Genomic DNA, 120602 nt, shown 5'->3' on the forward strand with positions numbered 1-120602 from the left:
GCTCCCAACAAAGTGCCCATATCCCTCCGCCTGATATCTATACAAACGTAATGACGTAAACAGTACGTGCAAGTTTACTGATATGATCTGAATGTTACAATAAGGTTTTTAAGAGTTTAGGGATAACTGGCACACAAGGAGGGGTTGGTCTCTAGACAAATGGTCTCCCTACACCCAAAGGGTGTCAACTCTGAATGTAAATTCAGATGTTTCCATGTGAAAGAGGTCCTGGCTATATAATGAAATGCAGCAGGGGATTCGGGGCCTTTTAGATTACATCCGTGGGAAGACAGATGTAAAGAGGCCTTGGAGAGGAAAGCTACCAAGTACCAGGACCTGGTCCAACAATGCAGGGGCAAAGGGTGACAGGCATGGCTATTTTCAGTTGAGGTTGGCTGTAGGGGTTTCCCGGCGCAGTCTGTGTGGAAGATGCTCACAGCCCTGGGAATAGTAGGAAGGGAGAAGACAGCTGCTTGCAGGTTGGGGGAGGTAGCGGAAAGAGCCTCTTGTTGGCTCTAGAACAGGCGGGAGGAGTTGAGCTGGAAGACAGGAGAAGATAGACAGTGACTGGCCATCACTGCAGACCAGTCAACTGGAGGATGTTAAGGTTCAGGCTCGAAACGTCCGAGGAGAGTTGAACGCCACCAGATGACATCTTGTCCTGGCCAAAAACTACAATCACAAGACGCTGACTGATGGTGTAAGCATCTAGATGTATCCAATAGTTACAAATCTGAATATATAAATGTAAATCTGAATATATAGTTATAAGTAAGTGTCACAAACAGAATAGGAGACAGCAGATCCACAGATACAGGTTCTTCATTGTAATGTGTAAATGCAAGGAATGAATCAGGTAAACTTTTTGAGCAATGTTGCTGGGCAGTCTTACCGAGCGATTGTTGCTGGGGCACTTTCCCATTGAAAATGTGCAATAAATCTCTATCTGGATAATTTAGATTGGTTGTGGGCCCTGTATCTCATCTGGTTGCCCGTTGATGGCAACATTGCCCAGCAACTTTGCTCAAAACGTTGCCCTGTGTATCATCACCTTTAGATCAGTGGTGTCCAATCCTGCTCCTGGAGGGCCACTGAGTCCTGCTGAAGATATACAGAGTCTCCTGGTCTTCACTTCTGAATTTCCTACAGTTTTGGTGCCATGACCCGGATAGAGCTCCTCTCCTTACATAACTCCAGACTGAATCTTTCAGCTCAACCATGATTTGGTGAGTGTTGCCCAATCCAAAGGACCAGTACATGTGGTTCTCCTCTGCGCTGCCAGAGAAATGTTAACAAACAGCTGCAGGGTTTTGTTAACAGAATAGTTATCCTCTACTTTGCTATAGAAGAAGGTTCATCCTCTGTTAAGTCAGGGAAGATTACAACTGTTATGGTGTGTTAGCAAATTATCCTCTGCTTTCCAGGGAAGGTTGAATACATTATGATGTGTATTAACTAGGTTATCCTCTGCTCTGTCAGGGAAGGTTAACAACAATTGCTCTGTGTTAACAAATTTACAAGTTTATCCCTCTGCTTGTCAGGGAAGTGTTTGAAGTATCCTGTTGTGACAGAAAGACATTACAAAATGTTGAGAAGGAATGCTAGACCAATGCTAGACCAACTGAAAAAAGTGGACTATCTCCCCCTTTATGGACAGGACAAATCATTTATAGGGGAGCACTATGAACTCCATAGTGATTGAGTCGGTCAGAATGGATTTGACAAAGAAATTTGATATTGATCCAGAAAAAGTATGGTCAAAATTAAAGAATGCAAAAAAGTAATTGGTGCATGTGTAATGGAGGCCAGGCAGTAGTCGCTGTCCGAGGCCCGCGTAGAGCGGGGCGAGTAGGACCCGGGTGGAGGGGTTACATTGGTGCCGTGACCCTGATGGGAGTGAGGTTTAGGGGAGTGAGTGTAACGGAGGCCAGCTAGTAGTCGCTGTGAGAGTAAACCTCACTCCTCTGATCTCAATAGGTGCTCTAGTGACAGACGCTAGAGGCTGCAGTCTTTAGCCTCCTTGTTAGAGCGCCTGACTCTCACGCCGGAGACCCGGGTTCGAGGCCCGCACAGAGCGGGGCGAGTAGGACCCGGGTGAAGGGGTTACACATGCATCAGAAAGAAAAATATGAAAGGCACTATCTCTGCTGCCACAGATACTCTATCCATAGCACCAGAACAAATCCAAAGTATTGCTAAGTTAGAAGAACATAAACAGCAATTGCACACTCGAGTGTCCTGTCTCATGAAAAAGGTGGGCCATAACAAAGCCTCAACCAAATGTGACCAAATCTGACCAACAGTCAGATGAAAGCTATGCTGACTTACAGTCTTTTTGTAAACTAGAGGACATTAGAAATACTGGTTTAATGGATAAATATGTAAATGCAGTTGAAGTGTGTGGAGCAAGACAAAAGGTTCAGGGTCTGCAACTAAATGAACTCAAGCTTGGAGGAAGTCAAGAGATCTGACCTGCAGGTGAACTTTAAGGGACAACCGTGTTAGTATGCTAGTATACACCAATGAAGGGAGCAGTGGACAATGCTATGCAATGTTTTTACGACATTTCGGGGAAAGCTCTGGTCATCATCCAACAAGTATAAAGGAAATTAGAGTAATAACTGAGGAACCGAGTCCAGAGCCACAGTCATCATCTATCCTGGATGTGAAATTCCATGCTGGTCTAGGCTTGTTTCTTTTTGTTAATATATTAATATGATGTATTGTGTAATGTATTTTGTATTGATGCTCAGTGTCACGCTAAATATTTCAAACAAATATTCACTGTAGTTTATTTTAAGCAATTTGCATCTTATCCAGTTTTGTTTAACCTTGTTTTGTTATGTGGACTCTTAGGTCAGATTCTGCCCTGTTCTGTTTCTGTTTCCTGTGCCATATGTTGTAGTCCTGTGTAGCTTTAGGGGCCATTTGCACGACACCATCTTGCACTAAAAACGGAAACCGCTGTATGCGTTAAGGCCGTTCATTTATGACGTTTTAGGGGCCTGAAAACAGGTTTCAAAATGCAAGTTTTGAAAACGATACTCTTATTGTCTCCGTGTAAATTACAAAAACGCATTTTTGTGAATTTGTGAAAACGCTGGCGTCATGTGCATGCTTATTACATGTTCAGGTGTGTAGTTTTTCTAAGTATGTAAGTTTGTCACTTAACAAAGTGACATCGCCAACTACTGCCCTGACAGCATAATACAGCGCTTTTAGTTGTTTTTCACGGATCTGTGTGAGCAGTGATTGTTTTGACAATGTTGTCGTCTGTACGCAAAAAAAAACTTTTCTGTTTTTAGTCTAAAGCTACACAGTTTAATTAAGTTTTGATTGTTCCCAGGTGTGTCTTGTCAACTTAGTACCCTCTGTGTATTAAATTCCCATGTTTCCTGTGTTAATTGTCAAGCCTGTCCAAGTTGTTACGTTGAGGTTCTTAGTTTCCAGTGTCTTGTTTTCTTGTATCTTTGTTAGTTCTTTAATAAACCTTCCCTGCAACTGGATCCTACTTTCCCTCACTTCTGAGTTTTACCCATTACAAGTATAAACAGGAAATTTGATGGAAATGCACAGCTAGCATCCTAACAGAAGCAATGCTGGCTCTGATATGAGCCGCTTTTATAATCACAAACATGCATGCACAGACACGCAACACCTGATCATTCACATTCCTTCTGCACCCTCTTTATTTACACTGGCTCGGCAATATTTTCCAAACTTACCCTGTTTCTATGGCAAGCCAGTGTACAACAGAAAATAACAGAAAACCAGGAATGTTCACACCTGATTCTTGGATTTAACTGATGGCAATTAATACTCACCTGTTAATCATGTGTTGCAATATATAAAACCTTAGTGTACAATAAATGTGCATGTGATTGGAAGATGAAAGATTTTTAACTCATCTATTCAGGAAGAGTTTGCTTTCTCTATAGCTGATTGCTTACTTTTTTCCCTTTTGTTTTCATCGCAAAAATAAGGGAATAGGTTTCCAAACTGTTTTTAGTTAACTGAACTTATTATAATTTACAATGTGTTTGGCATCTGTACCATGCTAATAATAATTGTAACAATTTTTTTGACTATATGGTCTGAAGATCCTAGTGTGCTGAATTTCATAACATAAACAATTAGCATATTTCTTAGTTGTATCCAGTTGAACACAATTTATGTAAAGGGAATATCAGATTTAGTCAGAGTGGTTCACTCTGTTACGAACTCATTCGTAAGCATTCCTGAATAGGACTTCTTGGAGATTCCAGGACTGAGTTGTCTTTAGAGTGTCATTTCCGCTGCCGGTTATGAGAAAACCAGATGAGGTCATCACGGGAGACAAACATATGTGCTTGCTTCTGTGGTAAAAAAGTAGAGCAAATTTTCCTGCTGGGTCTGTCGTAAAAGTGGAGATTCATGCTTCCTCAAAACTTTTACTTCTTACACAACAGGCTGTCTGACTCCTTTACGCAGTGCCAGGCACTAACACACTGTTGCGGAGGAGGGTATAGTTTACTTTCAGAAAGGTCAGTTGGAATGAGCAAGAAAATATGAACTTATAAACTGCCATTTAAAAGTCCAGTCATTAGTGTCACATGATCCTTCAGAAACCATGATACATTTTTTTCAGGCTTTTTTTTATTTTAATAATTTGAAATATAAAATCTTCTGTATACATTATAAACATGTCTTTACTGTCACTTTGAATCAACTTAATCAGCATCCCAGTAAAAGTAGAAAACTTACAAGGGCTACCATCAATCTGAACATTTTTCTGCAATTTAAGCAGCTTATACACACTGAACAAATAATTTACATCAGAAAAAAGGGTAAACGTCTACTTGGTGCATAACCAGCTACAGAGAAAAATGAATGAATGTAAAATACAAAGAATTAATGAATACGCAATATATGGTGAAAATAAATATATTCAACGAGACAATAGATTTCTAATTATTCTATGGTACTACCTCCATTATATGGTGGTTATAAGTTTTGAGGTACAAAGCAGGGTTTTTATGTTCACATTTGTTATAACATTACATCATTTAATGATAGACAAGGTTATAAATTCTAAAAGGCTATTAAATGTGGCTAATTTTCATATACACACTAGACATATCTTACTGAATTTAACCTTCTCATTATCCTGAAAACCTTTTAATGGCCTAACACTTATGCTTGCAATTAATTTTGTGAACAAAAATAAATAGTATTTCTTCACAAAAAATGATTTTACTGTATGGATGAGCACATTTCTGAGTGCGAAAAAGCAAAAGAAGTTAACAAGTGTTCACCATTCATGTCAACTACTTCAGTACATTTAAAAATGATCCCAGCATGCACCTCATGAAGCTGAGGAAGAGAGGGAATAAAGAGTGCAGACAGAGCTGTTATCTATACAGATCATGAAGGTATTTGTTTAGTAAATAATTGTAGACTTATTGAAGGATCAAAAGAAAAAGTAAAACAATGTGTAATGCTATACCATTCCCCCTCAACAAAGTATGTCAGCAAAAGGGTGCGCCAAAGAAATGACTGCAAAAAACTTGGCAGATTGCCCTGCACAGATAAATCCAGTAATTTAACAAAACGGGAGGTCTCTATGCTTCTCTAATACATCTCAAGCAAAGAGTTTTTCAAACCATTTCAGTGGATTTTACCACCATCTAGCGATGGATGTAAAACTAATTTCTTCCCTAACTAGTGTTTCCGTTTTCTTGAATAATTAACTCCTCTTTTTTTGTCCCATTGCAGAATGTGAGGGAATGTAAATGTGTAATAGCCTACAGATGAGATGAGAAAGCAAAGCCCTGAGAGAAGGACATGAAACAACATGTTAGAATCGTCTCCAAAGTCATGTGCAGACAGGAGGGGATATCAATCTGTACATCAAGTCTTTTTCACCTAAACATAACTGTCATAACGCTTAAGTGTCATAAGGCAACACCTGCTATTATGTAATGTCGCCAGCAACTGCAATAAAATAGTGAGGTATATTAAGATTACCATTAAAAACACATTCAATTACACACAAACAGAAATCCCACACCATTCCCCTTAGTTTATAATTGCTGGATAAAGAAAATAAATTTATAATTTATAAATCTTTTCTTTTCCGGAAAACATTTATAGATATAGATATAGACATTTCCATGATTTTTTTCAGGTCTGGAAGAAGCAATTCCTTTTTTTGGAATTGAAATTAGCTGAACCGAGTATGCTTTTAAGAGATTATTTCAAAATTTGTACACTGTTGAATATACCTCTGAGGTAGAATGGGGCTTTATGAGTAAAATGAGTAATATTACGCCTTTAATGATTCATTAAAATAATATGGTAAGACATAAAAGTGACCCTCACTGTAAAAATTAATGAGTTAACTTGAAAAAAATAATAAAGCAAACAGCTGCAAACTAATTAGAGTTAGACTGGTTGTTCACCCAAACTAACATTTTTTTCCATGAGCAAGTACAGTAAGAAATTACATATTTGTTGAAAGTAAGATAGGGGGCTGAATAAACTAGAAACAAGTACAGTAATTAAGAAACATGGTTTTGAAATCCACTAAACTCAAAACTGTTTAGTTGGTAAATAAAACAAAAATAAAACAAATCAAAAGGACACTAATCATGCTATAATTACTTAAAATAAAACATTTTAAATTAAAACAATCAAAAACACTTAATAGATGTTTTATCCTTTCATTCTAAAGGACGAATAAATCTACACACCCTCACAGTTCCCCATGTTTTGATCAAACACACAAAAATAAACTATTCAAGTGCAAGGAATTATGGGTATTCCCTTTGCAGCCACAATGCTTCTCTAAAGGGCCTACCCATAACAGATTCAACAATATATGAGGTTCAAAGTGCTTAAACTTCACAGGTAAATACATTGGATGTTGGATGATTTACAGTGTATGGAAAGTGCCAGGAGCTTATTGTAATAATGAGGGACCTGTATTTTGTCAGTTTATCTCTCTCTGTGACATGCTGGTTTAATTCCTCTGCTGTAATCCTATTACACCACACCAAATTATTACTGAGATGTAACCATGATGTCCATGCAGACAGAGACATTATCCGAGACAGAGCACAGCAAAGAAAGGCAATCACAGCAAACGGTCAGGTAAGAATGACATTTCTCTAACTCTTCCTCTGGTTAATGACCACTGCAAACATGGTTCTCTGGGATAGTTTTCCTTGTGGGATAGTTCTGTATATATACAGGATGCACAAACAATACATATATTCAATCATGTTTTTGAAATCACTATACAAGGTCTGGTTCAGACAGGACACTTTTCTAAATAAAATTAAATAAATAAAAATAACTTGGTGAACAATATATTTCTAATAATGTTTTATTAAAATGCAATTATTTAAATGTTCTGGTCTATAATACTGCAATAACATATCCGCAATAACAAACCAGCTTATAACATGCATAAGCCTTAGACTTGCTTGCATGAATACTGCAACTAGCACATTTGGTAATGGAATTTGTTTATGGGAGTGAAAATATGTTAAATAGAGCCAATTAGTCGGATTGAACAAGATTAATTCTGACGTGTTTCCGAGTGCGTCTTGTTCACAGCATCCAGTGTAGTAACTGATCAGCACATTTCTTTAAGCCAGCTGCTCACATACACATTGGAAGCACTCTGAGAAGGCCACATACATATTAGTGTGTTTTTTTTTTTCAGATTGCATGCGGTTTTGCATTTACTCAGATGTATGTGTGTGAAGCATTGCTACAACTGCCATGCAATCAGTCTCAGAATGTATTTTTAGTTGTAAGAAAACAGAAACACTGTGGGCACTTGTGCAACAAACTCAGTACTCACATCAATGTAATCTGATTGTAATCTAATCCATCACCTATAAGAGAGTAATCTGCTAATTCCACCTCAACCTGGATAATTGTAACAGACCCTGACAGTGTCAAGAACTCATGCAACAGAAATAAAATCTACTTTGCATACGGGATAACATCAGAATGACTAACAATGGTAAACATAAAAATTCCCATCTGTTTGTTCATCTCATATGGTTTGGAAATATAAAAAGGAATGAGGAAATGTCAACCACTTCAAGTCATTTTGTTACAGGATGTTGCACAAAATGGGCATAACATCTGTAATATCTATCATCAGGTCTCCAGAAGAATCATCATGTCAGGTTCACCTGAGATTGAGGAACTACCAGCAACACAAACAGGTAAAAAAAAAAAAAAAAAAAAAATCTATTGATTATACAGTAATGATGAGATAATACTGGAGATTGTCATCATTATGCTGTGATGCGCCTAATATTATCTGTAATATAGAGGCTAAATTATACTATAAACCTGGAAACTGATTTAAAGGGATACTCCACTTTATTTGGGAAATAGGCTCATTTTACAACTCCCCCAGAGTTAAACAGTTGAGTTTTGCTGTTTTCGAATCCATTCAGCCGAACTCAAAACAGAGGAGTCAAGTTTTAAATAGGAAAAATATCGAAACTCTTTGGTCATTTTTTTGAGAGAGATGCTAATGGTCCTGTCCGATTCAATGATCTATGCTAAGCTATGCTAAAAGTGGTACTGCCAGACCCGGAGTTCGGCTGAATGGATTCGAAAACGGTAAAACTCAACTGTTTAACTCTGGGGGAGTTGTAAAATGAGCCTATTTCCAAAAAAAGTGGAGTATCCCTTTAAACTAGATTCATCCATCAATCCATTGCAACTCAGGGCCCAAAGGTGTGATCCATGACTGGAGGAAATTCAAACTTGAGAGTCTGGACCATGAAAGCATCCCTCCCAATAAGAGAGAGCTCCTCAGACAGATGTCCAACCCCAAATCCAAAAATGACGACACCCGGGAAAAGACAGGCCGCAAGGTATTGTGAAAAATACCCAACTTATATCTACACAACAAAATGAGGAAATCATTTTAATTCCAAGAATCCAAGTACACATGGCTACTCATAGCTACTCATTCTATAGGATTAATACTTTTCACATTTTATAAAAAATTATAAAATAGCATGAAATCATGCAGTGATAAAAAAATGTTAAAGGCACACTATGCAAAATTTGTACCTTAAAGGGGTCATGAACTGGCTTTTTAAAATTTTTTATATTGTTGCCTGAGGTCAACTTATGACGTTCGCTTGGTTTTTACATTCAAAAACATCGAAATGAATAAGTAATAGGCTATTTTCTACCCTGGTTTTGAGCCTAGCTCCTGAAACGCTCGGTTTTTATGGGCGTGCCGCATTGAAGACTTGGAAGTCAACGCCCACTGCTATGATTGGATAACAGTTTTGCATATTATAATAAGTTTCATGTAATGCGCGAATCAGTGGGCGGGGCTAAACAGGCAGTGTTGAAGTAGGCGTTGATCTTCTTCTGCTTTTTGATACTCTTTGACGTCATAGATCCCCACTTTGAAAAACCTGTCGTTCGCTGTGCCTGGTGTCAATAAAAGCTTTTATTGGACTAACAAGGAAGTTTTCAGTTCTGAAATTGGTAAACGAATAGTAGGGAGATGGTAGGGCAAAACCAGCAATGCAGGTTTGAGAGGTGTCGCCCAGACAAATCTCGCGAGAATCACGACTAGCTTTACGGCACGACGTCACGTACATCAACAACATATGAAGCAGCCTCTATGGAAGACGCTAGCACACATTTCAGACATGAATCATGGCAGAGTCGATGAAGAAAATTAAGAAAATTAAGAAAGTGCGGTTGGAAGAGTGAAGAGACGGCTCTGCGTGAGTGGTATTTACGACAGTAACTTTACATACAAGTACTCCACAGCGACTCTAGGGGTCGCTGTTTGAGAAAAACAGAAACTGCATAGTGTGCCTTTAAATAAATCTTCATGAGGGAGTCATAGTGACATACATTTATAAATTGTATTGGATGCTACGCTACGGTTTGGAGTTAGTGAGATTTAAAAAAAATATTTTTTAAAGAAGACTTGTATGCTCACCAAGGCTCCATTTATTTGATAAAAAAATACACAAAAAGTACAGTAATATCGTTAAATATTAATACAACATAAAATTATTGTTTTCTATTTTAATATATTTTAAAATGTAATTTATTCCTGTGATGGTAAAGCTGTATTTCCAGCATCATTACTCCAGTCTTCAGTGTCACATGATCCTTCAGAAATCATTCTAATATGCTGATTTGCTGCTCAGGAAACATTTATTATTATTATCAATCATGAAAACAGCTTATGCTTATTTTTTTGGGGTGGAAACTGTGATAAAAAAAAAATCAGGATTATCTGATCAATAGAAAGTTCAAAAGAACAGTATTTATGAGAAATAGAGATTTATTGATTATTATTTAATTTTTTTTACAATTTAAATGGATCCTTGCTAAATAGACGCATTTCTTTTTTCCTTCAATTTTCGGTTTAAGTAATTCATTAATAAAAAAAAAAGAGAGTTTCGTTTTGTAAAGAAAAATTCATAAATAGGCAAAATGATTTATAAATACAATTTTTTAAATGGTTTTTAAGATCATCACAATCTTTTCTGACACAATTCAGTCAAGCGTGTTCAGATTATTGCCTGGCAGTGTGAGCGTTTTGTAATGTTTATTAACATGTTGCTTTGTCTGATCACACGCAGATGAGCGTTCAGGAATACGAGATGATCCAAGAAGAGGACGAAACGTGTCTGCGTAAGTATCGCAAGCAGTGCATGCAGGAGATGCATGGGCGGCTGAGTTTCGGGCCTAAGTTTGATGCCGTGTTTGAGTTGGATAGCGGCGAGGCCTTCCTGGATGTCATCGAGAAAGAGCACCGCCTGACGGTAGTGGTGGTGCACATCTATGATGATGGGATCGGAGGTTGTGACGCACTCAACAACTGCTTGACCTGCCTGGCGGCAGAATATTCCACCGTCAAATTCTGCCGAATCCGAGCCTCTGCCACCGGGGCGGCCGAGCGTTTTCCAGACGACGTTCTGCCCACCCTGCTGGTGTACAAGGCTGGAGAGCTGCTGGGCAACTTCTTGTGCTTCACAAAGCACTTGAATGAGGAGTTCTTTGCCACGGATGTGGAGAACTTCTTAAATGAGTACGGCCTGTTGCCAGAGAAAGAGATTGCAGCCTGCCCCGATGAGGAAGAGAACACTGATGTTGACTAATGGAAATTTAAAGGGTGGAAGTGAATTACATTAGTCAACCTGTCAGACTTGTTTCTGAGATAGATCGAGTATGTGACTACTGGGCCATGGCTCCAAAAAACACGCACACCTAAAGGCATTTACTAACACGTCATTTAGGGACTACAGCAGTTAAATTGTTCATAGGGTTATCAAAGGCATTCGGTCATGCTCGTTTCATTTCCAATGCGTTTCCATGACTTTTTGACCTTTCCAGTAGCTTTTGATTACTGAAAAGTAGAAGAAAGTTAAACAACTGATTGATTTGTCAGAGTCATATAAGACGAGTCCCAAACTGAGGTCCTTTCCTGATCCCGTTTCTCCTCAGACTATTTGTCTCAAAGGCAAAAATGCCCCACAAATATCATTTTCAGGAAAAAAAATACTTGCTCACAAATTGCACGTTGTTATGGTTTGTGAAGAAGCTGATGGAATATTTTATATTGAATGTAATTAATTGTGACATATACAGTATACACTACCATTCAAAAGTTAGGGGTCAGTAAGATTTTCTTTGAAAGAAATGAATACTTTTATTCATCAAGGATGCATTAAATTGATCAAAAGTGACAGTAAAGATATTATAAATGTTACAAAAATTCCTATTTCAAATAAATGCTGTTCTTTTAAAGTTTTAATTCATCAAAGAATCCTGAAAAAATTGAGTTTCCACAAAAATACTAAGTAGCACAACCGTTTTAAACATTGAAATTATCAATGTCATCGTTCCCGATGTTTAATATTATTTTAATATTTCTTGAGATCCAAAACAGCGTATTAAAAAGATTTCTGAAGGATCATGTGACACTGAAGACTGGAGTAATGATGCTGAAAATTCAGCTTTATCATCAGGAATAAATTACTTTTCAAAATAGACTTTTCAAAAACATAAGAAAAATTCTAACTGAACCCAAACTTTTTGACCAGGAGTGTATATTCAATACAGAAATGAAACTCTCCTGAAATGTCCTGGTTTTGCATGACTGTGGGAACTCTGATTTGCAAATCCATATTTTTTTTAAATTAGAAAGGCTTGTCACACGGAGCAATTTGGTATGAAAGTCAAATTGCCACACAATGACACTGTACTTGTCATCTATTTGGTATCCACCCGCTATCTGCTTAAAGAATAAATTATTTCAGAAAAAGTGTGATTTCATGTTGTCACGTTACACTAAATGAATCGGGTGTTTTACTTCAATGAACACAGAGAGGCCAAGAACCCTCCTCTGTCTTTTATGCCTTCATGACTATACAACTAAAACTTCAGGTAAAACATGTCCTGACATGTACCCAGCTAACTCAAAGATCAAACAATCACAGGATTACTGAGTGTTGTATTCATATGCAAGTGCTTGTTTGGAGGTGCAAGTGAATGGGGGTTTAGGTCAGCATATCATTATGAAAACTAAATGACTACACATGATGATTTTCGTACTTTAGAACGGGGGTACAACCATTATGGTTTGATCTTAAACCAAGATTTTTTTATTTATTTTTTTTAAAGAAAAAGTGAACAAAAATTAAATATAAACTAAAGTTCACCTAAATGTTTCACTGTCCATGCCACATTATTTAAATAGATTTATTTTAATGGATTTGCAATGTAAAAATCATAAGGTATGCACTACCAGGGGGTCCTTCATCTGTAAAGGTCATGATCAGGTTGAAGATGGCTGATCATGACACACACAAAATGTTTCCGGCAATTATATTTAATTATATTAATTTAATACGTCAGTTCCTGTATGCCTTTCATGCTAAGTGGTTACAGAAGCCAGAAGAAACTGGTTTGATAATGACATGACAAATGTTACAATGGCAGTACAGGAAAATACAGCCACAATACTAGAAAAACCACAATCATTCTGCAAAGACATGTAGGATAATGCCAGTTAACGCTTTTCTTTTGATCTATTATTAAGGTGGCGCAAGTGAAACCTGTAAGACATCTTATTCCCCTCTCAAGAAAAAACAAAAAACACATGATTGTGTAATTTGCCCTCAAGTTAACAGCCACTGGTATGTTGTTACCCAAATAACTTATTTAAAAATATATATTTTGAGCTACACTATCAAAAAATATGTGAACTGTTTCAAATTAATGGATTTGTATATTCTGTTATTCAAGTATAAATCAAATTACAGTACTTCATCACAAAAAATAACCAACTTTTTCCAACTTTGTGGCAACAATTAGTAAAGAAATGGTTTGACTGGCCTGAAAAAAGCCCATCACCCAACATCAGACCTGACCTGACCTCATTGATGCTCGTGTGTCTAATTTCAGAACAATGGCAAAAGAATAAACCCATCAATGGGCATCAGTAAGGTCAGACAGTGTGTTCGGCACAGAATTCTCTAGATTGTCATTATATAGTGTAACATTAAGATATGTCTTCACTCGAATAGCCAAACCTGTTTATTAGAAAGGAGTCTCCACATACTTTTGCCATATAGTGTATCTTACATTATAATATTCCTATAACAGACTTATAGTCCAAATTTTAAGGATTATATTTGAAATATTTTATAGTATGTTGAAAGATTATATAGTATATTATACAAATATACACACTCACTTGTACATTCATACAGACTTATTTACTATTTCCATTGTCACTCACTAAAATACAGTAGAGATGTGGCTGTGGCAAGGAGAGCAATGGTTGCTGCTACTGCCACACCTGTGTGTTAGAGAGAGAGAGAGAGAGAGAGAGAGAGAGAGAGAGAGAGAGGGTGGAAATGAGCCAACAGGAATATGAGGATGTTTCCAAGAATAATAGGAATCACAAAAAGAAAATACGGTCACGTATCATTATCATTAACAATATTGTCAAGCCCCATTTAATACCATGCTACAAAGAGAATGATTTATTGTATTGTATTAATTAGTAAGAAATAGAGAGTGATTTAATATTTATACTAATAATTATGAATAATATTAGGGACTTACCAGCATAGTATTGAGCGGCTTTGTGAATGTGAGGATTTTCAACTTGAACTTCTGAGACGACACGTTTACTGGAATCATCACTGTGGCTGTCAGTCATCTCCAATTCAGGCGAAAATACTGGGAAAAAAACATGTAAACATGCACAAACATGTAAAAAAAAAATCTAGGTATTGTAGGCTTGTAGGACAGAAGAGAGAGAAATGCAAGTTTTGTTGAGGCCAAGTTGTGTTGTAATAAAGATGATAATCCAAAATTCCCAAAGGGCCCATTATTACAAGGGATCAGACATTCTATAGCCTCCGGTTAAACATATCAATTATGTTTTTCCTTTTAACCATGCATGGAAAAAACATTTGTGGGCTAAAACTGGTTTGAACAAGACGCAAGGTGTAGCTGGCTATTATTTTAGAGGGGAACGAGGCAGGGTGTGTCTGCATGTGCTCCTTTAGAAAAAGGCTTATCGCTTAGCATTCTGTAAATCACACACCTATACACATTCTTGACCATTTAAACATAACGTCCCTACAGTGTGTTCAGTCATCCCTGAACCCTAAAGACTTTGCAAGGACTTGCTCTATATTGCACAATACCCTAGTAACAGATCTGAGGTCCACTTGGAAAAGCCTAGAGATGATACAAACCAATACAATAGTGAAATTTCATGAGACACTTAAATAAAGTGAGAGAATTAATTAATCCCTAAAGCAAGGGTTCTTAAAGGAGTAGTTCACCTCAAAATGAAAATTTCCTGATAATTTACTCACCTCAATGCCATCCAAGATGTTCATGTCTTTCTTTCTTCAGTGGAAAAGAAATTAAGTTTTTTGAGGAAAACATTTCAGGATTTTTCTCCACACAATGGACTTGAACGGTAACCAAATTGTTGAAGTCCAAATCAATGCAGTTTCAAAGGGCTTTGAAGTGCTTCAAAGGGCTCTGCACGATCCCAGCTGAGGAATAGGGTCTTATCTAGCGAAACGATCTGTCATTTTCTAAATAAAATAAAAATGTCTATACTTTTTAACCACAACTGTTCGTCTTGTGCTGGTCTGCGACGCGCCAGTCAATACGTTGAAAAGGTCACGCTGGACATAGCGGTCTCCTCCATCTGCCTAAGGTCTTCATCCGTGTACTCCGGTTCAAAAAGGTAGTGTAGGGCGAAAAACTCCATCTCATTTTCTCCTCCAACTTCAAAATCGTCCGACATCATTGTTTTACCATTTTTGTTAAAGGGCTTTTGTATTAGTCCTCGCATGTTTGCTTTGTAAACAATGGGGCGGTACTTCCGCCTATGTCCAGCATGACCTTTCCAACGTGATTACGTAATGCCTGGCGCATCGCAGACACGCACAAGACGAACAATTGTGGTTAAAAAGTATAGACATTTTTATTTTATTTAGAAAATGACAGATCGTTTCGCTAGATAAGACCCTATTCCTCAGCTGGGATCGTGCAGAGGCCTTTGAAGCTGCATTGATTTGGACTTCAACAATTTGGTTACCGTTCAAGTCCATTGTGTGGAGAAAAATCCTGAAATGTTTTCCTCAAAAAACTTAATTTCTTTTCCACTGAAGAAAGAAAGACATGAACATCTTGGATGGCATTGGGGTGAGTAAATTATCAGGAAATTTTCATTTTGAGGAGAACTACTCCTTTAACTCTGGCCTTCGAGGTCCACTTTCCTGCAGAGTTTTGCTCCAACCCTAATCAAACACCTGAACAAGCTAATCAAGGACTCAAATCACCCACTATACCCTCATTCACTATTCCCCATGTTAGTCTAATATACTAATACTATACTAATATATACTAATAACAAACTAATATAGTTCACTTGAGGGAGTGAATGAAAACAAGTGAGTGAATTCGGACACTGTGTCGGAAGGGCTGTCGTTTTTGCATAGTTTGTGCCTGCTTTTTAATCGTTTGAAACACTGGCAGCTCCAGTACTAAGATGAAAAAGATAGATCTTGAACTCTGTCATGAAAACTATGTATAAACCTTAATTAAACAATTTAATAATCAATTAAAAATGAATTTATGCCTGAATGATATTACGCTGTAGCCACATTCAACCAGTGGTTTGGACAATGGATGGATGGATAATTTAGATGTGAGCACCATCTTCTGGCAAGACGCAGGAATTAATTTGGCGTGCGACTTTCACGGTGCGTTATGGGTATTATGTAGCTGCTGAGCATGATCAGTTGTACACTCATTGTTGTGGTGCATTGTGGGATTGAATGAGTGCAATAGACATCCTCTATGGTTTCGGACCCCACTACAAATGGCTGTCCCCTCAAATTGTGCCCTATTAAAGGTATAGGGGCATTTTCGGACACAGCCAAGGTCTTCGGAAAAAACTAAAAAGTTAAAGGCAGGTGAGTTTGATCAAGATTAGAGCTAAACTCTGCAAGAAAGGAGACCTTGAGGTCAAAAATTGAGAACCCCTGCTCTAAAATCTCATATTGAAAAATGGGAAACATACACTGATTGCTCTCCATACTAATATCTATGTCCTCTTCTGGTGTTTCCCAGTCCAGCATCTCTTTAAGACGATCGGCCACATCAGCTGTACTTTCATCTGGGAACATGTAGTCACACACAGACAGGCTGGAGAAGGGCATTGGGGCAAACACACGCCGAGGAAGAGCCTGCTGCCCAGTGCACAGACCTAGAGAAACAATATGGGAACTCATGTCTTGAATTAGGAATACATTTATTTCTGAAGACAAAGGGTGGCACCCTACTGCCATCTAGTGCACAGTTTGATGTTTGCAAATGTTTGTGGAACCTCAATGTATAGTTCACCTTAAAAATGAGATTTACTCTATGTTTTGTTCCTAAAATTCTTAAAAATATCTTCTTTTATGTTCCACAGAAAAAAGAAAGTCATACAGGGTTGGAACGACATGGGGATGAGTAAATGATGACTTTCCTTTCAACGTCAATATGTATGACATGATGGACCGCTTTACCTTTGCGACTCCCTTCACTTATTAAAAGATCTTCCAGAAACATCTCCACTCTGGAGGAAACCGTGTTTATGATGTCTCTCTTAATGGCCTACCAGTGCAAAGGAGAAATTAAATCAGTATCAATCAATAACAGGCAAATACAAAAGTGTATTTAGACAGGTTTTTGATCATGAAAATATTGTGTGAAATAATGTTCATGTTATGGCTTATTTTGTCTAAATAAATGAATAATAAACCAATAAGAAATAACAGAAATTGTTTTAAATGCTAATTCAGGCATCACAACCTTAAATATATAATATGAAAAATGTACATTGAGACTTGCTTAAGATTATATTTAACCGTTATTTAATTATTAGTGTTCATAAGATGTTGTTACTGCAGATGATGCCAAGGTAATTTAAATGTAAAATGAGGGGAAATAAGCATTAACAATTAAATATCTAATATCGATATTTATCGTCTTATAACTGATATATACTTATCCCTAAGCATAAAGCATTGAGAATAGGCTTTAATGACCTGTACTGCATGTCTGGCTTTGGGTTTGTTGTTGTGGATGTAGGCCCTGCAGTGAACCACCCCTCGAACCCTCACGGAGCCACTGCACAGCTGAACTAGAGCACTGGACCGCTCATCCAGCTCTGGCTGCTCCTGTCACATCAATATTCTCATTATACCTTTGACTACACACAAATATATCTCATTGATAATGTTCGTTATTATGAGATAAGATTATGAGCTCACATCTGAGACAAGGATCCGTGCAGGGAAAGTCTGACGATGGGTTGTCTTTAGGTTCTTTTTCTGAAAAAAAAAAAAAAATCTACTTCATCTCAATTTTTTTTAAAAATATGACAGAGAAATGGCAGAATTATGTTTTTACCTGTCCTGAGATAAGTTCAGAGTCATCTAATGCCTGTCTGCCACTTATGAGACAGTTACCAGCCTCAATCTGTTTAGCCCACCTCTTAAGACAATCCTAGACATGGGGGGCAAAGAAAGATACATTCACAACCTGTATACACTGTATTAAAATTCTACACAAAATCCTTCACAAATAAAACACTGTCTTGTCTTCATATACCCCATCTGACTTCTGTCTCACCTTCATGCACTTGTCTGTGTTATCAGAGGAAGATCCTGTCAAAGGGATCTGCAAATCCACCTCAACGGAGCAGGTCAACATGGGCCAGGATGACGAGACACATGTCTGATACTTCCAGTCTGCTGGCTTGGATGAACTCTAGAAATCAGAATAGGGTTGTCACGATACCATACACATATCTCACGATAATATACCAGCTACAAATCATACCAAATCATTTTGAGGTGAACTAATCCTTTAAGAACCCTTGCTTTTTAGGGATTAATTAATTCTCTCACTTTATTTGAGCGTCTCATGAAATTTCACTATTGTATTGGTTTGTATCACCTCTAGGCTTTTCCAAGTGGACCTCAGATCTGTTACTAGGGTATTGTGCAGTTTCAGTAGGCTTAGTGAATCACTGATTCGGCCGATTCGTTCAAAAACACGGATTCAAAACAAAACTTTGTTTAGAACTATTTTTGGTAGTGAAATAGAGCAAAAACATAAATATCGACATCGCTGTGTCTAAACTGTCATTTCATAATAACTTTTGGTTTTTATTGAACTGTTGTATAAAATCAATCACATTTGCAATCGTGTTGATAATCGGAAAAACAGCACTCTTGCTCGTGTCATATTACTGACCTGTCATGTTATAAATATAAAAGAACAACTCATACATGGGCATTTTTGCCCCCATATTTTGATATTTCCACCTCTGATTGGAGGGCAGTATGTATATTAAGGCATAAAATGTATTTATAATGCATCACATTATAAAGATTGATATGACTGATAAGAACCGTGTGCAAATACTGCTATTCTGATGAATGGAATTGCATTCGACATTGCAAATGTTCTAGAAATGTTCTAGAAACGAATCACTACATCTGTTCCAGAATCTGTCAAATGAGCAAAGGATAACCTGCGAGAATACGTGAATAATGAATAATGTTTAAGCTGCTGATTTTTAAAATCTTTTCAGTTTCTTTCTCGCAGCGCAAACAATGACGTGCAATTTCTAATTGTAAAATGAACTGGGATCAGTGTGTTTGAGATGCTACGGACCCCCAATATAAACATCGTCGTGTGAGGACCCCTAAAATTTATAAAGGCATCTATCTTTTATAAACACTCAATTTATACAGTAAAAAAAATAATAAATGTAAAATGAGTTTCTATTAAGTAAAGTTACATTATTATATTTTTTCTACTCACTATAGTAATGTACTGTTATATTCACAGCAGAAACATAGCAGCACTCAAAAAGACTGTCTTGTAATGTTCTTGCATAGATGCATGTTCAAATGAACGTTTTAAATAGTGTACCTGCTACAGTACTACCGTATTGACGACACTACTGTAGTACCCAAAACGTCTCTCACCTTTGGATCTTTTACATCAAGCGTTTTGCAGACAGTTCTGTACATTTTAAGTCAAGGATCATGCAAACTTTTGAGGTTATTCATAGTGGGTGATGCTTGTAGATCACAGAGGAAATGATGTAGGGATGTAGTGTGCAGGATACTTCTTTGTTTTGGAGCAGATGTGCAGGGTGACTCGATCGGTCACATCCTCCTCTGTCAGTTCCCACAGTCTTCCCTTACTTATGCATTTATCCATGGCAAATATAAGCTACAAAAAGAGATCAGCACAAAAATAAAATGATGAAGTTATGACGGCCAACAAAATCATCTTTAATAAAATCTAAAATGTGGTCCAGTCAATTTTTTTTATTATTAGTATAATTTAATTAAAATGTATTTCTAAATTAACCTAAAATAAAATTCATAATAATTAAATTAATCTTTTGTTTTTTTAATTAAATAAAATGTATTTTAAAAAACAGTACCCTTTTTAACGTGTTTTGGGCATCTTTGGAGAGTTCAGGTGGGGTCACTAAAAACAAGCCAAGAATACAAAGACCTCCTGGTAACATGCGGGACACCTAGAATGGAGAAAGACAAAATCCTCATCTGTACAACTAGACTGTAAAAACATTTCAAAGCCATTGTGTGTGAGTGGCAAGACATCAGGCTACTCACCTGCCTGGCATGTTCTGTGACCCACTCCACATCAATGTCATCCAGTGGGCCGCTTCCTCTAGAAGACTTCAGCTGCCCCTCACTCTCCCTCTGAGGAGTCTGCACGGCCAGCACCACAAAATCTCTTTGAGGAGAGGACTGTAAAAAGAAAATGTTAGGATAAACATGTTGTTCTGTGAACTGACACGATTAAATATAGGTTAGTTTAGCTTCCTCACCTGACCAGCCAGGAGTCCAGTCACACATGATACAGGATCTGCTGCCAGAAGACCACCAAGATATTTTTCCACAGCTTCATCAACAAAGTAACTCCTACCCATTCTGCCGGCAAACATAAACAATAATAAATAACAATATTGTGTCATATTAACCTGTTTGCAAGTTGCAACTGTAAAATAACTATAAAACATGTTACACTTCCCAAACAGATGCTAAATAATGTTAAAATACCTTTATACAGAGTTTCACTGACAGGTATTGCAGTTATTAATGGAAAAATTATTTTGACTATTATCAATATTACCTGTACCAGAGCAAATGAATCATTAAATCAGTGTCAATCTTCTCAATGACAGTAAATAACAAACAAACAGGAAAAAGTGTCAGCCTTTAGTCAGCCTTTTGATCATTACAAATATTGTGTGAAATTATGTTCATGGTTATGGCCGATAACCAATAAAGCGCCAGTATTAATATTAAAATAGTATTTTGTCTAAAAAAAAACTAAAAAACACTAATAAATAAAATAAATGGCTTTGAATGCTAGAATTACATTTATGCATCACACATTATAATGTGTACAGTACGAAAGATTATTATTATTATTATTATTATGCCAGAAATCACTGTTTCTACAGCTAAGTTCCAAAATATAGAAGAGAAACAGTTGAACGTCTTGAATGAAAACTAAAAGTAATACATTTGCAAGAGCAAGAGTAAACTTCTTTATAAAACCATTGAGAATAATGACGTTTTACGAAACATACAATGTAACAACGATGTTTCTGAAAGAATTGCAAAGAAAATCCTTCAAACGTACCTTCAGATCAGGTACACTTCTCCAAACAGCTGATGAGTTCTCAGTGGAACCAATACGTGTGACGCGTCGTCGCATCTTCTTCTTCTTCTTCTATAATTTTTATTGGCAGTTTGCAGTCAAAGTGCATTACCGCCATCTACTGGGCTGAGGTGTGATCACATAGGGATGTCAAAAAAAAAAAAAGAGAACTAAATAAACAATAAATAAAGCTTCAGCTGGCGCAGCTTGTTCAGCTCCTCCAGCTTCCACTCTTATAGCTCCTCAAACTTATAATAATATTATTAATTAAATAAATAAATAAATAACTAAATTCTTCTTGCTAGCGTCGTCGCATCAATCACACGCAACTCATTTCAAGCGACCTGATTGGACAATAGGCTCGTAGGTCCGTGCTGCTTTGCGACTTGAGTTTGTATCGCTCACATATGACGTAGGGGCAGTAGCTAATGCTAACTCTTGCAGTGAGCCGGAGAGATGGCGGCACTTCTTCAGCAAACGCTGGAGAGAAGTGAGATAAACAAACTACCGAAAGCCATTCAGAACAAGCTCGAGAAGGTTCTGTCAGAGCAGCAGACGGAAATAGACTCACTGAAATCTCAGTACGAGCGGTATAAAGCAGACTGCGGTGAGTAACGGTAGCAGGCGGGCCAGATTCAACAGCTGAGTGTCTTATAAAGTAGTGTACTGCATGTTTAGGCATCATAAACGCGTTTATGCAGATTGAAGAACAAGTTGTTTGGGTAATTATTCTGGAGAGGCTTGTATCTTCTGCATGAATTACCTACCAAGTTGAGTCTACTTAAAAGTGTTTGGTATAAATAGTTAAGTAGTTAACACTGAGATGTAGTGACAGACCAAAGAAAATGTTTGTCTTTTCCATTTAAAGAATATGTGTGAAATTATGTTAAGAGAAAGGCTTTATATGCTCAGCCATTCTTGTAAATCTATAAAGCATAATTAGTCTAATTCACTTCTCGTTTGATTTTTATTCCTAAACCAGCAGTCTTAATAATAAATGAAGTGTCAAAAGAGCTGTTGGTGTCAATTGTCTCAGTGAAACATGTTACAGATGTTTGTTTTTAATCAACAGAGCAACAATACTTTAATCTTGAGAAGAAGCTAGCTGAGAGTCAGGAGCAGTTCTTGTCCCAAAGTAAAGAGTATCATAGTATTAAGGAGGAGAATGTCCGTCTCAGTAAGTACTATGCTTTATTCTATTTTTATATTTGGATTGGATTGACGCAGAGCTGCTGTATAACATGGGTGTGCTTGTGCTTCCTTTTTTTTCTAAAAAGCCGATGAACTTAAGAAGTTGAAAGATATAGAGGAAGAGCAGGGAACAACGCAAGAGGTAACTATTTGAGTTTCTCACCTGACATGCTTCGTAATGGGCCTTAATATTTTGAGCAGTTAAAGATGATGTAAACATCCCAATGTTTTTGCATTTCAGAGTACACCACCAAGAGCCAAGTATGAAATTGAGGCAGAAAACCGAGAGCTCTCACGGTTGCTTGAGAAGAGATCTCAAGAAGTGGAAAACCTCAGTGGTATGGCACTGTTTTTTACATCAGTGATCAAGGTTGTCGTTGACATTGGAGTTTTATGTCAAGATTGTTTTCACAACTGAGGGCTTTTTATTTGCACATAGCATTATTGCTGTACAGAAATGTGGAAATTCTTCATACCAATTTTGATACTGTTGCAAAAATGAATATACTGTTGTTCAGAGTTCTTTATAAAACTTAATTATATTAACAAATTTAAACAGAATGGAATGTAGCAGTTAAGTATTTCTTTGTTGTTCAACTAAACTGTCAATCAGAAATAAATTAATCAGTAAGGTAATTGCCCGCATGCATAGTTTTATTTAATCAATCAAATAATTGTTTTTGCAAATGTCCTTTTTTTTTTTTGTCAAGTTTATTTATATAACGCTTTTCACAATACAGATTGTATCAAAGCAGCTTCACATTATTCAAACATGTCAAAACAATTGTCAAGTAGTTGTTAATTTCATCAGATAATATTTCTGATTCATTCATCACACTGGAAAAGGAAGACTGAGCACATTGCATTGTGTGATATAATAGCGCTTATTGTGTTCTATTGTGTACTGCACACTTGTATTTCAAACAGAAATCTGTGCACAGTATGCATACTATACACTGCATGTATTGTAGTAGTATTCTTCTCTGAACATATCCATTGTTTTGTGCAGTTGAGTTTTTTTTTTTTTTTTTTTAACCAATGTACCAGTACTTTTGACGTTTGTAATTGCTAACATGTTTCTTATGGTCAATATACAGAAGATCTCAAACGTCTCAATGACAAACTCGCAGAGACCAGCACAATTAAGATGGAGCTCCAGCTTAAACTAGATGAACTTCAGTCATCTGAAGTTTCCATTCAGGTAACCAGTGACTCTCATTTAGCTGTTATTTGGTCTCTAATATGAGTAATAAATACATCTGACCATTGATTACATATTTGTATTTGATTATTTAAATGGTTTACTGTGTTTCTTTCTCATCAGCATCGTGAGAAGCGAATGGAGCAAGAAAAGGAGCTTCTCCAGAACCAGAACACATGGCTGAATTCAGAGCTGAAGAGTAAGACAGACGAGCTGTACACTGTATCCAGAGACAAGGGCAAAGAGGTCCTGGAGCTCAGGTGCTCTTTAGAGACCAAGAAGGAAGAGGTGTGAGGAATTTTTGAGACGTGTATTTAAATATTGGGCTGCATTCTTATTAGATCACCTGTCTGCATCAATCATATATGTCATAATCAGGTGACCAGACTTCAGGACCAAGTGAACATGTTCAAGAAAAACAACGACAACATGCAGAAGAGTACTGAGAATCTGATGAACAAACTCAAAGAGGTTCACTATCCCCTTCTTATTCTTGTTTGCTCTACCACTTGACATAGAAGAGAAATTTAATCAAGTTGCGTTGTTTGTCTTATTTATTAGGCTAAAGAACAACGGGCCTCCATGGAGGAAAAGTACCGCAATGAGCTGAATGCTAACCTTAAACTCTGTAATTTGTACAAGGTCAGTAAAATGTTGATATTTGTTGTGCAGCGTCCAACATTAATGTGTGGTATGATTCAAATCTGAATCCTTTTGTTTGTTCACAGAATGCATCAGTAGACTCTGAAGCCAAGAATGCTGAATTGAACAGAGCTGTTGAAGAGCTCAATAAACTGTTGAAGGAGACGATGGAAGGTTTGAACCGTTCCTTAAAATTATTTTTTTCTGATTCATTCATTACACTGAAAAAGGAAGGTTGAGCACATTGTGGGATACATTGTGGGATATAGTTGTACACACAGTGTGTTCTATTGTATACTGCACTTTTTGGGAAATGTAGAAGGCCATCCTGGTATTGCATGCACAGTATGCAAATACTGCAGATATAGTAGTAATATCAACAGTATCAAAATGCTTTTCTGAACATATCTATTGTCTCTGTCTTGTTTTGGGTGTGTTTACACATTTTCTCTCATTGCCTCACTGTGAATGTTTTTAATGTGCCAAATTTAAATGCCTCTTTTATCAACAGCCAATAAAGGTACAGAGAAGAAGCTGTCAGAGCTGCAGGCTGTGAGGGAGAAGGCAGAGTCTGATCTACATGAGAAGGTCAGGAATCTGGAGAAAGAGCTGGAGCACTCGAACACACGCCTTGCTGACTTTAAGAGAAGAGGTAATGCACAGACAAAAAACCTGCCTGAGTTTGTGTCAGTTTTTATTTTAGGCTGAATAATCTTTTCAGATTCTTGAATCATGTAATTGTGCAAGATTTCAGTCTGAATTTGTATACTTCAAAAAGGTGTTCCAGCTCTCACAGAAGAAGAGCTGACAAACCTCTCGCCAACTGCAGCCGCAGTGGCCAAGATTGTTAAGCCGGGCATGAAGCTAATGGAGGTATAAAATGTTGATCACAAAATAATTCATAATTTTTTTGGCCCATTAGCATGATTGATTTCAGCAATATATTATGTTTATCGTTCTAAGTAAATTGTCGGTATTTGCTCTCAGCTGTATAATGCCTTTGTGGAGGCACAAGACCAGCTGCACCTGGAGAAACTGGAGAGCAAGCGTGTGAACAAGGTTCTAGATGAGATAGTTCTGGAGGTGGAGAACAAAGCTCCTATCCTGAAACGCCAGAGAGAGGAATATGAGAACATGCAGAAGTCCATGTCTAGCCTCTGTGCCAAACTGGAGCTAGCTATGAAGGTTTGCACAAATATGAATGTTGGCAAAAGAGAAATAAACATGATGGTCAGTCAGAAGATGCTAATCTTTGTCTTTTCTCTTGTAAATCAGGAGGTCCATCGGCTGCAGAAGGTGACAGATGAAGCGAATAAGAGAGCTTTAGGGCTAGAGAGAGATAATCAGAGATCAAAGAGACAGTTAGCAGACATGTCTGAACAGGTAAGCCTGTTGAGATGAAACATTGAGATGAAACACCTTGTTTCAGGCTCAGACAACAGTAAGTCTGATCAAAATCTAAATACTTTTCTAAAAAAATTTTTTTTTTTTTCATGATTCAGGTAAGTGTGCTGCTGGTGGAGGTGGAGGAGGCACGTGGTAATCAGGTGGTGCGTGAGGACTTAAGCTCAGCTGTGAGCAGCAGCTCTGAGGTCCAGGGCTCACGGCAGGTGGCCTTCCGAAGCGTCCAAGAGCTTCAGCAGCAGAACCAGAACCTTCTGGCCCAGATCAGGGACCTGGAGGAGCAGAGAGAGAGGGACCAGAACCAAGCTAAGACTGCCAGGTACTGACCTTGTGATCTTGGGAGTGGCATATAGACCACAGTAATAAATACACATATTTCATCTTAGAGAAGATCTACCAGAACTTATATGTACATTGCCCTGCTATTCTTCAGTAGCACTATGAAGATCAGTAAAAGAAAATCTGTATCTGCTCTTTCAGACAAACCGAGATGGAACAGAGTCTGGAGAAGGTTCAGAAGGAACTGGAGCAGATCAAAGATCAGCAAAACCACCAGAAGCAGCTGGCTGACTCTGCCATCCGACAAAGAGACATGTATCGTATACTGTTGCAGACAGCCGGAGTCGAGCTCCCACCACAGGGTGAAAATTTACCCCTTAGACCAAAAGGCCTCTCCTTTGTATTGGCATTTGATGAAATGTTAAATTAAGTCCTGTGGTTGTGTTCAGGTTCAGAGGCTGGATCTCAGTCCACCACTCCCAGCAGGTCAGGACCCATGTCCACCAGATCTACACCTCTGAGGTCTGCAGCTTCAGAATCTGTCCAGGCAACTCAGGCTAAAGCAGCACTTAAACAGGTTAGACAGATTGACTTGCCTTATTTCTCTACTTTAAAGAGATAATTCTTCCAGTTTCTTCCAAACCTGTATGCTTTTGTTGAAGGAAAAGAGCAGCATATACATTCTGCTAGACTGTTCTTTTTGTGTTGCAGGTTTGAAATGACATAAAATTTAGTAAATTTGAACAATTTTCATTTTTTGGTGAACTGTTTCTTATAAAATGACTTTGTTGTACAAATCTCATTTGGACATTTAATATTAACCATTAAACTGCACGTTTTCACCCCTCAGCTTAATGATGCCTTCACAACATATAAAAAAGAGAAGGCAGAAAACGACAAGCTTCTGAATGAACAGACTGAGAGGCTTCGTGTTCAAGTGTCTGACCTGCTCTCACAAAAGGCTAAACTTTCCTCTCAGCTTGAGTTCGCCTTTAAACGGTGAGCACAACTTGTCTGAAAAATCTCATTTTGCGTGGAATCTGAATTTAAGTTGGATTTTAATGTTATTACCTCACTTTAACTTGAGCAGTCCAGCCATAGCTACATGTTAACAGTTTGTTGCATGTGTCTTTTATCTTTATTCATTTACAATCAACATTTCACATACACAACATATGCAAATTTTGCCCCCAGAATATTATAATTGAGATAAGCCACGGCTCGTTTGTATAGGCAGGTGGTGCAGTGCCCCACCAAAATATTCGTCCACTAGAAAGACCTCTATATAAACTGAATCATAAATAAATCGTAAATTTGTTCAGCATTATGCAACAAATATTTTTCATATTTTCTATACTATTTAAAGTCGAAAGTGAGCAGGATATAATAAAATTTAGCGCGTGGATTCATCAGGAGGCATGTATGTACAATGATACTAAGCGGGACAGAGAGTCTGAGCCCTCCCCAGTTCTACAGTGTCCCACAGTTTTCCAATGTAAATCTGTGGTAAAAAATGGAACTGCAGCGTGCTCCAATTTAGAGCTGTTGGGGCAGATTTGAGACTGCCCTGCTTATTTTCATGTTACAGTTTTCTCACTGGAATTCCTCTACAACTTGCAACATTCTAAAAACATTCGCAGGCAAAAAATACTACATTAGGGCAATTCTGAGATAACATTCTATGCCTCTGCCGTGTGTATTTAGAGCCTGTCAATCAACATTAGAGTGCCACTTTCAGGCTGAATAATGCAAGGACTTTAGACCTCTGCCAAAAGTGTTCGGCATGTGTTCAGCGATTAGAATATAGAGCTTACAAACTGTTTATCCTAAACTAGTGCTGAGACCCAGAATCTGCCCTACCTAAATTTACGTGAGTCGCTACTGATTAAGAAGAATGTCATATAGGAATTTTTTAATATGTATAATATCATTATATTTTATTAATTTACTTTGTGGAATAATATTTAATTTCCCATAATGCAATGGAGGTTTGTAATTTATCCTGAATTTTGATTTCAACAAATATTATTTTTTATTAAATTATCTCAAAATTTGGTGGACTTTTCGTAGTAGTGTATAAAAATACAAATTTAATTGACCAAGTGAACATTTTTGAATAGTTTAATTCAAATTCCAACTCATGATTTGAAAAGCATTGAATTCTTAAAATATGAATTCGTCCATATCAGGTATGAGATGCTTCAGGAGAATGTGAATGGCTTTCAACGAGAGATTGAAGCCCTGCGGGAGAAGAATCAAAAGATGAATGCCACTCATCAGAGACATGAGCAGATTATTCACACAATGACTCAAGATCTGAGGGAGGCCAATGAGAAACTAACCATGGCTGAGGTGAGGGAAAGATAAATACTTTATGGACCACCAGCAAACTAATATTCAATATTCAGTTTTATATTTTTGTCGACTTTTTAAAATTTTATTTTACCAGTTGCGTGTTGAGAATATCCGTAAGGAACGAGACATTCTGAGGCAGGTGGAGAACAGACTTTCCCAGGAGAAAGAGTCCGTCCTGACTGAACAGCGGGGCCAGAATCTCCTGCTCACCAATCTCAAATCCATTCAGGTACAACTTGTCTACATATCCAAACCAACTTTGTCAAAGCACTCTTTTCTTTGGCCTTATTCTTAATTTCCTCATATCACAGCTTTTTATGGAGCGCTCTGAGACTGAGACCAAGCAGCGCTACAACAACCAGACCCAGCGCCTGGAGAAAGAGATTATCCAGTTAAAGAAGAAACTGGAACAGGAGGTGGAACAGAGACACTCACTAGAACGAAACCAAGATGTAAGCTCGTAAATTCACTCCCTTTTTTTTATTAGTGAAGATTCACAATGTTTATCAAACCTATACAACCCCACAAGTGGACCTGTCTACACCTCCAAGACTTGTGGGAAATTATGTCTGAATTCTGTTGGCTAGGCTCAGCTGCTGGAGGTTAAGAAGCAGTTGGAGGCACAAACAGCACTACATCAGAAAACTAAAGAGCTGCTAAGAACTGCTGAACAGCAGGTCACCTCCATGAGACAGCAACTGAACAGCGAGAACCTTGGCACAGCACCTAAACAGCCTGTCAGGACATTACCCAAAGGTAAACAGAAATTAGAGGATGGAGTTGTGAGTGTCATAATTTCCAGTGCTATAAAAGACAATATTGTTCCTGTTATGTGCAGTTTCAGCTCCTGGCGTTCCTCAGCAGGAGGTAGATGAGCTCCAAGCACGTCTACAGCAGGCTGAAGAACAGAACTCTGACCTGAAGGAGCGTTTGAAGAACACCACCACCAATGTAGAGCAGTACAGATCCATGGTGCTCAGCTTGGAGGAGTCTGTAAACAAAGAGAAGCAGGTGATAATCTGCTTTAACCTTTTCATTTGATTTTGAGTAAAGGCCAAGTATGGTAACCCATACTCAGAATTTGTCTTCTACTTTTAATCAATCCAAGTTCACACACATTAGGAGTAGTGACTCTCTGACCATTAGGCCACGACTGCCCCATTTTAACGTAAGTCCCAAGTAGCCACAGTACTAAAATTTGTTCTATGTTTTACTTCTAGTTGGCTGAGCAGGCACGAACATCCATTGACAGCCAGCTGAAGACGGCACGGGAGTTGAACCAGCAGCTGGAAGCCCGGCTGCTAGAAGCAGAGAAGGAAAAGCTGGAGCTCCAGGAGGAGAAGATGAAAGCTGTAGATGGCGTTGAAGAACGGGTAAGGAACGCACACGGATGGCATGTCAATGTTTGTTGTAGTTGTTCTGTATAGTAAAGTTATAAAGATTGAAAGCCCTTCTTTTGGCTGCACAACAGGTGAAGGAACTGAAGAGGACCGTGACAGAAATGCAGACGGAGCTGCAGGATGCCCTGCAGAGAGCTGTGGCAGCGGTGGCCCAGGAGCAGAGAGCCACGCAGGACAGCAAACTTCAGGTAGGTGTGACACTCCTGGAACAAATCAGAATTGTTTCTTTACACAGCTACCCACTGATTTTCTTGGATGTTTACTCACCTGTGTCTTATTTCTGGCCCAAGGCTAAGCTGGCTGCAGAGGCTCAGAATAAATACGAGCGAGAGCTCATGCTGCATGCTGCGGATGTGGAAGCCCTACAGGCTGCCAAGAAACAGGGGCAGTTGTCAGTGCAGAACCTGAAGCAGCTAGAGGAGAAGGCTCAGAAAGCTGCATCTGAACTGCATCAGGGTCGGGCAGGCTGGGAACAGCAAGAGAAGAGACTGAAGGTGAGATCTTGTGGTTGGCAAAGGCAGAAGTATGTTCAAAAAAAGGAACCAGCTAATGCGAAATGTTAGAGAGAGCCTCACAGGCCATCATAAATGAAATACTATATTTAGGGGCCGAGCACTGATGGTGCGTAGGCACCTGTTGTATCTGTTAATAAGAAGTGTTATTATTCTTCCTCCTTCCGCTCTCAAGTCTATGGCAGCCTATAGAACTGCTTTTGGGAAAGCTATGAAATTTGGTACACATATAGAGGACAGTCTCAATATCAACCACAACAAATTTGGAGTCTCTAACTCAATCCCTCTAGCGCCACCAACTGTCCAAATTCGAATCTTAGTAGATGTCATCACATGCATGACCTGAGGCTACTTGCAGCATTTTTACACAGGTCCACCTACTAGTTAACACCTACTCTTTTTGCTCAACTTCTGAACAGTTTGCCAAAAAATCATATCAAATTCAGTGCAGTATCGAATAATACCCAATTGTTCCATAGCTTCCTTTTTGGGCATTAGCCATTTTAACTTAAAATGCTATGTTTTATGAACGCATTAGTGTATCCTTACGGAACTCAGAATGTGTTATCTCGACCATGCCCTGAAGATACTGTAGGTTTCGGAACAGTGCCACTTTGGTCAAAATTTATAATAAAATTTTAAAAAGATGCTAATAGCTTTTCACTCATTTTTGCCTAATTTAATGAAAGTGGTCTTGATAGATTCCTTGAGTCAGAACTGCTGTCTGCCATTTTGAATTTCTTTGAAAAACTTATTTTCAAACTCCTAGACCGTTGGTCTGATTTTCACTAAAATTGATTTAGGTCATCATCAAACCATTGTTAAAAGCTTTTTGATTGACTAAACTGTTTTTGAATAATGCATCAAAGAAATGATTGGCATTGTGCCAAGCTGACTCTGAGGCTGTATCTCTGCAAGGCTTTGGTATATTGACACAACATTGTATGTGTAATTGTCACCTCACACTGACCACACATCAGTTTGGTAAGAGTGCCACTTATTGGTCAAAAGTGATAAGCAATTAAATCATATTACCAGTGAAAATTTTTTTCTTCTTTTTTTTTAAGCAGTTTTGAATAAAAATGTCTGTACTTTACTCATTGCTTCAGTTGGTCTGATGCTCCCAGATATGCTTGCATAACTCGTCATGCCATATGTGTGCTTGGCCCTTTAATTGCTGCTTGCAGCTATATTTAGCTTTGACTTTATGTGCATTAATAGTCATTACAATCTTTCGTAAACCACTGAAGTGAATTATTGGTCATATATTTAGTGATAGTCAATCCAAAAAAGAAAACTGTCATAATTTACTCCCCCTCGTGTCATTCTAAACCTGTATGCATTTCTTTTTTCTGCTGAACACAAAAGAATAGGCTATATTTTGAAGAATGTTGATAACCAAACAGTTTCAGTTCCTATTGATTTCCATTGTATTATTTGTCCATCCATTCTATAGAAGTCAATGGGAACCGAAACTGTTTAGTTATCAACATTCTTCAAAATATATTCTTTTCTGTTACACAGAAGAAAGTAAGTCATACAGGTTTGGAAACACTTGAGTAAATGATGGTAGAATTTAAATTATTTGGGTGGACTGTCTCAATAACACTATCCTTTGTAGAGCTTTTACTTGGTTGACTTCATCTATATTTTTCTCCTCAGGAAGAACTTTCTAAAGAGCAGAAGAGAGCTGAGGAGCTGCAGAAGCAGAACACCATGCTCCACGAGCAGATGGAGAACCTGAGCAGCAAGATAACCGCCTGTACACAGCAGCAGAGCGCTAAAGAGAGCAGTCTGAACATCTCTTTGAATGAGGAGGGCAAGTCTCATGAGCAGATCCTGGACATTCTCAGGTAAAACCTCTTGGCAACATGACGATTTTGAAGGGTCATGACATGCTGTCAGAATGCCTTGCAGTACTATACAAGAAAGGGATAGTAATGATGTGGTGCCTCATTCCCAATAGGTTTGTACGGCGGGAGAAGGAGATTACTGAGACCCGGTTGGAAGTGGCGGCGGTGGAGACCCTGCGCTATAAACAGCGCATGGAGTACCTGGAGGGAGAGCTGAAGGAACTACAGGACAGTCTGAATGCAGAGAGAGAGAAGCTACAGGTTCTAAAAAGTGTTTTCAAACAGTTTTCCTAAATGTTCTCTCCATCTGCTATTGGTTGGCTTAACCAATGGCATGAGTGTCTAAATGGGATCTGTTTGTCCATTGTTATTTGTTATATTTTAATATTTAATTTTAATATTTTTTAAAAACTTATTAAATGTTTAGTTGGCAAAAGAGAAAACATTTAACATTAAAGAAAGTTAACACTTCACCTAACTTGATCTGATTTTGAAAAACAAACAAACATGCACTGCAGTCAGTTAACATCTCGATCTACAGGTGACAACAAAGACCTTGACGCAGCAGGAAGACATGATGAAGCGGATGGATAGTATGAGTGCTCTGACCGAGACCAACAAGATGCTGAAGAATGAGAAGAACAGACTGGAGCATGAACTACAGCAGACTAAGGCCAAGGCAAGACTTTAAGAGCACACTGTGTACCTCACTCATTAAGACCATTTCCTGTCTTATTTATTAGCTAAAGTGATCATCAGAGATCAAGAGTCGATCTCCCTCACAGGCACTGTCTTTATAGATAATTAGAAATAATGGAATTTCAAGAAACAAGGTAGTTGGTTATAGGTAATTTAGAGACTTTACAACAGATCACTACAATGCACAACTTGTAGAACACTGGTTCTGAACCAGTGGGCTGGGGCCCACTAGGGGCCCGTGGGATAACTTAAAAAGTCTTTAAATTAGGTGGTTTAAGTCTAAAATGTTTAGGGTCCTATAGCTGTCATAAAACAAATAAATGATTCACAAAACATCACTCCTCCATTAGTAATAGTGAAGTCAGATTAGCTTAACTATAGGTTTTAATATAGTAGTATTGATGTGCAAGTACAGGTCAGTCTGTGTATATTTGCTTAAACATTGATAATCAGATTTTGATTGTATGTCATTTTGTAGATTCGTAAGCTGGAAGCAGACATCAAGCCCCTGCTGGACTCCAATGCTGAGCTGAGTGAGAAGAGTGGCATGTTACAGGCTGAGAAGAAACTCCTGGAGGACGATGTCAAGCGCTTGAAGGCCCGCACACAGGTCTCTGGATCTCACTCCTTATGCATGAACTTCTGTACATTGAATGAAACGCGTAGAATATTAAATACTAGTATGTTAGACTAGTAACTTAGTAGTGTGGTTCTCAGTATCTAACTCTGTGATTTTTATTGGTCATGCAGCAACTGCTGAGTCAGCAGAAGGACAGCGATCAGGAGGAAAGTAAGAAGCTGAATTCTGAGAGAGAGGCCAATCTCAAACGCATCCAGCAGCTCACAGAGGAGACGGGGAAACTCAAGAATGAGGTGGCCAGGTCAGTTTGTGCAAATCGATTAAATCATAACTTTTTAAATTGGGAGTTTTGTTTTTGTGTTTGTTTTAACCGAGCAGTTTCTTTCTCTACCTACCAAACAGGAGCCAAGCTTCAATTACTACAGCTCAGAGCCAGGTGCAGAACCTGCAGGATAGCCTTGGGAAGGTCACCACTGAAAGGGATAATCTGAAGAAGGAGCTGGAGGCAAAGACACTGGACATCCAGGAGAAACTCAAAACCATCACACAGGTCAAGAAGATAGGTCGTCGCTACAAAACCCAGTATGAAGAGCTCAAAGATCAGCATGATAAGGTATACCAGAACAGCTGGTTATCATTTTGAATTTTTTTGTCTGAGAAGTCTGAGAATCTGAGTTTGTCACATCTCTCTCACAGATGGTGGCAGAGGCTGCTTCTAAACCAGCACAGGAGCAGGAAGACCGTCAGGCCTCTGTCCAGGAGATTCAGAACCTGAAGAGCTCATTGAGTCAGGCACAGAACAGATCCTCAGAGCTGGAAACTCAACTGGACAGCATACAGAAGGTACTCATTTAAACCTTAGTTTGCTGTTCTGACAATTGTATCTAAAAAAGTTTGTAAAGACATTGTAGTAGTAATCCACACAAATCGAGCGGTTTAGTCCATGTCTTCTGAAGAGACATTTAATTTAGGAAAATTAATTTCGAATTTTATGCACATATAAACATTAATGCACAGAGCGCACAAATCTACATCTGGTAAATGGAAACTCAACCATACTTTACCTCAAGAGCAAACCTCATTGATTCTCATATCTCAAGCAAGCATATTTGAGCTTCTGTTTACCATTTTTGATGTGTTCTTTGTATTTGTATTGATCAGTGTTTATAAGTGAATAACAGCCTAAATTAAGTGTTTAATTTTTGGGTGAACTAACCTTTTTTGTCTGCATTAGATTAAAATCTTTATTGAAACCCTCCAAAGTACAAATCAAACAATTAAAGCTTCCTGATTACTTTTACAGACCCACATAGTATAATCCCTCAGTTCTCTGGGATGTCCGGTGCTTTAAAAGTACACCGTATACAATCACAAACACTGCCATTGTGGGCTTCTCTGGTTTGGCTCATGTTATATAATGGTAATAAAGCGTTTATTCAAGGAAGTGAAACAGTAATGAAGTGTTTGTTCATTAACTTTTGAGATGAAGTGTGAAGTTAGTTTGATGGAGTGTTATTGTTGGACTTTAGTGGCCTTTGTGGAAAGAGTTTGAATAAGAAGGCGTTCTAGCATCCTCCTTCATTGTTGCTTATGACGTGCGTAACCCAACGAGTCTGCCAGCAGCTTATTCAAAACATATATGTGGTGATGTTTGGGTGCAGGAGCGTGAAGCAGAGCTGAAGAGCCTGCAGGAGCAGCTGGCACAGGTGCAGCCAGAGCTCAACCGTATAAAAGCAGAGCTACAGGAGAAGGGTAACTTGGAGGAGCAGCTACGACAGCAGATCGCTGATAAAGAGGAGAAGACCAAGAAAGCTTTCATGGGAGCCAAGCAGAAGATCAACCAGCTTAACAGTTAGTAAACCAGAACACATACCAAGAACATTATTCCTGCAGATATTCCTAGTGTCCAAAGCAGTTTAGTCCATCTAGCAAATGATGACCATTATTTACAAGACAAAGATCCAAATACATTTTTGGCATTTAAAGATCAATTTCTTTAGCAGTATGTGGCGTTTGAATTGAAATAATGCTTTTTTTGGGGAAAAGGGGGGAATTAAATCAACAATTACACAATAATAATAATAATAAAAAAAAATCTACTTTAATAAACTAAAGGCTGTTGGCCTTTTGATATATCCTACTTCAACATCGTGTTTTGGATGGCACACTGCCATTCAAAAGTTTGGTGTCAGTAAGATTATTTATTTATTTTATTTATTTATTTATATTAAAGGTCCCGTATTATGCCCCTTTTCACAAGATGTAAAATAAGTCTCTGATGTCCCCAGAGTGTGTATGTGAAGTTTCAGCTCAAAATACCCAACAGATAATTTTTTACAGCATGTTTAAATTGTCATTTTTTGGTTCATTTCGAGTCGGACAATAATGCCTACAGAGTCAGAGTGCTGTATAGAGATGAAACAGGTATAGTTTAGTAGTTTAATTACGGTTATTATAACGTATTTGTCATCTGTTTGTATGTATCCATTATTTATTAATAGCCTACAAGTCTGCTGTCTGAATGATGATCAAACATATACTGATGAGTTTAATAAAGTTTATTGTACATCACACAAAAGATGAAGCGTCAGTTTTACTTCAGAAAATCACCGTAAGAGCTGAGTAAACACAGTAAGTTATAAGAAGTGTGCAAGTACATAAATGAATTTCGGTAGAGTTGAGGGAGCATTCCTGTGGGCGGAGGTTAGTCAAAAAACGGTTCTAGTGACGTCATTAAAGAAGGAAGTAGAGGGATGTAGTCCAAACGGGCCGTTCGATGTAGGCGACTTCTGTTAAATAAAATATCTCGCTTGGCATTGAACTTTGAGCTTTATAATTTTACAGATATTATTTATACTCTAACAACAACATTACACACTAACTAAAGTTTGAAACATGGGATCACGAAGAACGGGACGTTTAAGTTTCTACTTGAAATAAATGCTGTTTTTTTTTTACTTTCTATTTATCAGAGAATCTTGAAAAACTTCAAATTCATGGGTTTCACAAAAATATTTAGCAGCACAACTGCTTTCAACACATATTGTTAATAAGAATTGTTACTTGAGCACCAAATCATTATATTGAAATGTTTCCTGAAGGATAATGTGCAACTTTAGTGTGCATTAGAGACCTTTCAAAAACATAACAAAATAGTTCAGACCCAAAACGTTTGCACAAGATAAAGACCCCTTGGTTTTTACAAGCACAGTTTTAAGTACAATAAAAGTCTCTATTTAAAATCTAAATGTGTGGGTGTGTGTTCAGGTGCAAAGGAGCAGCTGGCGAAAGAGAACGAGGAGCTGAAGCAGCAGAGAGAGGAGCTGGATGTGAGGATGAGTGCGCTCAAGTCACAGTATGAAGGCCGGTTGAGCCGACAGGAAAGAGAGCTGAGGGAACTCCGTGAGCAACAGGAGAGACACGGAGAACAGAGAGATGAAGCTCAGGAGCCTGGCCAGAGCAAGGTACAGTACCACAAACTCTGTACTCACTGCCCATATTTACTCTGACAGATATATGTAGTATTCCATTTCATTCTGGCTAGAGACATCCTGGGCTTTAAAGGATTTAGGTAAATATTTAAGTGTTTGTCCTTTATTGATCAAAGTACTTGTGAACTTTTCCAGGTTCAGGAGGCACAGAGGTCATCAGATGCTCGACAGATCACTCTCAAACCCACACCTGCTGCTGACAGAGGAAGGTAATTCTCCATTTAGAGCTGAAATTCAAGAGGACAAATCTTTTATTCCAGCAGTGTTCAATATTGTCTTTTCATATTTAATCTATTAACAGTGCCAGTACATCTGAGCCGCCCACTGCTAACATCAAGCCTACACCAGTCGCTGCCACCCCCAGCAAGCCTTCACCAATTGCAGGGAGCAAGTCCACCCCTAGGGCAAGCATCCGCCCAATGGTAACACCCGCTCCTGCAACCACGCCCACAGCCACAGTCATGCCCACCACACAGGTCGAAACGCAGGAAGGTATGGCTGGAGGTCAGGCCTCATGAAATCTTATGATTTATTTTAGTGCATAAGTGGTAAATTGTCATTGTTTTGTCCCATCAGCTATGCCATCCATAGAGGGTCCACTAGAGCATGTGACTGTCTATGGCAGCACCAGTGGCTCAGTGCGCTCCACCAGTCCTAACATACAGACCACACAGCCAATCCTCAGCCTGCAGCAGAGTCAAGCCACAGCTTTCGTCCAGCCCACTCAGCAGCAGGCCAGTCAGGAACCAGCAACGACCATTATGGAGGCAGTACATAGCTCACAGATGGAGAGGCCGTCCACTTCCACTGCTGTCTTTGGTACAGGTACAAAGAACCATGATATTTAAAGTCTATGTACATCTATTCATACAAGTTCCCAATCTTACTCTACATGATTTATCTGTGCATGTTATTACAAATAAAAAAAATATTGAAGCAACATTGGTTTTTGGCCTTGGTCAGAAATAAGGTTAACTAGTAACCAAATGATAAAAGCCAAAATGGTAAGTGTGCTATTATGAATCAGATTTGGTAAATATTAACATTTTATTGTTATTTTACATCTTTTACATCTTTCTCAGAACTTTTCCACTGACCCCTAGAAACCCCTTACCTCCTCTTTATTAATATGAGGTTTCTTATTGACGTACCATTCTTCTGTCAGTGTCAGCGACAGCAGGCTCATCTGTGCCCAAACGAGTGCGAGAGGAAGAGCAGGAGAGCTCCACCGAGGTGAGCGACTCCACACAGGATGACCCCACCCACCCACCCATCACTAAGAAGCTCCGCATCATAAGAAGAGTGGGCCTGGAGGTGAGCAGTGTATACCTTGATGCTTGTTGTTTATCAAGAATCCCGGAAAAGAGTACATCATTTTTAAAAAGAAATCCATAGTTTTTAGTAGGGAAACAATACTTTGGAAATGGGTATAATCATTTACATTTTTTTTACATTGCCACACTTATTGTGTTATGGGCTGATTTTGACCTGAGTATCAACTGAGGCTTTGCACATGATGTTATGGAGCCTTTTTGTAGTTTAAAGGTGCTCTAAGCGATGACATCACTTCTTGTTGACGTTCAAAGTATTGTCAAACAAAGAGGCTAGCTCGACCCTCCCTCCTCCTCATCCCGTCCCCTCCCACTCCTTTCCGTGCTTCCTGAAACAGTCATGAACCATTTAGAAAAACTGGATTTACCCTCCTGTCCAGCAAAAACAGAGCCACCTGAATGTCGGATTGGAGGCCCTTCTGCCGGCGGAGTTCTCGCCACCTTTTGAATGCTTTTTCGATGTAAATTCGGGACTTTGTGCGTTCCTTTTTCCCTATTCTTTGTTATGTGTTCATCGGAACGTCGTCTCTTTGGTCGTGTGTCGGCCATATCAAAATTCTCAAGAGTATAACATTTGAACTTTAGTCGTTGTCTAGGACATCTCTCCTCTAGCTAACTTCCCTCTTCATGCTTCTCTCTCCTCCACTCCCCACATAACACCCCCCTTTATGTGCATGCGCACTAAACCCCCACCCCCACCCCCAAATCATTCTTATCAGTTATTGGCTGGAACACTGTTTGTTATGTTTTGTGGTCCAGGCTGGGCCAGTTTGTTTTTGTTGCCGTTTGTGGACTGGGCTGTCTACAGAGACTGCGTTTTTTTTACAGTGTGTTCAGGGGACAGGCAGCTAGCGGATAGTGAGGAGATGTTTGCTGTATGTAGGGCTGAATGATTAATCGCAATAAAACCGCACGCGATTTGGCAAAGGCTGCGATTTATTTTATGCGCAGCTTGTCAGTGGAGTGCGGCTGATTGATAGTAAATACTGCCCCATTTGAACGCCAGAGGGCGCTCTCATGCAAACACGATAAATATGCCCCGCCGCAGAAGTACAATAATGCGCATCATTCCAGGAAATCCCTATCGCTGTAGCTGAATAAACAGAAGATTGATACGCTTTGATTAAACATGACTTATAAGTACACGACTGCCTTATTCTGTGTAAGAAGCCACATCATCTCACAGAAGGATGCTCAACTGTCGTTATGAAGTGAGTTTGGAGTTAATGCATGTTATTAAATGTTGTCTGTTGTTGGACAAGAGGATCATAAATGCTTCTCATGTTTTGGAAAGATGTTTGACGCATGTTGTTTTTTCAAATACATGTTATAAGTGACTCAAACTCGCAGTGCTTTCAGATGGAGCAGCGGTTACAGAGCCGTACATCAATGACAAGCTGCGCATAAAAAATAATCGCAGCCTTTGCGATTTTAAAATCGCGATAAGCGATCTCGATTTAAGTGCGATTACATGTAAAGTGCGATTAATCGTTCAGCCCTAGCTGTATGTGACAACAAATGTTTTGGCCTAAAAAATGCGGGACATCGCTTGGAGCACCTTTTAAGTTATGAGTTATTAGAAGATTACACTACACCGGGTCAAAACTGAACCAGGGATGAAAAAGGTGTTGTCAGATTGAGAATGCATTAGGAGGAAAAAGGAATAATCTACTCATTCATTTTTGAATCCGATACACTGGTCACACTGTATGTGTCTGTAGAAAGATGTTTTGTCTGTTTATATTATAATTACCAGTCTTTGCAAACTCACAGCTCATGTAAAATCTATTACTTTGTTGTAGATGCTCCATTTGCGGTGCAGGAAACACTTGCGTAGTTATACTGATTTGGCCATTGAAAATTGACTCTTTAGATTTATACACCATCCCACAATGCCCTTTTTGCAGGATGCTTCAGGTACTGAGGAGAGTAATGATGCTATGGGTGAAGCTTCAGGAGAAGTCCAGCAGCCTTCTGATGCCAGTGAGGTACCAGCCATTTATCCCTTAATAACAGCATAACTAACTATTCATCCCAGCAATGAACAACCAGTGCACTAATCTTGTCTGTTCATCGCTCACAGGAAGCATATCCTGTCTTAGGAGAGGGAGATGAAGAATCTTTGTCTCAGTCTGTCCCAATGGATCAAGTGAGTGAGTCCCAACCATCCGAGACTCAGATCAGCGGACACGACTCCGAGGAGTATAAGCATGACGTCATCATCATAGAGACAGATAGTGGCACTGAGGAGGAGGAAGAGGAGGAGCAGGAGGAGCCTGGACAGGTCAGTGGTGTTTCACAGAGAAGCTGAAACTGTAATTAGCAACATGTATTAACCTTTCTTCTTTCTGCAGTATGAAGATGATGATGATGCTGAAGATGAAGATGATGAAGATGGTGATGGAGGGATGGCAGAACCAGCTGAGGAGAGTAATGAAGGCAGTGGGAGTGCAGATGCCAATGAAGCCTATGAGGGGAATGAGGCAGAGGTGACGCCTACTTTTATAACACTTATCGACAACGATTAAGTTGCTTTACTGTTGTTTGCTAGTAGATGATCCTAACTACAGTACTTGAAATTGTTTTATTCTTCTAGTGAGTTTGACTGTTTAACATGTTATGGTTGTTTTGATGTCATTTTCGGTGTGTTTGCAGGGTGATGGAGCAGATGATCCAGGCATTGACAATGAAGAGAGTCAAGAAGCACCTGAGTCAATCCAGAAGCAAGCGGACTCTCAGAGCAGTGGTACAAAAACGCACATGACACATTCACCTTAGAGTCGCTAACACTTCTGTACCTACACTACCATTCAAAAGTTTGTGGAGATTGTTTTTGAAATGTCTCTTAAGGAAGGGACACACCAAACCGTCACCAAAGAACTAGCGCTGATGAAAGCCGACTGTGTTGTCGCCTCGTGTCGGGGGGAAAAAAGCTGCACCTGAACCCACCGTGAGAACCACAGCCGACTGTCAGCTAGAATGCGCGGTCTGTGTGTAAATGAGACAACTGTCTATTTCTGCAGATATATTCAAATTATTCAAAAATGTATTCAAAAAGGGAAACGCTGCATGCTACAGATGCACAAACCGTAAACAAAGCAGTGCGTGCTTACCGTTTTGAATATCAATCCTGCTAAACACTTTCTTCATTCCACTCCGCTCATGTTGATATTAAAATATTCGCCAAGGAACACTCACGTAAGATGATGTAACATTAGAACAGCCTTCTATCTTTAACGTTTTGACTCGCTAAGATGATGTAACATTAGAACAGCCTTCTATCTTTAATGTTTTAACGTTTTGCTATTATTCTCGTGCACTGACTCGTTCACTAAGCTGAACAGCCAATCAGAGTACTCTCTCTCACCAAAAAAAGCCGATGAGGACCAATTTCAGCCGGCGGTGCTTAGTCGGCCGACGCACAAAAACTGCCCGACAGCTGACCCTCAGCTTGGTGTGTCCCGGGCTTTATGCTCGCCAAGGTGGCCTTTTTTTTTCTTCAATTTTAAAAAAAAAAATCAAAATTACAGTAAAAACAGTAGCTGTTTTCAGCTATTTTAATATGTAATTTATTCCTGATTTGCTGCTCAAGAAACATTTCCTATTATCACTGTTGAAATCAGTTGTGCTGTGATGCATTTTATTTCCAGGTTTCTTTGATCACCATCATAGAAAAAAGGTTATGCAATGACGACTAGATTATGAAAGGGTAGAATATGGCCCTATATGGCCCCGATCTAGCAATAGTAATTAACTCTCTCTGTGTTCACAGGTGAAGCTAGTGTCAGCACCTTGGAGGCCTTCCCTGCTGAGCCTGTGAGAGAGCACCAGCCAGTCCCCAGCACCACTACCTCCTCCCTGGGCCTACGCTTGCCCCAATCCCCCCGGAGACCGCATCACACCCCACCCCCACGTCTCAACATCCACCCCATCCCTGAGCTTGGACCCCCCATCATGCTGGTACGGACGACAAACCATGCCCTCAAGCAAAAGAGTTTTGATTTGGTTTTTTTGTCACTACATAATTCCCATACTCCATTTCTTTATTAAATAATTTTGATGACTCTACCATTCTTTTCCACAGAGGCAGCCAGGACAGAGCAGGCGGCCCTCAATGAGTCGTGCACCCCAGCTCACTCCTGGAATCGGAAGCATGGTGAGTGAACTTTGTGCGCAATACCAATGTAAACATCCCGCGTCTTTAGGGCTTCAGAGTTTCTTACATCAGTATTTTGGTTCCTACAGCAACACTTCTTTGATGATGATGACAGAATGGTTCCCAGCACTCCCACCCTTGTGGTGCCACACCGCACAGATGGCTTTGCAGAGGCCATTCAGTGAGTCACAGAAGCTTTTCACTCTTTTATAGCAAGAAGAGACACATCATTGAACACCTCTGTTAATGATGCGTCTCTCCATCTCAGTTCTCCTCAGGTGGCTGGAGTTCCTCGCTTCCGTTTCGGCCCTCCTGAGGACATGATGCCTCAGGCCAGCTCCTCTCATTCTGACTTGAGCCATCTGGCCACACATGGAGGTGAGAACCAGCATGACACAGTAATGATGCTTTCACCTTGTGAACAAAATCGAAATTACCTCCATTACAAGATGACAACCCGGAGATTCTGTTTTAGGTCCGTTCATGTCATTTTGGCTCTAACATTAGTTCTATGGAAACTCTGAACTATATATTTTTTTACAATATTTATTATTATAATATTTTTTTATTTATGAATACGCTATCGTTCAATAGTTTGGGGTCTACGTTTTTAAAAAAATATATATTTTAGAAAATTCTCTTATGCTCACCAAGGCTGCATTATTTGATCAAAAATACAGTAAAAACAATAATATTGTGAAATATTACAGTTTAAAATGTTTTCTATTTTAATATATTTTAATATGTAATTTATTCCTGTGGTGGCAAAGCTGAATTTCAGCATCATTACTCCATTCGTCAGTGTCACATGATCCATCAGAAATCATTCTAATATGCTGATTCAGTGCTTAAGAAACATTTATTATTATTATAACTTACATTCTTAAAAACAGAAGTCACATTGGGCAAAATGCATAACATTTTATGTTGTTTGTCAACACACGTTTAGTTATATTTTGTGTTTTTCACTTGTTTGCACACATGAAGTATCAGTAACCTAAATGAATATATTTAATGTTTTGATGGTGTATGGCAAGGTAATAATAATAAAAAAAAATTCTTACTCTCAGATCAATACATATTAAGTAAATGCACTCCTCTTTCTTACTGATTAGTGCTGGCTACAATTCATAATAATTCATAATGTCAGACCCAGCAACCTCTCCACCCCCAGGTATTTTAGCTGTAGGATTATATAACATGCTTGATATAAAATTATTAAATCTTGATTAGTACTTTTTACATTTCATACTTGACTACTTTAAAAATCAAGTGCTTTTGTAATTTTACTCGTGTAAAAATAAAAAGGAGTACTTAATACATTTACTTGAGTAATATTTTATGAGGGTACCTGTACTTTAAAGTACTCAATTTGTGTTCTTCGTCCTCTGGTTATACGCAATTTTTAATGCATTGTAAACTAGCATGTGCTAATTATGAACAGTATAATTAGAAACTTTTTTTTAACCATGATCAATAAATGCTGTAAAATATCATATTTAAATATTATACATATATTAATTAATGTCAGAATAAAATTTTTGGGGTGAACTAACCCTTTAAATATCAACTGGTGACCAATATGCATGTCTAGTTAACAAACGGAACCTTACAGTAAAGTGTTGCCACAATTCTTATAATGCTAAATAAGTAATGTTTTGCTTTAATGACAGCAAAACATTCAGTTTGCTTAGGATTTTACATGTCAAATGGAACAAGTCAGATCTTTTATAAAATTCATTTTCCAATTTTAAATTATTATAATTTTTTTTACTACAAGTAATTGTGATCATCCTGGTAAGTACTATAATTGATGTGAATGCAGCGTAAGACCCTGCATTCTTCCTGTAATGTGAGTCACATAAAAGTAAGAGGCTTTCTGTCTTCGGCAGGGTTAGGCATGTATGAAAGTCCTCTCTTCCTGCCCACTCACGATGAAGAATCTGGAGGCAGGAGTGTCCCCACCACCCCTCTACAAGTGGCTGCTCCAGGTGAGCGGCTGGTGGAAGTCAGGTTATGTTCATTTGGCCAATATATATGACTGTTAGTCAAACCTAACTGTTCTCCTCCCACTTTCATCTGTCTGGACAGTGACTGTTTTCACTGAGAGTCACCCCTCTGATGTGTCAGAGACGGCCTCTCAGTCGGTTCCCATGGTGAGCACGTCCACCGCCAGTCTGACCGCCCCAGGCGAAGCTGTCCCGGGAGATGATGGAGATGATGTCTTTGTGGCCGAGGCTGAGAGTGAAGGGTGGGCGCTCACTCAGTTTATTAGTTCACCTCTCTTTCAGTTTTTTCAGTGGAGTTGTAGTAATTGTGCTATCTGTGTATAGGGCGAGTAGTGAGGCGTGTCTAGAGGGCCAGTCGGAGATGGAGTCCACTCAGCCGCACGACGATGCCAGCATGCCCTCCACTAGTCAAGAGCCCACATCCAGCTCCGCAGGTACACACCATTTCATGCTTGATGCTTTGTTCATTTAAAAAAAAAAATCTATTGGTAATGTAACTGTCGTAGGCCAGTAAGAGCTGTGCATGTAAACCTCCCTCCCCTGATATCAAGAGGCGTTTAAGCGACTGACGCTAGAGGCTGCGGTCATGTTAGAGCACTGCCTCCCGTACCGGAGACCACGGTTCAGATCCCTCTCTGAGTGCGTCAGTAGGACCGGTTACATTGCAGTAACACTTATTACGTTACATGTAGTTGCTAAAGTAATTACTTAAAAATTTTTCATAATTACAAGCAACTAACCCTAAACCAAGCCCCAATCTTAACCTTATAGTAAGTACATGTAGTGCTGAAATGTATGACACTGTAACACCTTAAAATAAAGTGTAACCAATGTATTTAATTTCTGAAATAATGAAGAAAAAGTCTGAGTAAAGAATGAAATTTAGTTTAGAAGAAAACATTGTTTAGTAAAATTAGTTGTACTTGCTAAGCAAAGCATTGTTTTTATCAAGATCATTATATCACACAAGGCTATAAGAATAAAAATAATAGCAATAAAACTTCAACTTCTAACTAAATCATGGTATTTATGAATTATGCGAATATGAATTATTCGTACAAAAAATGCTTTTTAAAAAAAATCTTGATGTGTTTGCACATGTATTTAAGGTGTAATCAAAATGTTTTACTTTACAATAGTTGACAAAAACATGACGTTTTTTGTCATTCGAGATATTGTTTAAACTTTTCTTGAAAATGTGAAACTATATGAAACCAACTACACCCCGCTTGTCGTTGTCTTTAGATACCAGCACTAGCAGCAGCACTGGTCAGGCCAAGCCTGCAAGCCGACTCCTTCCTCAGCACCAGCTGCCCCGCAGGAACCAGCTCATCAGGAGAGGTACTCACTCATCATCATTACTCACACTCTCTCACGTACTGTACAGTAACACCACACAGACTTGCTTTTTAAAGCTTTTATTTTATTGAAGCAAAGGTTAATTGAAATGTATACAGAAGCTTTTTATTTGTCAGGACATTAATCATCAGTTTGTATTAAATTGGATGTTTGTTCTGTAAAAAATGATCTCAATCTACTAAAAATTTGTTAAGAGTGAGATTTGATTTGGTATCTCAATGTTATCCTGTAGGTATTGATTTTCCTCGTGGAGGCCGGGGTCGAGGACTCAACAGAGGCACTCCCTTCTAAATTCACCTGCCTTCACAGCGTCTGCCCAGCAGAAACACTGATCACACGCCCATGAACGACTCTCTTCAAAGCCCCCGCAATCAGCCTACTGCTTTTTTTTACTTTGGTTAATGTTTCTTTTCAATGTTGGTTCGATTTGTTGTTTTATATTTTGTGAGTAATCATCCTGACGCTATGTTCAAAGGTTTTGCTAATAAATGGAGAATCTTTCTCGTCATGCAGCTGCTGGTGGTGTTTGTTTAGTGCGGGTCTTTCAGGCACAGTTGAGCCACTTGCTGATGTCATTCTGCTGAGAGGAATGGCTGACAGGGGCTGCCAAAGCAGGCAGCTCTCCGCTAATCTTGACATTGAAGACTTTAGCTGTAAATGACAGAGATTGTGTTATTACATTAATTCTGATTTAATGTACCGATTCAAAGAAACTGAGATGTGACTGAAATTTATTTTAATCTTCACAAAATTTCAACTTTTAAACACACAAGTAATACTTTTTATCTGTTGCAAGATAAAATATTGTTACTTACGCCATGAGAAAACAAAGTAATCGAAACCCTCGGACTTCTTGGGGTTGGGCATGGACATGGCTGATGTCACAGGGGTCGGGAAGCCCTTCATTTTGAGTTTGATGTTGATCTCTCCCGACAACTGGATCTCTGTCAAATGAGACGTATTAAATGACTTTTGAGGTTGTATTTATTCATTTGCAGTGCTGTCGTCATTAACTAAAACTAATAGTGTTAAAAATCATTTTCATTCATTGAAATAAATCTGAAATAAAATTTTAGAAAATAAAAATAAAATTAGAAATGTTATCTCTGTTATTAACTGAAATAAAACAAGTTTAAGCTGAAGTACTCAAATTTCTAAAACTGAAAAAATAAAACTTAAAAAAAAATACAAATTACAAAGGGAACATAAAATGGCTTAGTAAAAAAAGTTAAATTCAAAATAAGTACTATAGTAGCATATAAATAACACTGTTCTGTTGCTATTATTTTCAATGCACTGGTTAAGACAAGTACCTCAGTTTAGCATTTAGTACTTTGTTCATTTAGTACCTGCTTGTCTGGCACGGCGGATCTTGGCGTAGACTGAATTTTTGGATCTCTTTCCACTGCAAGTTGGTCCACTTCCAGGGGGATAAGAGAATTTCTGAATTGTGCCTCCTGATTAGAAAATGCAAATTATTATTCATATTATCATTTTAGTTATTTCTAATGATGCTTATCAAACATGGAAGGCCGAGAGCACCTTTCCTGAAGAAGTACACAGACTCAGGCTTCTTTCTGGTGGCTGGGATTGGCAAAGCAGCAGTGATCTCCCCGGTGAGCCCACCAAAGTCCTGAGACACCGATCTGGGATATCCAGGCTCTTTAACACCATTCTCAAAACTCCAGTAGTTGTCACCCTTAGTGAAGGAAAATGTACAACTCTGTGTTTTTTTTTTTAGGGGTTGCAAACACAGTTGGTTTGCAACATTTTGCATGTTCTTCAGTACCTTAATGATGTAGGTCTTGCCCTGGCAGTTGCAGCGTGTGAAGGCCGTGTCGATGGGAGACGGGATGCCCAGTTCTTCAGTGATTCTACGAGCAGGACCGGCCCTTTTGGTCTTGGGGTTCAGCTGCCAGAAGAAGTGACCTGAGAAGGAAAGCACTTTTCTTAATTAGTGTCTTTAGAAAAAAAACGGAACAATATGCAACGAAATATATACAGTAGTATAGTTTTACCTCTGAAAACTATGACGGTGCCGTTGAAGAGAGTTACCATTCCATTGATGGCAAGGCCACTGCAGAGATCAGGGTCTGAGTTTGCATCTTAAAAAAAAAACAGAATAATGGTTCAAATATGTTCAGATTTAATTTATTTTAATTAACTGATTAACCAGTATATACCATGAAAGATTGACAGTATAAGTTAAATTATGCCCTAGTAAAGGTAAAATACCCATTTTTTACCCCCATCATTCAAGGGGACAATTATTCTTCTGGAATGAATTTTTTATTTTTTTATACCGAATACAACTCATTTTAAATATTTTCATATATCAGTGTTGATTTCAGGAACATGAACAAATTCATAAGTTTTACATACCAGCTCCTGCAGGGCTGTTGGTTGCCATGACCTGGGCGATGTCTGCAGGAGTGCTGGGTCGACCTGAACCAGAGCCAGGACCGCTGGACGGCCCGTCACCTTGACCGCTGACAGAGAGGGAGACCTGCACAGGGATGGATAGGGGATTCCCAAAGGAAGGTCCCATTGCCTGTAGTGGCCCAGAGGAAGGTACCAATGCCTGTAGTGGCTCAGAGGAAGGTACCAATGCCTGTAGTGGCCCAGCTGCAGGAGCAGGACCGGATTCTGGTAGAGGGAACCCGGACGGGTTGTAACCAATACCTGTGAAGGCATAAATGTAGTTTGGTTAATATTTTGATTATCAAATCAGGGCTAAGGACTCAGGGTCTAAGGGAGGGTCAGAACCCCCCCCACCCCAACACACACACACCGTGGGATAACAATGTTTTTTTTTTTTTAAACAAACAAATGTAACATTACATACATTAGTTACATACACGATTAATTACATTATCATATTTCGATGTGCCTGCTCTTCATCTGTCTCTTTTACTGAGGCTGCTGATCACTTCATGTCTCATTGCTTCTAAGGACATTTACTATCACAATCACATGAGCAAATCACAACTCTCTCACAACTGTGCTCTAGCTTCATAAATCATTCAAGACTGCAAGGGTAAACTTGTGACAGCAAAAGTATATATATTTAATACTGACTTTTAAAATGACTTTGGGTGCAATAAAGTAGTTTCTTTTTCTTGGTCAAGACACATTATAGAGAAATTAATAAAAATCATTTAAATGTATTTTATTCAAATCATTCTGAATTTGTACAAATTGCTTTTGAATTCAGCCAAAGCCCTATGGATACGGAATTGAATCAAGTCTAACCAACCATTGCAAGATAATGTGCTTAACCACCAAGTTTCTGATAATCTCATGCAATTCCAGAACCAGGCCTGATGTAAATGTATGCAGATTTAAATTGAAATCTGAATTGAAATCTGTATGTGAAAGTGAATTCTTTTAAAGTAAGCACGTGAAGCTGTTACCTGGTATGTCAGAGGGTGTCAGAGGAGCATATAAGTCCAGGGGTGAAGGGCCACCAGCAGGAAGTGATGGAGCTTTAGATTGAGACATAAAGTTATTTAGTTACAATAAAATAAAATTCCCCCCACAAAAATATTAAGCAGCACAACTGATTTTAACATTTATAATATTGAGAAATGTTTCTTGAGCAAAAAATCAGCTTATTAGAATGATTTCTGTAGGATCATGTGACACTGAAGACTGGAGTAATGATGCTGAAAGTTCAGCTTTACCATCACAGGAATAAATTACATTTTATAATATGTTCAAATCGAAAACAGCTCTTTTAAATAGTAATAATATCTCATAATATTACTGTTTTTAACTATTTTTGATCAAATAAATTCCGCCTTGGTGAACACTAGAGACTTCTTTGAAAAATATAAAAATATCTTACCAAATAAATCTTAGTGTGTGTATGTATAAAATATATGTAATAAAGGCACTGAAGACATGCAAGTCTGCTTCCAATCTGCTTTCTGAACTTACCAGCTCTCATGAGATCTGGGCTTTGCTGGGCTGCGAGACATGCTGCCATACACTCCTCAGTATAATCTAAAAAACACAACATAAAAATACACTTTGTCATTATCCAATCTGAAGTTATTATAAAATGAGAGCTCAGGCGGGCTCACCATTGGTGACTGCATAAATCATAAACCACGGTCGTTCACTAATATGTCCTGTTTTATCTTCTGGTCCCAACTTTTGTGCGAGTGAACAAATCTCAATAACCCATTAGATTGGGTCGGTCTGTATCCTGTTCAGTTACCTGTAATCTGTGAGATACAGTCTGTCTTTGCAATTAATCTCCACAGATTAAACATACCTGTACCTTCCTCCTCACTCTCGCCGTCTGAAGGCTTCTTGGAGGCTCTGAGGGGCTTCAGATCAGGCTTTTTTGGTGTTTTGGTCTTGGGAGGGACTGAAGACAATTTTGACTTTATGTTTAACATGTTGTAGCTTGAGGGAATGACCTTTTCCTGAATTTACTGTACATACAGCCAATCAGCACTAAAGGGGTCCCTCAAGCTGTCACCAAAATTAACCATGGTTTTATCATGATAAAAGTGTAGTAACCATGTTTTTTGGTGGACTGATTATAATAACTATAACTATGGATGCCATGGTTTAAGTACAATAATGTTTATTGGTTTTATTTGTAGTAAAATCATGGTTAAGGAAAGATCATATTCATACAAGAAAAAAAAGAGGATTAAATACACATTAAAATAATACCTGTTGGTTTGTCCAGTTTTGAACTTCTTGCAGCTTGCATTTGGGAGAAAGCATCTGATGAAAACAAGAATAAAGTCAAAACTAAAATAAAACTGGTATCTGATCAAGTCAGTACATTTTCAAAATGTTCATGTCATTTATAACAATTTGAATTGTTGTAATCAATTCAATGTAATCTAGGTAGCATATAGTGATGTTAGGTAGTGTTTTTGCTTGTGTCTGTCCTACCACACTGCGGGCTGTAGTCCGGGCAGCAGGTGTTGTGCAGCACACAGTCAGAGTCGCACTCACACTGTCTCCCGCGCAGGAACGGCTCACCACAGCGACCCCTGCACGAGTCCCCTGCCAATCACACACAACAGTTTTAACCCTGTCAAACCTACCCTATCATATAAGCCATTCTATAAAGTAAATGTGAGGATAACTTTTAATTTTGTTATTAATATTTCAAGATGCACATACAACTAAGCATTTAAATATCATCTTATTAAGACACAACTGATATTTATATGCATTTTGTGCAATCTGTTGTACTGATTTTGTATTACAAGCTAGTTTTTGGTCATATGAATAACAACAACTGCATATTTTTTTCTTAGTTTGGGCCTCTGAATAAAACTGGGGTGCTCCATATTCTCACTATATCATAGTATATTGGCCATAAAATTGGCCATAAAAATGCAAAACACAATTAAAATTCTTCATAATTCTTTAATTCTTAGTTTTTCTAAACATTCAATAAACTGTTAAATAAAAAAATCTGACTATTATTTCATATGACAGGTTTTGATTACAAGAAAATATTTGGCGGATAACTCAGAAACGTCGACGTATAAACAGTTAAAATGACTAAATAAAAATGGAAAAAGAATAAAAGGAAAAAGGGAAAAACAAGTAACTTATCCATCATACATTTAAACACCTTTAAATGGATAGTTCACCCAAAAATTAACATTATGTCATCATTTACTCACCCTCAAGTTGTTCCAAACCTGTATGAGTTTCTTTCTTCCGTTGAACACAGTGGAAGTCAATGGGTGCCATCAACTGTTTGATGACCAACATTATTAAAAATATCTTCTTTTGTGTTCAACAGAAGAAAGAAACTCATACATGTTTGGAACAACTTGAGGGTGAGTAAATGATGACATAATGCTAATTTTGGGCGAACTATCCCATTAAAGGTGTTAAAAAGCATCCCATCATGCATTTCTAATTTTCTATAAGTTTGAATATTTTACTATTACCCAACTTTTAAAAAGAAGTAAATTATTAGCCTAATAAAAAATAACGAGTAGCGACTTTATCGTGAGGTGGTGAGGGTCTTACTGAGGGTGCAGACTTCATCAAAATCCTTGCAGCATTCGCCGTGGACAAAGCAGTTGTAGTCACAGTTACAGACCTGTCCGCGGGCGAACGGCTCGCCACATCTGCCCACACAGCTGCCTGCAAACAACAACACATGCTGCATTCGACCAGACCTCACCAGACTCATGATGGACCTCACCAGACTCACCTTGAGCAGCACACAGCGGCAGGAGAACACAGGCCAGTGCCAGGAGAGACGAAACCAGAGCGGATCCAGTCATGGTAGCAGCGCACACTGATAAACAACACCTGGCAAAAGATGGGAAACATTTGAAATGTTTTTGATAGACGTCTCTTATGCTCACCAAGGCTGCATTTAATTAATAATGATAAAAATTAATTAAATTAAAATAACTGTTTTCTATTTGAATATGTAATTTATTCCTGTGATGGTAAAAGCTGAATTGTAGGCTAATCATTAGGCTTCTCCAGTCTTCAGTGTCACATGATCCCTCAGAAATCATTCTAATATGCTGATTTGCTACTCAGTAAACATTTTTTTTATTATTATCAATGTTGAAAATAGTTGTGCTGCAAATATTTTTGTGGAAATGGTGATTCGTTTTTCAGGATTCTTTGATGAATATAAATTACATTTATTACATAATTTATATGCATTTATTACATTTATGAAAGCATTTATTAAATAGAAATCTTTACTTTACTGTCAAAATATTAATATCTCTCTCTTTTTTAATCTTACCAAAAATGTTTGAATAGTGTAATTGTTTCCACATACATGTTAAGCAGCAAAAACAGATTTCAACATAAGAAATGTTTCTTTGAGCAGTAAATCAGCATATTATAATGATTTTTGAAGGATCATGTGACACTGAAGACTGGAGTAATGATGCTACAAATTCTGCTTTACCATCACAGGAATAAATTACATTTTAAAATATATTCAAATAGAAAACATTTGTTTCACAAATATTTCACAATATTACTGTCTTTACTGTATTTTTGATTAAATAAATGCAGCCTTAGTGAGTAAAAGAGACTTCTTTTAAAAACATTGAAACATTTTAATGTGTCCAACTTTTGACAGGTATGGCTAAGAAAGATGTGATATGATCACAAAACATCCAACGTTTGTAGTTTTACATTGAAAAGCAGGGATTGAAGTCGTCTTTGAGCTACTTGATTGAAACTTTCTTTCAAGCGTTAGTTAAGCAATAAGAGTTAAGCAAAAAAAGTAACCGTTTTTAAGACAATTTAACATGAAGAAATCATGTTTGAATGAGAAACCTAATACAATGGTGTTAAATTAAAATGAATTGTTCAAATAAAGTGAACTGCATCAAAAATATTTTTTTGAGTGTATGTGTAGAAAGACTTACCGAAAAGAAGCGTCTTTGTGAACTCACCTTGTTCTGTCCTTGGGCTCTTCTGTCTCTTTTATATTGTATGGCAGCTGGATTTCTCCTGTTGGCCAGAAACTTTAATTAACCACTGCAGCCCAATTAAAGCATGATGATGTACAGACTAGAGGATCAAACCTCCCACACACACACACACACACACACACACACACACACACACACACACCAGACAACAGCAGCAAAGTGACAACAACAGTGCATTTGTACTGACAGAAGAGTTAGTGACCCTTGTTAAAATGTCCTTGGATATCAATGTTGCACAAATGGGATGAGCGGTTAATTATTTCTTTTTTTATGGCTATTAAAATGTCAGTGTCCAGTGGTTCTGATACTGGATTTTAGTGCATAAATGTTCCTAATGCGGTCACTTTTGGGTCAAAATGAAACTTTTTAATCAAATTCAGAGAAACCAAACCATGTCATTGCAGAGGTCCTGCACTTTTCCCAGACTTTATTTAGTTGTCACAGATGGTGTTTGACCTTTCTAATGTGGTCATGAAAATTAAACTATGTAACTATCAACAAAAAGCCCAACATATTTCTCTTGTTTCACTCTCATGAGTCACTCAGTGTGGTCCAAGATTTGGTTTTATGTAGGAGGTCAAGGCCATTTGAGTGTTTGGTGATTGTTTGGGTGGTTGATCAAGGTTGTTTCATAAGCCGAACTGAGAAGGATGGTGGCGTAATGACCTCTTAATACCCAAAATCCAACCAAATCCAACAATGTAGTCATTAACAACTATATTGTGCTATGTAATAAATGTTTCGGCTTTTCTCTCAGCTCCTGACGCAATAAAATGACCATGTGCTGCGAAGAAACTTAAGAGAGAGAGAGAGAATACATCCTCTTTGTGGGAAGTGGTTTTTGTTCTGAAGTAATGTCTTTCAGATGTTAAAGCAGTGTACCACACCTCCAAACACACTGCAGTGATTATTTCAATCCTCTGGTTCGGTCATGTGCTTCAAAAAGTCAACATTGCCTCAGGGACGCCCACTATTCAGACGCATTAGTCCACGTGTCCCCAACAATCAAAGCCCATACAGTCAGACTCTGTTCAGACATTGTTGTTAATAGTCTGAACAAAGTTTGAGAAAATGAAAAAAAGCAAAACCTTAGAGACAGATCATGTTCTTAGTATGGGTTTTCGTTCTTTGTTTAGAAAGAGGCAGTTTAGGCCACATTATTGAGTGTCTCACATCACAAAATCAGTGTTGTTGTAGCACTATTACAGCTTAGGTTGACAGATTTATTCATCTTTGCGCTGTTATTGACACAGGTGAGGTTTGTATCGTAATATTGATTGCTCAGTCATCGCGTCAAAGCCAAAGATGTATATCTTGCAGACTTTTTAACACTTATGTAACCTATGAAATCTCTGTAATGTTCCAGTATAATGGCAAGATAAAGAGTTTAGCTTAGCTATAGTAATCTATTAGATATAGGGGCAATATTGATATAATAGTGATATCATTTCATGGTTTCTCATTAGCTACATATGGAGATGGATTGTGGATCAAATTCATATAACGAATGTTAGATTTGGTAGAATCTGTAAAAATGCATTTAGGACCTATATGGATTAAATCCAGTGTTCATGCGTGTTATATCCACCGCCATTAATTTGCACCATTGGTGTGAATGAGCAGGACATGTTACTGATGGCACACATTTTTATGCAGCCATTTCACAGGCGAGACTAAATAGTTTGCTGTTTTGTTACATTTGTCTATGGTTATTCAAGAAATCATATAATCACATATTGTTATGGCATTGTTATCAAAACACATGGACACATAAAGTGCATTTTCAGTTCCATAAATTCCATCAGTCTAGACACTCAACAGAGACAGATGAAAGAAGCACATTTCATTCATGCCTGCTGAGAAACGCATTAATGGTGTTTATTTTCTGACCGCTCCAGACATTTTACAAGTGCTTTTTAATTTTAGGGGAAGAAAGTAGTTTCCCAACCAGTGAGTCACAAAATAATTGATTTAGAACAATCAAGACAGACCCGAACAACACTATGACACCTTACTTATATAAAGTTACAGCACTGGGGCTCATTTTAGAATTAAATGGATGTTTTTTTTGTTTTGTTTTTTACTTGGAATGTAACATTGTCACATTAAATTCATATTTTAGTTGGTTTAGTAAAGAGTTTTAATTTATAATTAGATGTAATTTCATAATAATTATAATTTTCAATAAGTTTCACAGACAGGGCTTAGATTAAGCCAGGAGGCCTTAGTTAAATTCAGACATTCAAGTAGCTTTTATAAAAGTGCCTTAGAAAAAAACTTTACTGATTTTGAGACAAAACAATGGCAGTGACATAATTTAACACCATTAAAACAAGAAAACTGGTTGTGATTGTGTTTCTGAGACAAAGGAAGGTGAATCTGGGTTTTATTTCACAACTCACTATTTGTATAGCTTGTTTGTTAAAGGTGGAAATATGCATGTCTCACATTTCATCCACTGAAGAATATTTTAAAATAAGGCAAGAACAAAACATTTGAAAAGACGTATTTTTTTTATTTTCACAGAATTCTATACTCATTGCTGGTGACTGTTTATACAGTATTGCTTTGAATTAAATATTTTCACATTTAGTTGTTGCAGCTATCACAGTTGGTAAAATCTATGTACAAAATAAAAGTTTACAGTACTCTTACATTTTACTTTAACAGTGTCTCTTTCTTTAAAAATACCAATACAAATCTTTCGTGTTTTTTTTTTTTTCTTCTTCTTCACATTGTGCTTAGTAAAAAAAGAACTTCTTTTGTTATAATGGGGTTAAGTGTGCGCTGGGGATATGTACATGCAGCAAGACTTTTGTCATGTGATTTGATGCGGCGCTTCCAGCATCTCCATGAGGAAAGTGTCTATAGGTGTGTCACCGATAAGTTTGAAGAAGAACAGGTGCTCCAGGCACTTCAGTCCTATGGAGCGCAGAGCGGGCAGACGGAGGAGCAGCTTGGCAAACCTGAAAAGAGAAAATAAACAACACTCAGACTCCACAACTATACCCGCATGACCTACGAATAAAGAGCCAAAGTCTGTCTTAAAATACAGAAGAACAGAAGTGCTGTTGCATCAATAATATATCAAGGTTTCAGTGCGGGAACTACCTGCCGGGCTGATCGGGGTAATTGTGTTTGGTATAGGCCTCCAGTGAGGCGTACACCTTTTCCCGTAATGCCTCGACCTCTGATGGGTTTGACAATCCTTTCGCATCTATAAAAGGGACAGTTACATAACACGTAAGAACACATGCATTTCGTCATCCTGACTTAAAACTGAATGTTGCTGTCTGAACAAGAAATTTATTTATTCAATCATTCTACACTGTTAGAAAAAAAGGGTAGCACTTGATTTTAAAGTCCTGTTTCGCATGTACATACTATGTACTTATTATAATAACTGGGTAATAACTAGTTACAAACCCTGAACCTACCCCTAAACCTAACCTTAACCCAAGTAGTTACCGTTTATTATCAGTACTTTCTTGGGTACAGTGAGGAAAATAAGTATTTGAACACCCTGCTATTTTGCATGTTCTCCCACTTGGAAATCATGGAGGGGTCTGAAATTGTCATCGTAGGTGCATGTTATCATACAAATAAATAGTTAAAAAATCATACATTGTGATTTCTGGATTTTTTTTTTTAGATTATGTCTCTCACAGTGGACATGCATCTACGATGACAATTTCAGACCCCTCCATGATTTCCAAGTGGGAGAACATGCAAAATAGCAGGGTGTTCAAATACTTATTTTCCTCACTGTAAGTAAACTGTAAGTACACGTACTGTAAAATAAAGTGTAACCAAAAAGAAGTGTTAGGGGTACAACAGCATGTCCCTAAAAAAGGTCTACAAAAGATACTAACATTTACCCTTTAGAGGGGAGAAATGGTTAAAAAAAAAAAAGTACTGCCTCATTGACAAGCTGTTGTAAAAGCACTAAATCATCAAATAGTAACCTAAGAGACCAACATATTATTATATATTATGTTAATAAAATATAAGAATATATTAATCTATAATATTAAATATTAACATTATATTTTATATAACATCAATTCATATATTCTGATTAAGAAAATCCTATATTGCCATTTTCTTAAAAAATATATTGCTTCTCATGTTAGCTAATGCATTAACTAATGTTAACAAATGAGACCTTCTTGTAAATGGTTACCATTATTTCTGATCAAATATATTCTCATGAACTGTATTGGGACATGATTATTTGTATCCACCTTTTTCCTACGCCCCATGACGCTTTACACGAATTATGGGAGTAACATCTGTTAAATGGTGAACAATCAGCGGAATGAACGCAATAATAAGCATTTTCAAAAACTGGGTGCAATGAGATTACATTATTCTACTCACCCTTCAACCATCGAACATTAAAAGGAAATTTTAAAAGTGTAAAAGCATTAACAAAGAACTTTCAACAGACCACAAACTACCCCAAAAGATTTATTCTTTCTGCAGTAATATTACGGAAATAGCACACGTACGTCTCCAAGATGTCTGTTAAAGAGCGGTTCATCTGATAAACATCTTTAAAAAGTCAGTTTTACATACATTCTAAATCATAAAAATCTTAAAGACGTTTTCTAAATGACTATTTAACATCTGACAGAAAACGTCTCCTAGATGTGTTGCAAAAAACGTCTTCCAGATGAAAACAGGCACATCAAATCAACGTCTCCAAGATGCATGTGTTCTATCAGGTAGTATGTCTATATTATGTAACATATACGTTGCCTTAATCAAAAGTGTTCGTTAACTTTAACATTGAGTGATAATATTTCAAAGTGCTTTCCGTCATTTTGACAAATGACTGTGACAAGCAGGGCAGGGCCGATAACCGTGAGAGAACGGCGCGAGGCTTTATGTTCATAAACATGAAGGAAACTTGACAGCTCATTCAGTCAAACTGACAGATAAGGCTTATTTGCAGCGCAACCTTATCATTTGAAATTAATCGTTCTTTTGAGTAGACCTTCCCCAAACCGGAAGAGCCTCCCATAATTCAAAACGCAGTAGCCTAATTAGGTAAAAGCTGGATATTTATATAAAGCAGCAATATTATTGACTTGAATGCACTGACACAATTGGTTGAGAACTGAACTGAGCTGATGACAACACATATTTCTGCAGAGCTGCTTTATAGCTGAATTGAACTCATTCCATAATTGATGAACTTTACACAGTTATTGAACGGAACTGAATAATGAGACTTTTGTCTCAATTGTCTTTTTAGAGCTGCTTTACAGCAGAATTGAATTCTGTTTGCATCATTTAATCATTGTTTTCCTGTTTATCCCTGTAAAGTTGCTTTGAATCAATGTATACATGCTGTATAAATAAATGTGACTTGACTTTAGGCAGATCTGTCTGTCTGAAATTGTCTGGACCTTGTAAAGGCTTGGAGTCGGGACAGGTCTTTACCTGGGTTAAAGAGGACGATAGCTCTTAGACAGCCCAGCTCTGTCTTGTCCATCTGCATGTCCTTCATCTTAGACACCAGCTCTGTTAATACCCTGTAAACATTATTATGTATTTAGATTAGCATAATGGATATACAAGGATTCAATAATATAAAGAAATGTCAAATATAAGTGATGCTAAAATGATAAAAATAGTGGACAATGTCATATGGAAGTGACTTATTCTAATGCAGAGGGATCAATCAATGGAAAATCAGTATGCACAATGCTTTACTTGAAAGGTGTGTTTGTGCTTGTGTTTTGGCGGGACAACCTGTCACTCTGCAATAGCAAACCACAACCATCCAATCAATTATCGATGGACAAAATCAAGTCCCATCCTACTTTTTTTTTTTTGCTTGAGAAGCCGTATCACTTGGATATACAGTACGTCACAATAGGTAGGAAAGACTATCGCAACTTCTTCTTTCATGCCGACTTTTAAAAAATGCCACTTGGTTTGCTACTTTTTTAGAACATGCATTCACACATTTTTTTAAGTGTGGGTTTGAGGTGGTGAGGTGGATTCTGTGTTGCGACCTGACCTGTCAAATATCGAGCCCACCCCGGCGCTGTGAGCACTGCTGCGGTGGACATGTAGGCCGGTGGCCAGAAGGATCCCGTCTTTAACCGTCACTGAACGGTGTGAGAACGAAGCGATGAGCAGCTCGTTCCAGCCTAAACACAAACACACACACTGAGAGCGTGCGGTACATTCTACAGACACATTTAACATCTGAACAGAGGGGTACTGACCTGCTCGAAGCAGGATGACCTGGTCATCCAGAGGGAGGTCAGAGAAGTGCGGGATTCTTTTAGCCCACTCAACAAGAGTGAAGAGCTGCTTGTCTGCGGCCTGGCAGATGTTGGTCACTGGGTCATTTGTCTGAGAATCAGAGGCAGAAATACGTACGTATTAAAGAATTGATCATATGGAAGAAAAATACGATTAAAATGAAATCTCTCTCCAATATCCCAATTGTTTCTTAAGACAGCGCCAACATTTGATTTAGAGAAAAAATGAGGTATTTCTCCTGCTTGTCAAATTGATAAAGACCCTAATATTGCACTGCAAAATATCTTGTTTCTTAAAACAAGATCAATTTATTTGAGAAGCTATAATGGTAAAAGAAAAATTAATAAACTAATATTAAAATAGCTTAATTCAAGATATTCTTTGCAAAAGAAAAAGGTCTTGCTCTTATAAACTTTTTTGTTTCTGAAATGTATCTTTTTTTTTAACGAATTTTTCCGATTTTTTTCCCTGGAAAACAAGACCAGAAATATTTTTATTGATCAATATTTTTTGAGTGCACCAAAGTCTGCGATTAAAGGTCAGACAGTTGAAAAAATATATACATTTAGTCTCACTTTCATGGTTAATGTGACACTTCATAAGTGAGCTATTATTTCTCTTCGCTGATTTTTTTTAATTATCTTTTTGAAAAAGTAATTTTTTCAGGGGGTTTTTTATATGGAAAGGAATACTTTTATTCAGCAGACACATTAAAGGGACACTCCACCCATTTGCATTAAGCTTTGCATTGTTAGAAACCCAGTCATACTGTTGAATGGTCGTGCAACACGCTCTCATTTTCTCCTGAGACGGGAGAAATCTGTTATTTACCTCTTACACTTCCTCCTACAATGACGCAAAAATCGTCATTTTGCGTCATTGTAGGAGGAAGTGTAAGAGGGGGGGATTTCTGTTGAGACTACAAGCACTAGTTCCTCATCTCTCCAATCTTTCCCAGGGGCGGGACCCGCTCACGCTACAGACCTATCACAGATCAGTGGGTGGGACTTTACTCTCTGAAACTGAAAGCAATATCCTCCATCTTGTTTGAAGCTAAGCTAAGCTAACAGGCGCTGTGGAGACAGATATAAAGTTATGACAATAGCGGAGGAGAGTGCTCAATATGATATAGAAGAAGAGGATTTCGGAAGTCTGATGCTTGAATCAGGTGTTTGTGGCTACCTTTACAAGCCGCATTATAGCGAAGAGCTGCCGAGGCAGAGGACCTGCCTGCCGCGGACGAGGAGCCCGGACTGGCTCGAGTTAGGGCGGACTGGTGGCGCCGGTGATCTCACTATGCAATTACGAACACAGAGATAGAGTCCGTCTGCGGCAAAGAATTTCAACGATGACAATTTCGCCTGGACGAAATCTCTGAATCAGACGAGGACACGGACGTTTGTGTTGTGAACTATCCTAGTTTCGCACCGCATATGTTCTGACTGAACATCCAGGTACCATGCAATAATTCACCTTTTCGAAAGAAATACAAACGAGGATTAATGCACTAATGAGTTCGTCAACTAACTAGACATTTTTTGTGAAATTAATTTCAAGCTCTGGTGGTAGCTAGCTTTGTAGACGGAAGAGTGATTTCTCTTATAGGCAGATATGCGCTTTCTGGATTAGTGGGAGTGGCTTGCGGAGCTGTGCAATGTGGTGCATTGTGGGAGTTGTTGTCTTTCATACAAATGCGTCCTGAAGTTATTTTTTGTCTTTCCTCGGTCACGAAGGCACCAAATTCAAAATTGATTTTACATTTCGACTACATATATGACCCACTTTAAATAAAAAACAATGTTCAAATGGGTGGAATGCCCCTTTAAATTGATGAAAAGTGACAGTTAAGACATTTATAATGTTAAGAGAGATTTTTATTTTAAAAATTCTTTCTATTCATCAAAATAATTCATCAGTTTCCAAAAAAAAGAAAAGAAAAAAAGAGCAGCAAATCATCATATTAGAATGATTTCTGAAGGATCATGTGACACTGAAGACTGGAGTAATGATGCTGAAAATTCAGCTTTACCATCACAGGAATTAATTCCATTTTAATATATATTAAAATGGAAAACAGTTATTTAAATTGATATAATAGTTCACAATATTACTGTCTTTACAGTATGTTTGATAAATGCAGCCTTGGTGAGCATAAGAGACTTCTTTCAAAAACAATGACAAATCTCACCAACCCCAAACGTTTGAACAGTATTGTGCCTTTTTATAATATCTTTAATATTTATCAGAATTCCATCATGTTAAAAAGTAAAAATGAAATGCAGTTCACAGGGACATCATATTGCTTTCTAAAAGAGGTGTCTCACCGAGTTGCCCGTGCTGGACTCCATGTAAGCGTCAGTCTTGGGTTCCACTGCAAGCTCAGCGTCCAGAATCTTCTCCACTGGCATTTCCTCATTAAAGCTGCAACTGGACTCCACCTCATTATCGCTCTTTTCCCGACCCCGCTGTCTCTCTTCTTGCACCGCTGTACACACGAAAAAACTTCATAATAAACAATAATCGCATAATACACAAGCAAAAGAAAATCAAGCAAGGTTCAAATGACCTGCACAAGTCATTGATGAAGGTCTCTTTCATTTGTGTCACTCACCTTCTCTCTTCATGCCCATTGCCAGACACTTCTGATAGCGGCAGTACTGGCAGCGGTTCCGCTGGCGCTTGTCTATCAGACACTCCTTAATTTCTCGACACGTGTATGTGAGGTCTTTCCGGATGGTTCTCTTGAAGAAGCCCTTGCATCCTTCACAGCTGTAAACACCATAATGTTTCCCTATAGGTAGAGAAATACACCTTTCTTTAAACATATCCAAGAATACAATTTCAGTCTGGCTCCAGTCAAAGAGAGTATCAGCATGGCTAAACATGCACTAGTGTGCAGTATGAGGGTCATTACCTGAAGATCGGTCTCCACAGATGGCACATATGTGTTTGGAGAGGGACCCCGGGCTGCCGCAGGAGTAACTGCCCAGTCCCGCCAGTCCTGGAGGAGGTTTAATGTCTTCTGAGCTGCTAACACTGTTCAGAGAGTTCATCTGTAGGGAAAGACAGAGTAAACAAACAATGGAGTGAGCTTGTGTTTGTGTGTGTGGTTTCCCACTCTTTGAATCATGTGATTGGCTGAATGGGAATGTTCATTTACACCTTTTGCATTCACTCTCTGTGGCTTTGAGCCTTATTAGACGTGTAGTTTACACGATCGAAAATGTGAAATACTGCAACAATGGAATATAAACGTTAGAGTGCTTCAGCTAAATGTTGTAAATAAAAGTCATTAATTTGCAATCAAACTTGGCTAAGTGTAAAATTAACTTTGTCTTCACCAGTAGAGGGCAGCAAATACAAAAATACAGCAAATGGCAAGTTTTATGAGCGAAACAAGATGATGGTCAAGTACAGATCAGATGGCTGTTATAGAATTAGACATGCATGCCCAGAGAGAGATAGAAAGGTCAAGGAATGGAAATTGAAAACAAACCAACTAAACCCCAACGGGTTAATAGACCAATAATAGCTTAAAAAGTGGATCATGAACTACAATGTCAGGATGTGCATTTTTAATGAAACTTAGAGCTGTGCAATTGTGTTAATGCATATTTCATAAAATGTTGTCTTTCCCCAACCTTTGCAAAGAAGCACTATTTAGCTTTCAACTCAACAGTGCACTAATCTCAGACTTCAAGCATTAGCCTATACGCAACAACAAACCAACTCCTGCTGCACAAATGCTGTATAATTCATGTACTTTTGACAATTCAACTTTATTTGAATTTACTGATAGTTCCATACCAGAATACTGTCAGACCTCAATATGAGCTTGATAACCCTTGTGAAAAAGAAGTGTGCTTAATAGTACTGAATGTGCACTTGTAGTGTACTTCAAATCTTGAAAGTATACCTAAAATAACTGTACTTGGAGATAATATAATATGAATTTAATAAAAGTCCACTTAAGTTTTCTCAAAGAAAGCACACTTTCAAGATTGTTTCTAAAAACTCATTAGTATACTTTGCAATAATGTCAAATTAAAAATTGTACATTGTAAATCAATGTTTTAATACTCTAGTCATTCTTTAGAGGAACACTTATTTTGATGTGTTGACTAACATACTAAAGCACATGTAAAGTACTTGATTATAATTTTAACTGTTGTGTGTTATTTGACATTACATTTAAAGTTAATATATTTTAAATGTATTAAATCACAACCTCATCAGTACAAGTGCGTAATTACAAATATATTTAAATACATGATATGTGACATATTTACTCACTATAAATACAAAAAAAAAAGGGTCAAGCCCAACATGGCTAAACTCTAGGCTTTTAATGGTCTTAACCACAAATTATTGGTCAGAAATGAGCTAAATTTAAGCAAATGCACTCCTTAAAAAGCCATTGCTGTCTCAGATAAACATCAAAGACAGACTTAAGTTTTGGGCAGAATATGGGAAATTGTGTGTGGAGTGATGAATCACAATGAAATGATGCTCCAGAGCGGTTTCTTAGAAAATCTGCCGAGAAATATAATAATGTATGGAGGAAGCATGGAGGAAGAGTATCATTGTGTGGGAAGCCTTTTTAGCTGCGGGGGTATTGGTGAGCTCCTTCACTGCGAAAAGTCATTTAATGTTTTGGAGTACAGGAGAACATTGCAGAATTGCTTGCACTCACGCATTCACACTCACACAAACATGTTGATTTTTGAGAGTGCTATCCTTAAACGGTGAGCCATTCAGTGAGGCAGAAAGATGCCGGGAAGGTGATGCACAGCAGCCACCATCACATTCACTCTCTTTAATCTGCTGCCTATAGCTCATATATTATTCAGAGCTCTTGGCCCTCGCTCACGAGAAGCATTCCTCTACAGAGGCGTCCCTACTCTCAGGCATGACATTATCACATGACACTATTTACAGCTAACAGTATGGCAGGTTTCCACAGCTTTCTTGAAGTGCTGCATATTGCGCCCGCTGCAGCGCAGCCTCGATGCAATGATATCTCTCTCCATGTGAGCCAAGGTTATACTAGGGCTGTCCGTCACGCTACATTAGCTCTTTTTAGGCTAGACTAAACTGAATGGGCTGTTCTCCCTCGGGCTGGAGGGAGGCCCTGCAGAGGAAAGGAGAGATGCATTAAAAGAGCATTCTGCATTTGCCTCGCTGCCTCTTGCAGTGAAAGTTTCTCTGATCGGAAGCTTGGATGTTCCGCTAACTCTTCCATGAAATAGCACAAATTATCCAAAGGAAAGAAAAGAGGTTGTGCTCTTTTAGAGAGGATATCGTATAATGGAGAATTTGCACTAGTATGCTTGTACAAGAATCATTAAAGGGGACATATCATGCCAAATGCACTTTTTTAGCCCTTAAATGCATTTTGTTGTATATTTTGAGTGTTTAGAAGTACAGAAAATATGAAATTATTCTCTTCAGGTGCTTCGTTGATATCTTTATATTCTGTTTTGGTCATATTTTTCAACCTGTTCCGATTTTTCTGTTATCTATGACGTTTTTTGAACTATTACGTCACAGTATTTGCAGCGGAACTGCCAAATAAGGACATTGACTTCCGGCCCAACACTTCGAGCAATCCGCCATTTTTATTTCTCGCTGCAATTTTGTAGTCCAAGCTAAAGGATGCAGAAGTTACGAGAGGGTAAGTTAAAATGTTCGGTTGTTGGATGTAGTAACCCACACGCTTCATTACACCGTCTAATGTAGATGAACTGCTGCGCGTGACAGGGCGCATGTTTAACTGAAAGAACGAGCAGAGAGAGAGACCCGGTCGCGCGCGCGCACACACTCTCTCTTCAGAGCCAGGCGAAAGTGTAAACAAGACATCACCGTCTCCAAACTAGACGCTGTCTTGCTCTCTCTCCCTCGCACATATTAATCAAAATAAATCGACACGGTGGTAAAAGGTCGGAAGACCAAAGTTTCATGTGTAAATACAGTAACACACCATTGCAATACATCCATATGAAGACGTTGTTCTACAGGTTCGTCGTCTTCATTTTCATCTCGCTCCGGCTCCGACTCTGGCTCGAACATGTAAGGCTGGCTGGACAAGTCTTCCGTTGTTGACATTTTGTTAATAAAGTGTGAATAAAAAGTTTCTGTGCCGCTAGATAATCGTATCTCTGCTATCAAACTACAAAAATGGCCGAACGGGGTGGAGTTGAACCTCTACAACCTGGAGAGGGGGCGGGGTATGAAGTGTCTCAATTGTATTTAAAGAGACCGCACCAAAACGAGTTGCTCTCAGACGCACATCAGAAAAGGGGCCTGTGGAGCTATAATAATGAGGAATTCAGACCCAAGCATTGCAGTTCCGCTTTATATAGACTACAAATGTATGATTTATATGTAAAAAGGAACAATTTAAAAGCATGATATGTCTCCTTTAAATGACATGTTTGTCATTTCTGATGTTAAAAGCTGACTTTATGCTCCATCTCATGATATAAACATTACAATCTTTCATAGACTAGTGATTCTCAACCTTTTTTACTCCAAGGCACTCAACTGTCCACAACAATATTCAAAGGCCCCCTAGTCCTAGTTTTTTTTTCTTTCTAAACTTCTTATAAAGAGAACACCTTTCTGTAAATTAAAAAAAGTAACTACAACAAGTTTAATTATATAAAATTAAAATAATTAAATTTCAGGATTCCAAAAGTTTTAGGAGCTTAATGTTCTTCAGTGTTCCCGATATTTTTAACCAATGAATTTACATGACATGCTCATGATTTACTAGCTTGTCATAGTAAAATATATATTCATTATAAAAATGCCCATCGAATTTTAAGATTTCATTCATTTAAATTGCCTTTCTAGGTATAGAACCTTTCTAGGTATAGAAAGGTATGCCTACCTCCCCCATCATGAGTGGACACGCCCCTTACTGCTGATTGGCTACAAGTGTGTTGTAGAGCTCGGTCCAATCTACTTTCAAAGCAGCGTTTTTTCAGAAATTGCTTACTGCACCTTTTATGCTTGTTTCGTCTTATTTGAAATCATTTTAATTAATTTTGAGGCCTTTGTGGAAGTTTGCTTCCACAACCCCCTGGTTGAGAACCACTGTCATAGACACTCTGTCTTTCTCTGGACTGTACCTGTGGACTGTTGAGTGCTCCATAACCCATGCTGGAGGTGGTGGGCATGGAGGCTGAAGGCGAACCCAGGGAGGAGGAAGTGATGACTGAGTATGGCGACCCTAGACCGTTGATGATGGAAGGGTGATGGTGGGACACCATGGAGCTGAGAGGAGGCTGGGACGGAGGAGAGCTCAGGTGACCATGTGTTACCTGCAAAGAAGAACCTGAGAACAGAAAAAGGTGCATTCTCAGAACTTTGACTAACATTGTGGGAAGGTTCTTTTAAAGTTATGCACAAGTATTCTTCCAGTAACATTAACATAATGTACGTTCAGTTATCTGTTCTTTAATAATGTTCTCAAAACATTAACAAAAAAAAGTTATTTATACATTGTTGATGGAACTTTTTTCTGAAATGTTTTAGCTGGATGTTCATTTAGCATTTTTTAAATGTTACTTGTTTCAGAATGTTCAGAGAACATTTAAAAGAAACATTCCCATATAGATTTTTTGTTGTAAAATGCAATGGACTGTTCCCTTAAAGGGATAGTTCACCCAAAAATGACAATTCTGTCATCATTTACTCAAGTTGTTCCAAAACCTGTTTGAAACAACTTGAGGGTGAGTGGAAATGATGGTAGAATTGTCTATCATTTTTGGGTGAACTATCCCTTTAATGTTCATCATATAAGAAAAAACTGTTTTAAAATATTTAATAAACTGGACATTTTGAACATTCAGAGGACATTAGCAAAACGTTCTTTGAACATAGGTCTGTATCCGCCATGAACAGTACCGTGGAATTGAAAATGAATCCACATAATAATTTTTCAATTATTATGCTAGAAAAAGAATATTTTTGAACTATTAATATTAAAAATATAAATATTAAACTAAAATAATTGTAATTAATTAATTAACAATGATTAATAATGTGAATAATAATTAATAATCTTTGAATACATGGTTGACCTGTTCATATTTCTCACTTTTTTCTATTCATCCACTATATAAATAAAGAAGATGTCTTGTGACAATTTGACATTTTCACGCTAGAAATGCTGTGAGACATCTGGGGGCCGTGTCAGTGATGGGGTAATGGTTGGTGGCATTTGCACAGTGTAGGGGTCATAAAAGTGACTAGCTGTGACTGCGAGCACTCATGGATCATCACACATCACATTTCAGACACACATCAAATTTCAGATCTCTCACTCTTTGGTGCAAAATGTACACGTTCATTATTTATACATTATATAAATGAATATAAATGTTTATCAACATAAACATTGTAAGTGAATTTTGAGTAAATAATATGCAAAATAGGAGTCTACATCTCATTTGTCATAATTGAATTGTAAATGTATATACGGGCATTATCTCAGCTCTATAAATGTCGGCACTGGTCATTGAAAAACCTGATTGGTCGACTAATAGAGTTAACACTCTTATTTTTTAGAGAGATTAAAATGGTATGAACCTATATTAAGCAAAGTTTATTTTAGGATAAGTTAAATACCTTAAAATTGAAATTTAAACACCAAAAAACATGGGCTTTTAAATTATAAAGAGTCTATCATGCAATATGGAAATTAGATGCAGACCCTCACCAAACCTTCACAATACACACGTTGTATTTTTTAACAGTCATGCTATAATCAAGCACGTGCACAAACTTCATTCAAAGTCAGTCAAATCATTCCAGCAAGGCATTCTCACTCACTCTCAATGTATTTTAAAGGCATGATAGAGCGGCTGTTTTCCATCTTTGCTGTGATGCCTCCTGCTCCTCACACAGAAATGGCTCTGCCACCGTGACATGCCCTGAATGACCATGTAAAAGCTATCCTCAGCACCCACACTTACACAAGTGTCCGTGTCCTGGCTAGATTCTGGTGGTATTAATGACTTCTAAATGTCACATTCTGATCTAAAGGAACAGCTATCCTTGGAACGACCGAGTGTGCATATGTTCAAAGGGCACATCAACTTTCTTTCACTCTTGCTGGTTGGAGATCAGACGGAACGTGATATTCAAATTCCACTGTAAAACACATTTAGAGACAGATAAAAAGGAAACCGGAAGTAGATACTCAAACACACAACTTCAGCAGGTCAGCAGAGTTCGTGTCACTGTTCTGTGTCACTGTAATCAGAGCCGAGATTAGCCATTACTGTGTTTTTAGCCTCAGACAACTGCTACAAAGCAGGGGATTTAAATGATTTTATGAAGGATCATGCGACACTGAAGACTGGAGTAATGGATGCCGAACATTCAGCTTTGCCATCAAACAATAAATTACATTTTAAAATACATTAAAAGAATATATATATTTTAAGAAACACTATTTTTATCAAATAAATGCAGCCTTGGTTTCATTCAAAAAACATTAAAAAAATCGTATTAACCCCATACGGAGTACAATTCTTCAATGAAATCCTAACACATCCATTATGGTCAAGGATCCTAAGAAGTGATCACGTGTTGTTGATTTTTCATTTGACAAAATGATAAGCAATAATTTGCTTTCTAGTTGAGAAGATTATGAAAGATCAATACCGGGACTCAATCATTCAAACATTCAATAAGCTATATATTCTTCTAGAATGATCATTTTTATAAAGCTTGTATATTTAAGTTCAATAATTTCACTTAAATGACAATTAATAGGTCATTTTCATTGCCATTTAAGTGAAATTACTGAACTTAAATATATGAGCTTGATAAAAATGATCATTCTAGAAGAAAATTTCAGATGGCACTTAGAGGCTTTTGCATCTTAACTCTTCATATATAAACATTACAAGCAAGCAAGATCTATATATATATATATATAATTTATGGTGTATCATATAGCCATGTGGGTAACCTATATGATTGTTTTAGGAGCAATAAGAAACTGAATTAATTTTAAAAACCCTTTAAACTGGGCTCTTTTGGAGGTCTATATATTAGGGTGTAAAATATAAAATAGAATTCAGTGAACTCATTTAAAAATGAAAATAAATAAATAACAATAACCTGAGATGACTCAGTTCAATTGTATAGTATTTTAACAATGCTATTAACACAAAAACATTGACGTCTAGCTTGAAAGAAGAAACCTTGACTCGGATAGAGAACATTGTGTTTTCTAAGGGTTTAGTAAGACCTTGTAGAAGAACATCTTTGTTATTTGATTGTACTTGCTGCTTTGTAGTGGGGGGGGGGATGAAAGGATGAAAGTCCACCAAAAACCTATAACTGTCAGTCGGGGTGTAAGCAGAAATGCGGTTGTACGAATTCATTCAAATTAGCCACCAATTTGTCAAAGCGTAAAATAGTTACAAATCGCCAAGAGAGTGTTGACTTTTTCTGTTTTGCCATCGCCGTGACCTACTTCGCAATTTTGACAAGCTGCAGTTGATTTGTTCGTTTATCTTTCAGGAACACAGCTATATGCTGGATCCTAAAGTATCCATGAATAAGGGGGTGAGGCTGGATGGAAGAATTCCCCTGGGGATGTGTGGCGGACTGATGCTGGATTACCTACTCAGATTAAAGAGATTATCATCCTGTGGCTCACAGGGGAACTGGTTTATTGATGCAAGCCCAAAATCTGATAATAAGGTTTAGTTCTAAATGTCAGGGAAGGAATGTGTGCTGGTTTGGCTTTGTGGTAGTGGTTTTAATAAAACTATTTGATAGGCAGTCTATCAATCACTATTTCAAAGTCACACAAACATTTTCAAAAGTCGGCATGAAAAAGAAGTTTGCGATAGGCTTTTCTTCCCTACTGTGACGTATATCCAAGTGAAATGGCTTCTCGAACAAGAAAGCGATGCAGATGAGTAAAAGCTACTGAAATAAATTTCTATCTAGGAATGACCTTGGAATAGGAGTGGCACAACCAAGAGCGATCTGGAACATGGTTTTTCTCTGAGACTGCCCTTGGGAGAGACTGTCATAACTGGGGCAGAAACATTGTCAATTAGATTAGCAAGCTGAATAACAACCCAGTTGAAGGTACTCACCATTGGTGGTGGGGGCTTTTTCAACTGAATGTTATCTACTGGATCAGGCATTGCTTTCCAGTGTTTTTGTGTTGGTCTAGAATTTAATGCAAGCAAATGCATGCAGAGCCCGATCCCAACAGATTTGGTTAACAGCTAATCTGTTTTGTAGTGTTATGTTATTGTAGTAAAATTCAATAAAATGTTGAATTATTCCATACTTTTGCAACTGCAAGCACACACAGATGAGAGGTCAGTCTTATAAAGGTTGCCAGGTTTCTTTTTAGAACATGAGAAGGGCAACACTTGCTTTCAGTTGCAACAGTGAAGGTGGAATAGGATACGGCGGTCTTTATCTAAAGAGACCACCACAAACACAAGGAAGAAAAAGGGTCTTTAAACACCCAAGACACAACACTGGCCTCGTACGTGTTCATCATGCCCTCCATTCACTGTTTACTGGAACATGAGCTAAACACACGACTACAAGGGCCTGCCAAGGCCTCTCTCTTTTAGGATACACAAAGTCATGAATCATCAGATGTAGGCCTATGATTTGTCCATTTCAAATTTGGAGACATTAGGAGAAAATCTATGCAGCTGTAGCTCTCTTTTTTCTGCTGTGTCCTTTTGTGTCCCTTATATATCCTGGCTATACATGTGTATAAAATGAATAGCGTGACAACTTACATTGTTTTAATTTTTTCTTTTCACATTCATTTTGCTATAGGCTACCTATACCTATGGCTATGAAGAGTTCAGATGCAAAAGCCTCTAAGTGCCATCTGAAATTTTCTTCTAGAATGATCATTTTTATCAAGCTTGTATATTTAAGTTCAGTAATTTCACTTAAATGACAATTTGTAGGTAATTTTCATTGCCATTTAAGTGAAATTACTGAACTTAAATATATGAGCTTGATAAAAATGATCATTCTAGAAGAAAATGTCAGATGGCACTTATAGGCTTTTGCATCTGAACTCTTCATATATATATATATATATATATATCTTAGCATGACCCCTTTGTGGCCGTGTGCGTGCGAAAATTCTCCGTGCGTGAAATGACACGCGCGTAACGCAAATTACGCAGCTCGAGGCAGCGACTGACATTATAAAAGAGCGCGTAACTCATCAAGAGCCTGAGAAAATCTTAAAATAGACTTCATAGTCCACAATTTGCCTCAGAATAACAACGGTATCCAGGGTGAGATTAATAAACACAACAAGGAGGGTGTTAATGAAGGCAATAGAATGACTCCAGGCTGGATGTTATGTGCTGTGACAAGCAGTTCGGGCCCTTTGTGAGAAATGTCCACACACTTTCACCCCAGAGACCTGAATGATTGACTGTACAGGTGATAAATAATATTTCAGCAGTTTAATTCACACTAAATAAGTCATCCTAACAAAAGCTGGACGACAAATGAGTTGCCTCTGTCATTCACAAGGAAAGCAGTAAACCATTCCCCGGAGGATTTCCTAGCTAAATTAAACAAGTCGTTCGTGGTGGTTAAAATAATTTAATAATTTAATTTAAAACTAAAATAAGTTTTAACATAATGTCACAAAAAAAATAATATATTTTGACCCCTAGCACATGGTAGATTGTGAAGTCTTTATACGGTGAAAAACGAATTGAAGAATTTCATCACTTCATAACACAAACCGAGCGCGTGTAGAGATTCGTTCTTCATTAGAAGAGTAAAAATAGACATTTTCCACATATAGTTGATTTTCTGAATTCTGATATTCCATACACGTGAATGGTTGATCCTATCTGGGTTATTTTATACACCTTCTAAGATTCAAACTGTTGCTAAATAAATAAATAATTAATTAATTAAATAAATAAATAACCCACGACACACTGCTGTCCATATACCAACTGAGAGCCATTAATAACTACCCGACAGCAAACAGTTTAACAAGAGGCTCTCTGGAAAGCTATAAATTACATAACCGCAATTAAAGTGCCAACCCCTGACCCTGACTGAGAGGCACAATCTTTATCACCTGATTTTAACATTGGCACTGGTTCCAAGTCAATACACATGACACGACTGCGCCGATAACTCACGCACGTACAATTTATGAGCATATCAAAGTCCGTCTGAAGAATCCGTACTTCAGATAACATACGGCACGGGGGGACACTCAAACACCGAGGTTTGAAAAGAAAACAGAACAGACTTCCGGGAATAAAATAAGACATAAAACTACAAAGCACTTACTAAGATGCAGATATGTGTCGTTATTATCCATGTTTTGACGAATATGAAAGAACTGTCCAGTTTTCCCGTAAAGTGTCTTGTTTTGCCGTTGTGGACGGCAGCATCTCCCCGCTGCTGTCCGCGATCTAACTGAGGATTCGCTGCGCACACTTGGGGCCCCACCGAGGGGGTGGCGAAGCCAAGACCTCTCCCAATGACAGCCTACTCAAACTGTACAATTCACAGAATGAAAATTATACAAAATACAATTTTTTTCTTATAATAACGTATTATGATTCACTAAAGTAAAAAAAAGAAGAAAAAAGATAAATACTTTTACTAGTATTTTTGTAAACCATCACACAAAGTATTTTTTGTAATATGCAATACAGCTAGCTTGATGCTACTTTTTGGTTTTTGTGTGAATGTGAATTAAAACATGTTAACATTTCAGCTTCATTATAATATTTCTTCTTTGTATTTACTGTCTTATACTCAGACTAGTGCGGGTGAATCATGCACTAAAGACTTAGGCACACTGTAACATTTGTAGAGTCAATAAAGCGATTTTGATATTAAAATTAATGCTCATTTAAATGTTTTCATTCAGCTAAATATATGGACTGAAAGCAAGAAGATGCCATAGGGTTGTCAAATGAAATAAATATAGAATTTATAAACAAATAAAATGTTTAATACTAATAAATTACTAGAAGGTTTAATGAAAGAGGTTTCATTAAACCTGTATCAACACCAAGTAATTATTTTAGATTAGCATTCTCGTTTGCAGTTTTACTGGGTCGGGGGATTATCATAATATTCTTTGTCCACAAACTGCTTAGTGCAAGATCTGCTGACCATGGCCTTTGAGATTTCAGAGAGGGGAAAAAAATTCTACAAATTCCAAGCACTCAGTAGTCCCCACAAGGCTACCAGAGGGTCTGAAGACCCCTCGACGCCCCCCAAGATCTCTTCAGAGTGAGGGGTCATTTGAGGGTGAGCTCCCACTACCTCAGGAGGTTATTCAGAAGTCACCGGCATTCAGAGTGTTGAACTCCTGTTCAAGGGGGACACTGAGAGAGAGAGAGCAAGAGGAGAGAGAGAGAGAGAGAGAGAGAGAGAGAGAGAGAGAGAGAGAGAGAGAGAGAGAGAGAGAGAGAGAGCGAGAGCGTTAGTGATGACCACTCTGTCAGTCCATGAGCTGGGCTGTCGAATGGGAAAAGCACACTGGCTCCCATCCTTGTAAAAACACAACATAAAAGAACACAGGGGGATGCTAACAAAGATGAATGGCTTCTCTTCCAACTCATTCCACACTAATCAGGGCCTTTTCATTTGTTCCCTGTTAGATAATGTAAATTTGTGGAGTCAAAGAAAGGGACTAAAAGGACAATTTATCAACCACCCTTTTATCCCTCTAATGGAGCCACATGTTCCAGAGCATTACAATCGCCCTGATCTGCAAAGTATATTAGAGCTGAAAAGGGGGTAACAAGAATGAGGATTAGATTTCAGTGTGAACATGAGCGACGCAATGATTCCTGGTGATGTATTCAATCCTGTTGCTTTCATTAATGAGGAGAACGGCAAACACTTTTCACCATGCAAGGTGCAATTGCTTTTTATACGGCTAATGTAAATATTATGAAATTAAAGGAGATCAGGTGGTCAAGAGATCCAGAAAAACCCTAAATCACAGCAGATTTGAGGGAAGGCTTGCGGGATTATCCTGCTGTTTGTCCACAACAATGGCTGCCAACGGACCATTCAGTTGCAGAGTGTCGGAGACCTCACCCTTGCAATCATCTATCATCAGTTAAAAGCAGAGCGGCCCACCCCTTAACCTAACAGTCACTGTTCTGAGACCAGCCATTAGAAACGAGCAGTCTGGTCATCTCTCCCTCAGACAACAGCCCTTGTCTGGGGGCACCATGTGGCAAATACACACACATAGCCAGACAAATGTGCCATAAATTTATGAAATGTGCATATTCAAGATTGTTTTCCACGCGAGAGTGGTCTCACTGACTCTCACACATTGATATTCATGAATATCAAACCCTAACTTGCTCTTATTGACTGATTAAAGTGATTTGCACTTTGCACTGACGTTTGTCAGTCCTTTTCTTTTTAAAGGAATATTCAGAGTTCAATAGTATTAAGCTCAATCAACAGCATTTGTGGGTGATTACCCTCATCCCTCATTGGAAAAAAAAAAAAGCAAAAATGGCGCTTATGGTGAGACACTTACAATGAAAGTGAATGTGGTCAATGTTTGAATTTAAAATGTGAAGCTTAGAATATTATAAAAGCATTTAAAGGTATAATCTGTCATCATTTAAATATTTTGAAGACTGTTGGTAGCTAAACAGTTTTATTCCCATTGACCTCCATTGTAAGCAAAACTGTTTGGTTATCAACATTCTTCAAAATATCTTTTGTGTTCAGCAAAAGAAAGAAATGCATACAGATTTGGAATGACATGAGGTATTGTATATTGTATATGAATGAATAAGATTTGATTCTTACGTAGGCTTTTTTTAGGGGAGCCAAACCCAACTCTAAACTTAACCCTCAGTGGGGAGTGAGCAGATAATGTATCAATGAGATGTAAAATAGTTATTAATAGTTAATAGTTTTTTTTTGTGTGTGTGTTACGATGTTACGACAACAAAGCTGTAAAATTAGATGAAATTTTACAAAGAAAATGTTAGTAAACTATTTTTTACACTTTTTACATTATGTTCATCTTATAGCTATACTTTTAAAACCGTGAGAATTTTAACAGTGAGCATTCACATCTATACCCCAGGGCCCGTATTCATAAAGAATCTTAATGCAAAGAGTAGCTCCTAGTGACAAAATTCTAAGAAAATTCTTAGAAATGTGGGCGTTTACTCTTAAAATTGAAGAAAAAATCCTAGTAAAGAAAAAAGTAATCCAGAAAGCATCTTAACCCTTAAAAGAGGTCTTAAGTTCAAAATTGTTAGGAGCACGGATGAGGACTTTTAAGAGGCTTAAGAGTTTCTTTAGCAGAGGAGAAAATGACAGAAAGATGAAGAAGGAGAAGAAATGTGTTGCAGACAATGGATGACAGTGAGTTAATAAGAAGCTATATATTAGATCCTGCAGGGATCATGTTTGTGACTGATCTTATTAGAGACACGCTAACATCTCCGAGGCAGAAATGAAAGTAATCACTACATTACGATATTTGGCAACTGGGAAAATTCCATGTTTGATTCATTAAAACCAACATTCAAACCACCACTTAAATAGACATGCCAGTAATCAGTGTAATTGGAAAAAGTGGAACAATTTTTTATCATTCTAAGCCAATCAAATACCTTATAGGAAATTAACAGCATGGTAAATAAAAAAAAAAGGATTTATATACACATATATAATGTGTGTGTGTGAGAACGGTCAAATAGGAAAAATTACGCATGTAATTTCAAAGTGAAGGCTTAGAATAGACCCTATACTTAAAATCACTCTTTTTTTCCTTCTTGGTCAACCAACCAATCACAGTCGTCAAAATATAGTGTCATACATAGCAACGGGGTCAACCCCGCCTCCTCACTAAGATAAAAGTTTTTGTCTTTTCCTTACTCAGAGTTGCTCTCAGATCGGTCCCGAATTGCTCTTAAGCTAAGACTCCTACGTAAAAGTTTTTAAGCTAAATTAAGAGTTTTCTGAGAGGATTCTTAGAATCTTTATGAATACGGGCCCAGATGTTTACTTTTTGAGGTAAAGTAAAAATATACTTATGTGGTAATCAACATTATGCCACAAGTCCTGTCAGTTGAGCTTAACTTGTATTAAACCAAGAATATTCCGTTAAACTGTTAGACATATGCCTGTTTGTAATAATATTCAGCTTTTTTTTTATCTGATAGAGTGAATTGAAAACCTGTTTGAGAAACAACCTTCCTCTTTGCTCAACTGATTGTATCAAATAGATTGTGTGTGTGTGTGTGTTTGGGGGGTGGTTCTCCATCTGTCAAACACTCATTAACAGAGCCCCACCATGTTTTAATCAGTCCCTATACACAAACCACACCCATTCACACACACACACACACACACACACACACACACACACACACACACACACACACACACACACACACACAGTGAAACCTCACTGGCTTCAACCACGCCATCAATCTCACAGGTCATTAATCTCTGAGCACAAAGGCAAAACATGCTGCAACTTTTGGGTGTGAAACCTCTTCTGCAGACCAATTCGACAAATCACAAAATACAGCAATACTGCTTTAAAATTTGTGTGCTGTATTGCATAAAAACCATGATCGCAAACTTCTTGAATTTTATACTTATTAATTTGGTTCACAGCTATATATATATATATATATATACACTGTTAGAAATTGATGTAATTTTTACAATAAAATTTACAACAACATATTGTATTCATGTTTTTATTGTAAATACAAATGCATGATGGGAAATTTATGGACAGTCCTGTAATTTTGTTGTAACTACACTGTAGAAGTATTACAATAACAGTCCTGTATACTGTTTACAGTAAATTTACGGCAACTATTAGCCAGGAATTTCCTGTAAAATTACAAGAACTTTCTAACAGTGTATATATATATATATATATATATATATATATATATATATATATATATATATATATATATAAAAAAAACGTTAATCACTATATTTTATTGCTTTTACTGGTTAACTCTGGCCTTCAGACGTCTAATGAGGGACCTTAATGTTGTTGCACACTAACTTATTTGTGTACATGATAGTAATGATCACATTCAGCCACTCAAGAACGTGTAAGACAAGAAAAGCCAAACACTTCGCACTTCAAAGGAGTTATTAGATGAATTTGACTTTATCGAAAACTGGGTTAAACTTTATTGGAAGTTAATCCACAGAGAGGCATAATATCAAATTTCCTCCAAATGCTTTGTGACCAAGCGAGAGAAAGACTTAAGCAAGAGAGCTGGAGCTGACCTCCAGAAAGGACTGCCAGCATTACCTCACAAGAGGCGTCTTGCTACTCTTTCGCCACAGGATGTGCGTCATAAATCTTACTCAAGCCGAATGACAGAGGAGCTCATGGGACGTGACCCGTGACATACTGATCAACACATCGGTGCTAAACTTAAGCCAACATGCAGGAACACAAAAGAGGAGTAACTATAAAATATATATCAAGGGAAGTGTATTTGGGGAAACCATTGTAAAACCGGCAAATGAATAGGTATTTCAAAATAGAGGTTAAAGGTTTAAAGTAAAGAGTGCTTGTCCGAATCCGATGACTCGGATGAGTTTCTCTGGTCTTGATTTTGGCTTCTGGTCTTGAATTTGTTGGTTTTTAATCAAATTTAACTTGAATTGAAATGGATGGATTGATTGATTTATTGATTGATTGATTGATTGATTGATTGATTGATTGAAACTAACATAGCCTATAGAGATAAAGAATTTTTTCCCAAACTATGGAAAACATGAGCATAATAATGAAACAGAACTATAATTACAGAAAAGAACTACAACATTTTGTAAATGTGAAGTGAAAGTTCTGTCAGCGTGATCATGGGACACTTTCTCCAGTGTCAGTAACGTGTTCAAAAATGCATATAAATAGAAATGAGGAAAGAACACAGCGATCAAAAAATATATTACACAATGGTTTAATGAATCAACATAGGCAAATGCAGGAACACACTTGGCAATGAAGCTCTCGTTTCTTGAAGCACCGAAATAGAAACAGCTGAAGTAGGGCTACCCTGAGTGAACTTTAAAGAGGAAGCAACAGGGCAAAATCAATTGTGCCTCAAGAACACACACGTCTTGGGCTGCCAGCTGAGGAGAACTAATGTTCTGATGCGTTCTGCTTCAGCTCTGCTAGAGTCATTTGAATGAATAACAATCACGAGCTCTGCAGGGAGGATTCAAGCAGGCTGCCAAGGCCAGGTGCATCTGAGGAAAGGTAGTGTAGGCTATAGAGAGGAAGTTGTATTGTACGTACAGTGACCACAAAAAATATTTGGACACTTCAGCCACAAATCTTTGCATTACCTGACATTGTTTAACTGTAATTTATTTTAAATAAATATACAGTAGCACACTTTTTAAATGTTTGAAATGATTAAACAATGGACCAAACTAACTTCCTCGCGGGGATTTATAAATTATATATATACTGTATATATACTACCGGTCAAAAGTTTGGAAACATTAAGGTTTTTTTAAGCATTTATTTGATAAAAAAAAAAAAAAACAGTAATACTGTGAAATATTATTACAATTTATATTAACTGGTTACTGTTGTAATATATTTTAAAATATGATTTATTCCTGTAATGGTAAAGCTGAATTTCCAGCATCATTACTCCAGTCTTCAGTGTCACATGATCCTTCAGAAATCATTATTTAGATATTATTATCAGTGTTGAAAACAGTTTTAGCAGGGTTTTTTTTTGTTATTTTTGGGAAATCATGATACACTGCCATTCAGTAAGTAAGATTATAAGAGAGAGAGAGAGAGAGAGAGAGAGAGAGAGAGAGAGAAACAGATACTTTTATTCAGCAAACGCACATTAAATTGATAAAAAAAGACATTAAAGACATTTTTTAAATTAATACATTTTACAAAAAAAAGTATAAATAGTGTTTTTTAACCTTCTATTCATCAAAGAATCCTGAAAAAAGTCAATCACAGATTACACAAAAATGTTTTTCAACATTGATAATAATAATAAGAAATGTTTCTCGAGCAGCAAATCAGCATTTTAGAATGATTTCTGAATGATCATGTGACACTGAAGACTGGAGTAATGTTGCTGGAAATTCAGCTTTACCATCACAGGAATAAATTACATTTTAAAATATATTACAACAAAACCCAGTTAATTTAAATTTGAATAATATTTCACAGTATTACTGTGTTTACCATATTTTTGATCAAATAAATGCAGCCTTGGTGAGCATAAGAGACTAATTTAAAAAAATATTACAAAAACATAATGTTTCCAAACTCTTGGACGGTACTGTATGTATGCATGTACGAATGCATGTCCTATATATGGACTATTTCTCATTTCTGTATGTATATATATATATATATATACATACAGAAATGCTAAGTTAGTTCTGAGAATGGACATACATTTTAAGTAAATTAACAACTGGAAAATATAAAGTCAAACTGACCAGAAAGCCTAATGTAAGAAAGCCCAAGAGACCAGCTACAACACAGAGCAGCAGATCTTTGGCTGAAATGAGAAATAGTCCAGATTTCAACAGTCTTTCCAGATCTTCACAGAATTGGTTTTTACTGAGAAAAAGAAAACCTGTTCTGACAAAGGACAACGTGTGAAACCTAGAAGACAAAACTAAAGCTGGTCTCTTGGCCTAACTATGATCATGAATACTAGTATGTGAGAAATATAAATGCATAAATATTTATGTAAATGCAATATGCATTTGTATGTGCCTTTTTTTTTTCTTCTAGAAGAGTCATTGAGTGTAAATGACATTTCATGGAAAATGTTGAGTCAAAGAGGAACTTCTGACAATGATCTGTACTAATCATTTCCTATCTAAAATGTCCTGTTGCAAGAGCAAATGAAGAACTCTTAATGTCTCAAGCAATCACAAAGAGTGCAGGAGAAGGTCCACACAGATGTTCATAGGAAGCATCAGTCCTTGCACAGCTCTTAATCCTAAATCTGCCTTTGTGGGTCTAGACTGCAAACTTCTAATGTTCTTATCAAAATCAATAACCCTAATCATCCTATGACAGTTGCTTACAAAAGAAAAAATAGAACAATGTGTGTGTTTCTGCTGATTGGGGATTCATGTGATAATGCTGTGCATTCCAAGAAAGACATACGTGCAACAGGCTGGACAGGGATTCTGAGGGACCATATGAGGCTAAGTTGGACTTGTCCTGAGAGGACCAGTCAGATTAAAGCACAGGCGTCTGCTCTGTAATGGGACAGTGACTTGTTTTTGTGTCCATCAAGACCCCATCATATGCCATATGTCAGTCAGTTTCTGAGAAAAGACGCAATTTTCATGAATGACTAAGACAATTTGTTAATGCTTTATGTTATAGGCTAGATGAGCAGCCATTTATGTAATTGAAAAAGACATGTGTCTGACATGAGGTGCAGTGGACTGAACTCCTTCACTCCTGTTTAAATGTCATAGTGTTGGATTTCATTAAGGATATGCAGGACAGCCGAAAGCCTTCCAAAAGGACAGAAATACAGAACACACCATGGGAACTCGATAGGATGCAAAGAAGATTCAAAGCTCAAATAAAATCTAATACAGCACAGTTCCCTGAGCTGGCAATATTGTAGCCTAAGGTACAGCTCTATAAATTCTGTTTTAAACTGCTTGCTTTAGTAACGGCAGTGACAATAAATCAAGCATGTGTTCTCGAGGAACTTCTGGCTGAACATACTTTTTAGTTGTTGGTTTTTTTTCCCTAAAAACAGAGCAGACTGTAGATCAATTTTAAGTTTGTAAGAGTGTTTCTGACTTAGGAGTCTTTTTTAAAAATGTAATTGGCTAATGTCAATTAGCCTATGCCTATGTTTAACTATAGTTTAAAAGAAAAATGTCCCCAGAAGCTACCTAAATGATTACAAACTCAGCTGAAGTCCACAAATGAAAAAATAACATGAAGATGTTTTTTTTGTTGTTGTTTTTTTGTAATTTTTTTTTTTACCTAAATAAATAGCAAAGACAGGAATGACAAGACTTAGCTAAACTAATCATACCACGTTTTTCAATATTGCCATGTCAACGGAGTATTTATTTCCTATTAACGCCATCTAGAGGCATCGTGAAGCCATAATATAACAGAGTTCTGTCCGGAACTAACAAGTTCTTTTTGTTTCCCACGGACTTTTTTATTTTACTGGACCTCCATCTTGACAGCAAGTAACACGTGAGTTCAGTAGCGTTGATGTTTACATTAAAGTCACCATTAGAAAAACTGCGGGCTAAATCCATTTGAATGAATAAAATCTACTCTCTTATGAATTTATATAAAAAAATTTAGCAGTTATTAACAGACATGTAGCTAAGAAGTTACACTCTCCGTGCATATTGATGTGAAAAGTGTTGTTGTGTTTACCCAGTAAACCATGATAGGAGTGGAGGCTGGACTCTACATCGGATCTGTGTCCGATGTGAAGGATGCTCAGAGCCTGACAGACGCCGGTGTAACACACATACTCAGCGTTGACTCAGAGGAACCTGCTGTGTCTGGATTCCACACGAAATTTGTCCGAGCTCTGGATGATGCGTCCACAGATCTCCTGAGCAGACTGGATGACTGTGTCAGCTTTATATGTGACGCTCTCAGCACACAAGATGAGTCCAAATCACCAGCAGTTCTTGTGCATTGGTACGTTTAATCATTTACAAAACTTTAATGATTAAAATTCATTACAGTATATAGCCTAATAATACATAACAGTGCATTAGTTAGTGATATTCACAAATGGAATAAATTGATGTTAATAAAGTAACATGTTCTATTTTCATTTATATATATATATATATATATATATATATATATATATATGAACAACTGATCTATTTAGCATAATGTTTATTCATAGGTATGCAAGTTGTAATTCAATTCAATTCAATAAATTTATTGCCATGTCAACAAGTTGATAGGAATTTGTCTTGGTACAACTCTCAGACGTAAATAACCTAAAAGACAGACATCATAAGTACAAAAAAAACAAAAAAACAGACAATGTTCACCAACAATACCCAGCAAACAGTAGGACATTAGACCAAAACCCCGCAGACATTAAAAAAGACAATACCCCTCGGCAAAGAAAGTGCACAGTGCATACAGTTGATAAAGTGCTGCTAGCAATCAGTGCAAATTCAGATATCTGATAGCCAGAGGGTAAGTGCTGTCTCTGAAACGTGATGTGGAAGTCTTAATGCTCCTATATCTTCTTCCTGATGGGAGGAGATTAAAGAGATGGTGAGCAGGGTGAGAGTGGTCCGCTATGATGTTTTTAGCCTTTCTGATTATTCTGGTGGAGAAAAGTGAAGGGAGGCTACAGCCTATAATTTTTGATGCTCTGCGTACTACTCTTTCCATCCTTGTCCTGAGCGGTTGTGTGACCGAACCAGACAAGCATGGAAAAAGTGAGCACGCTTTCAATAGTTGACCTATAAAAGTGGGTCATGGCAACTCGGCTGACTCTAAACTTTTTGAGCTGCTGCAGAAAGTGGAGTCGCTGGTGAGCTTTACTGATCTTAATATTAGTGTTGAGCTCCCATGATAAGGATTCCTGGATTGTGGTCCCAAGGAACTGGAAGGAAGTGACCCTCTCCACCTCCACCCCATTAATGGAGAGCGTAGGGAGGGGACTAGGGGTCCTTCTAAAATCCACTACCAGTTCCTTGGTTTTTGAGATGTTAAGTGTCAAGTTAAAGCTTTCGCACCATTTCACCAGCCCCTCCACTTCTCTGCGGTAGTCAGACTCATCTCCGTTAGTAATAAGACCAACTACAGAGGTATCGTCAGCAAACTTAAACAATAAAACTGAACTGGTGTGTGATTGACAGAATTGTGTGTATAAAGAGTACAGAAGTGGGGAAAGGACGCAGCCCTGAGGGGCGCCAGTGTTCAAAAACTTTGACTGTGAGACGTAATCACCCATTTTAACCACCTGCTTCCTATCGCATAGAAAGTTGAAAATCCATTTGCAAAGTGATGTTCTAACACCTAGCTCCTGTAGAGTGTTAATCAGCTTCACAGGAACGATGGTGTTGAACGCAGAGCTAAAGTCCACAAAGAGGACACGTACATATGTAGATTTTAACTCCAGATGTTGAAGAATAGAATGCAAACAGAGTGAAACTGCATCATCAACACTCCTATTTGCTCTATAAGCAAATTGGTGGGGGTCAAGTGAAATACTGGACAGGTGTTTACATATCAAACGCTCAAACACTTTCATAATGACAGAAGTTAAGGCCACGGGCCTATAATCATTAAGACACGAGATTCTATTTTTATTTGGAACTGGAATGATCACAGCAGATTTAAAACAAGCAGGCACAATACCAAGTTGGAGAGACCAGTTAAAGATTAAAGTGAGGACAGATGTTAATTGATCAGCACAGTGTCTTAGAGTGGCAGTCATTACGCCGTCAGGCCCCGCCGCCTTCCTGATGTTCTGCTGACGGAGCAAGATTCTTACATCATGCTCATAGATAGTGGATAGAGATAGAGATAGATAGTGTAAGAAAGTGTTACAAGTGTCTTTTCTAATTTTTATATATATATATATATATATATATATATATATATATATATATATATATATAAAATATTTTATTAAATATATTTATAAATATTATATATAATTTTTCTATTGCTATTTTATTTAAAGAAACTGGAATTCAACTTCTTTCCCTTGATATTTATTTGTTTGTTTGTTTGCAGCCATGTTGGGCAAAGCAGAAGTGCTGCTGTGGTGACTGCTTACCTGATGAAAACACAACACCTGAATCTACATGATGCATATTCTAAACTCCAAAACTTAAAACCAGATGTTAAGTGAGTGTTTTTCATTATTTATCCTGTGATGACTCGTTTGTGAAGAGCATTATCATTGAAGAACGCTCATTTTCTCAGAATGAATGAAGAATTTCTGGACCAGCTGGCACTCTATGAATTAATGGACTGTAAAGTAGATACCACAAATCCCTTATACAAACAGTTTAGATTGAAGAAAATTACAGAGAAATATCCAGGTATGGAAATACTTAAACTCGCTTAATATATTTGGTAAATATGTGTTAATTTCAACTTTATACACCCATAGTTAAATGTTCTATATATTTATTAAATACAGTAATGAAAGAAACTTACCAGGGCCTGTATTAAAGTCATGTATTTTGATCAATTCAGAGCTCCAAAATGTGCCAAAAGAAGTCTTCGCTGTTGACCCTGCACAAACCCAGAATGCAGAAGCTGTATACAGATGTAGAAAGTGCAGGTAAATTTATATTTTGTTTATACACAACATATTATGTTGATCCTGGAACAACATTCCTGTCCGAAAATGTAGTTTTAACCCTAAACCTACCCCTACTCATAAGGTATCCCTAATATCAGAGGGAAATGATAGATGAATAACACTGATGTGGAAACACCTAACCCTGGTTATAAAGCCTAAACTTGACATAAACTGTAAACCTCAAATCTGATTGGTTGATTGGAATGTTGTTCCTGGATCAACAAAGTTGTACTTTTGTGAAAGCATGTTCACCAACTAGAGTGTCTTAACCTGCTGTTTTCTTTCGTTCCCAACAGACGCACACTTTTCCGTCACTCCAGCATTCTCAGTCACTGTGTGGGAGAAGGAGCCTCTTCGTTCTCTCATAAGAAGACGAGGATAGTGAGCCTTACAGCTGAAGATCAGAGACAGTGCACATCCTTCTTTATAGAGCCGGTGCAATGGATGGAGCAGGCCTTACTAGGTGTTATGGATGGACAGGTAGTACCTGACTGCTTCACACGTCTGGACACACAATTAAATAGAATTATCAAACGGTGTTCCTGTATGTCCATTAGCTTTTTTCTTTGTTGGTGTTTTTAATATATTTCAAAGTAAAAGCTTTTGTACAATCTCTCTTGTAGCTTTTGTGTCCCAAGTGCAGCTCAAAGCTGGGCTCGTTTAACTGGTACGGTGAACAGTGTTCGTGTGGGCGCTGGGTGACACCGGCCTTCCAGATGCACAAGAACAGAGTGGATGAAATCAAACACATCAGTATATCTGCACTCAGATGACCTGCAAATAAAGATCTGTATTGTATGCTCCGATATTTTTGTCATTGTTAGTGTTTTAAATTGAAATAATACATAAAAACATTTCATATATCTGAAATACCATGTAAAAAGCCTTGTGCTTTACTTTGATTGTAACTTTGCTTAAATGTTTTGATATACAAGTTTTATACAAGTTATTTTATCTACACTACCATTCAAAAGTTTGGGGCCTTTATAAAAAAAGTTATGCTCACCAGTGTTGCATTTATTTGATCAACAGCAGTGTTGGGTAAGTTACTCTAAAATGACCTCTTCAATAGTGTAATTAGATTACTGTACTAATTACTCTCTCTAAAAAGTATTTAATTACTTATTACTAATTACTTTCTAAACCCCATATCAACCTCAAAAGGATAGACATGAAACTGTTTTAATTCTATCAAATAAATACTATAAAATTGCACTAATTATGCTTAAACTGACCAAACAATTTAAAGGGAGAAGGTTACATAATAAACATACTTTTTAACATCATACAATACATTTTGATGTTAAACCCACTATTGTTTTATATAGAATTGTTCTAGTTTATACCAGTGGTTCCACTGCTCTGCACATTTTGTGCGTCTCCCTTATTTAAAGGGATACTCCGCTCTAAAATGAAAATTCTGTCATAATTTACTCACCCTCACGTTGTTTCAAACCTGTATGAATTTCTTTCTTCTGCTGAACAGAAAGGAAGATATTTAGAAGAATGTCAGTAACCAGACAGTTTTTGGTACCATTGACTTCCATAGTATATTTTTTTCCTACTATGGAAGTCGATGGTCGTACGATTTAGCCACCTCATAAAATGCATACAAATTACTGTGTGATCGGATTGGTCTATACACAGTATTTAGTTCAATTACATCAGAAGTAACTAATTAAATTACAGAAAAATTAAGAGTAATCCCTTACTTTACTTTTTCGAGGGAAAAGTAATTAAATTACAGTAACTAATTACTTAGTAATTAGTTACACCCAACACTGATCAACAGTAAAAACAAAAATATTGTGAAATTAAAATTTAAAATAACTTTTCTATTTTAATGTATTTTAAAATGTAAAAAATGTAATCCTGTGATGGTAAAGCTGAATTTTCAGCATAATTTATCCAGACTTCAGTGTCACATCATTCTAATATGATGATTTGGTGCTCGAGAAACTATTATTATTATCATTTGTCCAGGATTCTTTGATTAATATGAAGTTTAAAACAGCTGCATTTATTAGAAATTAAATTATTTTCTATAAATGCCTTTACTGTCACTTTTGACCAGTTTAATGATGTATGTATGGTTAATTTAACCAGTAATTAAATTTTTATTTGGATTAACTTTTGCATTCATAAATGAACAAAGATCTTACATTGCAAAGTGGGTTTTCTATCCAGTAGGTGGCGACAAATAACTAGTACTGAGCAATTGCTTTGGACTATATTTTGAGTGCTATTCAAAATAGTGGAGAATAAGGACTAAGAATTCTTGGTTACACCTGCACTATAGATGACAGATGATCATCATTTAATGGAAATGTGAGACACTTTGATTTGGTTAAGAAGTACTAGATGTATGAGGACTATATAACAAACCTGGCTCCTGACTTGCTAAATCTGCTTCTCACAAAATGAGAAATTACAAAAAAAATGTAATGCTGCCTTAGAATTTGACCCGTAAATTGTCATCATGTACTTTGTATTTGTATGATATGTAGCACTAATTCAGATTCATGGGCATGTAGTTTCCTCTTGACCCCCAGCGCATGTTTGTATGATGTTTATTGAGAGAGTCTGCATTTCACTGTGGGTGGTTATGGCATTGAGTTGTGAAATCCTGTTGTGTTTATGAGGGTCATATCCTCTATGTAATGACCTGAACTCTTTCTGTGAAGTGTGAAGAGTCGCCCGCGGTGTATTTGCGCAAGAGAGATGACATCAGTTGAGAGAGGAGCAGGGTTTCAGGAATAGAGGAGCTGGGGAAACTAAATGTATCTCCTCAAAATGATATTAACTAACACAATATATGCAGTTGTTTTTGCTTTTTCAGGAACATTAAATATCAGTGTAATGCTAAATAAAAGTTTTGGCTGGAATAGGCTATATATTATGTGGTACACAGATCACATATAAAGGAGATACCAGGAAAGTGTGTTTGGTCAACCCACCTCTGATGTTGCAGTCATGGTCTTGGTTAGAGCTGAGATGGAGGTGTGGAAATGCTAGACATCTGATTGGTTCAGAGACCCACTTAAGCTGTGTGTGACAGTCTTGACCTTTTCAAAAGTAGCATTTTGGCCTAAAATACACAGTTTTTGTTTATTCTTTCATTTCAAGAGTAGTTAGTGTAAATAACCGTTTTTTACAGGCATGCCATACATCTGGAAATGAGAAAAGATGCCGAAATGGAACAGGCAGTATTGCCTAAACTGTGAAATTGCTATCAGTTGAGTGTGTAAGACTGAACAGAAATAGTGTAGTTTGCCTTTATTGCTTTGTGTATCAGTGTTAAGACTCTCTTTTTTTTTTAAATCAATAGATCAATAAACAATGGTTGTTTTTCTAGATGTTAGCATTTTCAAAAGTAATCAAAATGTTAATTCAACTTGTCTTGCAAATGTAATGACTTGCAAGTCATTATGTAGTTCCACATTTGAAAATAATTAACATGCAAGACACGTATTTATTTTTCTCAGATCAGATGAGGCCGTGTAGCAACACAAACAAGCAGGAGACAGTTTCCCTGCTATTTCCTGCAGATCTATGAAGTGAATGCATTTGCGTAACAGCAGTAGCAAACCACAGATGTCTATGGATCAGATGTTGAGCACATGGATGGACTTAACTGCTAAATTGGTCTTCTTCAGAGATCTAGACTGCTTTAAATCAGTTTTTGGTTAAATAAAACACACACACACACACACACACACGATAATTTGAACAATGTTGGTAACCAAACAGTTTCTAGTTCCCATTGACTTCCATAGTACTATGTTTATATTATGGAAGTCAATGGGGACCACAAAATGTTTGGTTACTCACATTCTTCAAAAAATCATCTGTGTTCAACAGAACAAAGAAACTCTTGAGAGTGAGTAAGTGACTGAATTTTCATTTTTGGTTGAATTATTCCTTTGAGCCAATCTTGCATTTTGAATTAGCAGTGTATTCCTTTAACATGTTAAATGTTATGATGTTGATTTTCTAATCCGATTATCCAGCTAAACTAGAGGAGATCTGATTCTCAAATATGTCTAAGCAGATTTAATTTTGCCCATGTGTCTAGAGCCAGCTCTCCTTTGCAGTCTGAATCAAAAACATGGCATGTCTACATGATTGACACAGTCTTAACTGAAACAACCTTGGACTAGTTTTAATTGATTTCAGGGGGATTGACCTCTTCATGCCACGTCTCCACAGCATTGATATAACTCTTTCATCCCCTGACAGCAACATAGTGGCGGCCCAGATCCGGCCCACATCTGGGCCGTGTGGAATCCACATGTACCAGATGTGGGCCGGATCTGGGCCGACACTATGTTGCTATCTAAACACATACTGTAAGTGGCCACATAGCAGCTGCAGAAAACTGAATCAATGCACATATTGTACAGTTGATCCGTTGCCTCTATCTTTAGCATGATCTGCAACAAGAAGCTTCTTTTTAAACATGAACTATTAGGGTTTTTTGTATACATGTGTTTATGTATGCAAATATTATATAAAAATTCACCAGTTACACTCAACTAATACTCATTCATGTAATTTGAGTGAAACGTGCAGGCTTTTGTGTATTTTTGCCTTTTGTATTGGATGTTTACTTGGCTTGTTAATCTTATAGTCCAGTCTAGTTTTTATTAAGGACTGTTTGATCTTTAATGGAGGATGCGGTCAGTGGAAAAGCTCTCAGAATTTACAGAATCTTAGTCTTTGAAAGGCAGATTTGTTGCTGTGGTTATTGGGGAGGTAGAAGTCAAAGCCCAGAATTAAATCTCTCTTCTAAAGAAAGGATTTTCTTCTGACACAAATCTTGGCTCTGTTTAGTTAGTTATTGTGCTACTACAGTATATTAATAATGATTCAGTTTCCAAATCATTCTGAATGCATGTGTAAAAAGGGGTTCTTTAGGGTGGTCTTTAAAACTCTTTCACCCCTTTTAAAGTGCAGTTATGTCTAAATATTTAGCTATTTGGCATTTGTTTAAATGGCTAAAGAGACATCCCGTAAAAATGATCTTGTGTCATTGGTCATTTCAGGTCATTGGAGAGCCTCAGGCTCTCCAGAAGAGGATATGTGTGAGGTTTTGCAAAAGTGTGTTCAATTGAGGAGTGGTTGCTTAAAAGGTTTTGCTCAGTAAGCAGAGCAAAGAGGAAACAAAAAGAGCTGCAATCTTGCACAACCTCAAATTAGCATTTAAAATGCAATTACGATTTGGACAGCATATATTCTTTAGTTTTGTTCATCTCTGTGTTTACAAAAGTATTAGCAGAAGAATACGTTTCCTGTCTCCATCTTTGTCAGTATGGCAAAGATGAAGACAGGAACCTTATTAGGTTTTTTGCTGAGCATGATCGCTCAGGATTTTTCCTCATACATATCAGTCCTTTATTCCATTTCCAGAAACGTTTTTTTTCCCCCTACAGACCTCACAGATGGCCGTGCTCCCAGATTTAAAAAGGTTTCTTTGGAAACCAAATACAACATTGTGGTTGGAACCTAAACTGCTATAAAGCCAAAGCTATTAGATGGCCTACACAAACTGACCCTAGAGCAGGTCTGAAGATGAGCTGACTGAGGGTTTTCTGCTGCACAAGGACATTGAGGACATTCTCTTGTGACTTTTTCACGTATTTATGGACAGGAGAGTGGGGACCACTAAAGCGCTAATCATGTGGTTTATTCTATAGACCAATGCTTGGACAGAATTGAATGTTTAAGTCCTTTTCTTTCTCTCCTCCGCACAAAAGCATTTGAGTAAAGTGGAGCACCGGCAATTTGTCCTCCCCTCCCAAAGTGTTGTGTAATCATTCCGCTCTGGGTTTTCCATTTCCCGTTCCTTTGTTGCTCCCCATTCACTGTTGAGAGAAACCCCTCTCAGAGTTCACTCCATATAAAATTTGCATGCAGATTTGACTTCTATATATACATGATTTTGTTTTCAAAGAAATGTACATTGTTACAAATGATTTTAATAAATAAATGCTGTTGTTTTAAACGTTCTATTCATCAACATTGATAATAAAAAGAAATGTTTCTTGAGCAGCATGTCAGCATCAGAGTGATTTCTGAGGGATCATGTGACACTGAAGAAAAATTCAGATTTGCAATCACAGGAATAAATGACATTTAAATGGATTAATATTTATTTTAAATAACTTTTCATAATATTTCACAATATTACTGTTTTACTGTATTTTTTATCAAGTAAATGCAGCCTTGGTGAGCATAAGAGACTTCTTTTAAAATCATAAATCTTACCGACCCCAAACTTATAAATGGTAGCCTATATACATTTTATTTCCAATATTTATATACAGTAATATAGTTATTTTAATATGCAGCAGGAACACATTGTAATTTTTCCACTTTCACACTGCTCACATACTCTGCCCACCATCTAGTGATTTCTCTTTACCTTACTTGACTGTATTAGATAACCAGTTAAGTAATGCATCAAATTACCTCATTATTCCACAGTTTATTTGACAGCTATAATGCTTGTTTGCATCGAATTATTTTTCGACAGGCTGTGGTAATTATTTAATGTTTGCATGTCATTCTTTCCATTGCCGCAGCTGCAACTGTTTGCTAGGTGTTGTTTTTCTCAGCTGTGCAGTAGCCTACAGTGGATGGCAGCAGCTGGAACGTGAATCACTGCACATGTGTTGGGCTTTATTATAAAACAGTTAGTTTCCAGTCCTTGATTCTGATTGGTCAATAGTGGTGTTTTATTCATACATATAGACCAGAGCCATCTCTCTATGGCTCTGATATAGACCTTATGTAGCCTCGCCCCTTTTCAGCGCTGCGCTCGTTGTCTTTTGACTTCCGGTCTGTATTTTCACGGCGATTTTGCGTGTTTATTAATGAACGGCTCGTTTTAAAATCTTCCCGGTCGACTGACATTTGTTAAGACATCTACTTTAATCATTACAGTCCTCATGATAACTTTCGTTAACTTCACATTAAGTAAATCCACTTAAAAAGCTAATTACTCCTGGACAGCAGCGCTATAGAAATATACAGAGCGACCGCAAAAACGGAAGTTAAAAGACAATATTCTAAAGATGGCGGCGCCCTCGTTTCTCTGGTGCATAAGGTCTATACAGCACTGCTACATGCATGTTCCATAGAATAGAACTCTGGAACTTGTCATACCACGTGTTAGTAGGACGATAGTAGTTTGTCGATTAACAAAATTTCTGGTTTCACTCTGATATTCTGACACTTGTGCAAAGTAAAGACTTTGCAAAATATAGACGGTTGCATTAACCAGCTGCATGACATTTAGCTGCTGTCTGGCCACACAGTTTTCAGGGTCAGTTTGGAGAATGGAAAATGCTAACATAAAATCCATGACATCATGACTTATATTTCCAACTTACTTTGACTTCAAACCCATTGGGTTTTTTTCTAAATGCAAATGATTTTCATGTAAGTCTCTCGCATCACATGTCATGTGTGTGATTGCATTGGAGTGTTGTAAGTTGAGTCCACTGCCACACATCATATCATACAGGAGGTTCAGATTCTGTAATCAGTGAAATCATTGAAACCTGTCAGACACACTTGCTGTGCATTTTCCTGCCGTAGTCTACAAGCTGATTTTGATTTTTTTTTTTTTTTTTGGCTTTATTCTTCAAGCCTCTTGTAATCAACCAGTTATCAGGAGTCTTTTGCATCAAGCACAGATCCCTAACTGAAAACATTGACCACATGAAACAAACCTTAAACGACCTTTGAGATTCTATCACCAATGCAATATATAGCTAGCCAGGGGTGCGTTTCCCGAGAGCATCGTTAGCCAGCTATGGTCGCAAGTTCCCTCGTTACCAATAGAGTTCAATGGACATTGCGATGAACTTGCGACCATAGTTGGCCAACGATGCTTTCGGGAAACGCACCCCAAGAAGGTTTTAATGCAACCTGATTGTTGTAATGAGGCTTGACAACCAGATGACATAGAGAACATTGTGGAACAGTGAGAGCTGGTGTTACATTTCCTCCTTTCACAAGCCATTGAGCTACCTGTCCCAAAGAAAAGGGTGCAGTAATACAGTTTTACATTCATGGAAAATGCTAGAATTACTGAAATATCCACAAAAAAGGCCATGTTTTCTGACTTTTTTTTTTTTTTTTTTTTAAACAACTTGTTAATATATGATTATATAATTGTACATGTTTTTTATTGTCCGATTCTGTTTCAGAGGGCTCTTAACTCTTTAAAGCCAACTGTATCGTATTTCTGCAAATTTCTAAGGCCTCTAAATGATCAACATGATTAAAACAATGCTGGAAAACCTGTTGTATCTTCTACATGCCTTCTGCTCTCTGATTGATAGTTTTTAATTATAATTTTAGTAAAATTTTATTATAATTTCGTTATAATAGTAAAATGTCCACCTTGGACGTAAAATGTTACACTTTTTGGCTGTTAAGTCTTTACTGATATTTATAAAGTAAACGCAAGGATAACTTTTATATTGTAATATTTCTGGATGTACACTTACTGGACTGAAGCAACTTAGGTTTAATTTATCTATACATCTTTTTTTAAATTATTATATTGAAATATTATACATCTTAAGGAATGTTTATTTGTACATCTCTCTATCCTCATTGTATTGTATTGCATTATATTTTTGTCCTCCACAAAAAACTACAGAGCTTTGATCATAAAACTATGCATTTAAAAATAATCTCACTAAGAAAAATGATTGGAATATGTAGAGTGACAACTGATATTTATATACATTTTATGTACAGTACGTAGTCTGCTTTACTGTTATAAGATCTCGTTGATTTACATTATAAGCTATATATTTTCCTGATTAGAATGGATAAGTGTCTGTAACCCATTTGTTTTGTTCAATTTTACATGTGCAAATAGCAATATAAAAAACAACATGCAAATTCACATTGTCATCACACACCTGCAGTGCTTCTGTAAATGGAGAAAAACAGAATGATTTTTTTTTACTTATAAATATATTTAACTTCAAATATATTTAAATATTATTAAGTATATTTAACTTTAACTTTCAGGTTAACAAAACGAAAGAAAAAACTGTGACAAGTTTTGATTCATTTTAGTGACGCTCCACAAACTTCACAGAAAAGAAACTAGGACGGCAGAAAGCGGCATCCTGTTTATTTTCTTTAAAATAGACCCTTCATAGTTTCTAATGATGTCTTTACGGAGTAAGACAGAGTAATTTAAGTTGTTTCTGCTGTTATAATGAGACAAAATCATTTGGCTTTGTGCCGATTTGTGTCGTGGAAGTCTCATTACTAGTCCAGTGATGGAATATGTGTGTCCTGGAAATGAGAAGCCTCAGGTGCCGCTTTACTCGCTGTCTCCTCGTGGAAAGATGAAGTATAAGCTCAGATGTAGATGCCACTTTTTCACCTTTCCGTTAAATGTAAGTTTGGTAAATGACTGGCCTCCTCAGGCTTTTGAATGACATATGTCAGTGACTTGGAATCACTATTTTTCCTTGTTTTCTGCCTTTGATGTCACATCTCAGGAAATTTTCTAGTGTATAGTTTGGGTCTGTGTGTTCTTATGATGCCACCATCCACCAATTAACATTATCATGATGTAACTTTCATGCTGCTCCAGAGTGACTGGTCACATGGCAGCTCAGGTGATTTGCTCAAAAACATCTGTAGTTCCATGAGCGAAATACGGCAGATTTCAAATGGCAGATTTCCGGGGGTCCTGTGCCAGCAATGTTAATGCTAATGGAATGAAAGAGTGGAAACCCTGAGAGAAGTCCAAGCAAGTCTGACTTTGGTTTCTTGATAGTCTGCTCCAGTCGTGATGTGAATGAATGAGAGATGCTCAATGCTGCATGTCGTCCATTGTTCCGTGAACAAACTGCTTGAGTTAAGTCATATTTTCATTTCTTTCTTCTCACAAATGTGTGGAAAAGCCACCTTTGAAACAGCACTTTTTGATGGATGCTCTGGAAAGTTGGCCCACCGGTGCTGTGGGCTGCTCCGACTTTCCATGCACTGAGGCTTCTCGGAACGCTGAGACGTCAACCAGGGCCGGCTCAATGAAACAAACGCGCTTATATTTAGAACCAAAGTGCTCAATCGAACCCAAGCTGCCACTTCCATTCCAATCCATCTCCAATGTTTGTTAAATAAACTACAATGAGAAAACGAATATACTGTAAGCTTTTCCTGGCTGTGCTGCTGATCGGCAAGTGCTGTTGTTTGGCTCTCTTCGCTGACTGCCAAGTATTTGCTTATTAACAAAACCTGGCAGAGTTTGCCATTAGAAATTTTGTTAAGTACCCCAGTAAAATAGAAGAGTGTTTTTGATTACTTCAAAGCCAAAGGTCAGTCATTTGACTTCTGTCTATATGTACATAGTCTAAGCTTCAGACCCATGGACCGTTGGCTGAACCTGAGATTTTCAAAGTCTTCATCTGAATTGAATTCTCCAGGATTTCTGGGAGACGTGTGTCATGTTCTTTAATGGTCCGCCTGGAAACAAAGCCACTGTGATGGAAGACTCCCTTATGGAAGAAGAAAGCCGTTGTGTTTACAACTGTGACAATGAGCGCTGCCTTATCATGATCAACTAAACGCTGGATTTTCAAAAGTGTGTGAAGTTTACGGCATATAGACTCTTTAAAATACATCCAAGAATTTTACACGTTGGTCTGTTATTGTAGGGACATAGCCTATGCTGCGTCCGTACTGTCTAGGAACTACATTTGAATTTAGATTTACCGTAAAAAGTATACTCTATATTGAATATGGGTAGTATGAATGAAATTCGGACGTACTACCCTTTTGGCGTACTGTTTTTCAGATACTATATAGTAGGGAAATATTTGATTTCTTGATATGATATGTTTTAGATTAATTGAATAGTTAATGCATCAACTATCGTTAACTAATGGGCCCTTTTTGCTCAATGTTGCCGATTGTGATATAACTGATATTATATTGATGTACTGTTGCTTACCACTCATCTATTGGCTTTATCCTAACAAACTGGACTGGGACGCAAACTGTATTTTTCCACAGGATATGTGGAATTTTACTTGAGTAAGTTGAAGGTCATTTTTGTCTGTACATTCATTTCTCTGGTGGGTTTTCTCTGCAACTACACCCCTCACTACACTGGAGAGCAACTGCTCCTCAAATGCTCAGGACACAGACAGTCTGGATAACAGCATACATCTGCTGGACCTCACGCTCATCTAAAACAGAGCAGGAAACACCAGACGGGGCCTGACTTATGGTACCCCTGTATAGACAGCTTACACATCTCCAAATACACTTTTAGCTCATATGATCAAAATGTAAGATAGATAGATAGATAGATAGATAGATAGATAGATAGATAGATAGATAGATAGATAGATAGATAGATAGATAGATAGATAGATAGATAGATAGATAGATTGGGTAAGTCTCTGCATGCTAATTCTCTGTGGTGCGTTTAGTGAGCATCGAGGTGACATATGAAGATTGTAATGCAGTTGGTCTGTGTGAACGTGGGTGATGGAGAAGTGGAGTGTGCAGAACACATTAAGAGCAGGACCTGCTTATATAACCAATGTGAGTCTCTCACTGAGTTATGACCCAGCTTTCTAGTTTTGGCAGCCCTTCTGCTGTAGAGCTGCTCCCCGACGGCACAAAATTACTCCACAGCCACCGCAGACCTTCATACATACTGTACAGGAATCTCAATGATAGCAATTTTTAAGTCACAAGTTCACCTTGGCTTGTTGCTTTTCTCTCTCTTTTTCATCCCCAAACTCCTTCAGGTTAAACTTAATAGTGATTTTTTTTTTTTGGTAAACAGTTCAAGTTTATTCATTATAACAATGAGATATATTGTTCAAAGCCACACTTGTTTGATTTGTCAACAGTGGAGCTAAATTTAACAGTGGAAATGGCTGCAAGAGGTCTCGGTGTAAATTCTTCCCTGTTAACTGTATTGTTCAAGAAACCACACACAGAAGTGTGGTTATACTGGTCCACTTACTTTTGGACTCATTTTTCTTAGGAACCCTTTATTATTTTGATGTGTTTTTGTAGGCCTGTTCAGAGCATGTAAGCAGCTCTCTGCACACCAGAGAATATATAAGCATGCTGTCAAGCAGAAGTAAACAGATCACTCTGTTGTGTAATGACATCATCTGTCAGTCTCATCTCAGCGCATAATGTTCTCAGAACTACAGCAAAGCCTTTTGGCCTTGTTTTATGATTCTCTTTCTGCCTTATATACAAATCAAAAGTTTATAACAGCAGTTCCTTTCAAACTCCTTATTGCCTATAGTGTATGCTAAGCAAAATACAAAAAGAATACCAGTATAAATGTTCATTTGTGATAAATAGACAGATAAAAGCAGAGCTGATCTGTCAAAACCACTTATTAACTTATGTGAAAATCCATAAAAATCGTTGAACTGTAATAATTAAAATCGACTTTTTATTAGACTTTGGTGCAAGGAAGTCCAGTTGCATAAACAGCCACTGTTATTTTAGCATTAAAATAGATAATTTTATATATATATATATGGTAGATTTAATTGGTAAAAATGATTTCTACATGAACGGATACCCTGAGTGATGTAAGTTCTTGTTTAAGCTATTCACAACAGTCACAGGCGTGCATTTATGTATTTTTTTTTTTGCCAACTGTATGAAACGTCAACTTTGTTGTGTGAATTACACATCTGACATTTACTGCATTCTTAACTCATGCAGGCTTTCCACTAATTTGTTGGAAATTAATCTGTGTCATTTGAATTCTCTGTAGTTTACAGGTGTAAAGTTTGCCCTGTAAATTATTTTAATGAATATTTTATAGCTATTAGTTTTATTTGTCCTCAACTGTAACACCACATGAGCTCAATGAAATGCTCTGTAAAGTACAGGCTTGGAGAGTTTCTCTCGTTTCTTACTTAAGGAGTTTTGTAAATCAGCATAAACATTGCTTTTTGGATGAGGGCAGGAGCAGAAAGAAAAAATCTTATGCACATGTGGTTCTTCATATCACAGACAAGTTTGAAAAACACTCCCATCCGTGGTAACCATTTTCATGTGCCCCAGCAGGAACATAACAGTAATATATAGCTAGCAAAATCATGCATTCAGGCAGTAGATACCAGTGACGTGTCACACAGCTGGCCAGCAGAACTCTTTCACTTCTATCAGATAGATTGTGCCTCATTTTAAACAGACTATTAAAGCTTTCTATGGCAGACAATCATCAGACTGGAGAATTCCCACTCTTCCTCTTCTCTACATGGGAGTCCTTTCCTCCACCTGTCGTGACTTCATTAATCACCCCACACACACTGTGGTTCTCACTTCACATCATTCTCCAGCGGCTGCAGACGGAAGAATCCCCCTCTTCTGTGTAACGGGAGAGTCCTGAGAGGGTCATGGAATGTCAGTGGAAATCCTGGATGTGATGAGGCCTGATTTCTGCAGATCAGTGACCGTGTGTTGATTCAGCTGCACCCGTATGTGCCCTGACTTACAATGAGTTTTAGATTTAATAATGCAAATAATAATATAAATATAATTATATTTAGAGACTTGAGTATCTTTATTATCGGACAGTAACGTCTCAGGTTGCAAATGCAACACAGTTCGATGTGAAGGAGAATGAGACGCCGCGTCATCAGCATGACCGATGTCTGAGCATGTGTAAACAAACGCCAATAATCATTGGCAGACGGCAGCCCAAGAGTATAAAAGGAGTCGCACGTCATCAACTTGTTTGTCTGAAGGAGATCTAGGTGTTGGCGCAAAAGGGGGTGCAATACCTACGACACCACGATGAAGAAATACCTGCCCCACTAGGCTGTGAGCATGCACAAACAGAGTGAGCATAGCACTTAATTGACTCTGAGTCAAAAAAGTGCATGTCAACACCAGGGTACATCCCATGTGACTTGTGCAAGAGATGCACAGTGGATCTGCTCCCTAAGCCAGTCTCCACAGGGGTTTAGGGAATAACCCCTAAAACTTCTGACTTTGGAAGTCCAGACAGGTCTTAGCCTCAAAACCCTGGAAAAAAGGCTATTCATGAGTTCACCCTTACAAATAATCAGATAAGTAGTATGCCTATTTGGCATGCTGTTCGAGAAGAGGGCTCCGAGCTCTGTATTTTGGCCCAAACCCTAAGTACTCCCGCCTTATCTTTGGTTAGGATAGTAACCAGGCAAGTGTGAGGAGACGGGCTGGTGGAGCCTGAAAACTGTCGAGGAACATACGTGAGTACTCATACTACCAAACAACCCAAAGGGAGAACGTACATCCCTACTTGAAGCCCAACCATGATTGGGAATGGAGATTGCGGACTCCCCAACACAGTAACATTTACCTTGTATCACCCTTAAGGAAGAATATGACAGGAAGGAAGCCATTAGCCCTACCTGAAACTCCTGTTTAAAACATGAGAGGGAGGTAAAAGAGGGGAATGGTACGCTGGCATTCTTCCCATGACAACTCTCATCACCAGGCTTCATTAATAATAGAACCCCCATCCCAAGGGGATAATGGTCTGTAGTTTAAGCCCCAACCATTGGGGAGGGAGGCAAATAGAGTAGTGGGACGCAATGCAGACTGCACAGTGAAATAAAATTACAGTTTTATTTCTATTTTCTATTTTAATATATTTTAAAATGTAATTAATTCCTGTGATGGCAAAGCTGAATTTTCATCATCATTACTCCAGTCTTCAGTGTCACATATTCCTATATGTTTTTTTGCTGCTCAAGTACCTTTTTTTTTTTTATCAATATCATCAAACATCATATGAAGGGTCATTTTCAGGATTCTTTGATCAAATAGAAAGTTCAGAAGAACATAATTTATTTGAAACAGAAATATCATTTCACTTTTGATCAACTGAATGCATCCTTGCTGAATAAAAGTATTAATGTCTTAAAAACGGTATGTGGAAAAATGAAAAACAGGCAAGAGCAAATGTGGAGAGAATCAGCCTTTACGTGATTCCCTTGAGACACTATGAATTTAGTTATTTATTTTATTCCTTAATTAAATGGACACTGGAGCTGCTGTAACAAGCAATTGACTGTAGAAGCATTGGAGTTATGGAAAAATTGAATCAATGTAGTTACTTTGGTTTTACTCATTTGTTTTGTGCTGTCATGCAGAACAGTGAATCATCTTTCCATTTTAACTACCCCGCGGATGACTGAAGGTTATACATGTAATTTGCATTATCCATCTTCTGTCTAACCTGAAATGTTTCCCAGTTCCAGATAAAACATCCCTACTGATACACTGTATTTTAGAAAAACTGTTCATCACATGAAACAGGTTTTTATGTAAGGCTGACTGAATGGTCAGTAGCACAGAAGCCCCTCAGGGGACTGTCCCAGACCCCTTCCTGTTCAGTCTCTACACATCTGGTTTCAGATAAAGGGCTGAAATGTGCCATTGTTGGGTGTATTGTGTTGGAAGGTACAGAAGAGTGTGTGGAAACAAGAGACTAAAGTTTCTTTTCAAAAATATACAGAGTATATGCTCATTGACATTGAACTGAATGTTTAGGAATGGATTGCTTTGTTATCTTGTCACAATGTAATACAGACAATGCACAGCCTATGAAGAGGCTGTTGGTGAAGGATGGGGAGTTAAAAACTATACTGGGCATATACCCCCTGCCAAAACGGGCCTTTTAATTCTAAGGGTCAGAATTGGGTACAATTGATGTAATATTTAATGATTATTGAGTTAGACACACTAATCTCAGAAGATGTGTTGTCATAACAATATGAAGACTTTTTTTTTTAGGGTGCAATATCTGATTTTTTTAAAATAAAATAAAATTCCTGAAATATGTCTAAAATTTTAGAAATGTTCTAAAATTTCACAACGAAGTTCACAGTTAAAAACCAAGGTTTGAAAAGGAAAATAAAACTTTTTGGCTAGCTTTTTTGTGTGGCTTTTAACCTGCAGTGCTTAGTGCTGGTAAAAGCATGCCTTCCTTTCAGCCCAAATGAGCATAATTGTGTTCACTTCAAAGAATGATCTGTAATGCCTGATCTAATACAGATACAGCGTGTCGAGTTCTCCTCTGAAAGGTCTCCAGGAATGCCATGTGTTTGATGGCTGCATAAACAGTCCGATGAGGTTTGGTAAAAGCATTCTCTTGATGCTAATCTGATAAATCAGCATTGAGTCTCACTGTGAAAGGAGTCCTAATGCCATGCAGGGATAACACTCCCACAATTAGCCCTATTCAGACAGCTCCTCTGAAGTTTCAGACCCGATTTTCAGCATTATTTCAAGCCGATGACTACTAGATGAGCAGACAAATGTGTTTCTGATGATATGCCAGAATGGGGCTCATGGGAACTTGAGAGAGAAAAGCACCATGCTTGATTTCTGTCTCTGGGCTTTTTAAGTCTCCAGGAGTGGCAGTTCCTCTCTGATGTGTGTGGATACTTGTGTTTTCTTTCATGCTCTTGACTTCTTATGCAACATACAGTTACATCTTAAAGTCACCATGAAATCAAAATGGATTTTTTTTTTATTTTTATGGAATAGCAGTGTTTATTGTAAAAGATTTATCAATGCAAATTTATCAAAAAAAAAAAACTATGTTCCCTTGTAATCTTTAATGAAAATGACTTCCCCTCATCTCTTCTCTGATGATGTGTTTACTGGCACAAGGGCGGGACAACCTGTCACTCAAATGAGATCACAGCAATTGCAAACCACAACCATTCAATCAATTCCTGATGGACAAAATCAAGATCCCCCCTATTATTTCTTATTTGAGAAGACGTTTCACTCTGGTATATACGTCACAATAGGGAAGAAACGTCTGTTTCATGCTGACTTTGGACTGGCAACTAAGTAAACCATTTGTAGATTGATGTTTCTACAAAGTGTAAACACGATGGCACCAAAGCCTAAACAGAATAAACTTGTCCAGGTCTGGATGACCAGTTGTTTTATCTATGAGTCAGAGTATTGGGAGACAAGATACAGTTCCTCTTGGGTCAAAGCTAAAGAAAAGAAGCTCTGCTCCCAGAACCTTCACTGGCTGATTGAATGGCCAGAGCACATACACATACATACACAACAGACGCCGTGATAGAAAGCACAGACTGGAACCGCATTGGCTTGGTAATAACCCAGCTGCTGTGGGAAAGAAAAGCTGGACCTAAAGGCTTTGTTGGAGAGCATTTGTGAAAATACATCCAGCCAGTGTGACCCTGTTTTCCATAATGGCTGAGTGTAATTTGCTCAGAGTTTCTCCCAAGTCTTGTGACATGTGCTAAATGTCTTTGGTAACTGCTCTCCAGAAGGATAATGTCCCTTTCCCTAATATTACCTGCCATTAGCAATAGCAAGTGCCAGATCATGGTCCATGGCTGTGGCTTTTTTGCTGTGAAATCTTTACGGATTTTTTACTTTTTTATTGATAGTAATATTTCAAGATGAGTACATACTGGACTGAAGCATCTTAGGTTTACTCCATACATAATTTTTTATTTTTTTTTTAAAGAAAAATCATGTTATCAGATATGATACACCAGGCTTTTGAGGAGTGTTTATATGTACATCTCTCAATCATCATTGTATTGCCCTCCACAATACAGAGCTTTGATCAGAATTGTAAGCATTTAAATTTCATCTTCCTAAGACATATTATTGGGAGTGATGACTGATAATTATAAGCATTTGATGTAAATAATCGGCTATGCAGTCATAAAGTCCTCATTTATTTGTATGATAAGCTATCAGAATATCCTTTTACGTTTTGGCCATATATCAGCAACTGCACCAAATTGCAGATTTTGCTCGGTTTGGGCGAGGTATTTTTTTTACTCCTCGAGTATGAGCTCGAAACTCACTATTTTATGAGCCATAAAAGCCTGTTTCAGTATGACACAAGAAGAAACACATATGCAAACTTTTCTAAAAGGTCTTTTTATATTTTGTCTAAATGTTCCATAAACCAACACGTAAACTATTCCATTTCAAAAAATGTGATTTTTCACTTATTATTTAATGTCAGGCTTTACAGGGTTAAATAAAACAAGCCCATTTGATACAGTATGTCCTGCCCTGTCATCCTATTTCAATTGGAAATGCATCAACACAGGAAAGAACATTGTAAAGCCATTTCACACAGTCTATAAAGACACTTTTTGTAATCCTAAAACTATTAGTGGTCCATGAAAACCACATGGTAAGTTTGAGTTTGAAGAGGCCCACAGTCCTAACCAGTCAAAACCCCAAAAGTATTTCCAGAAGTTCTTGACAATATGGCGGAATTTATGACCTCCCCTCTCTCATCTTACCTTGTTTTTCTGCATGACATTTTTAACCTCATTCGTTTGGAGTTCATTTGAAGTGTGTTAGAGAATTATAGCTGATATTGACCTGTGGGTTACTGTCTTTGTCCTGTTATTGTGTGTTTTGTTTGCTCCAGAGGATTACCCAGGCAAGTTCAGTGGTCCCCATTACTGTGAAGACATGTCTTTTTAAGAGGAAGCATGTATGATGGGCTTAGATACGCCCAGCGGGAGCATTTCTCACTCCGGCTCAATGCATGACAACAACATCCCCTCACCATCCTCTCATATGATAAGGGTCAGCTCTCTGGGGAGCTTCTCAATATGTTCACCTCTCTCTGTCTTTCAGCTTGTTTTTTCCTCTACTTTTTCTTGAGATATACAAAGCAAAAAGCCTATTCAATTCATTTAAGTCGCATAAACCTTTAATATTATATATTAAAATGAGGAAAAAGCCTAAAGATGCATAGGTCATGACAGTCACTGATGATTTCTTTAATCACACAATGCCACTTACATTAGTAAGGATCCGATTATCATTTCTCCAGTAGGCTATGACTTGTTAACAGCCTGTCATAGAGCATTGATCCTAAATGTTTGTAGTTCATGAATGCTTTGGAATACAGATCTTTTTAAAGACAACACTCAGTTATTGCAGTAATGGCACTGAAAGTGTAAAAATAGTTTTAGTTAAAATAGTAATTTTAAGTTTTAGGGAACTATTTTTGATTTTAGATTTTAAACAAAATATGTATTTTACGAAAGAATTTGGACTCTCAAACTGCTAGAAAATGTATCCAAAAGTTGATGGGATATGGAAAGTTGATGGATTTTAAGGACAGTTTCCATGGTACCGCAATGTCCAGTGTTCAAAAGGGCTTTCACAGGATGAATTTTTAGTGTTTCAAATGATTTTCAAATGACCTAATTATATGTGATAAGGAAAAAAAGCAATAAAACAGCGCACCAAGTCTCCCACTATACCAGGACACTGACAGTTAACAGGGTAAAGCACATAATGGTGAAGTTCTGGCCAACTGGCGGGTAACTCTGTTTTCTTCACTTAGGAAAGCCAATTTTTACTCTTATTTGGCACTTGATGAGTGTTAATTTTGGACTTTGGTTGATGTAAGTCTTGTGTCTGGGATTTATGGTAAAAGAATTTCCGAGTTATCCAACCGAAAGCCTGAACCAGCTGAATGAAGTCAGACCAATATTAACTAACTCAAAAGAATAAGAGCAGGGAACCTCGTCATCAACGTTAAAGCATGAATGAATGACTGCGTTGGCTGACATTGGAGAGAGTGAACATATGAACTCATTGGAGTATAGCGTGACACAGACAGACGGTGGGCCTGGCCAAAGTAAAGGCTCTGTGGAGACCTCTGGGGTTTCAAATCCCACTTCTCCAAAGTTCTGCAGATGTGGCCGCCATTCAGGGCCCTGTTAATATGTAGTTGTCTGAATGATTCCCCACAGCCCTGCTGGACAGCCAATTCTCATAATGCTTTAAGACCATTTAAACCACTAGGGGCATTTGTGTTTCTTGTCTTTCAGTTGTCATATGTGGAGTGAGTGTCAATGGCATATCAGTGCTGTAGGGTGACCCCCCATCCCGTTTTGCGTTGTACCGCACAGCATTTTCACCCCTTGTCCCGCCCGTCGCATATTGAGAAAATGTCCCGCATTTTCATCAGTCTGTTGGTTTTTAATTATCATATGAAGAAAACGTGCATGCGTTGTTTTGCATTTTTAAGAAAGCCTTTTATTTATTCTTTTTGCGGCATAGTTTTTCACCTATATTTAACAGCGCTTCGTCAGAAGTACAAATACAACAGACGTTTTTTAAATCCTATCCAATGGTTGAAAGGAAAGGAGTAAACACGGTCACTAGTAGGTTGTGAGTGACGGCTGTCAATCAAAATGTGGAGCGGTGATTCGTTCCATGTGTTCACTGTCAGAAAACAAATGGATAATTCGGTAAATTTAAATTTAACAGGACTGATCAACTTGTTGCCTGCTGTGGTTGTTTTAAATCACATCCTTTCTAAAAAAATATGAACGTTTTTGGTTTAATATATTCTTAATATACGGTAGGCTATAACAGTGGTTCCCAACCCTGCTCCTGGAGTACCCCCAACACTGCACGTTTTCTTTGTCTCCCTAATCAAACACACCTTATTCAACTCATCAGCTCATTAACCCATGTGATAATGAGCTGATGAGCTGAATCAGGTGTGTTTGATTAGGGAGACAAAGAAAACGTGCAGTGTTGGGGGTACTCCAAGAGCAGGGTTGGGAACCACTGGGCTATAAGACTGTCAATGATCTAATTTCATGTTGTTTTATATTTTATTTGTTCATTATTTATTTTGTTGGATTTTAGTTGGACTTGGTCAGAACTGTTTCAAAAATAGTTATCTGCATGATGCCTGCTGCCTTTTGGCTCAGTGATGTTGAATGTAAATGACATGTCAAATAAAGACATGTCATGTTACATTGTGATGTAATGGTGTTTTCTGGAAGGAACTAAAGAACAAAGAATTTTTATCAGCTGAAAGGCAGAATACAAATGTTTTTATTAAGTTAGATAAACATTATATAACAGTTTCAGGTTATGTTTTAGTGTTGGTAACATGTCCCACATTGTCCCACACAAACTTATTATCGTCCCACATTTGGTTTGTTTGATGGTGGTCACCCTAGCTGTCACTTCAGCTTGTCTAACACTCAAACGCTGTCAGGTATTGAGTGAGTTTTGTCTTTTTCACTCAGAAAGACATATTCTCAAACCAGACTGACATTAATGGAGCAGCTTTAACTTTCACAGGAAGGTTTCCAAAAAGGAAACTGATTGCACATGTTTTATAAAGAGAAACACTGAGCATGATGTTTTCATTGAGACCAAAGTTTTCAATGAGTCTGCATAGTATTATAACTATTAATAGCCTTCTATTATAACTGATATTCACATCACAGATCTCCCTTTGATTTATCATACATGAGCTGAGGGACTTAAATGTTTAAAGGAATAAAAAGAGACCAGCAAATAAATAAATAAATGAATGAATGAATGAATGAATGAATGAATGAATAAATCAATGAATGAATGAATGAATGAATGTTTGTTTGCTTGCATATATACCAAAAATATTCCCACATTTTTTGAAGCATTGAGCTTTTTAGCCAATCACTGACATGTCTATTTAGTGCAAAATGCAATGGCCGGTCAAATGTTTTAAAATAAAAATGCCACAAAGTTCAGTGTGAGCTGTTTTGTAGTGTTATTTAGAACTAATAACTATTAGCATTTTTAATTAACACATTTAATTTATTTTAAAATTGTAAGATAAAACTAGGCTAAGTAGTTCCAATATTTTTGCTATGGTACCGAAATCCGTACAGAGAACTGTGACGTACTGGTATTGGTAGCGGCTGAATTTTGGTAGCGTGCCAACACTAGTGATTTGTAATGGTGATATTTAACAATTCCACAAGGTGCTGTTTAGCCTCTTTCTCAACTGGTTTTTCTAGGAATTTCTCAGAGGAAAGAGGCAAGGAAAAGATTTCATAAGAGCATGCTGATAACAGATGTAGCCTATACTAAAGTAGTATCAGTCAATCCTTGAGATCAATGTGAAATCAAAATCTGTTTTAATGCACATTCCTAGTCTTTTAGTGCAAAATTACTCAGTGCTTGTCATTCAAAGAGAAAAATGTTTGTCATATTCTTTCATCAAATTGGAATATCTCCTTCTTTTCAGCCACCTGCTAAACAGAAACCTTCTTTGATGATCCAATCAATTTCAGATGGATTTTTTTTTTGTCTCATTAAGTGTTTCACTCAAAAATACACCATATTATGGAAGTTTAATGGGTTGTTTGAGAATGACGTTTCATGTTGACCTTAAAATAACTTTAGTCTGAGGTAATGACACTTCACAAATTTAGAAGAGCTTGCTATAAAGTTTATTTTAAATTACATTATATACAACATACATGTACACTTCAAGAAAGCAGTGAGAACCTTGTCACGAATAGCTCAATAATATTTTTGTGCCCCTTTAAAAATAAGAAACATCCTTTGAAAAGCAAATACAAAAGACATGCAACAGACAAAAAAATAAGAAATGATGAAATATTCATAAAAATATTTGTCATGTAGACTGATCTACAACCCACTTAAGACACAATCATTTTACTATTTTATACAGAAAGTGCTGCACGCAGTACCTTAATAAAGTGTTAAATTACCGTTAATAAGCAAATATTACATTGTAGGTCACTTGATGGCCGTTGTCCCATGCATAAAGCATGCGTTCCTTAGGGTTGTAGTCGATTTGTGTGGTGTAGCTGTAGCTGTTTATAAAAGGGAGACGGGGAATCATCTGGGTGTGTGTGTGCGTATCGAACGCGTAGGAAATATTGGCATGCGTGCGCTCGAAACTGTCAATGGCGTACAGAACGCCGCAGATGACGAAGCAGTTTCCATAGTAGTTCCTCCTCAGGCCCGTCCTCCAGCTCTTCACTTTCTGTAAGTCAGAGGGTTGAAGCTTGCTTAGGATGATCACTTCCTGGTGAAATCCCTCTTCGTCCAGAGCTGGGTACACTAACCATAACCCGCTCTCGTCCACACTAAAGTTAACGTCTGAATGTCCTGCCCAACCCCAGGGGGCCTCCTCCTCCTCTAATACTGCATCATGAAGGGTGGTCCAGGCTGCTACGTACCGGAGACGAAGATCAAACCTGATTATATCACGAGAAAAAGCTCTATTGTAGAAGAAAGAGCCACCGTAGACGACATGGCCGGTGCCAATCCAGTTATAAGGGAGTTTGTAGGAGTTGCTGAACTGCCCTGTGAGAAAAAGAAGAGAAAGAAATGTCATATATCTTGCAGGGGTCGATCATGATCCTGTTGCAAGGGACCCCCTTCCTAAAATATAAAGGCAACTGTATATTTGCATGTATAAAGATTAAGAATCATTTATGCTATGTGAGAAAAGAAAGTATGATTTGCTGTCTTCAAAATTGAATAATTGGCTTTTTATAATATTGTAACTGTACTACTGTAGCTGAAATGATTAAGATATTATCTGTAAGATGTACTTTGTGTTTTGTACTTTTACCATACATTTTTTGTAATACCACTAAAGTTATGTTATATTACTTTATATATTACGTTTACTGTATTACTATGTATAAATGTGAAGAGAAAAAGTTTCAATCTAAAAAATCTAAATAAGGGTGAGTACGATATTTTTAATTTTTTTGAAAGAAGTCTCTTATGCTCACCAAGGCTGCAATTATTTGACAAAAATACATTAAAAACAGCAATATTTTATTAATATTATTACAATTTTAAATAACTGTTTTATATTTTAATATATTTTAAAATGTCATGTATTCATAAATTCATTCTAATATGCTGATTTGGTGCTCAAGAAACATTTCTAATTATCATCAATGTTGAAAACTGCTTAATATTTTTATTGTGGAAACCGTGATACTTTTTGTCAGGACCCTTTGATGAATAGAAAGTTCAAAAGAACCGTGTTTTTTCAAAAACAGATTTTTTATGTAAGATTATAAATGTCACTTCTGATCAACTGAATAAGTCCTTTCTGAATAATAGTATTCATTCCTTTAACCTCTAACCTAAAGCTTTTAAATAGTAGTGTAGGCTTATATGCAGATTTGTTATTATTTTGTACAGTTATGGTTCCAACCAGTCCAGTTCCAATCAAACTGTAAGAATATACAATTTGATAAAAATAAACTTTTTTTTATTTTATTTACACTGTAGACCCCCTTAGCCTCCCTTTGCAGACCCCAAGTTAAAAATATACAGTACAGTATGCTTCAAATGACTATTTTAAAGTCAGATGTACCTTGTTTAAAGGTGTCCATATCACGGAATTCCAGAAGCTGGTTCCCATAGTAGTAGTCGGTCACATAAATGACTTTTCCATTGCCTTTTGGGTCTCTCATCCAGGCACCTTCATTTTTGCCATATGTGTTGTGTGTAACAGGATCGGCAATGCTTGCTAATGTGTCCTTGCAGATCCCTGTCAACAATAAAAAAAAAGATGGGAAGAATCTATATATCACAGATCATACAGCCCCTTTAAACTCTTTTAGTTAATAATCATCAAAGCGGGCTCTAGATTCAAGCTTACCTTGTTCTTTGGTCTTCTTTGGGGGTTTTGTGTTTGTCTGAGTCGTAGCTTCATCCCAGCTAAGTTTGGACTTCTTTGTGGGTGCTGTAACACTGGCCAGCTGTTTTGGCACTGCAAGAGGAGTTGCAATGCCTGTTGTATTAGTGCTTGGTGTCGTTGTGGTAGTTAAAGTCACTGAGGTTGGCAGGATTGCCCTTGCTGTTGTAATTGTGCCTGACTTCTTGGCTTTTATAGTCTCTCCTTTAGTTTGCTTTGTCACATTTGGCATGTCTGCAGCAGAAGGGTCGAGCTTCATTAAGGGTGTCTGGGTCACTGCTGCAGGAGTTCCAGGTCTTGTCACAGATGCAGATGCCTCTTGCTTATGGAGCTGGTCCTCAATTATTAAATCCACAGAGCCATCGCCACTTACAACCTCGTGTGCTGCTGTGGCAACTACTGAGAGAAGAAACATAAAATGCTTAAATTGAACTTGTTTGTAAAATTTCACCTGTAGTCTGAAAATAATGGGTCTTACACAGTGCCAAATTTGTAAATGAATAATTGCCAGATCAAAAACAGCAATGAAAAGGCTCTGTGACCGACACTGACCATGCATACAACTTACAAGTAGTACAAGACCATACAAGTTTTCCTGGAATGTGTCAATAAATGGTGATCTCACAACTATAAGAGCATCATATCTTTCTGCATGGCCCTAATTACATGTGTATAGTGCTGTTGAGACCAAATATTATTCCGTTGATCTGTGATATTCTTTTGCCTTTCATTACATCGATTTCTGAATATGACTTATCTAACTCCCGTTGCGTGTGTTGCCCACTATCCTGATTAGTATTAGCAGTTCCATCTTCGGGATCTCTTTTGATCCGAAACACCATCAGCTTTACTCATGGATTTGGAAAATGAAAATATGCTTGACTGTCTTTTTGACATTTTGGCGATATTTAATTATTTTTATTAGAATAATTTGTCAGGTATATACACACTCTCCAAAATGTACACTTTACTGCGCACAAAACAATAAGCAGTATGCACCAACCAATGAGAGTGATTTTGAACTTAAAAAAAGCTGATTGGTCAAAAATATATATGCTACGGGCCAATAGCAAAAGATAACCTCCAAATACATCTGCATAATCCAACGCTGACTCTGTCTCTCACATCACCATGTAATGCACTTGTTAATGCTGGATCGTTTAAAAACAAATGCCGGAATGCAAAAATACCAAATCTGACATTTTCCGAAACAGGATCCGGCTCAAATGAAGCACTGGTCTTACAGCATGTGTCTTGCCCAAGCTCATGGAGAAAAAGTCTCTCTCCACCATCACATTTTACAGAGCCCCTTAAAGGTGTCATCAGATGCAAAATTCACTTTTATATGGTGTTTGCATGTAAATGTGTCTTTGCAGTGTGTGGACACACCACCATAGAATGAAAAAAATCCATTCACTCCTTTTTTTTAATTCCTCAAAAAGCCTAAACACTCTCAATAATCAAGCCGTTTGGATTTTCTGAGCAATATGATGCCATATTGCTCTTGCTCCGCCCACGACCACTGACGGCCTGTCCCGTATTAGCATATTTCGATCTTAGCCATTTGTATACTGTCTCCCAAGGCATCACTTTACGTGTCTTGTGTCCACACCCACCATGGAAGAGAGGGGTGGGGTGAGCAGTTGTTCATTATCATTTAAAGAGACATGCACTGAAACAGGTCGCTGTGAACAAAGCTGTTTTTGAGGAGGTAAAAAGGGTGTTGTTTTATACAACCATTGAGGAATTTTAACCAAAGTAAGTTACAAACTTTACATGAAGACCCTAAAGAATCATACCAACTTGTGGAAAATGGGCATCCAATGACCCCTTTAAGGGATGTGGTGGTGGGAAAAATTTGGGATGGGAGATTTTTTGTAAAAATCTTTTGCGTTCCCTCGCAAATCTTTTGTGTTCCCTCACAAAGATATTTGCGTTCCCGCGCAAAACCTTTGCGTTCCCTCACAAAGATATTTGCGTTCCCGCGCAAAAACGGTTGTGAGCTCGGACAGACACTTCCTGTTTAATGTCCCGCTGGCAGTGTTTCAGACAGCTCCGTACGTTAACAATGAAGAGTTTCATAGTGTTTGAACTTGGACTCAAATGTAAAGAAATGCGGCCAGTGAGTGCTTAGGAGTTCAGTAAAGCTGGCAATATATTCACAGATTCAAATTCCCGGATCAATATTCGTGAGCTAAACGTTGTTAACACACAAATGACACCTATTTACAATCATAGTAACGTAGACAACGAGCTACAACCCAATTTTCCTCAAAATGAGCTTTATAATGTAAATTTGTCTCTAAGCATGCGGTTGAGAGACCGTCTGGTGCAATATAGCCCAAAAAACGTGACTACAAAAATAGTCACATACATAGAAATAGGATAAGTCTGGTTTTTAAAACTGATCCAGTATCCAGTATTATTAGGGATCATCTATTAAAACCAGTACCAAATCAGCATCTAAGTATGATTTCTGAAGGATCATGTGACACTGAAGATTTTAAAATATACTAAAATAGAAAACATTTTAATTGTAATAATGTTTCACAATATTACTGTTTTACTGTATTTTTAATCAAATAAATGCAGCCCTGCTGAGCATAAAGAGACGTATAAACAGTGACCTCAAACTTTCGAATGGTAGTTTATTTATATGCATAAATATTTTGCAATAAATTTTACATATATTGATTTTAAACTTACATTTTGCTATAAATTAATAGTTGTATATTGTTTTAATTTGATTACATCATTTGCAGTAGTTCATTGCCTCATAGAAGACATTAAGTACACAGATTTTCATATACCTTTTTGTTTTACATTGAATTTTGTAATGTTGTGATTCATTTCAAAACTGGTTGGATTAGTTCATGGTTTAGAACTCATTACTGAAGTGTTTTTTGAAAACCCTATGGATAAAATAAATAGGGAAAGTAGTACTTCTGGAAACAAGGTTGCTGTTAAAATAATGTGGGTGGCCACTATGTAATGCTAATGAGTGATTATCAGTGTTGAACTTTCATTTAGCTTCTTGTTGAAACACAATAACTTCTTGTTGTTCCTTCTTAGTTTTTTTCCTCAGTTGTTAATATTTTTGATAAACACAGGAGCTGCAACTTGAGGTCCAAGTGTAACAACATACATTTTTAAAATGGATATAATAAAGTAAAAAATTCAGTAAAATGAGATGTTGGACACTCACTGTGCTCTTCCCCCTCACTATCCTCCATCGTGTTGGCTTTGTAGAAGGTCATGCTTTTGATGGTCATGTCATTGGGACCTGCTTTGGTCTTCGCAGGTTTATGTGGCTCCTCCTGATCCCCAGAGTTGCTTCTCTTCAGCACAGGCTTGCTGGGGCCCTGATTCCCAACAAACTTCTCCTCATATTTCCTCTGCTCAGGAACAGTCAAATTGCCAGTTAAATTATTATCTTCACAAATGTATGCAATTATCACTGCATCAAATAAGCAGCATTAATTGTCTCTTTCCAAGCCGCCCATTTTTGTGTGGCTGCATAAATCTCCTGGATGAGATGGGGGAATTTGTGGTGTATTAATGACTTGAGCATGCTGTGGGAAAAGTAGTATGGCTGTAATCGACTACAGTATTTCTCTACTGACATGTCTTCAAGCTCACAGTAAATTCAACCACTGTTTCCACTGGGCAGGGTTTAGTACTGGTGGCTTTGCCCTTTGCATGAATTTTATAAATGACATTTGCAGTGTGTATTAGTTATATGTTGGCAGTTGCCATCTATGTGAAGTGAGACAAATATCAAGGCATTTGTAATGGATTGTGCTAGTGCGTCCTGTATCTGTACCTCGGTGTGAGCAAACGCCGCGGCCACATTCTTCTGCAGCGAGGGCTCCAGCACACTGAGACGCTTCTTCTTCTCTTGCCGCTGGTTGGAGCGAGGCCCCTTCCCCTGCGCTTTTTCACCTTTCACGCTCATTTTCTCCTTTGTCAAGTTTCCGGAAAACGACTGTAGGGAGAATGTAAACACAATAGAGATCCATGGGTGGCAGTTCCGCCTAAACCACCTGAACTCAATTCCCCTTTGTCCAGTGGCAACATTTGAAAGGACACAGTGATTTCTGTTGCCATGGTAATACTGAATAGTGCACAGAAGCAACATTGTTGTTTTAGGGAACAGTATGATTAAAAATAAATAATGTGACAACCTGTTCTTGTTCTTAATGAACCATGACTGGATTGGTCTGCTAATGTGGTAAAGGAAGCTTAAAGGTCCCGTATTATGTCCCTTTTCACAAGATGTAAAATAAGTCTCTGATGTCCCCAGAGTGTGTATGTGAAGTTTCAGCTCAAAATACCCAACAGATCATTTTTTACAGCATGTTTAAATTGTCATTTTTTGGGGCTCAGAAAAACGCGCTGTTTTAGTGTGTGCCCTTTAAATGCAAATAAGCTGCTGCTGGATGACCCAGGGGGCGGAGCTTCATGAGCTCGCGCTCAGTCTCTCAGGACAATTTCAACTCACGGAATGATGATAATATCAGAAACTCTCAGTAACTGTGTTCATTTCGAGTCGGACAATAATGCCTACAGATTCAGAGTGCTGTATAGAGATGAAACAGGTATAGTTTAGTAGTTTAATTACGGTTATTATAACGTATTTGTCATCTGCTTGTATGTATCCATTATTTATTAATAGCCTACAAGTCTGCTGTCTGAATGATGATCAAACATATACTGATGAGTTTAATAAAGTTTATTGTAGGCTACATCACACAAAAGATGAAGCGTCAGTTTTACTTCAGAAAATCACCGTAAGAGCTGAGTAAACACAGTAAGTTATAAGAAGTGCGCAAGTACATAAACGAATTTCGGTAGAGTTGAGGGAGCATTACTGCGGAGGTTAGTCAAAAAACGGTTCTAGTGACGTCATTAAAGAAGGAAGTAGAGGGATGTAGTCCAAACGGGCCGTTCGATGTAGGCGACTTCTGTTAAATAAAATATCTCGCTTGGCATTGAACTTTGAGCTTTGTAATTTTACAGATATTATTTATGCTCTAACAGCAACATTACACACTAACTAAAGTTTGAAACATGGGATCAAGAAGAACGGGACCTTTAACTTTTTTTTCTTTTACCATCACAGCACTTTTTTACTAATAAAAAAAGAATAACTTTTTAGTTATGGCCCACACAGCAAGTAATTAATTTACTGATTTATCATTGAGTGTGTAATAAATGTAATGTACTATATATATATAACTCACTCACTTTCTCTATATTATCGACCCGTTCCAGAAGTTTTGTTGTGACGGAGTGAAGCTTTAATAAGTCCATCCCATAAAATGCTCCCTCTAGCAGGTCCATTATGGTTGAAAGCTGAAACATTAAAAAATAAGAGTTTAGAGGGTTAATAGAAGTTATTTATAATATGCATTTATTATTAAAACAAGTCATCAGAATAAATAGGATAAGTCTGGTTTTAGAACTGATCCAGTATCCAGTATTATTAGGGATCATCTATTAAAACCAGTGTTGTGATGATTCCCTTTACCTTGATATCGTCCCGCCCGGCGTCTTGCAGCTTCTTAAACCTGAAGTCTCCCTCACAGGGGTTCAGGGCGGACGGAGGGGCGATGCAGGCACACTTCTGGCAGCTGGGTCCTGTGACTGTCTCCACTGTGTAGAAGTCCTCAGCCTTGGCATGACCTTCTTCAATGCGCTTGCATGCGCTCCTGCTCAGAGGCCTTACTACACACTTACACCGACAGTCTGAGCCCTCAGAGAGAGTCTTCACCTTATCATAGTCCCCAATGAGCTATTAGAGTCAAGAATGGAATCATTATTATTTATAAAGTATAAATAAAACAAAATTATTAACCCTAATTAAAGTTTTCAAATATTTTAAAATAGTGCTTTATAGATTATAATATTATGTACATGACTTGACATATATATTATGTGTATATATAAATTGGTAATGCAAATTCTTTAATAATATAATACAATTATTGTTAATAATATTATTATTAATGTAAAATACACTCACTAACTATCATACAGTATGTTCATGTAATCATTTGATTTTTAAAAAAGTAGATAACCAAGAAGAATTACCTGTGTTAAGATGTTTTCTTGATTGTCCATTTCATCTTCTAGAGTTGCATGGTTATCTATATTGTCAGCAGTCTGTTGCTCCGTCACACTTGCACGTGTAAAACAAAACGCGCCACAGCAAAAAATCAAAAACAATAATTCCATTATACAAATTCTTCAGACAAGAAGAGCTGCTAAAGCAATTTTAGTAAGATGTTAAGGTGAAGTATTTTCTTTGTCTTTTCATCCAAGAAAAAATGCAATTATTCTTCATGTAATCTATGCATCAATGGTCCATTAATTAATGAAGATGTAAAAAGTGCCCCTGGTGACGTCAAAAGGGTCCTTGGTTTGGTGAAAGCAGATGCTTATGGTTTTTACAGACAGAAAGAAGACCTTCAGTGTGTTGGATAGCCAGTGATGAATGGATATTTGAAAGGTTTGCTGTATGAACAGAAGTCAGTGGGCAGGAACCTAAAGCAGTGTTTGAAGACAGGGAGGAGTCCTGCCATTGGATCAATGACCCAAACTTTTTTACTGCTCTACAATAAATAAATGCAAAAACAAAAATAAAAACAAAAACAGTACAGATATAAATAATTTAAAATGCCCAATAGCATGTTCATGGTAAAAGTATTCCAAAGCATTTCACAGTGGACATTAATTATGTCTTAATTATGAAATTATTCTCTAGAGGTTTTAGATATATTGATCAGTTGTTTATGAGTCAAAAAACATCTATCTATTTTTGCAAGACATGATTTACAGAAAGAAACTCTCCAAATACCAATGAAGCTGCATCTGAAGTAGAGCGTTTACGCCATCTACTGCCATTTAGACGAACTGCGAGTTATCAAAACAAATGGGAAAATGTTAATGTGCAAATTACCTGTGTGAGAATATTATTATAAAACTACTTGGTTATTTCAACTCTGGGTAATGTGTTTATTTTTCAAAATGAAAAAAGTGTTCAAAATATTAAGCAAAAATCAATTTGATATATTTATGATACTATCAAAAAAGACGCAGGTATCCCTCCTTATCCAATGAATGACTATAAAAGAGTATATGCAACTAATTATTTATTTTAAATCTCCCCTCCATATCACTCTGCCTCTTCCTCTCTCACTCATTTACTCATTCTCACATACACTCTTGCACAATGCACACACTTGAATCAGGGGGATATAGACTGTCCTAAAGTGAACTGTCCTGAATTTGACCAAAGTTATGTATATACATTTTGACAATTTCAAAGAGATGTAAATTGTTTGTACAGTATAAAGAGTTGGGTTGACATAACAGTTAATTGCAGAAGTCAAAAGTGGGGGAAAAAAATGTCCTGGATTACCTTAATTCACCCTATACCAGACTAGAGCAGTGTTACCAGAGTTTTGCAGAGACCTCAGATTTTACATTTATGTTCTTAGCAGAACCATTCTTACCAGAAAGTACATCATTTGTTAGTATTTACTACTTGAGCAGCTAAGAATAAAAACTCAAAACTTCAGAAAGACAAAAACATTACAAAATAAAGAGAGTACTTCCAAGAGGGTTTGTGAAACATACAGTTAACTACAGTTATGTCCTCGTCTAGGATGCAAATCACATTGAGAGCGGTTAGAACTAGAAGTCCCAGCAATTTTTTTTTTTTTTTTTTGTGCAGATGCCACTTGGATATTATGTATCTAATGCAACAAAAGTCTCCAAATACATTTTTGGGGTCACTGTAGTTTAATTGTAAATGTTGAATTTGTAAAAAAATAAAAAATACCCTTCCATGATAAAAGCATGTCATAACTCCTTATACATGATTGCATCAAATGTACAAATACCAATCCAATACTGTCATAACTGTCTAACATTAAATCAGCACAATGATAGTGTCATTGATTTTAGGGTGTCTCGGATACTCTAAAATGCCTGACAGATAGCTCTTTGTGTTTGGTAATGCTTGATCTACGTTTCATTTTATATTACTGGGAATGTCCATATGTCAGTGTCTGTAAGAAAAAGATTTCTGCAGTTTGGCAGCTCCAAACAAAAGTCTATTGTGTAAGCACAATGCCCTTTAGCAGTGTGAAGCAGCACTGAAGCTGTTCTTGACATTGACTCGCACCTACAAGTATGCTGCTATAGGTCTTTAATCAAAAGTCATGTTTTTTTTAATCACAGGTGTCTATTGTTTCATATATCAAGTATTTGCAACAACCTGGCATTGTTCCAGTGAGGAGTTTTATTCTCGTTATATCATGAATGATGGAGTCTTAATTGATGGAATCTAAAAATACATGCACGCACACACACACATACACACGTGGGGTTTTCATGTTCTATGTTCTAACTTTCTGTATTTTTACATTTTCAAAAAACATAATTTTTGTTATGATGATTTTGTTGATTTATAAGCTGTTTTCCTCATGGGGACCAAAAAATGTCTCCACAAGGACAAGAATTTTGGATATTGCCATCTTTTTTGGGACATTTGGTTCCCATAACGTAGGGTTTACCAGGCACACACACACACACACACACACACACACACACACACACACACACACACACACACACACACACACACACACACACACACACACACACACACACATACATAAATGCTTGTTCAATGTTATTATGCTATAGATGGATTGCTCTGATGTTTTATTTCGCAAATATAATATATTGGAATTAATAGCAATAGAATAGTGGGTTTACTTTAGTTATCCAGCTGTTATTTTTAAGTGGAAAGCACAGTCAGGGAAATCAGTGGTGTCTGAGTGTCTGAACATGCCTTTGTTGTCAGAAACCTAGATTTATGGTGGCATGAGAACAATATATAATGCCTTGTGTGTTGGTTTGAATATAATTACTCTGAGGATAATTAATAAGGTAATTAAACTAAGATTGTGTCATTTTTATGGACTTTTAGGGCATGCACACTATCGTTCAAAGGTTTCGGGCCGCCAATGTTTTTGAAAGAAGTGTCTTATGCTCACCAAGGCTGCATTTATTTGATACAGTAAAAACAGTAATATTGTGAAATAGTATTACAATTTAAAATAACTGCTTTCAATTTTAATATACATTAAATTGTAATTTATTACTGTGACGGCAAAGCTGAATTTATAGCACCATTACTCCAGTCTTCAGTGGCACATGATCCTTCAGAAATCATTCTTACTGTATATGCTGATTTGCTGATCAAGATTTTATTATTTTTATTATCAGAGTTGAAAGCAGTTGTGCTGCTTAATATTTTTGTGTAAACCTTGATTTTTTCTCGTCAATGAATCGAAATTTCAAACGAACAGCATTTATTTGAAATAGAAATATTTTGTAACATTAGAAATATCTTTACAGTCACTTTTGATCAATTTAATGCATCCTTAATGGATAAAATATTAATTTCTGAAAGAAAAAAAATCTTACTGACACTAAACTTTTGAATGGTAGTGTACATCCAGTGCAATAGATCATCACATAATGAAGTGCATCATAATATCCAAAAGATGGACTTGAATAGGCTATATTTCATATTGTGACTGACAATGTTCATTTCCAGGGGAAAGTAAGCATCATGTTACAGCCATTGAGCATAATAAAAGCAGTTTGCTACATGGAAATGGTCCAATAACCCCTTAAGATTTAACCCCTTATAACATTTTCCTCTACACATGTTTATGGCTCGAATTCATTATAAAGAATATGTCAATAGCATAAAACTGACAGGCTGTGATCAGGATATCATGTTAAAACATGCCAGGCGATTCTGAGTGAGCTAGTAGCCTTTGTGGAACTTTGTCCTGTTATTAGTAGTAGTTCACTCAGACCAGTTACATGACTAATGTAGGCAAACTGCTGTTTCTGGGTCCTCATAGAGATGGATGCTGTACTTTGAAATTTACAAGGTCAATCACAGTGGGTCTGACCAGCCCCCTTTCTTTTCTTCCAGCAGGTTGTAAAGCCATTAATGCATCAAGGCTTTGGTTCACCGTTAGACCTCAAAGTGCGAGCCCCTCTCTCTCTTTAGTCTTTGGTTAAGATCAGGGGGGCGAGGTCTCCTTGTTCTCAAATGAACCATGTACTGTCTCTGGACTGCAAGATTCGGACATATTCTACTACACTACTTTGTCTTACACTTATGGATTATTAATACAGCAGCAGGTGCAAATGTTAAGGTAAATCGCGTTCATTTTTGTATATATCGCTGTGAAACACTCTTTGGGCTTGAAGTCGTAAGCTTGATCTACTAACGCTGCTTTGAATAAGCGCTCAGTTACAAATGCCGGTTAAAATGCGGGAAGCGAGAAGAGCCTCTGTGGCGGGAGTAACGTCAAACTTTCACACCAAAACACGGGTTTGACCACGTCCACGAGCACGGCATTGCTCTTTTATACCGCGTTTTGAGCTCATTCGGATTCTGAGATCAAAGCCCAGACAGAGTTTTTATGTCTGGAATTTCCCAAATTAAAACTGCACATTAATATTACTTTTTTTCGCGATTTATTAACCCACACGCACGTTTTAGTCATTCGCGAGAATAACACATCGTGAGCGCAATTTTTTATTTGCCTATTGAAAATGTCTTTTTCACTTGCCTTCTGTACTCCGTGCCGGTGACAACTTTTCTTTCTGTTGCATGTTTGAGTTGATTCGAGGTGAATCTAGTGATGGGAAGTCCGACTCATTTCCGTGAATCGGTTCTTTCGAACAGTTATTTTCAAAGCACCTTGCTAAAAGACTGATTCAGTCGACATTCACGTCACCGCGCGTTCCTATTATCCTGTTAGTTTACACGCTGTGCTCTGGGGGAGTTAGCTATTTTCTTGTGTTCAGTTCGTTTTGTTCCTGCCATTATTCAGCACATCGGGACAAAAGTCGTTTTGATCGTAAATATAATTGGTAACGTTAGCCTATTTAACGTTGCACTAAACTGGTTCAAATTAATTTACATCGCTCGGCTGGAAACGTTTTTGATGTTATTTCTTAAAACCAACATCTGTGTTTATAAAGCTGTCATTCCTACTATTAAACATCCTATTTTCCCCCACATTTTCGATAGAGCGGTTTCGATAGAGCATGTTGACTCGAGAACCGCTG

General features: G+C 37.5%; 7 protein-coding genes across 10 annotated transcripts; 3 read left to right on the forward strand and 4 right to left on the reverse strand.

The window, feature by feature from the left end:
- Nucleotides 1–6845: 6845 nt before the first annotated feature.
- pdca (phosducin a) lies at nucleotides 6846–12325 on the forward strand. The gene is made up of 4 exons (XM_084118964.1): nucleotides 6846–7131; nucleotides 8159–8222; nucleotides 8737–8885; nucleotides 10635–12325. Exons 1-4 carry the CDS (start codon nucleotides 6952–6954, stop codon nucleotides 11151–11153), a joined length of 912 nt encoding a protein of 303 aa, XP_083975090.1. The 5' UTR covers nucleotides 6846–6951; the 3' UTR covers nucleotides 11154–12325.
- Nucleotides 12326–12643: 318 nt separating this feature from the next.
- On the reverse strand, nucleotides 12644–21380 carry odr4 (odr-4 GPCR localization factor homolog). Its single transcript, XM_084118963.1, has 14 exons — nucleotides 21280–21380; nucleotides 20459–20561; nucleotides 20241–20378; nucleotides 20048–20143; nucleotides 19724–19830; nucleotides 19581–19617; nucleotides 18214–18351; nucleotides 17992–18087; nucleotides 17853–17912; nucleotides 17628–17759; nucleotides 17106–17193; nucleotides 16616–16801; nucleotides 14128–14244; nucleotides 12644–13858 (listed from the first exon to the last, which is right to left on the reverse strand). Exons 2-14 carry the CDS (start codon nucleotides 20558–20560, stop codon nucleotides 13791–13793), a joined length of 1365 nt encoding a protein of 454 aa, XP_083975089.1. The 5' UTR covers nucleotide 20561; nucleotides 21280–21380; the 3' UTR covers nucleotides 12644–13790.
- Nucleotides 21381–21700: 320 nt separating this feature from the next.
- Nucleotides 21701–46271, forward strand: LOC311087146 (nucleoprotein TPR-like). Its single transcript, XM_084120410.1, has 51 exons — nucleotides 21701–21904; nucleotides 22370–22474; nucleotides 22575–22630; nucleotides 22730–22826; nucleotides 23586–23689; nucleotides 23813–23977; nucleotides 24068–24160; nucleotides 24251–24331; nucleotides 24418–24505; nucleotides 24843–24983; nucleotides 25110–25204; nucleotides 25319–25516; nucleotides 25607–25714; nucleotides 25834–26054; nucleotides 26216–26376; nucleotides 26464–26591; nucleotides 26865–27013; nucleotides 28204–28366; nucleotides 28464–28598; nucleotides 28681–28821; nucleotides 28957–29125; nucleotides 29208–29380; nucleotides 29590–29742; nucleotides 29841–29957; nucleotides 30060–30263; nucleotides 31944–32134; nucleotides 32248–32395; nucleotides 32676–32813; nucleotides 33312–33443; nucleotides 33584–33714; nucleotides 33816–34026; nucleotides 34110–34256; nucleotides 35075–35264; nucleotides 36681–36877; nucleotides 37040–37113; nucleotides 37206–37396; nucleotides 37481–37729; nucleotides 38070–38218; nucleotides 40143–40223; nucleotides 40319–40519; nucleotides 40590–40724; nucleotides 40891–40981; nucleotides 42008–42195; nucleotides 42320–42391; nucleotides 42481–42572; nucleotides 42660–42769; nucleotides 44284–44382; nucleotides 44483–44642; nucleotides 44725–44834; nucleotides 45646–45741; nucleotides 45992–46271. Exons 1-51 carry the CDS (start codon nucleotides 21754–21756, stop codon nucleotides 46048–46050), a joined length of 7038 nt encoding a protein of 2345 aa, XP_083976536.1. The 5' UTR covers nucleotides 21701–21753; the 3' UTR covers nucleotides 46051–46271.
- On the reverse strand, nucleotides 46269–53210 carry prg4a (proteoglycan 4a). The gene is made up of 14 exons (XM_084120411.1): nucleotides 53157–53210; nucleotides 51965–52065; nucleotides 51778–51894; nucleotides 50677–50790; nucleotides 50449–50502; nucleotides 49699–49764; nucleotides 49173–49244; nucleotides 48142–48441; nucleotides 47778–47864; nucleotides 47549–47688; nucleotides 47302–47458; nucleotides 47109–47216; nucleotides 46575–46703; nucleotides 46269–46410 (listed from the first exon to the last, which is right to left on the reverse strand). Exons 2-14 carry the CDS (start codon nucleotides 52035–52037, stop codon nucleotides 46304–46306), a joined length of 1524 nt encoding a protein of 507 aa, XP_083976537.1. The 5' UTR covers nucleotides 52038–52065; nucleotides 53157–53210; the 3' UTR covers nucleotides 46269–46303.
- A 2681-nt stretch (nucleotides 53211–55891) lies between these two features.
- rxrga (retinoid x receptor, gamma a) lies at nucleotides 55892–72994 on the reverse strand. 2 transcript variants are annotated; one of them, XM_084119170.1, is made up of 10 exons: nucleotides 72846–72994; nucleotides 66638–66843; nucleotides 62419–62557; nucleotides 62116–62295; nucleotides 61829–61989; nucleotides 59465–59594; nucleotides 59254–59386; nucleotides 58671–58762; nucleotides 56334–56439; nucleotides 55892–56188 (listed from the first exon to the last, which is right to left on the reverse strand). In XM_084119170.1, exons 1-10 carry the CDS (start codon nucleotides 72874–72876, stop codon nucleotides 56041–56043), a joined length of 1326 nt encoding a protein of 441 aa, XP_083975296.1. In that variant the 5' UTR covers nucleotides 72877–72994; the 3' UTR covers nucleotides 55892–56040. The 2 variants fall into 2 exon arrangements, with proteins under 2 accessions (XP_083975296.1, XP_083975295.1); XM_084119169.1 differs by lacking the exon at nucleotides 72846–72994 and adding an exon at nucleotides 68343–68494.
- Nucleotides 72995–81741: 8747 nt separating this feature from the next.
- Nucleotides 81742–85695, forward strand: dusp12 (dual specificity phosphatase 12). 2 transcript variants are annotated; one of them, XM_084120412.1, is made up of 7 exons: nucleotides 81742–81777; nucleotides 81971–82239; nucleotides 84313–84426; nucleotides 84505–84623; nucleotides 84781–84868; nucleotides 85186–85369; nucleotides 85513–85695. In XM_084120412.1, exons 2-7 carry the CDS (start codon nucleotides 81977–81979, stop codon nucleotides 85660–85662), a joined length of 918 nt encoding a protein of 305 aa, XP_083976538.1. In that variant the 5' UTR covers nucleotides 81742–81777; nucleotides 81971–81976; the 3' UTR covers nucleotides 85663–85695. The 2 variants fall into 2 exon arrangements, with proteins under 2 accessions (XP_083976538.1, XP_083976539.1); XM_084120413.1 differs by lacking the exon at nucleotides 81742–81777 and having other exon boundaries at nucleotides 81877–82239.
- A 21472-nt stretch (nucleotides 85696–107167) lies between these two features.
- On the reverse strand, nucleotides 107168–115928 carry olfml2bb (olfactomedin-like 2Bb). 2 transcript variants are annotated; one of them, XM_084120461.1, is made up of 8 exons: nucleotides 115524–115928; nucleotides 114961–115224; nucleotides 114678–114785; nucleotides 113254–113415; nucleotides 112636–112825; nucleotides 109395–109829; nucleotides 109107–109283; nucleotides 107168–108073 (listed from the first exon to the last, which is right to left on the reverse strand). In XM_084120461.1, the coding sequence occupies exons 1-8, from the start codon at nucleotides 115665–115667 to the stop codon at nucleotides 107475–107477; spliced, it is 2079 nt and encodes a 692-aa protein (XP_083976587.1). In that variant the 5' UTR covers nucleotides 115668–115928; the 3' UTR covers nucleotides 107168–107474. The 2 variants fall into 2 exon arrangements, with proteins under 2 accessions (XP_083976587.1, XP_083976588.1); XM_084120462.1 differs by having other exon boundaries at nucleotides 109395–109826; nucleotides 115524–115779.
- Between the last annotated feature and the right edge of the window lie 4674 nt (nucleotides 115929–120602).

Source organism: Abramis brama, assembly GCF_963993115.1.
Source record: "Abramis brama genome assembly, chromosome: 7".
Classification (NCBI taxonomy): domain Eukaryota; kingdom Metazoa; phylum Chordata; class Actinopteri; order Cypriniformes; family Leuciscidae; genus Abramis; species Abramis brama.

Bases quoted from the DNA above. Each gene is read 5' to 3' on its own strand.
- pdca (XM_084118964.1), top strand. From the start codon at position 6,952: ATGAGGGACCTGTATTTTGTCAGTTTATCTCTCTCTGTGACATGCTGG. The intron at 7,132-8,158 runs GTAAGAATGACA...ATCTATCATCAG, and splicing joins CAATCACAGCAAACGGTCAG to GTCTCCAGAAGAATCATCAT. The intron at 8,886-10,634 runs GTATTGTGAAAA...GATCACACGCAG, and splicing joins GGGAAAAGACAGGCCGCAAG to ATGAGCGTTCAGGAATACGA.
- odr4 (XM_084118963.1), bottom strand. From the start codon at position 20,560: ATGGGTAGGAGTTACTTTGTTGATGAAGCTGTGGAAAAATATCTTGGT. The intron at 18,352-19,580 runs GTGAGAGACGTT...TCTGATTTCTAG, and splicing joins TTGATGTAAAAGATCCAAAG to AGTTCATCCAAGCCAGCAGA. The intron at 17,194-17,627 runs GTCATTAAAGCC...TTGCACTGGTAG, and splicing joins AAGCCAGACATGCAGTACAG to GCCATTAAGAGAGACATCAT.
- LOC311087146 (XM_084120410.1), top strand. From the start codon at position 21,754: ATGGCGGCACTTCTTCAGCAAACGCTGGAGAGAAGTGAGATAAACAAA. The intron at 23,690-23,812 runs GTAACCAGTGAC...CTTTCTCATCAG, and splicing joins CATCTGAAGTTTCCATTCAG to CATCGTGAGAAGCGAATGGA. The intron at 33,444-33,583 runs GTCTCTGGATCT...TTGGTCATGCAG, and splicing joins GCTTGAAGGCCCGCACACAG to CAACTGCTGAGTCAGCAGAA.
- prg4a (XM_084120411.1), bottom strand. From the start codon at position 52,037: ATGACTGGATCCGCTCTGGTTTCGTCTCTCCTGGCACTGGCCTGTGTT. The intron at 48,442-49,172 runs GTAACAGCTTCA...ATGCCTTCACAG, and splicing joins GACACCCTCTGACATACCAG to GTATTGGTTACAACCCGTCC. The intron at 46,411-46,574 runs GTAAGTAACAAT...TGTCATTTACAG, and splicing joins TTACTTTGTTTTCTCATGGC to CTAAAGTCTTCAATGTCAAG.
- rxrga (XM_084119169.1), bottom strand. From the start codon at position 68,385: ATGGAAAACAGCCGCTCTATCATGCCTTTAAAATACATTGAGA. The intron at 61,990-62,115 runs GTGAGTGACACA...TCGTGTGTACAG, and splicing joins AATGGGCATGAAGAGAGAAG to CGGTGCAAGAAGAGAGACAG. The intron at 56,189-56,333 runs GTAGTTCCCGCA...TTCTCTTTTCAG, and splicing joins TACCCCGATCAGCCCGGCAG to GTTTGCCAAGCTGCTCCTCC.
- dusp12 (XM_084120412.1), top strand. From the start codon at position 81,977: ATGATAGGAGTGGAGGCTGGACTCTACATCGGATCTGTGTCCGATGTG. The intron at 84,869-85,185 runs GTAAATTTATAT...CGTTCCCAACAG, and splicing joins TACAGATGTAGAAAGTGCAG to ACGCACACTTTTCCGTCACT. The intron at 85,370-85,512 runs GTAGTACCTGAC...TCTCTCTTGTAG, and splicing joins TAGGTGTTATGGATGGACAG to CTTTTGTGTCCCAAGTGCAG.
- olfml2bb (XM_084120461.1), bottom strand. From the start codon at position 115,667: ATGGAATTATTGTTTTTGATTTTTTGCTGTGGCGCGTTTTGTTTTACA. The intron at 112,826-113,253 runs GTACAGATACAG...GTTCCTGAGCAG, and splicing joins CGGCGTTTGCTCACACCGAG to AGGAAATATGAGGAGAAGTT. The intron at 108,074-109,106 runs GTACATCTGACT...TTTTTCTCACAG, and splicing joins TATGGACACCTTTAAACAAG to GGCAGTTCAGCAACTCCTAC.